The sequence below is a fragment of the Triturus cristatus genome, unplaced genomic scaffold (assembly GCF_964204655.1).
Source record: "Triturus cristatus unplaced genomic scaffold, aTriCri1.1 SCAFFOLD_517, whole genome shotgun sequence".
Taxonomy (NCBI): Eukaryota; Metazoa; Chordata; class Amphibia; order Caudata; family Salamandridae; genus Triturus; species Triturus cristatus.
In genome coordinates this window covers 1-144,179 of record NW_028187514.1, presented here as the reverse complement: position 1 = coordinate 144,179, position 144,179 = coordinate 1, and the positions used below count along the sequence as shown (strand labels likewise).

Genomic DNA, 144,179 nt, shown 5'->3' with positions numbered 1-144,179 from the left:
GAAGCTCCCTACGGATGCCAAAGCGTTTGCATCACTAGAGGTGGATGTCCAGACATCCCCGAGGCTACCCTGAGTCCACAGGAAAGCTGAGGCCCGTGGGTGACGTGGAACTGTGACCCCGGGACACCGTGAACTTTTGCAGCATCACTATCTTCCGGTCCTCCTTGAAGTTGTGCTTTGGGCTCCGAGTAGCCCCAGCCTTGAGAACCTCCTGCACCAAAGATTGCTAGCCTCCACTCCACGAGTGACCCGTGGGCCAGTTTCAAGTGTCGACCGCTCGAGGCTCCTTCGCGATCGCTAGCCCATTGGCTAGTAGGTCTCCACGAAAGCAACTCCTCTTCTAAGTGGGCTTTCCTGGTTGCTCCAGACGTGCCCTGACTTTCCCTCACTGGGTGAGTCCCTCAGACCTTGCTGGTCTGCACCGCAGTCCTTTCTCTGAATTCCTGAGACTTGCCATTGCCAAGGCTTGTTGGGTCCAATCTGGTCGCCGACGCAGCAGCATAAGACAAACTTCGTGGGACTGCTCGAATCCGGCTCGTGGACTTCGTTGACGCCTCCTGGACCTCGTGGCTGAAGAGTCAAAACACCCATCAACTCACCTGAAGCACCCGACATCTGTGGGCATTGGTCCATCCTGCCTTCGGTCACTGGCTAGTGACCCAGACTCTGTCCCCTCTGCTTTCAGGTTCCTTACATCCTAGATCCAGGCTTGGATCTCTTCGGACACTTCTCCTCTTCACGGCAGCAGCAGTTCTTTGCAGGCTTCCATTGCAATCGACGACGCAACCTGACACCAAAAGACACCTATGCACCCGGCTTCCCTGGGTGAGGTAACTCGAGTACTCCAGTGCTCCCGTGGGTGCTAGCCCTAGAACTTCTTAAGTCCAAAAGAGTTTGGTCCTGACTCGATTCTAAGTGTCCCTAATCTTTAAATTTCCAACCGCGACATTGCCCATACAAGATAACGGGAACCAACGGTTGTGTTTACGCACTGCATGCAGTACCCGTGGGTCCTCTGTGTCACTACCTTGGGTGGTTCCTTGGGGTCCCAGCGATTCTACAGGCTCTAGGCCTTGTGTCTAGTTCAGTTGTGGTTCTTATACCACTTTTTTGGTATGTGGTTTGGTACGCCTGAGGAAATATGAATTTTATGATCAATTGTGTCCCCTATCTTAGACCCCAACGGCTCCATGTACATGCTACAAGTACATGTATGTTCCCTCCACATCCAGCTATGAAGACGCAAATACATGTGCGTCCAACGTTAACATGTCCTCTTTCAGATCCGCCATGAATGGGTCGGATATTCCGTTCCTAAGTATGCTTGGCCACCGACTTTTTATGGTGCACCTTTCTTATTTCACAGCTCTGGCGAGTAGGCCCTGAATTCTGCCATCGAGCCTTTTTCTGCTTTCTGCCTCTGAAAGCTCCAGCCTGGACTCGCATCTGTATCCATGACCTTTGTTTTACTCCCTGCACGGCTAACGGTGCCCGGCTCAGCCTGTTGCCTGCCAAGACTCTATTCAGCCTTCAAGTTATCTGCTCCGCTCCTCATCCAATACATTCCTGTCTAGTAGTTTAGGTAAACATCTTTCCAGCTACAGAGCAAAGGGCCCGGCCTCACTGTCTCCGTGCAAGTAATTCATAGCTCCTGTTACCATGGAAGGCCCATGCCCCACGCATCTCATGTAGACACATAGACGCTTGTACACGCACTAGCAGTCAGTATAGAATAGACTCTGTCCGAGAGACCTTTCCTTCCCGATAGTATAGTTCTTTAAACACAAGATATTAGATACGATTTAGGATTAGGTTGTCCTGACATCCCAGACTTCTGTCTCCTCATGAAGGGCTCAATGTCAAGTCCCTTTCAACCTCTAGTTACACGTCAATCACACGTCATGCGGCTGCGCGCGCATCTCTGCCAAGTATTTCTGCTGACATTGCAGGATTCTCTTATGGATCCACCCACTTATGATATCATCTTAATGACGTCTCTAGTATACGCCTTTATGCACGCCTATTGTAACGCCTTTTCATTACGTATGTGTATTCTTATCTTTCTTATCAGCTGTTACGCCTACTGCATCTGTCTTTACTGTAAATGCATTTTACTATATTTATGATTGCCTGTCAATAATGTATTGCCTATCCCTTCCTGAACCTTCGTGGTGATGGGATACGATTGTCATGGTTCGAACCATAATTCCTTGTAAGGAATAAAGCCTTTTTAGAACCTCAAATACCACGGATTCTGCTTCTTATTTTTCTGAGTTATTCTTATAGACTTTACCGCATAAAAATAGTACAGGTAATTTAAATATTTACCACATAATTGGTGCCCGAATAGGGACACCTTCCCCATCTCACGCGCCGGAGGTGCGTTGCAGGCCCGGTCTCCTGTCACAGCTGGACGGACAACTACGCGTACCCGCAGGATTTCCTGTATCTCCCTCCGGCCAAGCGGGAGTGACTGAGGCTGCGATCAACACCCAGACGAGGCGGTGAGGAGTGCGAAGGATCCCGACCAGAGCCTAGCTGAGAGAGCAAGATCCGAGGTATACAGAGGCCCACCAGGTTCCGAAGTTTCCGAAGTACCTATGTCACGAGTCGAGTCGAGTCCAGTCCGATCCAGTCCAGTCCAGTTTCCGAGGCCTTCCGTTCCGTGCTTCCCGGTGAGTACCGTTGCTGGGGACGCATTTAGACGTGCACATTAGTTTGTGCCGGGCAAGACGGGTTTGGGTACACAGATCCGGTCTGCACTGTTTTAGCAGTGTATCTGTACTGTTTAGCAGTACATCTGTTATGTTTAGCAGTACATCTAGTACATTCAGTATTATCTAGTACCTCTAGTATTATGTCAGTAACTAGTTTTATTTTAATTATCGTTGTTCGTTCTAAATGTTAAATGTTTTAATATGTTTTAAAAAAAATGTCGTGGTATGAATGATTGTTCAATTTATTATTGTGTTTACTGTACTAATTATGTTCAAGTCCAAGTGTTAAAAGTTCGAGTAAGAATCAAGCAGCAAGGTTTTAAGATGCCGTTCTTTTCAAAATTAAGACAGATAAAAACTAGAAAAGGGATACTCGAAGAAGCCGTTCCCATTCCACCTAGGGACACTCCAGGGTACTTTATGTACCACAAGCATGGCCTAGATGCCATATTATATCTTGATTTATGGGTGGACTACACCAAAGATTTAGCAGAGAATCAGAGATGGCCCGTCGCTGGGACCTGGGATGCAGATTGCATCATGAGAATAGAAGAATTATTATGGAAAAAGAAAGCCAGACAGTCACAGAAAGATGCCATCGAATTATGGAGCAAAGAATCGCATAGACGCACAGAGAAAGAGTTCAGAAAGGAAGAGAAAAGTAGGGGGAAGTCAGACAAAGCCCGAGAAAACATATTAATTGAGGAAGGTATCAGAGTAAAAACAGAACAAGTAGACAGACAACGAAACACTCTTATGAATGGTATGTATCCTCTTCTGGCCGAGGGTTCACCTAAGGCCACCCCGGAGGTACCAAAAGATCTGCCACCTCCATTACTCCCGATTAAAGCACATCCCAAGACCGCAAAGGACATTTTCCTTTCTTCTTATTTAGACGATGCAGCACCCGAATATGTTAATATTGCGCATCAACGCGCATCACCTGTTGACAACGTTCAACGTCAAGATCATCCGCCTCCACCTCCGCAGCAACAAACTCCTCCTCACATTTCAAGTGTTCCGTCCGTTTCTACAGTCCTTCCTGCATCCACACTCTCTAATTTACATCCAACAAATCCTTTTGGACTAGGCACCTCAGGAGGTGCGACAGGAGGTTTTACCACGCCGCCGCCAGTACCTAGATTGACTTATAGGGATTTAGCACTCCAACGTACACCTCAAGCTAATCACAAAACATTTAATGAGACTCTTCCAGATTGTAGATATGATCCAGTGCCCGGTAAACACGACAGAATGTTGCTGTCATCACTACGTATACGACGAGCTTCGATCTATTTAATGACACTACCAGGAATGGTTGCTCATCTAGACAACATATATCGCTTTGTCCAAACAGGGCAAGGTCCTGAAAGTATTGGCGAGGCCATGGAATACCAGAAAGTGGATATACAGAAACTACTGTTACGTTTCTTCATAAATTGCTTGATCAGAAATAGAGATAGGCCTGAGGTAGATCAGGAGGAAATACAAGTACTTACCAGATGGGGCCAGAATATATCAGAGGGAAAACATGATAAACAGAAGAGTATAGAAGTTATGTGCCGAAAGATCAGAAAAGAAGTAGAACGAATACATGAAAGAAGAATAGAGGAAGATAAAACTGAATCAGAGGGAGAGGAGGAGGAACAGTCAGAAATAACTACAGGACAATTAGAATTACCAGCTAGAGAAACGATAGCTTATGTAGGTAGAGGAAGATCTTTTAATAATGCGATACGTCCGACACATCCAGGATGTAACAGAATTTTTCAAACAGCTATATCAAATGCTAGGACCCCTGAACACTTATTCCAGGCCACTGATAAATTACTTCGAGAGCGAAGGGGGTACCATGTGCTTGATTCTATGGATGAACAAGAATTAGCCAGGTCAGCAGTACAATGGGCTGACAGTTCTGAGAAATACAGTGATGATGCGTTAGCACACACGTTTCTGAATCTTACACCAGACGAACAGCGTTTAACTGGTATATACATGATACAACACCTCCTTATACTATATAAAAGCCAACACTCCGATCCTGGTCCCCTACCTGATATACTGATAGAATTACTCACGAATAAATGGAGAGGTATGGGTACCGATCTAATTAAAGAAATTCTAGAACATCGGCACAGATACAGTGCCTTCTTATGTCCAGAGCATGATTCAGCTCCCTCCATGGAAAGAAAAATGTATTACATAGACAGACAGAATCCCTTACGAGAAGTACACCCAGTTAAAAATACGGATGATTCTTTTTCACGCGTGTTTGTGTACACGCCCATAACTAAAATAGAACTATTGGAAATGAAAAAATTAGTACCGAGCCATGATAAAGATCCAGCAGGTTTTCACCGTGAAATCAAAGACATGTTGCTCATGGGTGATTACACCTATCCTGACATTATGAAAATATTAAAAGTATTATTGCCTGCCGGTATTTATGAGAAACTCAAAGAAAAAGAGTGGGAGGTGGGAGACCAAAAGATTGATTGGACCGCATTAGAAAACGAAGAGACTGCCCGAACTGCAGGACGAGGGCTTGGGGACAAAACTAAAGCATTACCAGGATTGTTAGTGCAAGTACTGCCACGTTTATTAACTACAAAAAAGGAAGACTGGGGTGCAATTTCAGCCAGTAAACAGAAACCCGATGAAGACACTAGTGATTTTTATTCCCGATTTGAAAAATGTTTTGGTATTAATAGTGGCATAAAGGCAAATAGCGAGTCATATCCACATCTTTTTGTAACGAAACTAGTCGAGAATTCCCTGCCCCAAGTTAAGAATAGAGTATTAAAAGTCGAGAGCACTTGGCAAGCTAACACTCCTTCACAGATGTTACAAATGTTACAGTATCACCAGAATAGAATTAGAGAAGAACAAGAACACGAACACAGACGTATGAAAGACACGAAAATGAAAATGCTCGTTGCTCAGTCAGTTCCAGCTGACAGCAATAAAAAGGGTACAACACAGTCCAGTAATTCAGCAGTTCCTGTAAAAGGGACATGCAACTATTGTAAACAGCCAGGTCATTATATAAACGATTGTGCAGTTCTGAAACACAATATCTCTACGGGTAAAACCAAGGAGAGACCGCATCCAACGAGACAGGATCAGATCCAACAGCCAGTACCTCAGAATGTACAACCTATGCCAGTTTCACAACAGACCGTACCAGTATCACAGTCACAGCCTATTGCCGCAACACAAAACACGACACAACAGATGTACCAGTATGCACAAACTGACTATCCAGATTATCAGCGATACACATGAAACAGCCTAGAGAGGAAAGTTGGCTTACCCCTTATTGAGGTACCTGTAGATCAAGAGGGACCTTATGTACATAGTCACGTATTAGGGAAAGATAGAAAGTTTTTAGTTGATACAGGGGCAAGCAGAACGACTATAAGTCACAACGAAGTTCCAGGGGCACCCCTCTCAGGCTCACAGAATATTTCCCTTGGTTTTTCAGGAAAGCCTATTATTAATGAAGTGTCGCAACCACTTCCACTTACAGTTGGTCCGCTAACACGGACTACAGACTTATTGCTTACTAAATCATGTCCAGAAAATTTGTTAGGTATAAAGACACTGAAAGCTCTAGGAGCTGTAATATGTTGTTCTCCGGAAAGAGTACGATTATTTTTGCGTGACTTTAAAGGTCACTACGTGTCAAAAGATATGGATCACCGGTTACAGAATCTACCTGCACACTTATGGGCACAAGGCCCCACTGATGTAGGTTGTATGCACATTACACCATATCGAGTCACACTCAAAACAGGAGTGGTATTACCACGAATTCGACAATACAAGTTACCTCCAGATGCCGCAGTGGCTTTGCTGCAAATCATTGACGAGCTCATTGCACAAGGAATGGTTGTGGAAACTGACTCCAATGTATGTAATTCTCCGATTATTCCGATTCTTAAAAGAACTGACCCGAAAGCACCCCCAGTATATCGATTAGTTATTGACCTGCGCGAAATAAATAAATGCAGTGTACCACAATACCCCGTGGTCCCAGATATCTCTTCATTACTAACAGCTATTGATTCCGAAGCAACTTTCTTTACTGTAATTGACCTCAAGAACGCCTTCTTTAGCGTCCCAATCGATCCGGAAAGCCAATATTTGTTTGGATTCTGTTTAAATGGACGAAGCTTCAAATTTACACGCGCACCTCAAGGATTCACAGAAAGCCCCAGCATCTATAGCCAAGCACTGAAAAGACAACTTGACAGTATCCACATGCCAGTTAACACTGCCCTGCTTCAGTATGTCGATGATCTGTTGATCACCGCGCGAAGCGAACCCGAATGTGAAAAAGCATCACTGACGGTTTTACATTTTTTGGCCGACAAGGGACACAAGGTGTCCCCTTCGAAGCTACAATTCTGTGTCCAGCAAGTTGTGTACCTTGGGCACTTGCTGTCCAAGGGCTGGAGACAGCTCACACCTGACCGCATCCAGTTAATTATAAACATGCCAACACCTAAGACACAAAAGGAGGTACGGGCCTTCATAGGCCTCACTTCATACTGTAGGCAGTGGATCCCCCAATATGCATTTTTAGCAAAACCACTCATTCAGTTGACAACCCAGGAGGCAGCGACATCGACTGTCCTCCCTTGGACTCAGGAACATACACAAGCTTTTGAAAGCTTAAAGAAAGCCTTATGTCAAGCACCTGTTTTAGCGACACCATGTTACAGTAAGCCGTTTACACTTTTTGTTACAGAACGTGAAGGTACTGCCTTATCAGTACTCACTCAGGAACAAGCAGGTTCACACAAACCGTGTGCTTACTTTTCTTGCACATTAGATCCGGTAGCTCAGGCTCTGCCTGCGTGCCTAAAATCAGTTGCAGCGACAGCTTTAGCGATCAGACAAAGTGATGCCATAGTATTGGGACATCAATTAACAGTACAAGTACCACACGCAGTAGAGGTTCTCTTGAACCGGACACAAACACAACACTTGACTATAGCACGACTGACCGGTTACGAACTAACATTGTTCCAGCCACACATAGAAATTAGACGTTGTAGTACATTAAATCCTGCCACACTTTTACCAGTAAGTGGAACAGACCCATTGACACATGATTGTATTGAAGTCATTACTATTACGACGAAACCCAGACAAGACCTGACAGACATTCCATTATCAGATCCAGACCTGACATTCTATGTAGATGGTTCATGCATGAGAACAAGTACAGGAGAGTTAGTGGCCGCTTATGCAGTCACAACAGACACTGAAGTTATTGAGACAAACTGTATTGACACTTTGTCAGCTCAAGCAGCAGAGCTCATCGCTCTGACACAAGCCTGTATTCAAGCCAAAAATAGGAAAGTTAACATATATACAGATTCACGTTATGCATTCGGAGTCGTTCATGACTTCGGCGTCCTTTGGCGAGAGAGAGGTTATTTGACTTCTCATGGTGCCAACATTCAACACGGTCCCCTCATTCAAGCTCTATTAGATGCAATACATCTACCTACTGCGATATCTATTATGAAGTGCAAAGCCCATACTAAAGTTACCGACATTATTTCCCAGGGTAACGACCTAGCAGACCGAACAGCTAAACAGACAGCTCAGAATCGGACTCATGCAACTGACATGACAAAGAAAATAGTTCCGACATCGACACACTGCATGACAGTTAAGGATCCCGCCCTTGATGTAATCGACATACAGACACATGCTACACCAGAGGAAATCAAGAAATGGACTGAACTAGGAGGGATCCAAACAGATCAGGGATGGATGACGAAGGGAAAATCTATATGGTTTCTCCCCGATTCCATGGTTCAAGTTATCATTAACACAATACATAGTCCAGCGCACCTAGGAGAAAAAGCTATGCTAGATAGTATTCAACACATTTGGTTCAACAAACACTTACGAGCAGCAGCCAAACAGAAAGTGCGTACTTGCATGATTTGTTGTCAGTTCAACCCAGGTAAAAGCATTCCCGTAGAACAAGGTGGATTTCAACCTCCCGACCACCCTTTTGAAGTCCTCCAGATGGATTATATCCAGATGGAACGTTGTCGAGGATTCAAATATGTCCTCGTAGTTGTGTGTGCGCTCTCCCGTTGGACAGAAGCCTACCCAGTCTCAGATTACACTGCTCCGACCACTGCCAAGCAGCTGGTTCGTGAATTCTTCCCACGGTATGGTTTGCCCCGTGCTGTGTATTCAGATAACGGTCAGCCGTTCTCATCCGAGCTAATGAAACACGTTTCACTCTTGTTAGGCTATCAATGGAAATTCCACTGTGTCCGGCATCCCGAGGCAGCAGGTCTCGTGGAGCGTCATAATCAGACTCTGAAAATACGACTTTCGAAAATCTGTAGAGAAAAAGGTGTCGACTGGATAGTAGCTTTACCAGTTGCTCTCTTTTACATGAGAATGGTAGCACATTCTCGAACAGGGCTATCCCCGTACGAGGTGATCTTTGGTAGGCCACCAAATATGTGGGGGACGCCTATACCTCGTAAAATCAATGATGTTGATTGTAATATGCTGACAGATTACCTGGCTTCCTTGATGTCTGCACTACAATCTTGTCGTTCACAGGTAGCTGCAGCTTTTCCCGATAACACTGAGGTGAAGCCCCATGAAGTGATTCCAGGGGATCTGGTCCTTGTAAGAAACTTCGACAGGAGGAGCCCGCTGGAGCCTCGCTGGCAACAACCAAAACTTGTTTTACTAACCACAAGGACAGCAGTGAAGATTGAGGGTCGCAAGGGTTGGCTACATTCGAGCCATATCAAGAAATTTCATGGACCACTACCTGAACTGAACTCTCAGCCCTGCCTTCCCTCACAGACTGATTCAAAACTCCCCCTGGTTGAAACTACCAAACAACAAGAATATAAACTGAAACTAAGGTCTAGCAAGTCAGACAATTTGATTGTTTAAGTCCTCTCCAAGGTGAATCGGTTGAATTAGTCTCTGACATGTATCCTCTAGACCGAAATAGAGAGAGAAATAGACAGAAACAGCTCAAGAAACATGAATACTGTAAATCACTTCGTAGTCACTGTGTGGTGACATTGTTGATTATGTTATTTCTAAGCTTTTTGATTATTGCTGCTAGTATACTGTTGCACATATACTACCCTATTTCTAAGCGTGCTTTCAATGTTACTGCCGAACATTCTTTTAGTGAATTACCTCCACATGAGTTGTCCTACAGATTTGCGCTGCGTAATAACACATTCATTAGTATGTTACATCATTCCCATCAGACCAGTAACGCTACAAACTGTTGGATATGTGGCCGACTCCCTCCCTATCAGAAATACAAGGGAGTTCTGCCTCTCTTTCCGTATCCGTTCACACACAATGGCTCCTGTGGAGCATGGTTTAGTTTGATTAACTCTTTAGGTTCAAATGCCGTAGTTTACCAAGACAACAGGGTATGGGGAAACCTGAACTCAGTTTTACTTAAAGTCTGCTACCCTAACAAGGAGGGACTTCCCAAAAGAACAGGAACTGATCTAGAAAATGAAGTATATGGATTAGGTAACTTTACACTTAACCTCATGATTCTGAATGTTGAATCTGAAGCTACACCAGTCTTGCCTGCTATGTCAGTATTTCCAGTTAAAGGTGAATTATGTGTAAGAAAGAATGGTTCAGTATACATGGGTCATAGTAAATGCACTACTGTGATCGAATTCAGTGATCAAGGCAAGTCTACATTTAGAGCTTCCCGTCATTCCTACTTCATATGTGGTCATACCGCATATATAAGTTTACCTCCAGATTGGGATGGTACCTGTTACATTGCATTCCTTTTGCCACCTGTTTTCCTAGCCCCTCCTGATTATCATAGGAATACCCATTTAGTACATAATAGACCGCAGAGAGATCTCCCGATTGTCGACTACACTGAAACGGCATGGGAGCAATACACAGATTTCAATAAAGGTTTCTTTCCCTACATAGGTGTTGTCACTAATAGTAAACTAATACGTAGATTAACCAGAACCCTTGAAGCAGTAGTGAATGAAACTACTTCCGCCCTAGGCAACTTAACAGAGGAGCAGTCTGCGATGCGGATTGTTGTTCTTCAAAATCGTCTTGTCCTTGACGTCATCCTAGCCGATAGGGGCGGAGCCTGTAGAGTCATCGGATCGAGTTGTTGTATTTTCATTCCACAAAACGCGCCATCAGTATATAAAGCCATAACTCGTCTCCATAAGATTGTAAGCCAGATACACCAGAATCCAGGCACCTGGACTTGGTCCGGTTGGCTTTGGAGCGTGTTGTCAGCCTGGGGATGGAGGATCCTATCCTTCCTAGGTATTGGCTTTCTCATAATATTCAGTTGTTGCCTGTGTCTCCAATGTGGGCCAGCGATTTGCGGCCTGTGTGCAACATCGTGTATTCCACATTCAAGTTTTCATTCAAGATCTTGTAAGAAGAAAGAAGAGCAAATGATGCTATATGAACAGATTGATGGATTAATGAAGATCGATATTTCATGAAGGGTCCGTAGGGGACAAGGAGGGAATGAGGAAATATGAATTTTATGATCAATTGTGTCCCCTATCTTAGACCCCAACGGCTCCATGTACATGCTACAAGTACATGTATGTTCCCTCCACATCCAGCTATGAAGACGCAAATACATGTGCGTCCAACGTTAACATGTCCTCTTTCAGATCCGCCATGAATGGGTCGGATATTCCGTTCCTAAGTATGCTTGGCCACCGACTTTTTATGGTGCACCTTTCTTATTTCACAGCTCTGGCGAGTAGGCCCTGAATTCTGCCATCGATCCTTTTTCTGCTTTCTGCCTCTGAAAGCTCCAGCCTGGACTCGCATCTGTATCCATGACCTTTGTTTTACTCCCTGCACGGCTAACGGTGCCCGGCTCAGCCTGTTGCCTGCCAAGACTCTATTCAGCCTTCAAGTTATCTGCTCCGCTCCTCATCCAATACATTCCTGTCTAGTAGTTTAGGTAAACATCTTTCCAGCTACAGAGCAAAGGGCCCGGCCTCACTGTCTCCGTGCAAGTAATTCATAGCTCCTGTTACCATGGAAGGCCCATGCCCCACGCATCTCATGTAGACACATAGACGCTTGTACACGCACTAGCAGTCAGCATAGAATAGACTCTGTCCGAGAGACCTTTCCTTCCCGATAGTATAGTTCTTTAAACACAAGATATTAGATACGATTTAGGATTAGGTTGTCCTGACATCCCAGACTTCTGTCTCCTCATGAAGGGCTCAATGTCAAGTCCCTTTCACCCTCTAGTTACACGTCAATCACACGTCATGCGGCTGCGCGCGCATCTCTGCCAAGTATTTCTGCTGACATTGCAGGATTCTCTTATGGATCCACCCACTTATGATATCATCTTAATGACGTCTCTAGTATACGCCTTTATGCACGCCTATTGTAACGCCTTTTCATTACGTATGTGTATTCTTATCTTTCTTATCAGCTGTTACGCCTAATGCATCTGTCTTTACTGTAAATGCATTTTACTATATATATGATTGCCTGTCAATAATGTATTGCCTATCCCTTCCTGAACCTTCGTGGTGATGGAATACGATTGCCATGGTTCGAACCATAATTCCTTGTAAGGAATAAAGCCTTTTTAGAACCTCAAATACCACGGATTCTGCCTCTTATTTTTCTGAGTTATGCTTATAGACTTTACCGCATAAAAATAGTACAGGTAATTTAAATATTTACCACACGCTCCTAGGGCCCAAACGTGTATTTGTGCTATTACTGATGATTGCTCACTTGTAACTTAAGTACTTCGAACTCCAGTCTCATAAAGAGACTAGAGGAGTGTATGTTAACCTAAATACATATATTTTAAATATATACCTGGTGTGGTTCTCCATTCATTTGGTCATGCAGGGGGTTATAGAGTGGTAAAACAAGCTGCTTTACATTCCTTTGAGACTTATCCTGAAGGCTGCTCTCCACAGCTACCACTAGGATAGCTTTCTTTAAAGGTTGTTTTTGACCTAATCATCAATAAGGGTCGTTTGGACTGGTGGAAGATGCCCACTCTAACTAGTGGACAGCATATACTAGACCAACTTCTCACAACTCTCTTGTGGAGGGCACAGCCACGGTTCCTCGTCCTCCTAAACATGGCATGAAATGTTCGAGAGGATCCCAATGTGCCAGGGACTTCTGACAGATCCTCTCAGGATGGAGCACTCGTTGATTCTAACAGGACAACTGAGCCTCGTGGCTTGGAGAGTTTCAGGGAGCACTGGTGTCTGCCAGGCTTTTTCCACAAGCTCACTTATATATTCAACAAGCCTGGTCATCAAATGCTTTAAAACAATATTCTTCAGCATGGCGCAAATGGATTAGTTGGTGTATTGAACGGGAAACTGATCCCAAGGAGGAGGAATTAAGCATGATAGTTAATGTTCTGCCGCAATTGGCGGACCCTGGTCTGGCGTATAGGTCGGTGAATAATTAGCGATCAGCTATTTCAGTAGGGCATTCTCCACTGGAAGATATGCCAGTTGGAGATCACCCTTTTGTTTGTAAACTGATGAGAGGGATTCAGATAAATTTTCCCCCCGAACCTAGATATTTCGTTTTGTTGGATGTGAATAAGGTCCTTAAATGTTTGAAAAATTGGCCTTGTAATGAGGACCTGTCCCGTAAATAATTGTCAGCAAAGTTGACGATGTTAGTCTGTTTGAGCTCTTGCAAAAGGCTTTCGAATGTCTTGGCATGTAGAGTATTTTCTCCTTCTTGGATGTCTTTCCCTATTTCTAAACAAACCAAGACTAATAATAGATATGTTTTGTATCCTTCTTTCCCGCATAACCACAATCTTTGCATGGTAAGATGTCTGAAGGAATATGAAGACCGTACAAGGGAGTTTCGTCAACACCTGAGTAGGCAATTGTCAATTGCCTTACACAGACAATTTGGCCAAGTTTCTGCGGGCACCTTAGCTATTTGAATACAATGTTTATTCACTGAGCCTTTGGTGCCCATTCTCTGAGGGGCGCTATGGCCTTAAAATCATTGGGTTACAGATTGGAGGATATCATATCGATGGTGGGTTGATCGTCCTTGTCCACATCGAGAAATTTCTACCATAAGCCTACTGTGGATATAACATCTGTTGTGGGACAGCTTGGAACAAAAATAATCAGAGCCTCCGGTCCTGATATAGAATGTAAAATGTTCTAGCTTACGCATCAAGAATTTTCAATTCTGATAAGGACACAGAGGTGAGGATTATCCCACTTAAAGATTCATGTTGATGTTTTTTGTGATAATGTTATGTTGTTATGTTATAGGTATTTCTAAGCGCTGCAATTACCCGAGGGTGTCCTGGCGCTAACCACTATTCTCTGAGCATTTAAAATAGGAGGCAATGTTACAGGTTAAAAAGCCAGGTTTTCAATCCCCTCCTAAATGTATGGAGGTTGGTGGCATTTCTCAAATATAGGGGAAGGTCATTCCAGGCCTTTGCTGCATAAACAAAGCTTCTCCCCCCCCCATGAGGCGCTTTTAATGGATGGTACTATCACCAACTTGCCTCCACAGGAGCGAAGGTTTCTTCTGGGTGAGTACCACCTCATTTGCCGTTTCAAGTAGTCTGGGCCTGTGCCTTGAAGTGCCTTGTAAACAGTGCATAGAGCTTTAAAACGCACTAGTTTCCTAACCGGCAACCAATTAATTATTTTGATTTCCTTAGTAATAGGGGCAAATTTGGGTGTGCCAGTAAGCAACCTTGCTGCCGCATTGTGCAAAAGTTGCAATTTATTCAAAAAACGTTCCTGTATGTTTAAATAAAGGCTGTTACAATAATCAAGCCTGGACAGAATGAGTGCAGTAACTACAGTCCGCTGCCTATCAGCCAACAAAAAGGGGAGAATTTTCTTAATCATTCTGAATGCATAGGAGGTAGTTGATGCTAATAAATATATATATATATATATATATATATATATATATATATATATATATATATATATATATATATATATTACCTACTGGCGGTCGCCAGTAGGTAGTTATAGTTAGGACCACGTTTCCATAGGAAAACCTCAACATTCTATTTTGAATAACTTTGGCGCCGGTAGACGAATCCTCGCGAATTTCTCAAAATAGGTGGGGCGCTACGCTCCGCTCCTACCCTGAAAGTCTCGGGGGGATCCGTCAAGCGGGGGCTGAGATAAAAGGGGGGTCCCAAAACGCGTTTTTCCCATGCATTTTTCCATAGGACCTTTAGAACGAGCTACAGCCCGAACGGCTGAACAGAATTACTCAAAATTTGGCAGAGAGGTAGTCCCTAGGTCAAGGAAGTGCCTTTTGTAGGTTTGGTGTAAATCTGTTCAGTAGATTCTGAGAAAATAGCCTTTAAATCAATATATATATCTGAGCCCGCTTACGGTACGCTTACCGTACGCTTACGGTAAGCGTACGGTGGCGTGCGCGAGCGCGATTCTGATTGGCTCTTAGATCTTAGTAAACATTCGAATCGGCCGAAACCAGGAAGCGGCGGCCGCCATTTTGTGTATTTCACTCTGAAAAAAAAGAGTGAAAACAAGGAAAGGGGGCAATGAGGAGAGTTACAGACCCCCTAACAATTGTAAGGGGGTCAAAGAAGGACAGAAAAGTACAAAAAAAACATTTATTGATTTTAAAAAAAATCACGGGGTACGCGTACGGTAAGCTTACGGTAAGCGTACGGTAAAAAAAATAAAAATAAATAAATGAAAAGCAGATTTAAGAGTTTAGAAATTAGGGAGCTCTAAAAAGAGCTGTTGTGTTTATGAAGTCATTTTTTTAGTGGTACCTACAAGTAAGTACCGATGCAGAGTCTAAGGTTCAAGAGGAAGACTCTGTTCCCTTCATCATTGAAGTGCACACCATCTCCTCTATAAATGTCTTGCATGTCATAACGCAAGTTGTTGTGGTAAATGGCACCCATACCATAGTCACGGAGGAAAGCAGAAACAGATTTGTTGACGTGCTTTCTTGCTTTGTCAATCTGTGGACAGAAATGATTGGACCAGTTCCATTTTTGCCTTTGGCATATGTTGGAAAACACAAAGGCAGTTTTAGGGAAAAGTGTAAACAGTTGTGCAAAGGTGTCCTTCATAAGCATTTCCAGACCTACCCCAGTCAAAGTGCCTAGGTCATTGCCACCACAGTGCACTATTATGAGGTCAGGGTGTTGGATTTGAATGAAGGATTTCACCAATGGCATCAATTGGTGCCACTTTAACCCTCTCTGACCAATCCATTTAATGTCTACATTTGGCAAAGCAAGGTCTCTCACCATATCTGTTTTCTCTGCAAACTTTTCACTCCAGAAGACATAGCTGTGCCCTACAATCCACACTGTGAACATCTTCAAAGGAGAACTGGATGCACTCAGGAGGTGTCTTTCAGTAGAATGGCAATATGAAAAGAAAGACAGTTTGGAAATGGAGGCATACATATTTTTTTAAAACAAAAAGAACTGATTGGCTGTTTCATACCATTCCAGAATAAAAACTAGGCTGTATGTGAAAATTAATAGAAGCATGTTTTGTATTGGTACAAAAAAATGTGTAACCAAAGAACAGTACTATGGATTTGCTGTTAGGTTTGAAAAGTCAAGCACTCTTGCTCTGTGGAATTGAAACATTGTGTGTCGAACTTCTGACCTAACTGCACACAGCAGTGTTGCATGAGCTGTTGCTATGGTAGCAGGCAGAAGTCAAGTTGGGGGAAGGGTACTAGGCAGAAGTCAAGTTGGGGGAAGGGTACTTTTGGAAAAGGGTTCGTTTTCAACCAACAGAAATGTGTGAATACATGTGAAAAAAAGGGGGAAGCACTGAGATTTGAAACTTACATGTATATGTGTGGAAAAATAGAGGGAAAGTTTGCCATTATCTGGTTCTGCTGAGAGGAGAGAGGTGAACACAACAGAGATCCTGGCTCTGATAATCTGCTGTTTGAGTGTCACATTTCTTTCACAACTAACTAATTTTAAAGGTGAGTTTACAGTTTGAGAGGGGATGTATGTGGTAACTTAAGAAATGAATAATAGAAATGGGAATTGTTTTTGTTGTAGTTACACATGGTGGTTTCATAATGTGTCAGTGTGTAAAAGTGATTTACACTTGCCCCGAAAAAAAAAAAGAGCAGTAAGTGTGCTTTCAAATTGGCAAAGAAATTTCGTTTTGGGACTAATGTGAAAACATGACTCTGTGTGCATAGAAGAATTATAGGCAGAGATTTATTGCGTCTTGCTCTGGTGATTTCACAGTTGCATTAGATGGAAAGGGGGAGCGAATTATTGGGGGAAGAAGCAGAGGCTTCGCACACACCCATGTCCTTGCCGTGTATAGTCATGCACAGTATTTACAAGCCAGTGGGGTTTTCAGGTTTAAGTCTGTAATGCAAATACATTCAGCATCACTAAGGCTGGTTGCCCTTGCTGGAGTGTAGGCAGTCACAGAGAATGCACATGGTGGTGGTCTGAAAAAAAAACAGCTTGGACACGTGCAATTAAATAAATCAAAAATAGTGGTTTCATAATGTGTCAGTCTGTAAAAGTGATTTCAAATTGTAAAAAGAGATTTTCACTTGGCCCAAAAAAAAAAGAGCAGTAAGTGTGCTTTGAAATTGGCAAAGAAATTTCGTTTTGGCACTAATGTGAAAACATGACTCTGTGTGCATAGAAGAATTATAGGCATAGATTTATTGCGTCTTGCTCTGGTGATTTCACAGTTGCATTAGATGGAAAGGGGGAGCGAATTATTGGGGGAAGAAGCAGAGGCTTAGCACACACCCATGTCCTTGCCGTGTATAGTCATGCACAGTATTTACAAGCCAGTGGGGTTTTCAGGTTTAAGTCTGTAATGCAAATACATTCAGCATCACTAAGGCTGGTTGCCCTTGGTGGAGTGTAGGCAGTCACAGAGAATGCACATGGTGGTGGTCTGAAAAAAAAACAGCTTGGACACGTGCAATTAAATAAATCAAAAATAGTGGTTTCATAATGTGTCAGTCTGTAAAAGTGATTTCAAATTGTAAAAAGAGATTTTCACTTGGCCCGAAAAAAAAAGAGCAGTAAGTGTGCTTTCAAATTGGCAAAGAAATTTCGTTTTGGGACTAATGTGAAAACATGACTCTGTGTGCATAGAAGAATTATAGGCAGAGATTTATTGCGTCTTGCTCTGGTGATTTCACAGTTGCATTAGATGGAAAGGGGGAGCGAATTTTTGGGGGAAGAAGCAGAGGCTTAGCACACACCCATGTCCTTGCCGTGTATAGTCATGCACAGTATTTACAAGCCAGTGGGGTTTTCAGGTTTAAGTCTGTAATGCAAATACATTCAGCATCACTAAGGCTGGTTGCCCTTGCTGGAGTGTAGGCAGTCACAGAGAATGCACATGGTGGTGGTCTGAAAAAAAAACAGCTTGGACACGTGCAATTAAATAAATCAAAAATAGTGGTTTCATAATGTGTCAGTCTGTAAAAGTGATTTCAAATTGTAAAAAGAGATTTTCACTTGGCCCGAAAAAAAAAAGAGCAGTAAGTGTGCTTTCAAATTGGCAAAGAAATTTCGTTGTGGGACTAATGTGAAAACATGACTCTGTGTGCATAGAAGAATTATAGGCAGAGATTTATTGCGTCTTGCTCTGGTGATTTCACAGTTGCATTAGATGGAAAGGGGGAGCGAATTATTGGGGGAAGAAGCAGAGGCTTAGCACACACCCATGTCCTTGCCGTGTATAGTCATGCACAGTATTTACAAGCCAGTGGGGTTTTCAGGTTTAAGTCTGTAATGCAAATACATTCAGCATCACTAAGGCTGGTTGCCCTTGGTGGAGTGTAGGCAGTCACAGAGAATGCACATGGTGGTGGTCTGAAAAAAAAACAGCTTGAAAAAAATGTAAATATGTATACTGTATTATAAATTGTTAAAAAAATATTAATACTTTTTTCTTTTTTTTCAGATCGATATAGAAAATTTTCGAAAACTACAACCATTTTTAAAACTATTTTTAAAAAAAACAAATGAATAAATATTTTTTTGAGTGAGTATGGTAAGTCAATAATAATAATTGTAGTCTCTCAAGGACCTTGTAATATGATAATTGATTTTTAGTGTTTTTTTTAAAAAATAAAAAAAAGGTACGCGCACCGTACGCGTACGGTAAAAAAAAAAAAAAAAAGGTTTTAAAAAACATATGTAAAAAAAAGATGAAAGATAAGGTTGGCTCTTAAAAGAACCGTTGTGTTCATGCAGGGACAAAGGAAAGGAAGCATGGGAAAATCATTCAAAGCTACAAATGTGCTGATCTATTTTGTTGTTCACTAGGGAAACACTGGTCTCCCTATGACAAATTAGACCTTTACAAAATGTGCAATGAATATCAACCTTCCGAAATCGAGGGTTCATTTCCAGAGGGCCAGCAAAAGGAGATTCTCCCCCCACAGATGAAGGGCTCACCTGACCTGCAGAAGAAGGAGTAAGCCCTGAAGGTGATGGTCCAGGCTGAGCTGCTGTGGATGTACTGGCTCGTCTTTCTGAAGAGTTACCTCCAAAAAGATGACCATGTGTCCTTCTGTGTACATCCTGGAGGTGTCTCTTCATGGTGTGATTCCCAAAGGAATACTTCCTGTTAGGATTACCTCTAGAAAGTACACGCTGACACAGCTTGCAAGTAACTAAGGGTGCATTCACCTTTTGCTGGCCTTCTGGAAAAGTAAAATAATCCCAAACATAAGAAGGCTTTACTTTCCTCGCTCTCTGCCTCAAGACAGTGCTGCTGGTGCTAGCCTCACTCTCAGAAGAGCTCTGCTGTTCTGCCATCGTATCCCAAAGACAAACCAGCTCCTTCTCCCAAGGGATCACAAGCAGAAATGAGGGGAATGGGTGTGGTGTAGGAGAGTTCTAGAACTGAAAGTACTTTCAACCAATCAAAAGTTGTGTTTCAAGATCACATGACCTACCGTACGCTTACGGTACGCTTACGGTACGCTTACGGCAAAAAGTACGCATGCGCGTAAAAAAGACACGCGCTTGCGCGCATGCGCATAACAGTCACTCCCCGGCACTTCCGCGTAACATGCGCGTGTGGCGTAAGCGCGCACGCGACCCACGCGCAGTACGCGCGGCTACGCAAAGTACGTAACTATACGCAAGCAGCGTAGATAGATTACGGACGTTGCGTAAACCGTACGCTTACCGTGAGCTTACGGTACGCGTACTATAAAAAAAAAAAAAAAAAATCTGGAAATAAATTTTACATGTTTATTTAAAAAAATATATATAAAAAAAATATTTAAGGATTTTAAAAATTTAAGCATAGTCTTTATAAAAGGTAAGAAAATTAAATTAAAAATATGTTTGAAAAAAATGAAGAATAAAAAAAAAAAATAGCATTTAAAAAACCTTGCAAATTCACTGAAAAAACCATGGGTTTCACACACGTTATAGTTAGGAATTAGCATTTAAAAAACCTTGCAAATGCACTGAAAAAACCATGGGTTTCACACACGTTATAGTTAGGAATTAGCATTTAAAAAACCTTAGAAATTCACTGAAAAAACCATAGGTTTCACACACGTTATAGTTAGGAATTAGCATTTAAAAAACCTTAGAAATTCAGTGAAAAAACCATAGGTTTCACACATGTTATAGTTAGCTGGACATTTTACTCGTAAAAAACCAATGAAATTGCCCCGTTATAGTTAGTTCAGCTAACTATAACTCGCGCGCCCGCAATGCACTGCTGATGACGTCACATATTACATCACTCATGACATGGTCAGTGACATCACTCATGACATCACTGATGACATCTCAAATGACATCACTGATGACATCACTGATGACATCATCCTTGTGATAGAGTGGCAGACCTCCTCTCACCTTAATATAAGCTTTGATACACACATTCAAAAATAGAGACTAAAAATTTCAAAACAATGGACATACCAATACCAGTTACTACAACCTCTTCAGTAATTCTAAGATCCACATACACATCCACTCATTCACCAACAGTCCTATACAGTCACTCATACATGTACTCACTCATCATATGTACTCATACACCTATACATCCTGTTACATAATGCCACTCATCCATAGAGTTACTCACACACATAGTCACTCATGCTAATAAAGAATCAAACATACATTCACCTGCATATACAGTTATACACACACCACCACACTTACTTCTACGGAAACTTACACATACTTAGTCTTTTAAACAATCACTTATAGAAACACATACTTATTCATACAGGAACTCTTTCAATCTCTCCCTCTCACATATACTCACATATATACACCAATAGTCACATATACTAGTTTAAAACATATGTAGTTACTCCTGAAGACACTATTGGGACAGTCATTCACTCACTAACACACCCATACACACACTCATCCACCCATACAGTCCTGCACACATGCTGTCTTCAACACATACAAACAGTGAGTCACTCATTCATGCACCTATGCACTACGTAATACCCCCCACCGAACCATACAGACACTCAGACTGATACTCAAAAAAACAACTAATAACCTATATAGACACCCATGTAGCTACTCACCAACCCATGCAGCCACTTATACACAAAGTGAGAGATACACTTAATCAGTCAGTTACACAATCAATTTTTCAAAAACAAATCATCCATTTAGACACTTATATACCCATTTATTCTTCCATCGACCTTGAGATATACATATATAAAACATATTTAATTTTCAGAAAAACACACATTCACTGGATGATGTCATCAGTGATGTCATCAGTGATGTCATTTGAGATGTCATCAGTGATGTCATGAGTGATGTCACTGACCATGTCATGAGTGATGTAATATGTGACGTCATCAGCAGTGCATTGCGGGCGCGCGAGTTATAGTTAGCTGAACTAACTATAACGGGGCAATTTCATTGGTTTTTTACGAGTAAAATGTCCAGCTAACTATAACATGTGTGAAACCCATGGTTTTTTCACTGAATTTCTAAGGTTTTTTAAATGCTAATTCCTAACTATAACGTGTGTGAAACCTATGGTTTTTTCAGTGAATTTCTAAGGTTTTTTAAATGCTAATTCCTAACTATAACGTGTGTGAAACCCATGGTTTTTTCAGTGAATATATATATATATATATATATATATATATATGACGAGGATTCCGCCTGGAGCACTCCTGCACACCAACTATCCTGAAGGAGAGCGGGAACAAACGGAAACCGACCCCGATAGCGAGTGAGTAGATTGTTTTATTAAATTCACAGCACCGCCTGCATGACGCGTTTCAGCCTCACCAGAGGCCTTGATCACATGACGCCATGGGAGTTGTGATCCCGCTTTTTAAAGTGCAAAATGCTAATTAATAGAATGACACAATTGGCTGATTCAAACCCTGCATGAATAGACATAGAAAAGTTTCTTAAACATTGGATAACATCACAACAGTGCAGTAATGTCAAAAGCATCTGCGTCAAACAGTGAAATTACTGAAAAACAAATTTCATATGATAAAATTATTATATGATAAAATTATTTCATCATTACTGGCAAGTAACTCATGTTAAAATAACTTGAAACAACATTTTTTGTTGTTTTTTGATTTCGTGCAAGTGTAACAGAAAGCGATAAAGTTGTTTATAACAGAATTGAATATTGATGCTTTCCTAAATATACAAAGCGAACAAACAATTTGCAATATTAAGCAGATTACATCAAACCCAAGTGGGTATAATCTAACAAATTTGAGTTAGACGCACCCTGGCAATTTGAACACTGATTTGTCAACCAGCACATCTTGCACAATTACTCATACTTGCCTTAGAGACGCAGTGCAGCCTACAAGCCCTAAAGTAACATGTGAGGTTACTGTGAAGTGCATATATAGGAGCCCTTGTTCTAATCCATGTTTTAACCAATATTCTGACAAGTGTCGAAATATGTCTAGATGCAGAGAAGACATAAAATACAAAGTATATCAAAAAGATGTGTCATCTAAAATTATTAAAACCAACAGTGGGTGGAGGAGGTGTGACCGACAACGCAATGCAGCTTAACACATAGGGAGTCAAATTTGATACAACCCAATTTAAAGGCAAGTAAAGAGGTCTTCACTAGAATTAAGGCCCTGCGGTGTCTTCGTGTCTAGTTCAAGGATATACCTCGTTTCTAGGGCACGAAGCAATGCTTCTCTGTTGCCACCACGTCTTAAAGGGAGCACTGCATCAATGACAAAGAACTTTAATAGTTCACTTTTGTTATTGTGTAGTTCTTTGAAGTGGCGTGCCACCGGATAAGATGCATCACTACCATTGATTGCCCGTATATGCTGGAGTATCCGTTTGTGGACCTGCAACTTGGTACTGCCCACATATTGCAGGCCACACGGACACTCCAGCACATACACCGCGTACTCGGTCTTGCAAGTGAGTGGTTTTATGATGGGACGAGGAATCTTGCAGAACGGGATCGTGAACTGCGTCTTGTTAACTCCCTGTCTACACGCTTTGCAGCTGGGGCATCTTTTGAAGCCTTTACAAGACTGCAACCAGGTTGTATTGGAACCTAACTCAGGACTAGATTTAACTAAAGCATCGCTCATAGAGCGAGATTTCCTGAAGGTGATGTTTGGACTAGCTGCCATTAGATCCCCAATGACAGGGTCATTACAAACCAAGCTCCAATTTTTCTTCAGAATTTTTCTGAGTGCTTGGTGTTGACGATTGTATGTCCAGATCAATCTAACTGGTTCCCTGGTGTGAATAGGTGTAGCAATTGATCCCTTGTTGATCAGGGTCTCCTCTCTAGACAAGCAGTTAGCCTTGCGTATGGCATTGTCAATCGTTGAAACAGAGTAGCCCCTCGCTAGGAAACGTGATTTACTCAAATTCTGTGCCGCTAGGCAATCAGACTCTGTGCTACAGATGCGCCTGATACGCAGCATCTCCCTGTAGGGAATGCTGCGAATAAGATGCACAGGATGGTGACTTGTGGCATGGGGAACCGTATTACCCGCGGTGGGTTTCCTAAAGAGGCGTGTATTGAGTTTGCCATAATCAATAAAGATTTCAACATCCAAGAAGAACACTATCTTGACTAATATCTGAGGTAAAGCTAAGATTAAGGGTGTTAGAATTGATAACCTCGATAAAGTCAAGGATCTGCTGTTTTGTGCCTTGCCAAACCATGAAAATATCATCTATAAAACGATACCAATGGATTACATGTTTTGACAGGATATCATGATGTTGACCATAGAGGACCAGCTCCTCCCAGTAGCCCATATGGAGACAGGCATAACTGGGAGAAAAGCTGGCCCCCATGGCAACACCTCTGACCTGCTGAAAGAATTGATTGCCAAACATAAAGAAATTGTTGTGCAGGCAAAAGGAAATCATAGCTAACAACATTTTGTTGTGATTGACCATATGTAGAGGTCGGGTCCCCAGATAGTGCTGGACAGCTTTTACACCATCAGAATGATGGATACTGGTGTAGAGGGAGGTTACATCCAGTGTAACCAACCAAAACGTGGGGTCCCACTTAAACCCGGCTATTTTCCTTAAAAAATCGCTTGTATCCTGCACATATGATGGCAAAGTCTTAACATGTTCCTGCAAAAAGGCATCAATATATACAGAGGTATTCTCACAAAGTCCACCTCGTGCCGAGATGATTGGCCTGCCTGGTGGCTTCTCAGAGTTCTTATGTATCTTAGGAATAAAATACATGACAGGAATTACTGGAAAGTCATTTTTAAGAAATTTCAGTTCATCTTGACTTAGTAATCCTGTGCTCCTCCAGGCAACAAGATGGGAATAGAATTCAGTTCTGGCTACCTTCACTGTAGCTGCATCACAGCGTCTGTAACAAAGGGAATCATTAAGTTGACTATGGGCTTCCTCCAGATATAGGTCCCTAGGCCAAAGCACTGCATTACCCCCTTGTCAGATTGACGTATGATGATGTTATTATCGGCTTGCAATTTGCTGACAAGTTGGAAGTAGCAATTGTTCCGTGCTGTGTATTTAAATTTTTCACGCAGGGTAGATGAGTATAGTTTTTTGATCCCTGAGACAGAAAGTTCGTGAAAAATATCGATGTTATCATGCAGCATCAAAGGCGTGAAGGTAGATTTAGGTTTGAATTTGGTATGACCAGGCACATTCAGGGTTAGGTGTTCTTCCGTGAAATCAGAACTAGAGCCCTCATACCTCAACTGCTGAAGGTCTTGCATTAGATCCAAATCGTTATCAATCAATCCTTGTTGCACATCCAACATAGGTGTAAGACATGGTCTCTGAATGTTAGGATTGAGTAGAAAGTGCTTCTGCAGCATTAACTTACGGATCAATTTATATAAATCGATCCGGGTTTTAGAGTAGTTAAAGTTGCTACCTGGGCTGAACGAGAGACCAAGATGTAAAATGTTGATCTCAGCTGGACTAAGTTGCGTGCTAGTAAGGTTAACAACAGATGATGATTCTATGGACTCTGTAACTTGATGTGGTACTATAGTTACTTGTTCCATCTCTTGTTGTTTTTCCTTTTTGGCCTGGTGTTTGCGGTGTGCTTGTCGTCGCAATCTGCGCTTTTGGTTGAGTCTTTGGCGCTGTTGGGATTTTGCCTTCTGGGTCTCAAGGAAAAAAACATAGGTTTCAGGGGTGTTATAGTTAGCTGGACTTTTCACTTGTACATTTGAGATGTCATCAGTGATGTCATGAGTGATGTCACTGACCATGTCATGAGTGATGTAATATGTGACGTCATCAGCAGTGCATTGCGGGCGGGCGAGTTATAGTTAGCTGCACTAACTATAACGGGGGAATTTCAATGGTTTTGTACAAGTGAAAAGTCCAGCTAACTATAACACCCCTGAAACCTATGTTTTTTTCAGTGAATTTCTGAGGTTTTTTAAATGCTAATTCCTAACTATAACATTGCCTGAAACCTATGGTTTTTTCTGTGAATTTCAAAGGTTTTTTAAATGCTAATTTCTAACTATGCCTACAGAGATAGGACATGTGAAGAAAGAAGAAAAAATGCACAGAAAGAAAAAAAAGAAGTGCAGAAAGAAGCAACAAAAGTCCTCAAAGACGAAGAAAAGTGCAGGAAGAAGGATAACGTGCAGAAAGAACAAAAAGAAGAGCAGAAAGAAGCCTTGTTGCAAACTCATCCTGTACCCTCAACTTTTTCAGATGGATACTGGTGGTAACTGAGTCTGACTAACCAGTCCTAGAGCCAGTGCTATGTTAAAAGACACTTAGAATACAGTGAAAACACCTACATACACTAGGGAACATTATGCGTTGGGGTCCCCCTGTGATTAGCATGACCTCCTCTGTAAGTCCCTAGTATATAATAGGGCATGGGGATTAAAACTACCTCTTAAAACAGGCCACAGGGCGTTTTTGCACACGTTACCTCAGGCCCCGTCCCCTCCCTTCACCACTGTGTAAACACGCCCTGTGTCCGTTTTTAGTTGGGAGATTAAGTTCATTTGAATCCTGAGGGTCCCTAGGGTCCAACTAGCCCACTAGGTACCTCCAGTAAGTGCCACAGAGCTGCGTTGCAGAGAGGTGTAAAAAGGGGCTTGGCCTGGACCACCTCTCTGCAATGCAGCTCAGTGGCGCTTACTGGAAGCACTTGGTGGGCTAGTTAGCCCCCAGGGGCCCTCAGTATTGAAGGGAAATTATATCCCCAATTTAAAACGTGCCATAGTGCGTGTTTGCACACGTCACCTCAGGCCCCGTCCCCTCCCTTCACCACTGTGTAAACGCGCCCTGTGGCTGTTCTAAGTTGAGAGATTAAGTCCCCTTGAATCCTAAGGGTCCCTAGGGTCAAACTAGACCACTAGGTACCTCCAGTAAGCGCCACAGAGCTGCGTTGCAGAGAGGTGTAAAAAGGGGCTTGGCCTCAGAACACCTGTCTGCAGCGCAGCTCCCTGGCGCATACTGGAGATGCCTGTTGGGGGCGCGTTTGCAGAGTGCTGCACGGAGGGGGCATGGCCTCCGGCACGATGCCAGTCTTTTATTTATTTTAATTTTTTAAGAAGGGGGGCTGTGTGGTTCCCCTTCTAATTCTAATTTATTGGCCCTGATGACCCCTTCCCCCAGGGCCTGTCTCCTAATTATATTTTTTTGACCCCAATCCCCAGGGCCGGCCACTGTTTTTTATTATTTTAAAAAAATATATATTTATAGACACACCTAGGACATGCTGGACAAACCGTACGTACCTATCACCATGACGATTTGCGTGATATTCATTAAAAGGTGACTACGCATACAATGAATCCACGTGGAATGTATTTACACCACTAGTGAAGCTCTGACATGTCTGATGCCCTACCGTGCCTAATCCCGGTAGACACCCTTGTCGTTTATTTATACAAACATGGGTAGCTATTGACGGGCACATTTAATACACATGCACACCAAGCCATTCAAAGGGGATTCGACAAACATTCGATCAAAACTATGCAATAAACCCCCTTCACGGTTAATAAAACACACATCCACTGCCGGATGTGTAATACTTTTTATTTTACTCTCTGGAAAGGGGACAAACATCACTTGAGAGTCACAGCGCGCTCCTGACAGAGCCCAATGCTGTGTTACACCCACCATTGCCTGCTGAGTGCCACACACCTCTGTGTTGTATTCCACTAGCTAGTGCATATGCTATGACACTCTCTAGCCCATGTGCACTGTAACACCACCCCGTGAAGATGTCATGCCACACTTGTCTTCGCACGGGTTATATTGCCCCATCTAACGTGCCTTCCTCGATGCCTATGTTATAACGCACAGTGCCATGCCATACATATTACAATCTGGGATCCATATCTTTGTCACAGTGCATATGCAACGTTACACTCCCCAGCACATATTTTATATGACAACTTTAGAGACTAGTTAGGTTACACAACACTGCCCTGTGCATATTACACTCCAAGGCGCATATCGCATAGCACGCGCTAGTGCCTGTGCTATCTCGCGCTCTCCAATGAATCTGTCATTGCGCACAATGTATTGCATATTATATTTCACGTCCGGTTCATCTTATATCACACTTTTTGGTGCATAGTTTATACCATACACTATATCTAGTTTTCATTTTCAATCGTGCTCTCAGGACTATGTTCTATATAACACTGTGTTCACCTACCCTTTTCACGGGCATTACATTTTGCGATAGGGCGTGGAGGGTCTGTGGGTGTTTCTGCCAAGTGAGCCCGGAGTCACAGTCACAAACGTCCTCTTCTTCCTGAATAAAAGTGAGATTATGCTGCATACTTGTTCATATTTTAAGTAGTTCGCACAGACACAATGTTTTAAAAACAATAAAATTCCTAATACCCGCCTTCTCTGAACAGTTAGCTTGCTGCTCCACCCCCCTCCTCCCTATCCTCTGTTGTGTGAATCCATGGACTAGCCTCCTCCCTCCTGCCATGCATGGTCTGATGTGCTGCCACTGCCCTCAATTTAGTATGATGCACCAGTCCACTACTCCTGCCCTTCATTGCCCAATTCTATGCCCCATCATTGACCTCCTGCTTAAACTCTGTGCTTAGCTTGCCTCCCCTATTCTCCTTCCCCCTGCCCTCCGATGTCTTTGTGCATGCCCCTGCTCCATCCTTTTTGCCCACCATGTTCCATGGACCTGGCACTATCTATCTACTCTGAGTGTTCTGTTGAGCTGCCACTCCCTTCCCACCTGCCTAGCATTGTCAGATGACTGTAACCTGTCCCTGCCACCTCCACCCTGCCTGTCCAAATGCCATGCCCCTATCCTCTTCCTCCTGTCCTACATGGTCCATTGTACTGCCACACCCTTCTGCCCTCCCTGGTCTGTTGTGCTGCAACTGCTCCTCCTGCCTGCCCCGTGTGGTCTGTTGTGAGGCCCCTTCCCCTGAACTTTCTTGTCTGTGCACAGGTCCTGACCCTCCCTTCTATCCTCCATCGTCCTTTGTGCATGCCCCTGCACCCTCCTTCTTGCCCATCATAGCCATTGTGCTGCCACTAACCCTCCCACTTGCCATGCATGGTCTTCTGTGCTGCCATGGCCCCTCCCACCTTCCCTGTGTGGTCAGTTAGCTGCCCCTGACCCCCTCCCACCTTCCCTCCATGGTCTGTGAATATGCCATCACAGTCTCACTGTTGCTCTTCATGGTGTGTCTTGCTTCTAGTGCCCATCCTGCCTGACCTCCATGGCTATCTTGCTGCTCCTGCCCTGCCCCCTTGCCCCCAGCCCTCTGTTTACATGTGCAGACCCCTACTCCCTCCCTCCTGGCTTGTCTGTTCCATTGTAATGCCCCTGATCCATCCCTCCTGCCCTATATGGTCTGTTATGCTGCAGCTTTCTCTCCTGTCTGTCCATTATGGTCAGCTAGCTACCATTGCCTCTTGCCCCTCTGTTCTCTGTTGTCCATATGCATGGTCCTGTCCCCTCCCTCTTGCTTTCTATGGATTGTTGTGCTGCACTCCCGTCCTGCATGCCCTGTGTGGTGTATTGTGCTGCTGCAAACCCTGATGCCTGCCCTGGAGGATCAGTTTGGTGCACCTCTCCATGTCCCTTCTGTCCTCTGTTATCCAAGTCCATGTCCCTACCCCATTTCCTTTCATGATCCAATGTACCATACTTGCGAACATTTTGAACTTGGTAAGAGGGAGATTTTGAAAAAAAACTAGGGTATTGATTTTCCCCTTTGAGTTACATTGAAAAAGAGGAGATTGTAGACAGGAGACAGATCAAATAAAGCCCATTTGAGCTTAAAAACATTGGACGTTTCCTGGCTGAATCGGGTCTGTTGGCATGTATGGTTGTACTACCATTGCCTCTTCCTTCTGCCCACAATGGTCTATTACATTGCCACAGCCTCTCTTGCAAGTCCTGTATTGTTGGTTTGTTGCCCCTGCCCCCCTTTCCACTGCCCTCCATAGTCTGTTGTGCTTCCACGGCCCTTCCTGCCTGCTCAGTGTGGTTAAATTTTTGCCTTTGCACCCTCCTACCTGCCTTCAATTTTCAGAGTCCGTGCCCCTGGCCTCTGCCTCTCAACAGTATCCTAATGAACAACTAGATTGCTAACATTCAATATTTATTACAAAAGTGTGGAACGCCTGACATCATCTTGATGTAATCAAAACTGTAATACCTAGAGCATTTCCTTTAGAAATTACATATATGAGAGGGTCTTATTGGCATCAAAATTATGGTTAGTGCTCTAAAAGACTAAAATAAGGACATATTTTATGAGTTTTCAAATAGCGACAAAGCACTTTTAAATTATTTGTTATCTTTATGTTTTTTTATCCAGTTGACCACTTGATTAAATGTTGCACTTAGGGGAGAGGATGTGGTGTTACTCCAGAACTGCAGACTTTGCAACTGGGGAACCAGGTTGAAATTTCTGCTTCAGCTCGACATTCTGTGATTCTGGTCAAATCACTTAGTCTCCCCATGTCTACAACCAAAATTAATTTGTTCTTGTGTGATGTAACCAATGCTCATGTAAAGCACTCCAATACCTGACAAGTCTGCACTATATAACACTGCAAAAACACAAAATAATAAGTGTTTGCACACTTCTGTCATTGGGCTATATTTGGGCTACATCTGGGTGATTTTGGGCTACATTTGGGCTCTTTTGTCTCCGGTGGCCATCTTGGGAGATTTATTTGTTATGAAGTTTCCTAATTTCCTCATGTACTGCAGTCTCCTCAGTAGGAAATGCTTTCAGCTTTTTACTTTGATTCCATCATGAAGGTATTCAGATATGTCACACATTTGCCATAAATTCTCAATGTTTCGCGAGGAATCGTCAACCGGCGCCAAAGATATTCAAAATAGAATTTTGAGATTTCCTATGGAAACTAGGTTGTAACTATAACTGTCTACTGGCGACCGCCAGTAGATAATATATATATGTATGTATATATATATATATATATATATATATATATATATTCACTGAAAAAACCATAGGTTTCACACATGTTATAGTTAGCTGGACATTTCACTCGTAAAAAACCATTGAAATTCCCCCGTTATAGTTAGTGCAGGCAACTATAACTCACGCGACCGCAATTCTCTGCTGATGCTAATACTGTATTTAGACACTTATTTGCCCATGTCTTCTTCCATTAAATTTTAGCTATACATATATTGCAAATATTTTTTTTTCATAAAGACACATATGTCATCAGCAGAGGATTGCGGTCGCGTGAGTTATAGTTGCCTGCACTAACTATAACGGGGGAATTTCAATGGTTTTTTACGAGTGAAATGTCCAGCTAACTATAACATGTGTGAAACCTATGGTTTTTTCAGTGAATTTGCAAGGTTTTTTAAATGGTAATTCCTAACTTTAACGTGTGTGAAACCTATGGTTTTTTCAGTGAATTTGTACGGTTTTTTAAATGCTAAGTTACTTTACGCCGTTCGTGGCATGCGCGCTCACTTCACGCAGTTCGTTCCGTGCGCGCACGGTGCGCTTCGCACACAGTGAGCATGCGGTGCGCTAAGCGCACCGCGCGCCCACTTTACGCAGTTAGTGCCGTGGGCCATGCCTTGGGCCATGTACGCACGATGCGCATCGCGCATCGTCCACACACGGAGGACATATTATGCGCTTCGTTGTGAAAGGTTATCTATTAGATGATCAAATTAGCTCTATGCCATGCACAAAAGGTGCACTTCGGGCACCTTTTGCACACGGGGTAAGGAAAATGTGGATAATTTTTTTTTTAACAGTTAGCTTGCTGCTCCACCCCCCACCTCCCTATCCTCTGTTGTGTGAATCCATGGACTATCCTCCTCCCTCCTGCCATGCATGGTCTGATGTGCTGCCACTGCCCTCAATTTAGTATGATGTACCAGTCCACTCCTCCTGCCCTACATTGCCCAATTCTATGCCCCATCATTGACCTCCTGCTTAGCCTCTGTGCTTAGCTTGCTGCCCCTATTCTCCCTCCCCCTGCCCTCCGATGCATTTGTGCATGCCCCTGCTCCATCATTTTTGCCCACCATGTTCCATGGTCCTGCCACTTCTATCTACTCTGTTTTTTTATTTTTTTTATTTAATATTTTTATTAAGAAGCTTGGAACAAACAACATTGTTTAACAATAAAAAAGAACAAAAACATGGTCTCATTACAATACATAATACATTCCTCCACAGTTAACTTCAAAAGCAAATACAAGGGATGGTAAGGTCAAGCACAAGAAAAAGAAATTAAAGCATAATACAATAGGTAAATTCGTGTTTAGCCAACCCAATTTTGACTATTCCTTAGTCCATTTTTCCAAGGGGTCCCAAATGCGTTGCCCCATCTCACGCCTTCTTCTACCCCATCTTAAAAAATAGCTGATTCTAAATTATATAGAGCCAGAATCCTTGCTCTCCAATTTAAGAAAGTAGGGGCATCCGGGCTTATCCACTCCGATGTTATGGACAGCCTTACCACAGACATAGCTGTAAACTAAAAAGCAATTTCATACCTAGTTCTCTGCTTCAAACGGTTGCTCTCACAACCAAATATAACAAGCTCTGCCGAGAGAACAACTGAGATATTGAGTTTGGAATTTAAAAAAACTTTTATATCATGGAGAAATATATACAGTTTGGGACAAGAAAAAAACATATGTAAATCATTAGCAGCTGCCAGCCCACATCTCGAGCAATGATGACCTCCTCTACCTCCCCATTTAGCAATTTTGGCCGGGGTATAGTACAAGTCAAACAGTGCCATTTAGCTTTGGGACCGTAAGCTTCCTGATATAAAGATGCTGTTTGAAAGTTCTAAAGCCTGAGAAATATCTAGATCTGTTTTACCTAACTTCGTTTCCCATTTAGCATTCATTTAATTTCAATAGTCTTTATTTTCGATCAATTTCATCATAAAAAGACATTACAATGTAAAAATAAGCATTACATACAAGATAAAAGATAAAAACGGTTCCAAAATGACACAAAAGAAATAAGATCATGATTAAACACAACACTGGTATCTAGTGATTCCTATTTCTAATAATCCAAACCCAACCCAAGAATTTGGCCACGGCGACTACGATACATTCACCAGTATCAGATCTTAAGATTCTTAAAGCCTCAAGCCCCAGTCTAGTGCCCAAAGTGCGACGTATAGGTTTGAGCCATTTAGCCCGGGGGCTGCATAGTCCGGGCAGACAAAAAATATATGACCCACAGATTCAGCACAGTCTTTACACCAGCGACAGGAGTCACATACCTCACCCTTCCATTTTTTTAGTAAACAGTTTGGTGGGTAGGGTGCCAACCCTCAGTTGATGATAAAGTTTCCTGTCACTGGGCCTGGTAATAATGTCCCAATAGGCTTCTAAGAGTGGGACTTTTTTCCTCACAAGAAACCTGCCTGTCAAAGACTCTGCTGGAACAAGGGATAGTTGTTTCTGAAGTACCATAGACCAGTAAAGGCTTTTAAAGAGTTTTTTAGGAGGAAAAGTGTTATTAGCAGGGTCAGTCCCAGGCCCATGGATTCCAATAGCAGACTAACTTGCTTGAACCACACAATGTTACCGGAGCCCAGAATAGAGCGAACATCCAAAAATGCCTTTGCATAGGGGCCTAATTCCGGTACGGTCCATAGTCTCCTCCAAAAAGCCAATGGTTTAAACCTGGCAATATCTTCAAAAGAATAACAACCAAGATCCAGCAGGAGCGGTTTCACTGGACTTGAACAGGGGAGACCAGTGAGGATCCTCAAAAATTTGTGTTGTGCCTTGACCAAAGGGGAAAGATCAGCAAAACCCCAGAGTTCTGCACCATAAAGGATCGCAGAATTAATCCTGGCATTATAGATTTTATTAGCAGGACCTATCATTTTCATCGGGGACTGTTTCTGTTCTTTAACCAAGCACCCAGAGAGCTGGGCAAATTTGAGAGATAGGACATCTATTTGTGGCCTCCAATTCAACTTGTTTTCGAAAACAACCCCCAGATAAGTCATAACTTTGGCACGTTCGAGTAAATCATTGTTCATGGTAACATGACCTTTCACACTTTTCCCTTTGTTAAAGACCATGTACTTAGTTTTTGAGACGTTAACTAGCAAGTCGAAGTCAGAACAAAAGTTGGCAAATACGTTCAAAGCCGCCTGTAACCCAGACTGAGTCTGGGATAGTAGTAGGGTGTCGTCGGCAAACATGAATAGTGGGATTTTTATACCGCCCAGCGTGGGGGCGTCAGTGGATGTAGATGAAAAGTACTGCACAACTCTATTAATGAATAACAGAAAAAGAGTAGGCGCAAGGACGCACCCTTGCCTAACACCCCTATTAACTTTGAATCTGTCAGTGACCTGCCCTTGATTCCCCCATCGTACTTGTGCAAAGTTATTGTCATGCAACCTAATGACAATATTCAAAAGGTCAGCAGGCATCCCTAACTCTGCTAGAGCCCCCCAAAGTTTAGTCCTATTGACTAAGTCAAAGGCTGACCGGAGGTCAACAAAAGCGGCGTACAGAGTACCGCCACAAAGATAGACCGTTTTCCAGACGATCAGTTGGAACTTGAACGCCTGGTCGATGGTACTGGTACAGGGTCTAAACCCGGCCTGCAGAGGTGAGATGATATCCTCCTGCTCAATCCATGACTGAATTCTTGCCAGGATCATCCTGGCAATAATTTTTTGAACGGAATCAATTAAACTAATCGGGCGGTAATTCCCCGGGCACGAGCGATCACCCTTCTTAAAGATGGGCAGTATCTCGGCGCCCTTCCAGGATTCAGGGATGACAGCCCCTTTGGCTATAGCAGTTGCCATGAATGCAATATAGGGCACCCAATTACTATGGTCAAATTTAAAAAGATCCACGGAGACACAATCTATGCCCGGTGCCTTGCTACTAGGAACCTTGGTTAAAGCCATCTCGACCTCTTTACAATCGAATGTAAGGTTCTGGAGGGTGGACATGTCCTGTAAGATGGGAGGAACAGTCTCTTCAACCAGATTAGTATCCGAGAACTGGCACTCAAAATGCGACACCCAAGATTCAGGGAGAACATGGTTTGAGGGAGCCTGCGAACTCGGAGAGTTGCCCCACTTCACAATATGCCAAAACATGGTCAGATTTCTTTGTTTACTAGCGACCAAAAGGTCGTTCCAATGTTCGTTGTCCCAATCTTGTTTAGCCGAGACTTTAGCCTTACTGTAGTCTTTCCTGGCTAATCTGATATTGGCCTGATTTTTAGATTTAATGGTGGATTTCGGTTTGCCATAAGACTCACGGCATGCTTTGTTATACCAAGGATTTTGCTTTGGTAAAAACAATTTCTTAACCTTACAGGGTTTAGAAAAAAGAGCCTTGAAGCCTAAAAATAGGTTTTCGTGAATATGAGTAGACTCGCCAACGACAGCCTCTTGGCTCTGGAGAGAATGAAGGGCTTCCAACGCACATTAAACTTTCGAGCTAATTTCGGTGAGTACTGCACTATCGATAGCAACCTTTTCCCAGCGCACTCTCCGTTGATTATTAGTTAGGAGGGCGTCAGCAGTAACTATCTCGGATGGTTCACTTCTATGGGCTGGGCAAAACAGAAAACTCAGAACTAAAGGATTGTGGTCGCTCTCGGGGCGATCAAGAATCACCATATCATTTAAAGTGGACCAAAACTCCACTTTAATTAGGGCATAATCGATTCTACAATAACGACGACCATCGGCAAAGGTATCCTTGCCATTTTTGTCAGAGAGGGTCCGTCCGTTGGCTGCCCTAAAGCCACGCCCCATACACAAGCTCATCCACTGAATAGCAGATTCAGTCCACCTCTTGATGGGGGGGAAGGTCAAGAGGTGGAATATTCCAATTTGCGTCCACTTCCAGTGTAAGTGAGTCCCAAGCAGTGTACAAAGGTTCGAAACAGCAATTTAGATCACCCACTATTATCACATTTGTGCAGGGGTTGACTGTTTCCAAGAACCCGTCTAATTGTAGAAAAGTATTAGTACCTCACCCGCCTGGTAGGCCCCTATTATATACATTTATAATCAAGATATCAGGATCATCATTAAGTTGCAACGAGATGATCAAAATGTCGGGGCTATCAATGGCCAGTTCGGTGAGACTATACTTAAGGATTTGCCTCACCCATATGCAGAGACCACCCGAAGGATGACCCCTTATCCCACTAGAGGCCCCTTTATAAAAATTAACATAACCAGAAAAGTAAATCGGGTCCACAGCCCACGTTTCCTGAAAGACCAGGATATCGAGGTTATTCGCCCAGGCAGACCACTCCTCCATTACAATTTTACTTCTTAGACCGGCAATGTTCCACGAGGCCAATGTAAGAAGGGGGGAAATAGTTGTAACAGCTGGCAAATGGGCAAGTAAAGAACCCTGTGCGGCAGAATGGTTTACAGTGTTGCCAGGTTCCAAACACTCGTGCTCGTTGGGACAAGGATCTATGTGTGAAATTAATGATCTATCATTGTGCAACGCGCGAGTAAGAGGTACCGTCTCGGTTTCGATGGGTGTGGGGTTAACAAAGTTTTTGCCCTGGGGATTATCTAAACACTCCAGTGCTGGTAGAAAGGAATCAAAATTGCTAGGGGGCACAATGAGAGAAACATATGCAGTGTTGGAATACGTGTTACCCATACCCAGGTGTACCACCCTGGGCCCGCTACAACTTACGGTCCCCGTACTGGCAGAACATCCAGGGCCAATAGCAATTTTACTCACACAACCCAAATTAGTAAAATTAGTTGACAGTCAATCAACCCCTTCCATACTACTCAACGGGGCAAAATGATTAGACAATGGGAGATGGAAATCCAATCTGGATGGACAGCGAAAAAAGCCCCTGTTGACCCTTTCCCAACCAGTAGACAAATCGCAACGTGTGTCGCGAAAGTCAAAAGAAAAGAAATAGGACAAATCCAAGGTGTGTATTCCAGTAACGCTCGAGGTATTAGGATGGGAATATATATGACTCACCACTCTAGGGTCCCGAAAGTTAATGATTATACAATCTCCCTCCACTTTCTTTACTTTGATACCCAACCAACTCACCCTACGTACAGACAAAATTTCCGCACTTAGTCTAGGTGGCAAAGGCCTATTCACATTTAGCCAGTGAATCACCTTATTCTTCAACTCGCTGTGGGACTCAATCTTTACCTGAGGGAGCCTTGGAACACCAGCCAATATAACAGTATAGGGTGAGGACTCAGGAGGAAGATTGATACATGGAAGTTTTAAAAACGGACCTTCACCCTGGGAAGAAGTCTGCCCTGTTGTATTGTTGCTCTTATTGATAACAACATTACTAGCTAGTTTATTGGACATAACAGCGCCAACAGGTGTATGAGTAACTTCCACGACATGATCTTTGTGGGCAGGTGGGTAGGAAGATACACTAGCCGGGGAAGTAGGACCATTAGAAACAAACCCTGTTTTGACGGCTGAACCAGGAGGTGGTAAAATCTCGGAACCTGGCGGAGTCGCTAAAGTTTTCTCCGAAAGAGTCGTGTTTGTGAGCACAGTACTCTCCAGTTTCCCAATGGAAGTGGAGAGTTGCTTGACTCTCTCGTATAGTGGTAAGAAGAAAGATTTAAGCAATCGGTCCAGAGACTCAAAAAAGCCGGTAGGCAGAGAATTGACGTTAGGCATAATAGGGGAGGGCTGACTGGGCATAAGACTCCCAACAACGGGAGGGGTACTACGAGACATATGGGATTGGGGATCGTTACATGGGTTGGCAGGTTTAAACGCTTTGGGCACTTTGGCACGTCTGCCCTTGGATGGCACTCCCACACGTTTTCTTTTCCCATTGGTAGACTGGGGCCTGCTACCCATACTCGAAATAACTTTACGTGGCTGCTCAATAGGAGGCAAAGAGGGAATAACACTAGAATTGACAGATAAGCGACTGGGTTCTAAAATGTTTATAGTATCAGGAATGATTTCCAAAGTGCTATGTGTTGTGTCCAACATCCCTTGCACAGTACTAGGCAGCAGATCAGAAACGGGTTGAGGCTGCCTGCATTCAGGAGAGACGGCTGCCATGATGTTACCAAGAGACGATCTCTTCGCTGATATTTCTAAAGACAGTCTTTTTTCTGTTAAAATGATCTCGTGTTCAAGGACACGGACTGCTCTAGTGATGAAATTATCGAGAGTCCCTGATACACAGCCCCCTGTACTGCCCTGCACAATCTTCCTTCCAGACCTTAAGGAAGTCATCTTCGTACGTGACAAGCGTACAATAGGGCAGCCAGTGGCAATAACAAAGGTCCTTAGGATACAATATATTACAGATACCAATATTCACTTTGGGTTTAGGAACATTAATGAAACATAACAACTAATGCACACAACTAATAAGGGACATGGGTACAACAAGAACTCACAACTATACGGGCACTTGTACCACACAGAGAGTGCCGAGGTTAGAGGGATTGCCCGTCCCGTCCACTACTGGCCACGAACGGCCACAAACGGTCCCGCCCTTGTCCCGGGCTTCTCGTGTAGAGAGTCATCTGGGGTTAGTCCTGAGGAGGGGCGGAGTCACGGCGGAAGAGGCTGCAGCTGAGGTCCGAAGGGCTGCTGGTCCTCGCAGTCCGTAGCGCTCACAATCCCCCTGAAGCAGCAAGTGGCTGTGAGAGTCCTGTGAGTGGCTCCCGCGGAGCGGGGGCCACGAGCTGTTATCAATGTCCTGAGGAGGGGCGGAGTCACGGCGGAAGAGGCTGCAGCTGAGGTCCGAAGGGCTGCTGGTCCTCGCAGTCCGTAGCGCTCACAATCCCCCTGAAGCAGCAAGTGGCGGTGAGAGTCCTGCGAGTGGCTCCCGCGGAGCGGGGGCCACGAGCTGTTATCAATGTCCTAAGGAGGGGCGGAGTCAGGGCGGAAGAAGCTGCAGCTGAGGTCCGAAGGGCTGCTGGTCCTCGCAGTCCGTAGCGCTCACAATCCCCCTGAAGCAGCAAGTGGCGGTGAGAGTCCTGCTAAAACTGATTGACTGCCTTCACAACATCCATTGTTTGAAAGAGCATTCTGTAAGAGTATAGCATCTGGGAAACCAGAGAGTAAATGTTGATACAGCGTGCCTATTCTAGAGTGTTTTAATATCAATTCCATGAGTAGATTTTTCTTGAAAAAACCAACATTTTGCCCCCTTGCTTTCTCTACAAAACTACGAATCTGTAAGTACTTAAAAAAACTCATGTACATTTAAACTGAATTTCTCCCTCAAAAAACTCAAAAGAAGCCAATACTCCCTCAGTTCCAAGATCTCCCAGCGTCCTTACTCCCTGTGAAAACCACCTGAATAAGATTAAATCTTGAAAAATGGGAGGTAAAAGTCCTGCCGCAGCAAGGGGTGTGTAGTTATAGATTTTAGGAATCAAATATTTACGACGAATCTTACGCCAAAGCGAGAACATTGCTATTATAACCTTGAACTTTGTCTTTTTGTAGTAACTGGGCTCCAATACACAAACAAATATCCCCCTAGCTTCTTCTCCCAATCCTATTTCAAAGATAGAGGGCCTGCGGTATGGCAAAGTGTTGAACAAGAGCTGACCAATAGTACAGCATTAAATTAGGTTTTGCCCATCCTCCCCTCTCCCTCGGAAGATACATCCATTTAGCTGCTCACCGAGGGCGATGGTAACCCCAAAGGAATCTATGACAACACCTTTCAGCTTGAGCTAAGCTTGCATGAGAAAACTCCAATGGAATGGTCCTGAAGAGGTATAAAAACTTTGGTAAGACCAACATCAGGGGCGTAGCTAGAGCTTGTGGCGCCCGGGGCTATCCCTCAGATTGCAGCTCCGGGGGGGAGGGGGGAGGGGGGGGGGGGGTAAGGGGAGGAGAGTGCTGGGGAAAAAGGACCAAGAGACACGTAGTATCGCCGCTAATAATTACCTTGATCATGCAAGTTACATGCACATACATGACACGATCCAAGACTACATAGTTGAATACACTGGTGACCGGCAGTACAAAGGAGAACACACAGACTGCCACCCTGCAGGATTTCAGGAAGGGCCTAAAACCATGGTTATTCGATTAAAGTCCCTCATCAGCAGCACCGCCCCACCCTCCAGCACCTAGATACCCTTACAGGTGATAAGTAGCGCTATACAAATCCTGTTTGTTTGATTGATTGAGACCCGATTTCCACACATCGTTTTTGCGCTATATTAGTTTTATCTGTAAAACTGTATGTCTTTGCAAGTTTTTGCTGACTGTACGTTGGGGCACATGGCCTCAGTTTATACCTTCCCTCAGCTCACTCCTTGTACTTGCCAGCCCTCATCACTGACCTACTCCTGCCCAGCAGCTTCAGCTGACACCACGTGCCGGTGGATTTGAGGGTGGACTCTCATCCAACCCTCTAGCTTACTATTTTTCTCCTTCTTTTTGTGCATACTGTGGAAAGTTCAACATGTTGCTTTGTACAAATTGTTACCGATTTGATTATTCAAAACTCCAACGAAATTAATTTCTGTGCCTTGGTATTTCCTCTATCAGGTCATTTAAATCTGCCATCATGCCCTGGGAAGCTGCAGCAAAAGAACGACTGTGCTGCGAATTACATTGCGAAAAACTCCACTCTTTGCTAATAGTGGGAAACTGCAAACAATGTTAAAGAATCTGTGGGAAGGAGGTATTACATGCTTTGCAATACAAGGAAGAAAATGCCCTGATGTGTGACTCAAACTAGGCACGGGACACCATGAGATGTCTAACAGCATAGGGTTTCCACGGTGCCAACCTGCACTCTAAACACTTCCTGGCAGCTCTCCTTCTAATGTTTTCCTTTCCCCTTCTATCCTTGTCATCTTTTTTCGAACAGTAAGCTCTTTCTTGCGCTACACCACCCCCATTCCAGCTTTTCCTGGCTCTTTTTATCTCCTTCATTCTCTTCTGTACCGCTTTCACTGTACTGTAATACCTTTGGACCTGGGCGAAATTTAAATTATGCTGGCAAAATCTATATCATTTTGGAAATTTCGCCTTAACTTTGCTATGTAAAATTTCCAAACTTGGACCATGTTGTGTAATCGTCATAAAATTATAGCACAGGGGTACAGGAAGAATTCGAACAACCACAACATGAGCAGCTATAGTTTGCAGTAATCAGTTTATTTTGCACTTTTTTAAAATGCAAAATACGTTGTTGCATCAAAAATTGAGGCTAGGATGCATTTTGCGCTAAAATATAGCACTAAATGATGGGTTTGCATTTCACAAAATGATACATAATTTTCTGGAATGTTCCTGATATTTTGCGATTTACACAAAAGCAAATTAGGTACATTTTGCACACCCCTAAAATAGTTTCCTTTCACCTCCTTTTCTTAATGTTTCCTTGTTCTTGGTTCGTCTCTTCCCTTTGCTACTCCGATCTCTAATCTCCTGTCCATGCGTGCAGGGAAGGATGGGACAGACCTACCATTTCTGAACTCCCAGAATTTACTACTGTTTCGTTGATCTTTTTCTCATTCGTTCCTCCCCTCCTCCGACACTGTTTACTGCCTCTCCCTCTCCTTGGTTTCCTTTCCCCTCTCTCTTTCGTTTCTCCTGGTACATTGTGCCTCTGGTTTCCTTTCTCAGTCTCTCCTGCATCGCGCCGCGCCCCCTCCCTGTCTACCTGCCCCCAATCTGCGGAAAATCCCCGATCCCTGCATCTCTGATTGGACACACAGAGTGAGTACAGAGGGTAAGTAGTGAATTCACATTCAGAACACACAGGCCCTATCTGTACTTTATTAACTGTATCTTCCTGTACATATAAAATCCCAATAAATCCTTTGTGACATTAAAGAGAACACACAGGCTCTTCTTAAGAATATCACGTAAGCAGTAGAAGGTGTTTACTTCTGCAGAAGGGACATCAGTGGTCCTCAAATCTGATAAGGGCATCTTTTTTCTTTGTTGCTCTAGAAACATATATCACAATAGTGTCCAACATATAGGAAGGCTTCTAGGAGTTATAAAGTGACACTTTCTATGCAATTACAATACACTACAAACTCCCATTCTCATTGCTTCGGTCCTCTCACACTCTTCGTGAGCTACCCCCTCCCGCACATAATAGCACAGCCAATGCCCCCCACAGCTCTCTCACCATTACATCTGCACTTCCGTGCCCCTCCTCGAAAGTCTAGCAATAATAGGTCCATAGAAGATTCTGTTGCTACCTGAGTCAATGCAAACTCATACCTGCCAACTCACACGGTGCCACCGCGTATGACACAATTTCCTACGCATGGTCACCCGGTGAGGAACCAAAATCACACAGTGGCAGGGAAGACGAGCACACTAAAGTAAACAGTGGATTTCCAGCTCCTTCCCGGAGGCATGAGTAGCCGGCTGCGGGTAGGTAAGCGCGCGCTGACATCATGCAAGGCTGGCACAGTCTCACTTACTTGGAGGCAGCCCCCATCACTAACTGTACCCAGGACTGTACCCAGAGGGAAGACTCACGTGCTGAACATGCGGGACCCTGCACCACAACAGCTGAAACAAACGCGACTCTATTATTAAAAGAAAAAAATGTTTCCTACCTTACAACGCGAACCAACTGAAAACTTTGGGAAAGGGAGGCCCCTGCACTTCGAGGAAATCCAAGCCGATAGTGTGTGGCAACTCTATGCTACACCACCCTGCTGCCGTGGCTGCCCTGAAGGTGTCGAGGTCAGGGAGGGAGGGAGGACAATCAAACTCCCGCCGGCGGCACGGACAGCTCCTGGGGGGCAGGTCCATTAGCAGGAAATTGAAAAAAAAACACATAACGGTGCCTGCCTCACGCTGAGTACGATAGGTGCAACATTGTCGGAGTCTGCTCACGTGACCTGATAGACTGGCGCCAGCGATCGGGTCCCACTCTAGCAGAGGGTGCCAATTTGATACTAAATGCCGAGCTGTGATCCTCGGCATATAGTGTCCCAGGCGGCCGCCAAAAGGTGTCAGTGGCATAATAGGGAGTGGGTGGGGTGGCAGGCCCACTGAGGGCAGGCCCCGCAGGTGTCACTTACTGTCTCTGATACATGCCAACATATCAGAAGAGCAAAGTGGGAGTTTAAAAAAAATAAATCGGGAGAATGGGGCCTTGAATCAGGTTACTGTCATGTATGGGCTTTGGAAGTGTGCTGCTGCAGGATCGGGCATTTGAAACGCAAATGCATGTTTTTTTCATACCTTTCAGAAGCATGGAGCGTGATGGAAGGCAGAGAGAGGGTGATACAAGTGTTGTGCACTCACTGGCCTGAAAGGTTGCTGGCATTGCATACACCACCGCCCCCACCCCCCTGTGTGTCAGCCCGGGCTGACACGCTGAGACAGCTTCCCGTGAACACACACAGCCGCCCCCAGTACTTCACAGGTCTTTAAAAGACCATTCGCTGGTTAATGAGGCTTTGTTGGTTTTTCACCCCTTCTAGAGCCCCTGCATTGCCACTCTGACTATTGCTGGAAGAATTAGCACGTTACACGATACAAGCCCTGTCAGCTGAAACCCCGAGGAATCTTGCTTGCAGGAATCCGGAGGCAGGAGACTAGCGTTAACATCGGTATTCTCCCGCCTGAATCGGGAGGGTGTCTGTTCTTGATCTGGTGACGTCTGGCCTGGGCCGTAGTCTGATTGACTGGTGGCCCGTTGCGGAGGCCTTTATAATTTATTTGGGGACTTGGGACACTGACTGACACTACTGTAAAGTGTCAGACAGTGAGTGTCCCCACTCCCCAAATAAATTATAAAGGCCGCCACGACGGGCCACCAGTGACCGCCGCCGCCCCAAAAATAGTGCCGCCTGGGGCGGTCCGCCCCCCCGCCTAGCTACGCCACTGACCAATATTTTCAATACATTTCCCCTACCGTATAGAGACAGATGGAGATTATCTATCCTTGTCAACATCGAGTTAATTACTTTAATTACAGGCAAAATATTCAAATCTGGAATGTTTTCTACTGCAGCCATTATTTTAACCCCTAAGTACCCCGCGGTCTGCACCACCGGGGCATCAGACGGACCCATAGATGCTGACTGAATCACTTGAGTTTTAGTGACATTGAGTTTATAACCAGACAAATGTCCATACTGTTCTGTAAGACTCTTGATAGCAGAGAATGCCAGTGCCACATTGCTAGTCAATACTACAATGTCATCGGCATATGCTAATGCCTTATACTCTGCTGTAGGAACCCTGACTGGAGATATTTCTACACATTTCTCTATTTTACTTAAAAGCGGGTCTATATACAAAGCAAACAGAAGGGGCGAACAAGGGTAACCTTGTCGAGTGCCCCTTCCATTGCAAAAAGAACTTGATCGCAATCCTGAGACTGAGAGAGTCGCCTCCGGAGATATATATAACGACTGGAGTGCATGGAGAAATTCCAAACTAAACCCCTTCCATCCCAGAACTGCCCACAGAAACCCCCAGGCGACCCTGTCAAACGCCTTCTCGGCTATCTGTGACTGAATTTCCAGAATCTCACGACCCTCTCTTATAGCGCATACCAACTGAGTCTCTGCGGTCCCCAATTCCTCAATACGCCGCTTAGTCTGATCCTGAACTAACTTTCTCCTAAAGAATGAGAAACTTTTCGTTTCCCCCCCCTTACCACTGCTTTAAACGTGTCCCAGACTATTGTATGTACAGCTGTATCTTTATTGATTTTTAAAAATTCCCTCATCCAATTTTTCATATGATCTATATAAGACTGTTCCAGTAATAATTTCCTCTCAAAAGTCCAAGTCCTTGGAACCTTTTGGGTACCCCTCATTGTGCATTCAATTATCAAAGGATTATGATCCGAAAGTATCCTGGGTAAGACTGAGATAGATGTGGCTTCTACCACCTGGTCAGATACAAAAACATAATCTAAACGAACCAGCTTATTATGGGGGACTGAAAAGAAAGTATAGCCATCTAAGTGTTTATTATTATAAAACCAAGAATCAATCAGACGGTGTTCTTAAACCAGAGCTTGGAGAGCCCTAAAAACTCTATGTTTCTTACCAGTGTAAATTTGAGACCCTCCTAAATTAAAATCAGCTAAGAGGTGAATATTCATATCCCCACAAAAACATACAGGATGAGGCCAAAGTGCCAATTCCACGTTTAAATAGTGTAGAACTGCTGGATCATCAGAGTTTGAGCAATAGACTGTACAAACAGTCATGGGGCTGCCATTAACCACCAACTCAGCTATTGCCCATCTACCATTACTAACTTGTGCAGTTCTACTGCATACCCCAGATCCATGTCTCAAAAGAATTGCGACCCCTCTAATCCTAGCAGATTGTCGAGAGCACACAACTAAGTCAAACCCAGGAATTTTTAAATATGCCCGATCATTCCAAGATACATGCGTTTCCTGCAGACACACCACCTCAAGGTGGAAAGCCTGGATAACCTTCGAGAATAATCCCCTCTTTTTGCCATCATTGAGGCCACAGATATTCCAAGTCCCTTTACGAATTTTGCCCTGTGCCATCTATGTTGAAAAAAATAGAACCAAACAATAAAAATAACAGCTCTTCCTCCACAAATATTTGCATTTAACAAGAAAAAGACATGCTGTGTAAAAACCATGAGTACTTTGTTAGTTCCAGCTTCTTTTTTAATGTTTTTAACCCCAACCCTCCCTAACCCACTTGATCACTCCCTACCCCCCTCCTGCTCCGTCCCTCCTACCTCCCTCCCCCCCCCAAATGAGGCATAAGGACTCTGTCCTTTCGATGAAAAGGCTGGTTAACCACCCGTCCCCTCCTGTGCAACTGCCAGAACCAAAAGCCAAAAAAACAAGCCCTTAATTACACATGCAAAGATATATGAGCACCGCAACCGTAGCGCAACAAGAGAACCAAAAAACTCAAGAAAACATTTTATTTTGGGTTACAGCAAGAGACCCAATACTTTCTGTGTGGTGCAGTGCTTCCCTAAAAACAAACACATTCCCCTAGGACCCCTGGACCCTCCATTGAAAAAGACATCAAAATCAAGAGCAGTGAGAGAGAACTGTATCCTTACAATGAATCCAAATACACCTTAGCCTGAATTTCTGAGTCAAAAAACTTTGTCTGACCCTGAAAAATGATTTTTAGCTTTGAGGGAAACAACAAAAACACCTGAGCTCCCTTAGACTGCAATGGTCCAATTAACTGCCGGAGCTGCCACCTCCGTTCCACGGTCGCTGGACATAAATTAGGCCTGACAAAGAACTCACACCCCCTTCCAACACTTTTTTTATCAGGTCACGGAGACTTCAAAAGTGTTAGAAATTCATTTTGGAGGTACACAGAACAGTGCAAATGCAGTTATATAGCATTCAGGACACTGCCATTACACCTATATAGTTTTTGAATGATTTTGAGGTAATAACATTTTTGACCTCCATAAGGGGGGAAAGCTGAAATTTTACCACGCTCGGAGTTCCATGACTTCCGTGACCTTGTCCCCCTGAAATTTAAAAGAACAATTTTCAATGTTTTTGTAAAACTATTCATTCTATATCATTCATTATATGTTTAGCAAGCTATTGAGCCACTGTAGCACTTTGTTTTTTTCATTTTATCCCAATTTTGACCGTTTTTGAACACTTTGATGCACCAATCATGTATTTGGACTAAGTCATTTTTCACTTCATGGAGACTTCAAAAGTGTTAGAAATTCATTTTGGAAATACACAGAAAAGTGCAAATGCACTTATATACCATTCAGAAAGCTGCAATTGCACCTACATAGTTTTTAAATGATTTTGATGTATTAATATTTTTGATCTCCATGGGGAGAGCCCTTAAGCTGAAGTTTTACCCAGCTCAGAGTTCCACGACCTCGGACACAACTGTGACGTTGTCCCCCGAACTTATTTTTGAAACTATTCATTTTGTTTCATTCATTGTGTGTTTATAATGTAATTAGGCCACTGTAACACTCAATTATTTGTATTTTAATCAATTTTTGAGCATTTTTTAACACTTTGATGCATCAATAATATTTTGGGACTTAGCCATTTTTTTCTTTAGGTAGACTTCAAAAGTGTTAGAAATTCATTTTGGAGGTACCTAGGACACTGTAAGTGCACATAGCATTCCACACACTGCAATTGTACCTATATACTTTTTTAATGATTTTGTATTATATATTTTTTGACCTCTTGGAGCACCATAGCCTTCTGTAGAAGTGACTCTGTTCCCCGAACACCTAAAAAAATGACAAATATCACTAAAACAGGTAGCTGGATGCTACATTTGGGTCTCAGACTCTGAAGCTTTATCATCTGAGGAATAATATGAGTCCTGGTTCCACAGGGACCCAAAAACAGTCATGAGGGTTGATACCGAAAATTAGCAAAACTCGCTTATAGTGAGCACTTCTAGCAAGTTTTGCTAATTTGTCAAATAGCTCAGGCTGGATATCAGAGAAACTGTTTGAGTGCACAAGACCTAAATACACTTGTTAGAAAGGTCAGGTCTGATGCTTTCATGTGGTGTATATACCTTTGATACCATATGAAGTTTTTTTCCAGCTTGAACTAGGAATGTGATGTGACTCTGAGCTCTATGGCCTGTAATGGAAAAATGAGTTTGACACCAAACACCTCAAAATGTCAGAAATAGGAGTCAGACATGTAACTGGAGGCTGGAAATGAGCCCTAGCCACTCTTGCTATATCACCTGAGATATATTATGGGGTCCTGGTGGCCACAGGGACCTGCAAACAGTCATTAGAGTTGGTACTGAAAATTAGCAAAACTCGCTAATAGTGAGCGCTTCTAGCGAGGTTTGCTAATTTGTCAAATAGCTCAGGCTGGATATCAGAGACACTGTTTAAGTGCACAAGATATAAATACACTTCTTAGAAAGGTCAGGTCTGATCCTTTCATGTGATCTATCTACCTTTGGTATTATCTGAAGTTTTTTTTTCAGCTTCCAGCCAAGGGAAAAACCTGATATCGACCCAATTTTGAGCACCTTGGGCTGGGTGGAAGAAGTGACTTTGCTCCCTTAAACCCAAAAACACTAGTATTTGTGTATTCATACATTTTGAAAAAGAATTTCCTGTGACTTTGAATGGGAATCCACCATTTAAAAAAGACCGAAGTGCACTGGTTGGTGCTCACGAGAGGCTTGCATATGATAAGTGGAGACTGAAACAGCAACTTCTAAGAAAGGAGGAAACAATGAGTAAGTAAACATTTAGAGATGCTGAAATATATTGAAAAGTTAAAATTTTAGAAACTGATATCAATTTATTTTGTTTCTTTAAATCACAGAACAGTTCCCGCAAAGGCAACCAAGAGAAAAATGTGTACTAAAGTTTTTTAATCAAATGCAATGCAATGATGTACCAGAGATTGCAGAGCTAATCCAGAATTGGAAACCGATGACAGAAAGCACATCTCCAACTGGTGATAAACAAATTAACTCATGTCTGAGTCACCAACGGTGGAGTGGAGTCTCTGTTGTTGACGAAGAAGGAAGAAGGAAGGCCGTTGAATTACGCATATTTCAAAAAGGAGAGGCGGTCTGTGATTTTCATGGGGAGCTAATATCTGCAACAGAAGGAATAAAGATGAATGAGCTGCCAAAGAAAAAAATGAGCAGCTTATTTTTTTTTTATTTATTATAAATTCTTTTTATTAAACATATTCAGCATATTCAACATAGGTACAGTTCCAACAGTTCAATGACAGGGCACACAGCGATACCAAGGTATATAAACATAGGAGGATGATAATTGGAAGTTATGTTGAGGGGGGACTGTCACATTCGGGGTCATCTGGTGGGGTACATATATAGCCACGATATGCGTTCCAGCGAGTCCAGATCCTAGACCACTTTCGGTAATGGGGTGGACTAGATCCTAGAGGGATTCTTGGCATAATGCCTACACAGATGCTAGGTACATTTAGGTACATCTAGTTAGGGAGACATCGTAGGAGTACGCACTTTTATCATGTGTTTCATAAACATGTATATATTCATGATTTCTGAAGATGGTAGAACTCGACCATTCCTTTACTTTCATAGTACTGCTAATCATATATCTCTGCTACTGTCTAATGGTTGTTGCAGCTCATTTATACTGCACTAGAATAACAACCGTTCAATAAATACTTATTCAAATTCCCAGACTGTTTATTCAGTGTATCTCTGAGACAAACTAAGTGAGCACGAATGACTGAGCGAAAGATAGCATATTGTTTCTACGATTCTGAGGGATCAGGATTGTCATGTTCTGAGGTTGCCCATAACTATTCTCTCCCCGATACGAGGAGACTCTAGTGGCACTGTGATCTAGCTAATATAGACAGGCTAACGTCTCACACTGGCCGGACCTAGAAAGGAGAATTCTGGTTTTGACATGTAGGCTTTGCCCGCACCAACCACCCCCTACATGAGACAATTTGTTGAGACACAGGTGGCACTTACATCTCTTAGTCTGGGTGAAATACACAGGGGCTGCATAAATGCAAGATTGGACGCCAAATACCCAAGGTGCGCCTGTCCAAATAATCATGTACAAATGGCCATCATCAGATGATTGTAACAAGACACACAGGCACTGGCCACCGTGAGTATGAACAAGGAAATTCAGGTCAGGCTGTACAGTGGACACTTGTACTACATTTTACGTCAATATATATGGTGCCAGGGGACAATGGCACAGAGCACAACCTATGCTGTAGACACTGAGAGTGTCCACGTTTTGTGATGACACACATGACACCTATGAAAACATGCCCCAGGGGATAGTAGTGGCCACACAACTCCATGGTCCTGAATGGGAATGACTGCAACGCACGCCACCATTCCTGCACTATGCGTATCGCACACTCATGCACATCATGTCACAGGCCACAACATAGGATATGCGTGCTGTGAGGCATGACACTTGAGAGACTAACTCCCATGTCTGGACTCAGCATCAGTGCCAACTGACATGGAACCCACATGTACTGAACTGGACAGGGCACAGGCAAGGTCCCAAAACCTGTTACACACCACCCCCACGCATGATGCTACAGGCATAGTTCACGTGGAGAAAGCGCCAGCCTACATTACCTTGTGAAGGAGTGACTACACACAGACCAGGGAACACATTGCAAGGAGGGGAAGGGAGACAGGAGAGCACCGCTATACTGTGGGTAACTGGATCTGCACAGGACCTTTAAACCCTGGCAGTGTATCCATGCAACTGTGCACTTACAAATGCTGGTGACACACAACAAACACACATGTACCTACCCCTTTCCTGCTGCTGCTTCTCCTGTAAGCGCCTGTCCAAGTCTGGAAATACCACCGCCAGCACACGCTTGTGGATGTGGGTCAGACGGCGGCACCCGCGGTTCTTATGGGTCTCAGGTGAGTCCCCCAGCAGGACCCGTGCGATCCTCCGCGTCCAGCACCGGATATCCTGCCAGCGTTTCCTCACCTGGGCCAGGCGCCGCTTGCGACCATCCGCACTCCTCACGGCACTGACGGCGGTCAACCATATCTGCTTCTTGGCAGGGGCGCCTACCTGTGAGGATAAACAAGTGACACTACATCAATACACCAGGCACATGTCACAGAGAGACATATTGGAACAAATTTGCTGTTTACAACAAGGCATAGTATGCATCCAACGCATTGCACCTTTGTCATAGGGACATGATCCTCTGGGGAAGGGCAAAAGCAGTACGTGCCATTGAAAGTACACAGGTGGAATGAGGGCAATGACACAATCAATGATCGAGGCTCACACTGTGCATCACAAGCTACACCAGGATAATGTGCAGCACCTCAAAGCAGTCACATGCCACAGGCCACTGACGCTAACGCAGCAGAGTACACAGACACACACAGGCACAGGACATGCACCTGCCATTGCCACATGCAGCGACAAACCTCACTCTGCACATGTGCCACTAGACAGGGGGCTCACAGGTGTGGGGCTGGCCCTGCACATCAGACACACAGCACTGCTCCCTGCTCACATCGCATGGGCAGGGTATATCCATCCCTCAGGCAGCCCGGGTGCCACACTCCACATATGCACCCACCCTCATGACAGGGGACTTACACACACACCGATGTCCAGGGTACGAACACATCATGTGGACACTCTCAGCACAGGTACACAGAACTAACACACATCTGTGGTACAGTCACCTGTCACACTGGGCTGACCACATCATAAAATGAGGACTGTAGAGGCTACATTCCCAGGAGGACAAGACAGGCAGAATGTGGCATGCACCATGCAGTGATTGTCACAGTAAACACAATGCAAGTGAGGACGGCATACATGCACCACAGCATGCACTGGCTGGGAGACATCAGGCATTCCCCCCCGGGACCCCCCCCTACAGTACATAGCATGTGTGCCACACCTGGACACAATGCCAGAAGTCACAGTCACAAACAAGGGACACAGTCTGTGCTAGTAGACTCTGCACTCTCCTGATACCCTGGTCGGCCATACAGCAGGGGGTACTGTGAGAGGATCACATCCAGCAAAGCCAGGTTCTCCTCCAGGGTGAAAGGCTGTGACCTCTCCAAAGACCTTGACATGGTTCCAGGGAATCAGTAGCAGCAGCTGGGTCGTCGAATACAAAGATGTGCAGGCAAGTGCTCCGTCATGGGACCTGGCTGCCTTATATCTGCCTTGCTGGCCTGTTTCATGCACAGGAGTACAGAGGGATTGGTCACTCACATTTGCATCCTATGTTTCCTCCAATCCCTTCAAACCTAGCACCGCTAGGTTCTTATTGTGTTTTTTTCTTGAGCATGATGTCAACTCCAGAACCACATTGCAACAAAGTAGATTCATTCAAACTGACTACTGCTGTGCACCTGCTTAAAAAAATTCAAACTTTAAACTTGGTCTCCATGACAACCAGCATGCATGTAGGCCTTTATACTTGTCCCTCATGTGTCCCCTATGTAATTTGGAGTTTCACACACAGGTACGGTGCGTACCGGGGCCCTAGGGCACCACAAATGCATAGCAACGGCCCGTACAGGCGTGTGTACGGTCCGTACCACTATGGGTACGCATACGCGAGAACACCCATAGTGACAGTGAGCGTACGAGCGTGTGTACGGTCGTATCACTATGGGTGTTCTCGCGTATGCGTACTCATAGTGGTACGGACCGTACACATGCCTGTACGCTCACTATCACTATGGGTGTGCTAGCGTATGCGTACTCATAGTGGTACAGACCGTACACACGCCTGTACGCTCACTATCACTATGGGTGTGCTTGCGTATGCATACTCATAGTGATAGTGAGCGTACTCCCATGGTGATAGGGAACGTACATAGGCCCTCTGAGCGAAAGTACGGTGCCTTTCACACATCACAGTGGTGACAGGCAGCACACAGGAAGGAATAGGGCTGACAAACTTGTCCATGGATGGACATCGAGGCATTGTCTGGGCAGTACTACATGTGTGGGGCACAGGTGTGAAAGGCTGTGATGTGGCACATTACTCCTGAGTGGAGAAGGCACCAGATGTATGATGAGATGAGTACAGATGTTATGTGTGACGGTGCAATGTGTGCCAAGCATGGCCTTAACTCCTTTGACATGTGTGCATGTCGTACTGCACACTTGGGATGAGCGTCACTGGCATCGCACAGTCAACAACACACGCAAGTGTCCCCTGATGCCCGCTACTGGGGTTACCACACCAGAAATGTGACTACCCACGGTGCACGATGTGACTATGTCATGTATGTGTGGGGGGTGGCCATTTGCTTGATGTTGGAGCTCCCTCAAAAGCATCAGCTGTTGCAGCAACCAACATGTGTCTGTGTGTAGATGGACATGGCACACTGTTCCGCACACCAGGCCACATGTGGTATCGGATGTGAGGTGCGTATGTATGCATGGCACACGGAGTAGCGTAACAAGGACATGTCTGCATCCTCTCTATGAATGTGTGCTGAGTCATTACATGTACACCTTATTGGCAAGGTGTGTGGGCTGTCCTAGTGTAATGTCATGTGACCTGTGGCTCTAGTGTTCCGCTACCAGTCTCTGCAATCGACATCCTACTTCTGCTCATGTGTTGATGTATGTCACTCCTGTGTTGCGTCTGGCTGTTCACTTACACTGGGACACAGCTAATCCCATGCCATGGTATGTGGAGGTTCACAATCTCCGTGTGTAGCTGGGTCTTGGTAGGAGTGTCACCTGGAAGCCATTCGTGTCCAGGGCATGTGGCACATACCTCACTCCGTATGTCGCATATGTGTATTGACAGATTAACATGTGCTCAGCACCCAAAAATTGTTGTAGTAGTGCACTCACTCTTCCTTGTCACTTCCAAATTACTGCAGAGCGCCGCCTCTTCCCCGAGCAATTCCGGACTTGGCTGACATGCGGGAGAATGACTGTATCCGGTGCTACCGCTTCCCCCAACCGTTGATTCTGGAGTTGACGGCGAGGCTGGCACCACACCTGCAACCGCTGCACAGGTATCCTAAGGCACTGACACCCAAGCTGAAGGTAATGGCAGCCCTACATTTTCTTGCCACGGGTACCTTTCAAAATACCATTGCTCATGTTAGTGGCATGTCCCAGAGCATGTTCTGCCGTGTGCTGCATGATTTCTTAGAGGCCATGTTGCTTCACCTGGATGAGTTCATCCATTTCCCAACCCCTGAAATGTTGACTGGTGTCAAGCGTGGATTCTATGCCCTGGGAGGGATGCCCCATGTCATTGGGTCCATAGATGGGACACATGTGGCTTTGGTACCACCACAGGCACAGGAGGTAGCGTACAGGAATCGCAAACACTACCACTCCATCAATGCCCTTGTGGTGTGTCTGTCCAACATGGTGATTTCACATGTCTGTGCTCGTTTTCCAGGATCAGCACACGATGCCTACATCATGAGGCGTAGCAGGGTGCCTGAAAGGATGACGCAGCTGCGCAACGAACGAGCATGTGTTGTTGGTGGGTACACTCCGTCTGTCCTGTATTTTGCGTAGACTTCCAGCACGACCGCTTCTCCTGTCCTACTTATGTCCATGTGCTTTCCATGTAGGGGACGCTGGCTATCCCAACATGCCATGGCTGATCACACCTCTCCGCAACCCCATCACGCCGGCCCAGCTCCGCTACAACACCGCCCATGGCCGGACAAGGCGAGTGATAGAGAGGACATTTGGCCTCCTGAAGAGCCGATTCCGATGCCTCCACAAGACCGGCGGCGCCCTCCCATATGCCCCGGCGAAGGTCTGCAAAATCTTCATGGTCTGCTGCATGCTGCACAACATGGCAGTTGAGAAAGCTGTGCCACTCATCCTGGATCAAGATGATCAGGACCATCCACCCGTGGAGGACGAAGGTCTTGGCAATGGGGCTAGTGATGTGGAGGATGTGGTTCCGCAAGAGGACATCCGGACTCGGCTCATACGCGACTTCTTTGCTTAGTGGTGAGTACCAGTGTCTGTGTGTGCACGCATTGGTCCCCGTGTGGCATGTGTTGCGATGTGTGTGTCCATCTGCATGTATGGCACCTGAGTCAGAGGTGTGTGTGTGGATGTGTCACTGGAGTGATGGTGCCAGTCATAATTGTGACCTAGCATGTTGTCATCCATACATGTGTCGAGTACATGCACATGCAAGTGGCTGTGCTTTTTGTGGCTGACTTCTTGTGTGTCTCTCTTCCCCAGGTACTTGCGCATGCCGTCTGCTGCTTGCATTGTTGTGGCACTGCTATTCCTCATGGACACGTCATCGTGTGCTGACTCAGCGTTACACGCACGGACAAGTTTGGAAGTCTCCTTAGGGTAAGGGATGCATCAGGGGTGTATTGGGTGTGGCAGTTGTTTACGATGTATGCACACTGCCCCTGTCGATGTTTGGTTCCTCTGCAGACATGTCGCATCACCATGGTACACATGACATGCTGCTGGGTACACCTGAATAGATGGTCAGACTTGTTGACAGTCATCAGTGATGGGATTGTGGAATGTGATGATGGCATCAATGTGTGTTACACTGCCCTCGGACACATACGCTTTGCATTGGCTTGACATGGTGTGGGACTTCCACATCAGCGGATCAATGGTGTATGGCAGTCTCTCCGTGAGCAGCAGGGGGTGTTTAGCTGTTAGCCGACACTTGTGTGCCAGTTCCATGGCTATCACGCATTTGTGCTGCAGAAGGGGGATTCCAGTGTTGGACCCACATGTTACTCCACATGACCCGTTCATGTGTACTCCGAGTTGCCTCTGCAATCCTGAATACATGACTAATAAAGGTGTCCCTATGCCTCCAAGGTGCCTATTCTCAGTCAATGCTGGTGTGTTGCCACGGTGCATCCAGCATGTCTGGCATGGTTTTCCGTGACAGTGGCTATGTGTCTATGTGTAGAGTGGCAAGATGCAAGCTGTTTGTGTGGGATTAGACTGTGTATTGTGCATGATGTCCATGACTGTGTGGGTATTGTGACATGTGCCATCCCCATGCATCCAATGTTGGCCAGGCCACCATTCTCTGCATCCACCTGACTCAAGCTTGCAGGTCATGGTTCTGCCACCTGTCCACACATACCTGGGTGCCCCCCAGGACACTCCACATGATCCCTGACCTCTGCGTATGGCTGTCGCTGTACTCAAAATGTCTGTCGGCATGGTTGTGCGGCCACCCCCTCAGCTGGTTGGGCCCATCACGGGTGTGTATGGTGCTCCATGTCTGTCTTGCCTAATACAATGTGACCCATGTGTGTCCTGTGCCAGACTCAGGCCCCAGGGTGTGGATGGTTGAAGTCAAATGAGAACTTAGGCATGGTTAGACTTTACAAGACACATGTAAGGTAATAATGCAAAAGGTAGGCATCTTCTCTTTATGGTGTAACTTTTTATTTTGGTTGGGGTACCGGGGGGGGGGTATGACATGAGGGGCTTTCCGGGTGTGTGGAATCCAAAGTTCACTAGGGGAGTTGGTGTCCTTGCCATTTGAAATCCTCAGAGTCCATGCCACAGTCTTTGTCAACATTGGTCAGACAGTGACCAGTAAGTCCATGTGGCAGAGAATGTCTTTTGCTGCTGTGCTGCTGTTGCTCCAGTGGGCCAGGTGCCAGGCCAGGTGTCCTGGGAGATGGTGCTGTTGCGCCGACCCTCACGGTCTTTTCCGTGGACGACCCGCCCTCCTGCGGGGACCCTCAGAAGCAGGCCGTGACGATGTTTGGGATGCTCCGTCGGATGTCTCCTCCTCCTCCTCATCCCTCCCTGTGGGTGGTGATGTTCTACGCCTGGTGGCACAGGGAGGGTTGCCCATGTTGTCGGCCATCCGACGGAGTGTACTGTGAATTCCCGTGAACACCGTCAAGAGCTCAGCCTGTCCGTCCTCCATCCGCCGTTGGTGTCGCAGTAGATAGGCATGTTGCTCGGCATGTTGTTGGGCCTGCTGTGTCTTGATCTCATCGAGGGTCCCCTTCATCTCGTTGAGGGTGGACACAACCTGGGCCATGCCCGTGGTGTTCTGCCGGTATGTGTCCAGGATGTTGCGGACATGGGAATATACCGGTTCCCCAGCCAACTGGTCAGGCTCGCACCTCCACCGTCCTCCACTCCCACCACCCCTGCCCACTTGCACCTGGCCTGCCCTTGTGGGCACATCGGGTCTCCGGGACCCCTGAGGGGTGGCATTGGCGTTGTCGCCTGCCTCCTCCTGGGTGCCCGGTACACCGTGTCCCTCTTGGCCAGCCTGGCTGCAATGTGGTGGTGGGGCAGGGATCCTGGGTGTCTCCTGGGATGTGGCAGGAGTGGGGGTGGTGGTTGGCCCAGTTGTACCTGACGCAGGTGCTGCAGGTCGTTGGACACCAGAGGGGCCAGGTTGGTCGGGGTCGGGTTCGTCCACAGAGTGGTGAGAGTCGTCGCTGCCGGTGGCTCCGTCATCCCGCCGAGCCGGGTCCTGTGAGTCTTCCCCCCCAGTGTTGGGGGGTGATCCACGACATTGACCTGTGTGTGAGAGAGACAATGTTAATTTTGTTCCATGCAACATCCATGTTTCATTGGTTTCTAAGTTGGCACATTTCCTCTGGGAATTTGGATATGTCTTGCATTCCACTCACAGTGCACTTGTGCATGGGTATGTCCCTTGGCCACAGCTTTTGCGACTTTACCTATGTGTGGCACAGTCTTACTTGCTGCATCAATTGTGACTGCAGTCAGCAGTGGAGTGGGCAGGTGTGGCGAGCCGTGCATTGGCGCCTTCTGTGTTGCACTGTACGTGGGCACATGGAGTGGTTCCACACACTTAGATAATGCAGGTAGCTGTCGTTGTGCTCGTGCACAGGTTGTGACATGGCCCTGTGTTTTGCCATGGAGAAGAGGGGGGGTTCTGGCACTGGCCACCCTTGTCTACATGCACGCAGTCCACCTGCTGACGAGCAGACATTCCCACAACCCCCAAGGCTGATTTGCTCTCCCTGCATGTCCCTTTCTCGCTCCCTCTCTGTCCCCCTCTCCCTCCCTCTGTGTGTCAGCCTCCTCCCTCTGTCCGTCTCCCTGTGTCTCCCTCCCTCTCTCTCCCCCTCTCCCTCCCTCTGTGTGTTACCCTCTGTCACCTCAGCCCAGCTTCCTAGGCACACACTTTTTGCAGATCTTTGAATGGCCCTTGGCTTGTTCATGTGAGTTTGTTTCTGATCTCTAGGCACCCATTGGGTGTATTGTCTGTGTCTGCGCTGCTGCTGTGGTGGTGTGTGCTGCCACTCTTTCACAGTGTTGGCTGTTCATTAGCTGCTGTCATGTGCAAGAACGTGCCGTCACCCCCATGTGTTAATGCAAGGCATCCGCCATTTGCTGGCAAGTCTTTCCTGTGTGGGGACACACTGTTTGTCTGGCTGTGACCTAGGCCATATGGGCAGGGGGCATGGTTGTCTGCTTCTGAGTTGCACTATATGATTTTTGGGGCCCACACTCCCGCCATCCGGCTTACCGTGTCTTGTGTTGGTGTTTTCAGTGGCCTGTGACTTGGCATTGTCCAGCTGGGTGCATGGGGCATGGTGGCGCCAGTGGCATGTGCATGTTTATGGAGTGTGGTTGAGTCATGCGATGGCTTGGGGTGGTTGCGTGCCTGTTTGTGAGTTTGGTTGTGGATGACGTTCCCCCCATGTGAGGTGAGTTGTTTGTGTACTCACCCGGGTCTCGGAGTCCTTCTAATCCGTCCACTGCCACCACCGGCAGTATGGCCATCACCCTCTCCTCCCAGGGATGGTAGTGTACGGGTCTGCGGGGCGGCCCTCCTCCAGTGACGTTGGCCTGGTTGTGGTCATCGGTCATTTTGGCTCGGACCCTCCTCCGCAGATCGTACCACCTGGCTTGGCATTCATGCCTGGTCCTTCTGGTGTCCGCAACAGCATTTACAGCATCGACAATCGTCTGCCACATGGCTGTTTTTTCAGAAATGCTGGTCTGTCTGACCAATGTTCCAAAGAGGTGTGGCTCGACTCTGAGGATTTCATCGACAAGGACCTCCAACTCTCGGCTAGTGAACTTTGGATTCTTGTTAGTGGGCATGGTGAGGGGTGTGGGTGTGGATGGTGGGGGGGTGTGTGTGGATGGTTGTGGGTGTGTGGGATGTGGTTGTTTGGGTGTGTGTGTGAATGTGATGAGGGGGTGTTTGTGAAGGTGGTTGTGCGAAGGTGTGCAAGTGTAAGGTGTAGTAAACGCTCTAGTATGGTGCTGTAGGTTGTCTGTGGGGTCTGGCAGCAGTGAGTCTGTTGCAAAGGCTCATGGTTTGTGTGTGTGGGCCCTTTTTATTGGTCCATTGGTGGGTGTGGCTGTGTTTGAAGTTTGGGTGGGTGTGTTATAAGGAGTGGTTGTGTTTTGGGCCTCTGTTTGGGATTTTGGCAGTTGCAGGTCAGTAAATGTGTTGTTTTTGTGCTTGTTGGACAAGTTTTGTGGCATTGTGCCATTCGAATGGTGTATTCTTGTGTTTTGCTTTGTCCTGGTTGTGTACGTGCGTTTTTAACGTGTGTACGGTGTGTACTTCGGCCACTTTGTTGTACAGTGCTGTCCTTGTGTCTGGCTTGGTACGACTCGTACATGCGCAATGTTGTGTGAAGGTGGTGGTGTTGGGGCCTGGGGTGCGCTCCGTACTTAGAATGTTGGGGTGGGGGTACGCTCCATACGTACGCGGGTGAGGGTACGGGTCGTACATACACGGTTGGGGTGGGGGTACGGTACGTACATACACGGTTGGGGTGGGGGTACGCTCCATACGTATGCGGGTGAGGGTACGGGTCGTACATACATGGTTGGGGTGGGGGTACAGTACGTACATACACAGTTGGGGTGGGGGTACGCTCCATACGTACGCGGGTGAGGGTACGGGTCGTACATACACGGTTGGGGTGGGGGTACGGGTCGTACATACACTGTTGGGGTGGGGGTACGCTCCATACGTACGCGGGTGAGGGTACGGGTCGTACTTACACTGTTGGGGTGGGGGGTACGCTCCATACGTACGCGGGTGAGGGTACGGGTCGTACATACACGGTTGGGGTGGGGGTACGGTACGTACATACACGGTCAGGGTGGGGGTATGCTCCATACGTACGCGGGTGAGGGTACGGGTCGTACATACACGGTTGGGGTGGGGGTACGGGTCGTACATACACTGTTGGGGTGGGGGTACGCTCCATACGTATGCGGGTGAGGGTACGGGTCATACTTACACTGTTGGGGTGGGGGGTATGCTCCATACGTACGCGGGTGAGGGTACGGGTCGTACATACATGGTTGGGGTAGGGGTACGGTATGTACATACACGGTTGGGGTGGGGGTACGCTCCATATGTACGCGGGTGAGGGTACGGGTCGTACATACACGGTTGGGGTGGGGGTACGCTCCATACGTACGCGGGTGAGGGTACGGGTCGTACATACACGGTTGGGGTGGGGGTACGGGTCGTACATACACGGTTGGGGTGGGGGTACGGGTCGTACATACACTGTTGGGGTGGTGGTACGCTCCATACGTACGCGGGTGAGGGTACGGGTCATACATACACGGTTGGGGTGGGGGTACGGTCCGTACATACACGATTGGGGTGGGGGTATGCTCCATATGTACGCGGGTGAGGGTACGGGTCATACATACACGGTTGGGGTGGGGGTATGCTCCATGCATACGCGGGTGAGGGTACGGGTCGTACATACACGGTTGGGGTGGGGGTACGCTCCATGCATACGTGGGTGAGGGTACGGGTCGTACATACACGGTTGGGGTGGGGGTACGCTCCATACATTCACGGGTGGGGGTACGTCTCGTACATACACGGAGGGCTGGGGGGGTGTTGGGCGCGTATGCGGGTAAATGTCTCCATGGTTGCTATGGGAGTTCAGTGCGGACGGTGTTTTTTCCATACGGTTGTAACATCGGACGCACGGGATGGATCGTGATTCCGCGGTCGGACTTCACTTTTCACATTTGTACGGTAAATCGTCCGAGGACGTGTCGGACACAATTTCCGACCCGAGGACGTGTGGGGAATAATTCCCAATGCGGTTCGTATGGACTTTTTACCATGCGAATCGTGATTGGCAGTTTGTACGCCACTTGTACGATTCGTACGATAAAAAGACCGGATACGAGTCGTACGGGGAAATTTTTTACCGGATCGTGATCGGCACCTTGGTGTCCCTGTGTATAGTCCAGTTCAAATCGGTTGCAGGGACTACCTGCCCCTGCTCTGGCGTGAAACTGGACAAAGGAAATGGGTGCAACCACCCTTCTTTCCAAACCCACCCATAGGTGGGGCCTTAGAGTTAGTTCATCCCCTAAACTTAGTATAAGTATAGGAATCCAGTCCCTAAGACTTTAGATTACCCTGGACGAAACTCTGCATCATATATCCTGGACCTTCGATGTTATATCCTGACTAGAAGACTGAAGAAATCTCCCTTGGGGTCAAGGAGTGACTCCCCTGCTTGGCAGGCACCAAAGAAACACCTGACAGGTCTGCATCGCTGAAGCTCCCTACGGATGCCAAAGCGTTTGCATCACTAGAGGTGGATGTCCAGACATCCCCGAGGCTACCCTGAGTCCACAGGAAAGCTGAGGCCCGTGGGTGACGTGGAACTGTGACCCCGGGACACCGTGAACTTTTGCAGCATCACTATCTTCCTGGTCCTCCTTGAAGTTGTGCTTTGGGCTCCGAGTAGCCCCAGCCTTGAGAACCTCCTGCACCAAAGATTGCTAGCCTCCACTCCACGAGTGACCCGTGGGCAAGTTTCAAGTGCGACCGCTCGAGGCTCCTTCTCAATCGCTAGCCCATTGGCTAGTAGGTCTCCACGAAAGCAACTCCTCTTCTAAGTGGGCTTTCCTGGTTGCCCCAGACGTGCCCTGACTTTCCCTCACTGGGTGAGTCCCTCAGACCTTGCTGGTCTGCACCGCAGTCCTTTCTCTGAATTCCTGAGACTTGCCATTGCCAAGGCTTGTTGGGTCCAATCTGGTCGCCGACGCAGCAGCATAAGACAAACTTCGTGGGACTGCTCGAATCCGGCTCGTGGACTTCGTTGACGCCTCCTGGACCTCGTGGCTGAAGAGTCAAAACACCCATCAACTCACCTGAAGCACCCGACATCTGTGGGCATTGGTCCATCCTGCCTTCGGTCACTGGCTAGTGACCCAGACTCTGTCCCCTCTGCTTTCAGGTTCCTTACATCCTAGATCCAGGCTTGGATCTCTTCGGACACTTCTCCTCTTCACGGCAGCAGCAGTTCTTTGCAGGCTTCCATTGCAATCGACGACGCAACCTGACACCAAAAGACACCTATGCACCCGGCTTCCCTGGGTGAGGTAACTCGAGTACTCCGGTGCTCCCGTGGGTGCTAGCCCTAGAACTTCTTAAGTCCAAAAGAGTTTGGTCCTGACTCGATTCTAAGTGTCCCTAATCTTTAAATTTCCAACCGCGACATTGCCCATACAAGATAACGGGAACCAACGGTTGTGTTTACGCACTGCATGCAGTACCCGTGGGTCCTCTGTGTCACTACCTTGGGTGGTTCCTTGGGGTCCCAGCGATTCTACAGGCTCTAGGCCTTGTGTCTAGTTCAGTTGTGGTTCTTATACCACTTTTTTGGTATGTGGTTTGGTACGCCTGAGGAAATATGAATTTTATGATCAATTGTGTCCCCTATCTTAGACCCCAACGGCTCCATGTACATGCTACAAGTACATGTATGTTCCCTCCACATCCAGCTATGAAGACGCAAATACATGTGCGTCCAACGTTAACATGTCCTCTTTCAGATCCGCCATGAATGGGTCGGATATTCCGTTCCTAAGTATGCTTGGCCACCGACTTTTTATGGTGCACCTTTCTTATTTCACAGCTCTGGCGAGTAGGCCCTGAATTCTGCCATCGAGCCTTTTTCTGCTTTCTGCCTCTGATAGCTCCAGCCTGGACTCGCATCTGTATCCATGACCTTTGTTTTACTCCCTGCACGGCTAACGGTGCCCGGCTCAGCCTGTTGCCTGCCAAGACTCTATTCAGCCTTCAAGTTATCTGCTCCGCTCCTCATCCAATACATTCCTGTCTAGTAGTTTAGGTAAACATCTTTCCAGCTACAGAGCAAAGGGCCCGGCCTCACTGTCTCCGTGCAAGTAATTCATAGCTCCTGTTACCATGGAAGGCCCATGCCCCACGCATCTCATGTAGACACAGACGCTTGTACACGCACTAGCAGTCAGTATAGAATAGACTCTGTCCGAGAGACCTTTCCTTCCCGATAGTATAGTTCTTTAAACACAAGATATTAGATACGATTTAGGATTAGGTTGTCCTGACATCCCAGACTTCTGTCTCCTCATGAAGGGCTCAATGTCAAGTCCCTTTCAACCTCTAGTTACACGTCAATCACACGTCATGCGGCTGCGCGCGCATCTCTGCCAAGTATTTCTGCTGACATTGCAGGATTCTCTTATGGATCCACCCACTTATGATATCATCTTAATGACGTCTCTAGTATACGCCTTTATGCACGCCTATTGTAACGCCTTTTCATTACGTATGTGTATTCTTATCTTTCTTATCAGCTGTTACGCCTACTGCATCTGTCTTTACTGTAAATGCATTTTACTATATTTATGATTGCCTGTCAATAATGTATTGCCTATCCCTTCCTGAACCTTCGTGGTGATGGAATACGATTGCCATGGTTCGAACCATAATTCCTTGTAAGGAATAAAGCCTTTTTAGAACCTCAAATACCACGGATTCTGCCTCTTATTTTTCTGAGTTATTCTTATAGACTTTACCGCATAAAAATAGTACAGGTAATTTAAATATTTACCACACGCCCCTAGGGCCCAAACGTGTATTTGTGCTATTACTGATGATTGCTCACTTGTAACTTAAGTACTTCGAACTCCAGTCTCATAAAGAGACTAGAGGAGTGTATGTTAACCTAAATACATATATTTTAAATATATACCTGGTGTGGTTCTCCATTCATTTGGTCATGCAGGGGGTTATAGAGTGGTAAAACAAGCTGCTTTACATTCCTTTGAGACTTATCCTGAAGGCTGCTCTCCACAGCTACCACTAGGATAGCTTTCTTTAAAGGTTGTTTTGGACCTAATCAATAAGGGTCGTTTGGACTGGTGGAAGATGCCCACTCTAACTAGTGGACAGCATATACTAGACCAACTTCTCACAACTCTCTTGTGGAGGGCACAGCCACGGTTCCTCGTCCTCCTAAACATGGCATGAAATGTTCGAGAGGATCCCAATGTGCCAGGGACATCTGACAGATCCTCTCAGGATGGAGCACTCGTTGATTCTAACAGGACAACTGAGCCTCGTGGCTTGGAGAGTTTCAGGGAGCACTGGTGTCTGCCAGGCTTTTTCCACAAGCTCACTTATATATTCAACAAGCCTGGTCATCAAATGCTTTAAAACAATATTCTTCAGCATGGCGCAAATGGATTAGTTGGTGTATTGAACGGGGAACTGATCCCAAGGAGGAGGAATTAAGCATGATAGTTAATGTTCTGCCGCAATTGGCGGACCCTGGTCTGGCGTATAGGTCGGTGAATAATTAGCGATCAGCTATTTCAGTAGGGCATTCTCCACTGGAAGATATGCCAGTTGGAGATCACCCTTTTGTTTGTAAACTGATGAGAGGGATTCAGATAAATTTTCCCCCCGAACCTAGATATTTCGTTTTGTTGGATGTGAATAAGGTCCTTAAATGTTTGAAAAATTGGCCTTGTAATGAGGACCTGTCCCGTAAATAATTGTCAGCAAAGTTGACGATGTTAGTCTGTTTGAGCTCTTGCAAAAGGCTTTCGAATGTCTTGGCATGTAGAGTATTTTCTCCTTCTTGGATGTCTTTCCCCTATTTCTAAACAAACCAAGACTAATAATAGATATGTTTTGTATCCTTCTTTCCCGCATAACCACAATCTTTGCATGGTAAGATGTCTGAAGGAATATGAAGACCGTACAAGGGAGTTTCGTCAACACCTGAGTAGGCAATTGTCAATTGCCTTACACAGACAATTTGGCCAAGTTTCTGCGGGCACCTTAGCTATTTGAATACAATGTTTATTCACTGAGCCTTTGGTGCCCATTCTCTGAGGGGCGCTATGGCCTTAAAATCATTGGGTTACAGATTGGAGGATATCATATCGATGGTGGGTTGATCGTCCTTGTCCACATCGAGAAATTTCTACCATAAGCCTACTGTGGATATAACATCTGTTGTGGGACAGCTTGGAACAAAAATAATCAGAGCCTCCGGTCCTGATATAGAATGTAAAATGTTCTAGCTTACGCATCAAGAATTTTCAATTCTGATAAGGACACAGAGGTGAGGATTATCCCACTTAAAGATTCATGTTGGGAAGAGGAGCCAAGATGGCGACCGGGACGGCAGCGTAGACTCCCGGCTCCGTGAACCTCCGCATCCCGCACGGATATCCTGCCTGAGATCCTCAACCTGTGCTACGTGGTCGTGTTTCTGAAGGAGGGGGGCTCCCGACTGTCTGACTCCGAAGTTGCTAGCTGCGGTATCGCCGGAGAAAATCGCATCTGAACTTTGCGGCCGACGCGGCCCTGGAGCCGGGACATCGAGTGGACGCCGTGGCCGGGTGGCAGTGCGACAATAGCGGCCAGTGGTGACTGGGTGGAGTCGGTCACCGGAGCGGTGCCGGACTCGGCCTACATTTCGACATGGTCACTTCTACTGTCCAGCGTAGCGGACCGAGTGCATGACCGGGGGTGCAAATTTTGGATCCTCCGGTGGCTGCCCCTGCCTTGCTGGTGAGCTGCCCGGCCGCCGTCCGTATCCTGCCCCGATCGCGGCGGGCCGCCCCCGGATTTCTGCGGGGGCCGGTCCGTGGTGGGGACGACTGTTGCCCGTGACCAAGGATAGTTTTTTGCTTGCCCCCGGAACCCGGCCACCCGCGACGTGGACACCGCGACGTTTGTCTCGGCCCCGGTGAGGGTCGGGCATACTTGGCGGCCATCTTTGGGCGATGAAGCCTACCATCCTGTCCGCTGGGTCGCGGCGGGCCTGTGAGCGTACGACTTCTGGGAGTATGGCGGCAAGAGCGCAGAGAGCTGAGCTGGGGTACGGCGACCTCCTCGAGGCTCTTGGTACTCTTCACTCCTCCTTTGTTCATGGTTTCGTGATCCTAGGGAATAGGCTCGATGGTGTTGCGTCGGAGTTGGGGCAGTGGCGGCCCGCCTGTTCACACGAACGCAGAGACTACCCACACTGCGCGCAGGAGGATGCTGTGGCGGCCGCCCCTGAGGTTAGTGCACGACTAGACGCCCCGGCCAGTATGCTACAGTGTGTTCGACCTTCCGAGGGCCTGATCTCTCCCGGAGGCGATGGACCTGTGTGTGCTGTGGTGGCCTCGTCCCGTACATGCCCTCCTACGACTCAGGGACAACTCCAGCAACTAATGTCTGCTTTGGCTGCTTCTGCCTCCCTGAACCCTGCATGCAGTACAGATCCTAGGGCAGCCCTGGGAAGCCAGTTTCTTCACGCGGCGGACTGTGTTCCTCAGAGACTTCCACCCCACCTGTGTGTGTCGCTTCTCTGTCGTTGTTGGACATTTCTCTGCCTGGGGACATTGGGTGTGATGCTGGGTCGAGGGGTTGGCGTGGGCAGAATTCCGAAGAGTGGTCAGGGATGAGGCTGCCCCTCTGGGGTGGTCGCCTAGTGGATGGGCGGGCTTAGGGGTGGCGTGCTCTCCTGACGTGGCTACTGGCACAATAGGTGCATAATGCTCCCCATCGTGGTTTGAGAAGATTGTCTTGGTGCTGTTCCTTGTTCACTTTAGGGGAACCTTACCGTGCGGGAGGGAGAACGCCGGGGGTCTGTTATGAAGGCCCTCCTCCAAGTTTATAAATACTTTCTCTACCCCCCCGCCCGGTGGGGGTCTTTTCCTACCTCTTTTTCCCTACTCTTCTATATTTCGGGTCTGGTTCCAGGGCGACAGGCACACTGCTGGGGGGGGGGGCCGTACTCATTTGCAGAGGTGCAGGGTGGGGGGTTGGGGGAGGGGATTCTGTATTCTTTCATCTTCTTTTCCATGGCCTCCTTTTTCTTCTCTGACTCTTTTTGTTTTTTCTTTTTCCGGGATCAGCGTGATACACTCCCTGTTGTTATGCCTCGTTGCCGTTCCATGTGTTCACAACTTCCGAGGTGTTCTTGGGGAGTTTTGGCGGGGGCCTGCGGGCGCAACTGTATATTATGTTCTTCCCCATCCTGATGTTCTTGTGTTTGCGCCATCGACCTAACAGATTGCTGTAAATCGCTAACATCCATTACTCTGCAGATCCGTGATTGTTGTTTTAAAATTGCTTGTCACCTGATCCTACTGCCTTGTCTCATTATAAAATGAAAACCTTTTCTCCTGGTGCCCTACTTACGCTGTTCACAGTAATAGTAGTACGATTTTGCTCCCCGAAGTGCTGCCTGTGTTTGTACTTGTCGTTATTGCCCTGATTGCTTAGCGGCCGGCCCTGGGGGGTTGTAGGCCCATACTTGTTCTTATTGAACTGTTCAATAAAGGTTTTCAAAAAAAAAAAAAAAAAAAAAAAAAGATTCATGTTGATGTTTTTTGTGATAATGTTATGTTGTTATGTTATAGGTATTTCTAAGCGCTGCAATTACCCGAGGGTGTCCTGGCGCTAACCACTATTCTCTGAGCATTTAAAATAGGAGGCAATGTTACAGGTTAAAAAGCCAGGTTTTCAATCCCCTCCTAAATGTATGGAGGTTGGTGGCATTTCTCAAATATAGGGGAAGGTCATTCCAGGCCTTTGCTGCATAAACAAAGCTTCTCCCCCCCATGAGGCGCTTTTAATGGATGGTACTATCACCAACTTGCCTCCACAGGAGCGAAGGTTTCTTCTGGGTGAGTACCACCTCATTTGCCGTTTCAAGTAGTCTGGGCCTGTGCCTTGAAGTGCCTTGTAAACAGTGCATAGAGCTTTAAAACGCACTAGTTTCCTAACCGGCAACCAATTAATTATTTTGATTTCCTTAGTAATCGGGGCACATTTGGGTGTGCCAGTAAGCAACCTTGCTGCCGCATTTTGCAAAAGTTGCAATTTATTCAAAAAACGTTCCTGTATGTTTAAATAAAGGCTGTTACAATAATCAAGCCTGGACAGAATGAGTGCAGTAACTACAGTCCGCTGCCTATCAGCCAACAAAAAGGGGAGAATTTTCTTAATCATTCTGAATGCATAGGAGGTAGTTGATGCTAATAAATATATATATATATATATATATATATATATATATATATATATATATATATATATATATATATATATATATATATATGACGAGGATTCCGCCTGGAGCACTCCTGCACACCAACTATCCTGAAGGAGAGCGGGAACAAACGGAAACCGACCCGGATAGCGAGTGAGTAGATTGTTTTATTATATTCACAGCACCGCCTGCATGACGCGTTTCAGCCTCACCAGAGGCCTTGATCACATGACGCCATGGGAGTTGTGATCCCGCTTTTTAAAGTGCAAAATGCTAATTAATAGAATGACACAATTGGCTGATTCAAACCCTGCATGAATAGACATAGAAAAGTTTCTTAAACATTGGATAACATCACAACAGTGCAGTAATGTCAAAAGCATCTGCGTCAAACAGTTAAAATACTGAAAAACAAATTTCATATGATAAAATTATTATATGATAAAATTATTTCATCATTACTGGCAAGTAACTCATGTTAAAATAACTTGAAACAACATTTTTTGTTGTTTTTTGATTTCGTGCAAGTGTAACAGAAAGCGATAAAGTTGTTTATAACAGAATTGAATATTGATGCTTTCCTAAATATACAAAGCGAACAAACAATTTGCAATATTAAGCAGATTACATCAAACCCAAGTGGGTATAATCTAACAAATTTGAGTTAGACGCACCCTGGCAATTTGAACACTGATTTGTCAACCAGCACATCTTGCACAATTACTCATACTTGCCTTAGAGACGCAGTGCAGCCTACAAGCCCTAAAGTAACATGTGAGGTTACTGTGAAGTGCATATATAGGAGCCCTTGTTCTAATCCATGTTTTAACCAATATTCTGACAAGTGTCGAAATATGTCTAGATGCAGAGAAGACATATAAAATACAAAGTATATCAAAAAGATGTGTCATCTAAAATTATTAAAACCAACAGTGGGTGGAGGAGGTGTGACCGACAACGCAATGCAGCTTAACACATAGGGAGTCAAATTTGATACAACCCAATTTAAAGGCAAGTAAAGAGGTCTTCACTAGAATTAAGGCCCTGCGGTGTCTTCGTGTCTAGTTCAAGGATATACCTCGTTTCTAGGGCACGAAGCAATGCTTCTCTGTTGCCACCACGTCTTAAAGGGAGCACTGCATCAATGACAAAGAACTTTAATAGTTCACTTTTGTTATTGTGTAGTTCTTTGAAGTGGCGTGCCACCGGATAAGATGCATCACTACCATTGATTGCCCGTATATGCTGGAGTATCCGTTTGTGGACCTGCAACTTGGTACTGCCCACATATTGCAGGCCACACGGACACTCCAGCACATACACCGCGTACTCGGTCTTGCAAGTGAGTGGTTTTATGATGGGACGAGGAATCTCGCAGAACGGGATCGTGAACTGCGTCTTGTTAACTCCCTGTCTACACGCTTTGCAGCTGGGGCATCTTTTGAAGCCTTTACAAGACTGCAACCAGGTTGTATTGGAACCTAACTCAGGACTAGATTTAACTAAAGCATCACTCATAGAGCGAGATTTCCTGAAGGTGATGTTTGGACTAGCTGCCATTAGATCCCCAATGACAGGGTCATTACAAACCAAGCTCCAATTTTTCTTCAGAATTTTTCTGAGTGCTTGGTGTTGACGATTGTATGTCCAGATCAATCTAACTGGTTCCCTGGTGTGAATAGGTGTAGCAATTGATCCCTTGTTGATCAGGGTCTCCTCTCTAGACAAGCAGTTAGCCTTGCGTATGGCATTGTCAATCGTTGAAACAGAGTAGCCCCTCGCTAGGAAACGTGATTTACTCAAATTCTGTGCCGCTAGGCAATCAGACTCTGTGCTACAGATGCGCCTGATACGCAGCATCTCCCTGTAAGGAATGCTGCGAATAAGATGCACAGGATGGTGACTTGTGGCATGGGGAACCGTATTACCCGCGGTGGGTTTCCTAAAGAGGCGTGTATTGAGTTTGCCATAATCAATAAAGATTTCAACATCCAAGAAGAACACTCTATCTTGACTAATATCTGAGGTAAAGCTAAGATTAAGGGTGTTAGAATTGATAACCTCGATAAAGTCAAGGATCTGCTGTTTTGTGCCTTGCCAAACCATGAAAATATCATCTATAAAACGATACCAATGGATTACATGTTTTGACAGGATATCATGATGTTGACCATAGAGGACCAGCTCCTCCCAGTAGCCCATATGGAGACAGGCATAACTGGGAGAAAAGCTGGCCCCCATGGCAACACCTCTGACCTGCTGAAAGAATTGATTGCCAAACATAAAGAAATTGTTGTGCAGGCAAAAGGAAATCATAGCTAACAACATTTTGTTGTGATTGACCATATGTAGAGGTCGGGTCCCCAGATAGTGCTGGACAGCTTTTACACCATCAGAATGATGGATGCTGGTGTAGAGGGAGGTTACATCCAGTGTAACCAACCAAAACGTGGGGTCCCACTTAAACCCGGCTATTTTCCTTAAAAAAATCGCTTGTATCCTGCACATATGATGGCAAAGTCTTAACATGTTCCTGCAAAAAGGCATCAATATATACAGAGGTATTCTCACAAAGTCCACCTCGTGCCGAGATGATTGGCCTGCCTGGTGGCTTCTCAGAGTTCTTATGTATCTTAGGAATAAAATACATGACAGGAATTACTGGAAAGTCATTTTTAAGAAATTTCAGTTCATCTTGACTTAGTAATCCTGTGCTCCTCCAGGCAACAAGATGGGAATAGAATTCAGTTCTGGCTACCTTCACTGTAGCTGCATCACAGCGTCTGTAACAAAGGGAATCATTAAGTTGACTATGGGCTTCCTCCAGATATAGGTCCCTAGGCCAAAGCACTGCATTACCCCCCTTGTCAGATTGACGTATGATGATGTTATTATCGGCTTGCAATTTGCTGACAAGTTGGAAGTAGCAATTGTTCCGTGCTGTGTATTTAAATTTTTCACGCAGGGTAGATGAGTATAGTTTTTTGATCCCTGAGACAGAAAGTTCGTGAAAAATATCGATGTTATCATGCAGCATCAAAGGCGTGAAGGTAGATTTAGGTTTGAATTTGGTATGACCAGGCACATTCAGGGTTAGGTTCCGTGAAATCAGAACTAGAGCCCTCATACCTCAACTGCTGAAGGTCTTGCATTAGATCCAAATCGTTATCAATCAATCCTTGTTGCACATCCAACATAGGTGTAAGACATGGTCTCTGAATGTTAGGATTGAGTAGAAAGTGCTTCTGCAGCATTAACTTACGGATCAATTTATATAAATCGATCCGGGTTTTAGAGTAGTTAAAGTTGCTACCTGGGCTGAACGAGAGACCAAGATGTAAAATGTTGATCTCAGCTGGACTAAGTTGCGTGCTAGTAAGGTTAACAACAGATGATGATTCTATGGACTCTGTAACTTGATGTGGTACTATAGTTACTTGTTCCATCTCTTGTTGTTTTTCCTTTTTGGCCTGGTGTTTGCGGTGTGCTTGTCGTCGCAATCTGCGCTTTTGGTTGAGTCTTTGGCGCTGTTGGGATTTTGCCTTCTGGGTCTCAAGGAAAAAAACATAGGTTTCAGGGGTGTTATAGTTAGCTGGACTTTTCACTTGTACATTTGAGATGTCATCAGTGATGTCATGAGTGATGTCACTGACCATGTCATGAGTGATGTAATATGTGACGTCATCAGCAGTGCATTGCGGGCGGGCGAGTTATAGTTAGCTGCACTAACTATAACGGGGGAATTTCAATGGTTTTGTACAAGTGAAAAGTCCAGCTAACTATAACACCCCTGAAACCTATGTTTTTTTCAGTGAATTTCTGAGGCTTTTTAAATGCTAATTCCTAACTATAACATTGCCTGAAACCTATGGTTTTTTCTGTGAATTTCAAAGGTTTTTTAAATGCTAATTTCTAACTATGCCTACAGAGATAGGACATGTGAAGAAAGAAGAAAAAATGCACAGAAAGAAAAAAAAGAAGTGCAGAAAGAAGCAACAAAAGTCCTCAAAGACGAAGAAAAGTGCAGGAAGAAGGATAACGTGCAGAAAGAACAAAAAGAAGAGCAGAAAGAAGCCTTGTTGCAAAATCATCCTGTACCCTCAACTTTTTCAGATGGATACTGGTGGTAACTGAGTCTGACTAACCAGTCCTAGAGCCAGTGCTATGTTAAAAGACACTTAGAATACAGTGAAAACACCTACATACACTAGGGAACATTATGCGTTGGGGTCCCCCTGTGATTAGCATGACCTCCTCTGTAAGCCCCTAGTATATAATAGGGCATGGGGATTAAAACTACCTCTTAAAACAGGCCACAGGGCGTTTTTGCACACGTTACCTCAGGCCCCGTCCCCTCCCTTCACCACTGTGTAAACACGCCCTGTGTCCGTTTTTAGTTGGGAGATTAAGTTCATTTGAATCCTGAGGGTCCCTAGGGTCCAACTAGCCCACTAGGTACCTCCAGTAAGTGCCACAGAGCTGCGTTGCAGAGAGGTGTAAAAAGGGGCTTGGCCTGGACCACCTCTCTGCAATGCAGCTCAGTGGCGCTTACTGGAAGCACTTGGTGGGCTAGTTAGCCCCCAGGGGCCCTCAGTATTGAAGGGAAATTATATCCCCAATTTAAAACGTGCCATAGTGCGTGTTTGCACACGTCACCTCAGGCCCCGTCCCCTCCCTTCACCACTGTGTAAACGCGCCCTGTGGCTGTTCTAAGTTGAGAGATTAAGTCCCCTTGAATCCTAAGGGTCCCTAGGGTCAAACTAGACCACTAGGTACCTCCAGTAAGCGCCACAGAGCTGCGTTGCAGAGAGGTGTAAAAAGGGGCTTGGCCTCAGAACACCTGTCTGCAGCGCAGCTCCCTGGCGCATACTGGAGATGCCTGTTGGGGGCGCGTTTGCAGAGTGCTGCACGGAGGGGGCATGGCCTCCGGCACGATGCCAGTCTTTTATTTATTTTAATTTTTTAAGAAGGGGGGCTGTGTGGTTCCCCTTCTAATTCTAATTTATTGGCCCTGATGACCCCTTCCCCCAGGGCCTGTCTCCTAATTATATTTTTTTGACCCCAATCCCCAGGGCCGGCCACTGTTTTTTATTATTTTAAAAAAATATATATTTATAGACACACCTAGGACATGCTGGACAAACCGTACGTACCTATCACCATGACGATTTGCGTGATATTCATTAAAAGGTGACTATGCATACAATGAATCCACGTGGAATGTATTTACACCACTAGTGAAGCTCTGACATGTCTGATGCCCTACCGTGCCTAATCCCGGTAGACACCCTTGTCGTTTATTTATACAAACATGGGTAGCTATTGACGGGCACATTTAATACACATGCACACCAAGCCATTCAAAGGGGATTCGACAAACATTCGATCAAAACTATGCAATAAACCCCCTTCACGGTTAATAAAACACACATCCACTGCCGGATGTGTAATACTTTTTATTTTACTCTCTGGAAAGGGGACGAACATCACTTGAGAGTCACAGCGCGCTCCTGACAGAGCCCAATGCTGTGTTACACCCACCATTGCCTGCTGAGTGCCACACACCTCTGTGTTGTATTCCACTAGCTAGTGCATATGCTATGACACTCTCTAGCCCATGTGCACTGTAACACCACCCCGTGAAGATGTCATGCCACACTTGTCTTCGCACGGGTTATATTGCCCCATCTAACGTGCCTTCCTCGATGCCTATGTTATAACGCACAGTGCTATGCCATACATATTACAATCTGGGATCCATATCTTTGTCACAGTGCATATGCAACGTTACACTCCCCAGCACATATTTTATATGACAACTTTAGAGACTAGTTAGGTTACACAACACTGCCCTGTGCATATTACACTCCAAGGCGCATATCGCATAGCACGCGCTAGTGCCTGTGCTATCTCGCGCTCTCCAATGAATCTGTCATTGCGCACAATGTATTGCATATTATATTTCACGTCCGGTTCATCTTATATCACACTTTTTGGTGCATAGTTTATACCATACACTATATCTAGTTTTCATTTTCAATCGTGCTCTCAGGACTATGTTCTATATAACACTGTGTTCACCTACCCTTTTCACGGGCATTACGTTTTGCGATAGGGCGTGGAGGGTCTGTGGGTGTTTCTGCCAAGTGAGCCCGGAGTCACAGTCACAAACGTCCTCTTCTTCCTGAATAAAAGTGAGATTATGCTGCATACTTGTTCATATTTTAAGTAGTTCGCACAGACACAATGTTTTAAAAACAATAAAATTCCTAATACCCGCCTTCTCTGAACAGTTAGCTTGCTGCTCCACCCCCCTCCTCCCTATCCTCTGTTGTGTGAATCCATGGACTAGCCTCCTCCCTCCTGCCATGCATGGTCTGATGTGCTGCCACTGCCCTCAATTTAGTATGATGTACCAGTCCACTACTCCTGCCCTTCATTGCCCAATTCTATGCCCCATCATTGACCTCCTGCTTAAACTCTGTGCTTAGCTTGCCTCCCCTATTCTCCTTCCCCCTGCCCTCCGATGTCTTTGTGCATGCCCCTGCTCCATCCTTTTTGCCCACCATGTTCCATGGACCTGGCACTATCTATCTACTCTGAGTGTTCTGTTGAGCTGCCACTCCCTTCCCACCTGCCTAGCATTGTCAGATGACTGTAACCTGTCCCTGCCACCTCCACCCTGCCTGTCCAAATGCCATGCCCCTATCCTCTTCCTCCCTTCCTACATGGTCCATTGTACTGCCACACCCTTCTGCCCTCCCTGGTCTGTTGTGCTGCAACTGCTCCTCCTGCCTGCCCCGTGTGGTCTGTTGTGAGGCCCCTTCCCCTGAACTTTCTTGTCTGTGCACAGGTCCTGACCCTCCCTTCTATCCTCCATCGTCCTTTGTGCATGCCCCTGCACCCTCCTTCTTGCCCATCATAGCCATTGTGCTGCCACTAACCCTCCCACTTGCCATGCATGGTCTTCTGTGCTGCCATGGCCCCTCCCACCTTCCCTGTGTGGTCAGTTAGCTGCCCCTGACCCCCTCCCACCTTCCCTCCATGGTCTGTGTGTATGCCATCACAGTCTCACTGTTGCTCTTCATGGTGTATCTTGCTTCTAGTGCCCATCCTGCCTGACCTCCATGGCTATCTTGCTGCTCCTGCCCTGCCCCCTTGCCCCCAGCCCTCTGTTTACATGTGCAGACCCCTACTCCCTCCCTCCTGGCTTGTCTGTTCCATTGTAATGCCCCTGATCCATCCCTCCTGCCCTATATGGTCTGTTATGCTGCAGCTTTCTCTCCTGTCTGTCCATTATGGTCAGCTAGCTACCATTGCCTCTTGCCCCTCTGTTCTCTGTTGTCCATATGCATGGTCCTGTCCCCTCCCTCTTGCTTTCTATGGATTGTTGTGCTGCACTCCCGTCCTGCATGCCCTGTGTGGTGTATTGTGCTGCTGCAAACCCTGATGCCTGCCCTGGAGGATCAGTTTGGTGCACCTCTCCATGTCCCTTCTGTCCTCTGTTATCCAAGTCCATGTCCCTACCCCATTTCCTTTCATGATCCAATGTACCATACTTGCGAACATTTTGAACTTGGTAAGAGGGAGATTTTGAAAAAAAACTAGGGTATTGATTTTCCCCTTTGAGTTACATTGAAAAAGAGGAGATTGTAGACAGGAGACAGATCAAATAAAGCCCATTTGAGCTTAAAAACATTGGACGTTTCCTGGCTGAATCGGGTCTGTTGGCATGTATGGTTGTACTACCATTGCCTCTTCCTTCTGCCCACAATGGTCTATTACATTACCACAGCCTCTCTTGCAAGTCCTGTATTGTTGGTTTGTTGCCCCTGCCCCCCTTTCCACTGCCCTCCATAGTCTGTTGTGCTTCCACGGCCCTTCCTGCCTGCTCAGTGTGGTTAAATTTTGCCTTTGCACCCTCCTACCTGCCTTCAATTTTCAGAGTCCGTGCCCCTGGCCTCTGCCTCTCAACAGTATCCTAATGAACAACTAGATTGCTAACATTCAATATTTATTACAAAAGTGTGGAACGCCTGACATCATCTTGATGTAATCAAAACTAATACCTAGAGCATTTCCTTTAGAAATTACATATATGAGAGGGTCTTATTGGCATCAAAATTATGGTTAGTGCTCTAAAAGACTAAAATAAGGACATATTTTATGAGTTTTCAAATAGCGACAAAGCACTTTTAAATTATTTGTTATCTTTATGTTTTTTTATCCAGTTGACCACTTGATTAAATGTTGCACTTAGGGGAGAGGATGTGGTGTTACTTCCAGAACTGCAGACTTTGCAACTGGGGAACCAGGTTGAAATTTCTGCTTCAGCTCGACATTCTGTGATTCTGGTCAAATCACTTAGTCTCCCCATGTCTACAACCAAAATGAATTTGTTCTTGTGTGATGTAACCAATGCTCATGTAAAGCACTCCAATACCTGACAAGTCTGCACTATATAACACTGCAAAAACACAAAATAATAAGTGTTTTGCACACTTCTGTCATTGGGCTATATTTGGGCTACATCTGGGTGATTGTGGGCTACATTTGGGCTCTTTTGTCTCCGGTGGCCATCTTGGGAGATTTATTTGTTATGAAGTTTCCTAATTTCCTCATGTACTGCAGTCTCCTCAGTAGGAAATGCTTTCAGCTTTTTACTTTGATTCCATCATGAAGGTATTCAGATATGTCACACATTTGCCATAAATTCTCAATGTTTCGCGAGGAATCGTCAACCGGCGCCAAAGATATTCAAAATAGAATTTTGAGATTTCCTATGGAAACTAGGTTGTAACTATAACTGTCTACTGGCGACCGCCAGTAGATAATATATATATGTATGTATATATATATATATATATATATTCACTGAAAAAACCATAGGTTTCACACACGTTATAGTTAGGAATTACCATTTAAAAAACCTTGCAAATTCACTGAAAAAACCATAGGTTTCACACATGTTATAGTTAGCTGGACATTTCACTCGTAAAAAACCATTGAAATTCCCCCGTTATAGTTAGTGCAGGCAACTATAACTCACGCGACCGCAATTCTCTGCTGATGCTAATACTGTATTTAGACACTTATTTGCCCATGTCTTCTTCCATTAAATTTTAGCTATACATATATTGCAAATATTTTTTTTTCATAAAGACACATATGTCATCAGCAGAGGATTGCGGTCGCGTGAGTTATAGTTGCCTGCACTAACTATAACGGGGGAATTTCAATGGTTTTTTACGAGTGAAATGTCCAGCTAACTATAACATGTGTGAAACCTATGGTTTTTTCAGTGAATTTGCAAGGTTTTTTAAATGGTAATTCCTAACTTTAACGTGTGTGAAACCTATGGTTTTTTCAGTGAATTTGTACGGTTTTTTAAATGCTAAGTTACTTTCCGCCGTTCGTGGCATGCGCGCCCACTTCACGCAGTTCGTTCCGTGCGCGCACGGTGCGCTTCGCACACAGTGAGCATGCGGTGCGCTAAGCGCACCGCGCGCCCACTTTACGCAGTTAGTGCCGTGGGCCATGCCTTGGGCCATGTACGCACGATGCGCATCGCGCATCGTCCACACACGGAGGACATGTTATGCGCTTCGTTGTGAAAGGTTATCTATTAGATGATCAAATTAGCTCTATGCCATGCACAAAAGGTGCACTTCGGGCACCTTTTGCACACGGGGTAAGGAAAATGTGGATAATTTTTTTTTTAACAGTTAGCTTGCTGCTCCACCCCCCACCTCCCTATCCTCTGTTGTGTGAATCCATGGACTATCCTCCTCCCTCCTGCCATGCATGGTCTGATGTGCTGCCACTGCCCTCAATTTAGTATGATGTACCAGTCCACTCCTCCTGCCCTACATTGCCCAATTCTATGCCCCATCATTGACCTCCTGCTTAGCCTCTGTGCTTAGCTTGCTGCCCCTATTCTCCCTCCCCCTGCCCTCCGATGTATTTGTGCGTGCCCCTGCTCCATCATTTTTGCCCACCATGTTCCATGGTCCTGCCACTTCTATCTACTCTGTTTTTTTATTTTTTTTATTTAATATTTTTATTAAGAAGCTTGGAACAAACAACATTGTTTAACAATAAAAAAGAAAAAAAACATGGTCTCATTACAATACATAATACATTCCTCCACAGTTAACTTCAAAAGCAAATACAAGGGATGGTAAGGTCAAGCACAAGAAAAAGAAATTAAAGCATAATACAATAGGTAAATTCGTGTTTAGCCAACCCAATTTTGACTATTCCTTAGTCCATTTTTCCAAAGGGTCCCAAATGCGTTGCCCCATCTCACGCCTTCTTCTACCCCATCTTAAAAAATAGCTGATTCTAAATTATATAGAGCCAGAATCCTTGCTCTCCAATTTAAGAAAGTAGGGGCATCCGGGCTTATCCACTCCGATGTTATGGACAGCCTTACCACAGACATAGCTGTAAACTAAAAAGCAATTTCATACCTAGTTCTCTGCTTCAAACGGTTGCTCTCACAACCAAATATAACAAGCTCTGCCGAGAGAACAACTGAGATATTGAGTTTGGAATTTAAAAAAACTTTTATATCATGCAGAAATATATACAGTTTGGGACAAGAAAAAAACATATGTAAATCATTAGCAGCTGCCAGCCCACATCTCGAGCAATGATGACCTCCTCTACCTCCCCATTTAGCAATTTTGGCCGGGGTATAGTACAAGTCAAACAGTGCCATTTAGCTTTGGGACCGTAAGCTTCCTGATATAAAGATGCTGTTTGAAAGTTCTAAAGCCTGAGAAATATCTAGATCTGTTTTACCTAACTTCGTTTCCCATTTAGCATTCATTTAATTTCAATAGTCTTTATTTTCGATCAATTTCATCATAAAAAGACATTACAATGTAAAAATAAGCATTACATACAAGATAAAAGATAAAAACGGTTCCAAAATGACACAAAAGAAATAAGATCATGATTAAACACAACACTGGTATCTAGTGATTCCTATTTCTAATAATCCAAACCCAACCCAAGAATTTGGCCACGGCGACTACGATACATTCACCAGTATCAGATCTTAAGATTCTTAAAGCCTCAAGCCCCAGTCTAGTGCCCAAAGTGCGACGTATAGGTTTGAGCCATTTAGCCCGGGGCTGCATAGTCCGGGCAGACAAAAAATATATGACCCACAGATTCAGCACAGTCTTTACACCAGCGACAGGAGTCACATACCTCACCCTTCCATTTTTTATTAAACAGTTTGGTGGGTAGGGTGCCAACCCTCAGTTGATGATAAAGTTTCCTGTCACTGGGCCTGGTAATAATGTCCCAATAGGCTTCTAAGAGTGGGACTTTTTTCCTCACAAGAAACCTGCCTGTCAAAGACTCTGCTGGAACAAGGGATAGTTGTTTCTGAAGTACCATAGACCAGTAAAGGCTTTTAAAGAGTTTTTTAGGAGGAAAAGTGTTATTAGCAGGGTCAGTCCCAGGCCCATGGATTCCAATAGCAGACTAACTTGCTTGAACCACACAATGTTACCGGAGCCCAGAATAGAGCGAACATCCAAAAATGCCTTTGCATAGGGGCCTAATTCCGGTACGGTCCATAGTCTCCTCCAAAAAGCCAATGGTTTAAACCTGGCAATATCTTCAAAAGAATAACAACCAAGATCCAGCAGGAGCGGTTTCACTGGACTTGAACAGGGGAGACCAGTGAGGATCCTCAAAAATTTGTGTTGTGCCTTGACCAAAGGGGAAAAATCAGCAAAACCCCAGAGTTCTGCACCATAAAGGATCGCAGAATTAATCCTGGCATTATAGATTTTATTAGCAGGACCTATCATTTTCATCTGGGACTGTTTCTGTTCTTTAACCAAGCACCCAGAGAGCTGAGCAAATTTGAGAGATAGGACATCTATTTGTGGCCTCCAATTCAACTTGTTTTCGAAAACAACCCCCAGATAAGTCATAGCTTTGGCACGTTCGAGTAAATCATTGTTCATGGTAACATGACCTTTCACACTTTTCCCTTTGTTAAAGACCAGGTACTTAGTTTTTGAGACGTTAACTAGCAGGTCGAAGTCAGAACAAAAGTTGGCAAATACGTTCAAAGCCGCCTGTAACCCAGACTGAGTCTGGGATAGTAGTAGGGTGTCGTCGGCAAACATGAGTAGTGGGATTTTTATACCGCCCAGCGTGGGGGCGTCAGTGGATGTAGATGAAAAGTACTGCACAACTCTATTAATGAATAACAGAAAAAGAGTAGGCGCAAGGACGCACCCTTGCCTAACACCCCTATTAACTTTGAATCTGTCAGTGACCTGCCCTTGATTCCCCCATCGTACTTGTGCAAAGTTATTGTCATGCAACCTAATGACAATATTCAAAAGGTCAGCAGGCATCCCTAACTCTGCTAGAGCCCCCCAAAGTTTAGTCCTATTGACTAAGTCAAAGGCTGACCGGAGGTCAACAAAAGCAGCGTACAGAGTACCGCCACAAAGATAGACCGTTTTCCAGACGATCAGTTGGAACTTGAACGCCTGGTCGATGGTACTGGTACAGGGTCTAAACCCGGCCTGCAGAGGTGAGATGATATCCTCCTGCTCAATCCATGACTGAATTCTTGCCAGGATCATCCTGGCAATAATTTTTTGAACGGAATCAATTAAACTAATCGGGCGGTAATTCCTCGGGCACGAGCGATCACCCTTCTTAAAGATGGGCAGTATCTCGGCGCCCTTCCAGGATTCAGGGATGACAGCCCCTTTGGCTATAGCAGTTGCCATGAATGCAATATAGGGCACCCAATTACTATGGTCAAATTTAAAAAGATCCGCGGAGACACAATCTATGCCCGGTGCCTTGCTACTAGGAACCTTGGTTAAAGCATCTCGACCTCTTTACAATCGAATGTAAGGTTCTGGAGGGTGGACATGTCCTGTAAGATGGGAGGAACAGTCTCTTCAACCAGATTAGTATCCGAGAACTGGCACTCAAAATGCGACACCCAAGATTCGGGGAGAACATGGTTTGAGGGAGCCTGCGAACTCGGAGAGTTGCCCCACTTCACAATATGCCAAAACATGGTCAGATTTCTTTGTTTACTAGCGACCAAAAGGTCGTTCCAATGTTCGTTGTCCCAATCTTGTTTAGCCGAGACTTTAGCCTTACTGTAGTCTTTCCTGGCTAATCTGATATTGGCCTGATTTTTAGATTTAATGGTGGATTTCGGTTTGCCATAAGACTCACGGCATGCTTTGTTATACCAAGGATTTTGCTTTGGTAAAAACGATTTCTTAACCTTACAGGGTTTAGAAAAAAGAGCCTTGAAGCCTAAAAATAGGTTTTCGTGAATATGAGTAGACTCGCCAACGACAGCCTCTTGGCTCTGGAGAGAATGAAGGGCTTCCAACGCACATTAAACTTTCGAGCTAATTTCGGTGAGTACTGCACTATCGATAGCAATCTTTTCCCAGCGCACTCTCCGTTGATTATTAGTTAGGAGGGCGTCAGCAGTAACTATCTCGGATGGTTCACTTCTATGGGCTGGGCAAAACAGAAAACTCAGAACTAAAGGATTGTGGTCGCTCTCGGGGCGATCAAGAATCACCATATCATTTAAAGTGGACCAAAACTTAATTAGGGCATAATCGATTCTACTACAACGACGACCATCGGCAAAGGTATCCTTGCCATTTTTGTCAGAGAGGGTCCGTCCGTTGGCTGCCCTAAAGCCACGCCCCATACACAAGCTCATCCACTGAATAGCAGATTCAGTCCACCTCTTGATGGGGGGAAGGTCAAGAGGTGGAATATTCCAATTTGCGTCCACTTCCAGTGTAAGTGAGTCCCAAGCAGTGTACAAAGGTTCGAAACAGCAATTTAGATCACCCACTATTATCACATTTGTGCAGGGGTTGACTGTTTCCAAGAACCCGTCTAATTGTAGAAAAGTATTAGTACCTCACCCGCCTGGTAGGCCCCTATTATATACATTTATAATCAAGATATTAGGATCATCATTAAGTTGCAACATGATGATCAAAATGTCGGGGCTATCAATGGCTATCAATGGCCAGTTCGGTGAGACTATACTTAAGGATTTGCCTCACCCATATGCAGAGACCACCCGAAGGATGACCCCTTATCCCACTAGAGGCCCCTTTATAAAAATTAACATAACCAGAAAAGTAAATCGGGTCCACAGCCCACGTTTCCTGAAAGACCAGGATATCGAGGTTATTCGCCCAGGCAGACCACTCCTCCATTACAATTTTACTTCTTAGACCGGCAATGTTCCACGAGGCCAATGTAAGAAGGGGGGAAATAGTTGTAACAGCTGGCAAATGGGCAAGTAAAGAACCCTGTGCGGCAGAATGGTTTACAGTGTTGCCAGGTTCCAAACACTCGTGCTCGTTGGGACAAGGATCTATGTGTGAAATTAATGATCTATCATTGTGCAACGCGCGAGTAAGAGGTACCGTCTCGGTTTCGATGGGTGTGGGGTTAACAAAGTTTTTGCCCTGGGGATTATCTAAACACTCCAGTGCTGGTAGAAAGGAATCAAAATTGCTAGGGGGCACAATGAGAGAAACATATGCAGTGTTGGAATACGTGTCACCCATACCCAGGTGTACCACCCTGGGCCCGCTACAACTTACGGTCCCCGTACTGGCAGAACATCCAGGGCCAATAGCAATTTTACTCACACAACCCAAATTAGTAAAATTAGTTGACAGTCAATCAACCCCTTCCATACTACTCAACGGGGCAAAATGATTAGACAATGGGAGATGGAAATCCAATCTGGATGGACAGCGAAAAAAGCCCCTGTTGACCCTTTCCCAACCAGTAGACAAATCGCAACGTGTGTCGCGAAAGTCAAAAGAAAAGAAATAGGACAAATCCAAGGTGTGTATTCCAGTAACGCTCGAGGTATTAGGATGGGAATATATATGACTCACCACTCTAGGGTCCCGAAAGTTAAGGATTATACAATCTCCCTCCACTTTCTTTACTTTGATACCCAACCAACTCACCCTACGTACAGACAAAATTTCCGCACTTAGTCTAGGTGGCAAAGGCCTATTCACATTTAGCCAGTGAATCACCTTATTCTTCAACTCGCTGTGGGACTCAATCTTTACCTGAGGGAGCCTTGGAACACCAGCCAATATAACAGTATAGGGTGAGGACTCAGGAGGAAGATTGATACATGGAAGTTTTAAAAACGGACCTTCACCCTGGGAAGAAGTCTGCCCTGTTGTATTGTTGCTCTTATTGATAACAACATTACTAGCTAGTTTATTGGACATAACAGCGCCAACAGGTGTATGAGTAACTTCCACGACATGATCTTTGTGGGCAGGTGGGTAGGAAGATACACTAGCCGGGGAAGTAGGACCATTAGAAACAAACCCTGTTTTGACGGCTGAACCAGGAGGTGGTAAAATCTCGGAACCTGGCGGAGTCGCTAAAGTTTTCTCCGAAAGAGTCGTGTTTGTGAGCACAGTACTCTCCAGTTTCCCAATGGAAGTGGAGAGTTGCTTGACTCGCTCGTATAGTGGTAAGAAGAAAGATTTAAGCAATCGGTCCAGAGACTCAAAAAAGCCGGTAGGCAGAGAATTGACGTTAGGCATAATAGGGGAGGGCTGACTGGGCATAAGACTCCTAACAACGGGAGGGGTACTACGAGACATATGGGATTGGGGATCGTTACATGGGTTGGCAGGTTTAAACGCTTTGGGCACTTTGGCACGTCTGCCTTTGGATGACACTCCCACACATTTTCTTTTCCCATTGGTAGACTGGGGCCTGCTACCCATACTCGAAATAACTTTACGTGGCTGCTCAATAGGAGGCAAAGAGGGAATAACACTAGAATTGACAGATAAGCGACTGGGTTCTAAAATGTTTATAGTATCAGGAATGATTTCCAAAGTGCTATGTGTTGTGTCCAACATCCCTTGCACAGTACTAGGCAGCAGATCAGAAACGGGTTGAGGCTGCCTGCATTCAGGAGAGACGGCTGCCATGATGTTACCAAGAGACGATCTCTTCGCTGATATTTCTAAAGACAGTCTTTTTTCTGTTAAAATGATCTCGTGTTCAAGGACACGGACTGCTCTAGTGATGAAATTATCGAGAGTCCCTGATACACAGCCCCCTGTACTGCCCTGCACAATCTTCCTTCCAGACCTTAAGGAAGTCATCTTCGTACGTGACAAGCGTACAATAGGGCAGCCAGTGGCAATAACAAAGGTCCTTAGGATACAATATATTACAGATACCAATATTCACTTTGGGTTTAGGAACATTAATGAAACATAACAACTAATGCACACAACTAATAAGGGACATGGGTACAACAAGAACTCACAACTATGCGGGCACTTGTACCACACAGAGAGTGCCGAGGTTAGAGGGATTGCCCGTCCCGTCCACTACTGGCCACGAACGGCCACAAACGGTCCCGCCCTTGTCCCGGGCTTCTCCCGCGCTGCGACCCGCGCTGCGTGTAGAGAGTCATCTGGGGTTAGTCCTGAGGAGGGGCGGAGTCACGGCGGAAGAGGCTGCAGCTGAGGTCCGAAGGGCTGCTGGTCCTCGCAGTCCGTAGCGCTCACAATCCCCCTGAAGCAGCAAGTGGCTGTGAGAGTCCTGTGAGTGGCTCCCGCGGAGCGGGGGCCACGAGCTGTTATCAATGTCCTGAGGAGGGGCGGAGTCACGGCGGAAGAGGCTGCAGCTGAGGTCCGAAGGGCTGCTTGTCCTCGCAGTCCGTAGCGCTCACAATCCCCCTGAAGCAGCAAGTGGCGGTGAGAGTCCTGCGAGTGGCTCCCGCGGAGCGGGGGCCACGAGCTGTTATCAATGTCCTAAGGAGGGGCGGAGTCAGGGCGGAAGAAGCTGCAGCTGAGGTCCGAAGGGCTGCTGGTCCTCGCAGTCCGTAGCGCTCACAATCCCCCTGAAGCAGCAAGTGGCGGTGAGAGTCCTGCTAAAACGGATTGACTGCCTTCACAACATCCATTGTTTGAAAGAGCATTCTGTAAGAGTATAGCATCTGGGAAACCAGAGAGTAAATGTTGATACAGCGTGCCTATTCTAGAGTGTTTTAATATCAATTCCATGAGTAGATTTTTCTTGAAAAAACCAACATCTTGCCCCCTTGCTTTCTCTACAAAACTACGAATCTGTAAGTACTTAAAAAAACTCATGTACATTTAAACTGAATTTCTCCCTCAAAAAACTCAAAAGAAGCCAATACTCCCTCAGTTCCAAGATCTCCCAGCGTCCTTACTCCCTGTAAAAACCACCTGAATAAGATTAAATCTTGAAAAATGGGAGGTAAAAGTCCTGCCGCAGCAAGGGGTGTGTAATTATAGATTTTAGGAATCAAATATTTACGACGAATCTTACGCCAAAGCGAGAACATTGCTATTATAACCTTGAACTTTGTCTTTTTGTAGTAACTGGGCTCCAATACACAAACAAATATCCCCCTAGCTTCTTCTCCCAATCCTATTTCAAAGATAGAGGGCCTGCGGTATGGCAAAGTGTTGAACAAGAGCTGACCAATAGTACAGCATTAAATTAGGTTTTGCCCATCCTCCCCTCTCCCTCGGAAGATACATCCATTTAGCTGCTCACCGAGGGCGATGGTAACCCCAAAGGAATCTATGACAACACCTTTCAGCTTGAGCTAAGCTTGCATGAGAAAACTCCAATGGAATGGTCCTGAAGAGGTATAAAAACTTTGGTAAGACCAACATCAGGGGCGTAGCTAGAGCTTGTGGCGCCCGGGGCTATCCCTCAGATTGCAGCCCCGGGGGGGAGGGGGGGGGGGGGGGGGTAAGGGGAGGAGGGTGCTGGGGAAAAAGGACCAAGAGACACGTAGTATCGCCGCTAATAATTACCTTGATCATGCAAGTTACATGCACATACATGACACGATCCAAGACTACATAGTTGAATACACTGGTGACCGGCAGTACAAAGGAGAACACACAGACTGCCACCCTGCAGGATTTCAGGAAGGGCCTAAAACCATGGTTATTCGATTAAAGTCCCTCATCAGCAGCACCGCCCCACCCTCCAGCACCTAGATACCCTTACAGGTGATAAGTAGCGCTATACAAATCCTGTTTGTTTGATTGATTGAGACCCGATTTCCACACATCGTTTTTGCGCTATATTAGTTTTATCTGTAAAACTGTATGTCTTTGCAAGTTTGTGCTGACTGTACGTTGGGGCACATGGCCTCTGTTTATACCTTCCCTCAGCTCACTCCTTGTACTTGCCAGCCCTTATCACTGACCTACTCCTGCCCAGCAGCTTCAGCTGACACCACGTGCCGGTGGATTTGAGGGTGGACTCTCATCCAACCCTCTAGCTTACTATTTTTCTCCTTCTTTTTGTGCATACTGTGGAAAGTTCAACATGTTGCTTTGTACAAATTGTTACCGATTTGATTATTCAAAACTCCAACCGAATTAATTTCTGTGCCTTGGTATTTCCTCTATCAGGTCATTTAAATCTGCCATCATGCCCTGGGAAGCTGCAGCAAAAGAACGACTGTGCTGCGAATTACATTGCGAAAAACTCCACTCTTTGCTAATAGTGGGAAACTGCAAACAATGTTAAAGAATCTGTGGGAAGGAGGTATTACATGCTTTGCAATACAAGGAAGAAAATGCCCTGATGTGTGACTCAAACTAGGCACGGGACACCATGAGATGTCTAACAGCATAGGGTTTCCACGGTGCCAACCTGCACTCTAAACACTTCCTGGCAGCTCTCCTTCTAATGTTTTCCTTTCCCCTTCTATCCTTGTCATCTTTTTTCGAACAGTAAGCTCTTTCTTGCGCTACACCACCCCCATTCCAGCTTTTCCTGGCTCTTTTTATCTCCTTCATTCTCTTCTGTACCGCTTTCACTGTACTGTAATACCTTTGGACCTGGGCGAAATTTAAATTATGCTGGCAAAATCTATATCATTTTGGAAATTTCGCCTTAACTTTGCTATGTAAAATTTCCAAACTTGGACCATGTTGTGTAATCGTCATAAAATTATAGCACAGGGGTACAGGAACAATGCGAACAACCACAACATGAGCAGCTATAGTTTGCAGTAATCAGTTTATTTTGCACTTTTTTTAAATGCAAAATACGTTGTTGCATCAAAAATTGAGGCTAGGATGCATTTTGCGCTCAAATATAGCACTAAATGATGGGTTTGCATTTCACAAAATGATACATAATTTTCTGGAATGTTCCTGATATTTTGCGATTTACACAAAAGCAAATTAGGTACATTTTGCACACCCCTAAAATAGTTTCCTTTCACCTCCTTTTCTTAATGTTTCCTTGTTCTTGGTTCGTCTCTTCCCTTTGCTACTCCGATCTCTAATCTCCTGTCCATGCGTGCAGGGAAGGATGGGACAGACCTACCATTTCTGAACTCCCAGAATTTACTACTGTTTCGTTGATCTTTTTCTCATTCGTTCCTCCCCTCCTCCGACACTGTTTACTGCCTCTCCCTCTCCTTGGTTTCCTTTCCCCTCTCTCTTTCGTTTCTCCTGGTACATTGTGCCTCTGGTTTCCTTTCTCAGTCTCTCCTGCATCGCGCCGCGCCCCCTCCCTGTCTACCTGCCCCCAATCTGCGGAAAATCCCCGATCCCTGCATCTCTGATTGGACACACAGAGTGAGTACAGAGGGTAAGTAGTGCATTCACATTCAGAACACACAGGCCCTATCTGTACTTTATTAACTGTATCTTCCTGTACATATAAAATCCCAATAAATCCTTTGTGACATTAAAGAGAACACACAGGCTCTTCTTAAGAATATCACGTAAGCAGTAGAAGGTGTTTACTTCTGCAGAAGGGACATCAGTGGTCCTCAAATCTGATAAGGGCATCTTTTTTCTTTGTTGCTCTAGAAACATATATCACAATAGTGTCCAACATATAGGAAGGCTTCTAGGAGTTATAAAGTGACACTTTCTATACAATTACAATACACTACAAACTCCCATTCTCATTGCTTCGGTCCTCTCACACTCTTCGTGAGCTACCCCCTCCCGCACATAATAGCACAGCCAATGCCCCCCACAGCTCTCTCACCATTACATCTGCACTTCCGTGCCCCTCCCCGAAAGTCTAGCAGTAATAGGTCCATAGAAGATTCTGTTGCTACCTGAGTCAATGCAAACTCATACCTGCCAACTCACACGGTGCCACCGCGTATGACACGATTTCCTACACATGGTCACCCGGTGAGGAACCGAAATCACACAGTGGCAGGGAAGACGAGCACACTAAAGTAAACAGTGGATTTCCAGCTCCTTCCCGGAGGCATGAGTAGCCGGCTGCGGGTAGGTAAGCGCGCGCTGACATCATGCAAGGCTGGCACAGTCTCACTTACTTGGAGGCAGCCCCCATCACTAACTGTACCCAGGACTGTACCCAGAGGGAAGACTCACGTGCTGAACATGCGGGACCCTGCACCACAACAGCTGAAACAAACGCGACTATTATTAAAAGAAAAAAATGTTTCCTACCTTACAACGCGAACCAACTGAAAACTTTGGGAAAGGGAGGCCCCTGCACTTCGAGGAAATCCAAGCCGATAGTGTGTGGCAACTCTATGCTACACCACCCTGCTGCCGTGGCTGCCCTGAAGGTGTCGAGGTCAGGGAGGGAGGGAGGACAATCAAACTCCCGCCGGCGGCACGGACAGCTCCTGGGGGGCAGGTCCATTAGCAGGAAATTGAAAAAAAAAAAACACATAACGGTGCCTGCCTCACGCTGAGTACGATAGGTGCAACATTGTCGGAGTCTGTTCACGTGACCTGATAGACTGGCGCCAGCGATCGGGTCCCACTCTAGCAGAGGGTGCCAATTTGATACTAAATGCCGAGCTGTGATCCTCGGCGTATAGTGTCCCAGGCGGCCGCCAAAAGGTGTCAGTGGCATAATAGGGAGTGGGTGGGGTGGCAGGCCCACCGAGGGCAGGCCCCGCAGGTGTCACTTACTGTCTCTGATACATGCCAACATATCAGAAGAGCAAAGTGGGAGTTTAAAAAAAATAAACCGGGAGAATGGGGCCTTGAATCAGGTTACTGTCATGTATGGGCTTTGGAAGTGTGCTGCTGCAGGATCGGGCATTTGAAACGCAAATGCATGTTTTTTTCATACCTTTCAGAAGCATGGAGCGTGATGGAAGGCAGAGAGAGGGTGATACAAGTGTTGTGCACTCACTGGCCTGAAAGGTTGCTGGCATTGCATACACCACCGCCCCCACCCCCCTGTGTGTCAGCCCGGGCTGACACGCTGAGACAGCTTCCCGTGAACACACACAGCCGCGCCCAGTACTTCACAGGTCTTTAAAAGACCATTCGCTGGTTAATGAGGCTTTGTTGGTTTTTCACCCCTTCTAGAGCCCCTGCATTGCCACTCTGACTATTGCTGGAAGAATTAGCACGTTACACGATACAAGCCCTGTCAGCTGAAACCCCGAGGAATCTTGCTTGCAGGAATCCGGAGGCGGGAGACTAGCGTTAACATCGGTATTCTCCCGCCTGAATCGGGAGGGTGTCTGTTCTTGATCTGGTGACGTCTGGCCTGGGCCGTAGTCTGATTGACTGGTGGCCCGTTGCGGAGGCCTTTATAATTTATTTGGGGACTTGGGACACTGACTGACACTACTGTAAAGTGTCAGACAGTGAGTGTCCCCACTCCCCAAATAAATTATAAAGGCCGCCACGACGGGCCACCAGTGACCGCCGCCGCCCCAAAAATAGTGCCGCCTGGGGCGGTCCGCCCCCCCGCCTAGCTACGCCACTGACCAATATTTTCAATACATTTCCCCTACCGTATAGAGACAGATGGAGATTATCTATCCTTGTCAACATCGAGTTAATTACTTTAATTACAGGCAAAATATTCAAATCTGGAATGTTTTCTACTGCAGCCATTATTTTAACCCCTAAGTACCCCGCGGTCTGCACCACCGGGGCATCAGACGGACCCGTAGATGCTGACTGAATCACTTGAGTTTTAGTGACATTGAGTTTATAACCAGACAAATGTCCATACTGTTCTGTAAGACTCTTGATAGCAGAGAATGCCAGTGCCACATTGCTAGTCAATACTACAATGTCATCGGCATATGCTAATGCCTTATACTCTGCTGTAGGAACCCTGACTGGAGATATTTCTACACATTTCTCTATTTTACTTAAAAGCGGGTCTATAAACAAAGCAAACAGAAGGGGCGAACAAGGGCAACCTTGTCGAGTGCCCCTTCCATTGCAAAAAGAACTTGATCGCAATCCTGAGACTGAGAGAGTCGCCTCCGGAGATATATATAACGACTGGAGTGCATGGAGAAATTCCAAACTAAACCCCTTCCATCCCAGAACTGCCCACAGAAACCCCCAGGCGACCCTGTCAAACGCCTTCTCGGCGTCCAACAGGATAGCTCCAAGGGGAGAGTGTGTGGTTTGAGCCCAATCTAAAAGAGCTATTACACGCCGAACATGGTCGGCTGTGTCTCATCCTGGGATGAAACCATGCTGTCATAGGGACACTAAAGGAGAGATCACAGCTGCTAGTCTAGTGGCTAGAATTTTCGAATATATTTTACTGTCCACATTTATTAACGATATTGGACGGAACGATGCAGGGTCCAATTCAGGTTTGTCTTTTTTTTAATAAGAATTATAGATGTTTGTCGCCAGGAATCTGGTATATGTCCTCCCTGTGCTCCTCTAAAAATAGTCAGCATCTCTGCTTGAATTTCCGAAAAGAACAACTTATAAAACTCAAGAGGAATGGAATCCGGACCTGCAGCTTTCCCACTGGCTAGAGACTTAATTGCCAACTCGACCTCCTCCCATTCTATAGGAGCTGAAAGAATTTCATTTTGCTGAGTGGTAACGAGATCCTGTAAAAAGTCTTCTATTTCTACCTCCATGTTGGATAGAACATCTTCCTGTGAATACAGACGGCAATAAAACTGCCTAAAGACCTCAATGACCCCCTCTGGTGTGTCCTGTATACAGCCTTGGGAGTCCTGGATCTTTAAAATGTGATTAGCCAATCCTTTTTCATGCAACCGCTTGGCTAGAACCCTGCCAGCTTTTTCCCCAAATTCAAACATCTACGACCTAAATTGTACGTACTTTGCCGCAAGATCCTGCCAAAAACATTCCAACAGAGAGGTCCTTACTCTAGCTATCTGTGACTGAATTTCCAGAATCTCACGACCCTCTCTTATAGCGCATACCAACTGAGTCTCTGCGGTCCCCAATTCCTCAATACGCCGCTTAGTCTGATCCTGAACTAACTTTCTCCTAAAGAATGAGAAACTTTTCGTTTCCCCCCCCTTACCACTGCTTTAAACGTGTCCCAGACTATTGTATGTACAGCTGTATCTTTATTGATTTTTAAAAATTCCCTCATCCAATTTTTCATATGATCTATATAAGACTGTTCCAGTAATAATTTCCTCTCAAAAGTCCAAGTCCTTGGAACCTTTTGGGTACCCCTCATTGTGCATTCAATTATCAAAGGATTATGATCCGAAAGTATCCTGGGTAAGACTGAGATAGATGTGGCTTCTACCACCTGGTCAGATACAAAAACATAATCTAAACGAACCAGCTTATTATGGGGGACTGAAAAGAAAGTATAGCCATCTAAGTGTTTATTATTATAAAACCAAGAATCAATCAGACGGTGTTCTTAAACCAGAGCTTGGAGAGCCCTAAAAACTCTATGTTTCTTACCAGTGTAAATTTGAGACCCTCCTAAATTAAAATCAGCTAAGAGGTTAATATTCATATCCCCACAAAAACATACAGGATGAGGCCAAAGTGCCAATTCCACGTTTAAATAGTGTAGAACTGCTGGATCATCAGAGTTTGAGCAATAGACTGTACAAACAGTCATGGGGCTGCCATTAACCACCAACTCAGCTATTGCCCATCTACCATTACTAACTTGTGCAGTTCTACTGCATACCCCAGATCCATGTCTCAAAAGAATTGCGACCCCTCTAATCCTAGCAGATTGTCGAGAGCACACAACTAAGTCAAACCCAGGAATTTTTAAATATGCCCGATCATTCCAAGATACATGCGTTTCCTGCAGACACACCACCTCAAGGTGGAAAGCCTGGATAACCTTCGAGAATAATCCCCTCTTTTTGCCATCATTGAGGCCACAGATATTCCAAGTCCCTTTACGAATTTTGCCCTGTGCCATCTATGTTGAAAAAAATAGAACCAAACAATAAAAATAACAGCTCTTCCTCCACAAATATTTGCATTTAACAAGAAAAAGACATGCTGTGTAAAAACCATGAGTACTTTGTTAGTTCCGGCTTCTTTTTAAATGTTTTTAACCCCAACCCTCCCTAACCCCCCTTGATCACTCCCTACCCCCCTCCTGCTCCGTCCCTCCTACCTCCCTCCCCCCCCAAATGAGGCATAAGGACTCTGTCCTTTAGATGAAAAGGCTGGTTAACCACCCGTCCCCCTCCTGTGCAACTGCCAGAACCAAAAGCCAAAAAAACAAGCCCTTAATTACACATGCAAAGATATATGAGCACCGCAACCGTAGCGCAACAAGAGAACCAAAAAACTCAAGAAAACATTTTATTTTGGGTTACAGCAAGAGACCCAATACTTTCTGTGTGGTGCAGTGCTTCCCTAAAAACAAACACATTCCCCTAGGACCTCTGGACCCTCCATTGAAAAAGACATCAAAATCAAGAGCAGTGAGCAGTGTATCCTTACAATGAATCCAAATACACCTTAGCCTGAATTTTTGAGTCAAAAAACTTTGTCTGACCCTGAAAAATGATTTTTAGCTTTGAGGGAAACGACAAAAACACCTGAGCTCCCTTAGACTGCAATGGTCCAATTAACTGCCGGAGCTGCCACCTCCGTTCCACGGTCGCTGGACATACATTAGGCCTGACAAAGAACTCACACCCCTTCCAACCCTTTTTTTATCAGGTCTTGCCAGATCATAAACCTTCTCTCTTGCTAAAAAACTCGAAAAGCATATTAGAATTGCTCTAGGCCTACTGTCCTCTTGCCCAGGAAGGGATAGGGGGGATAGAGGGCAAGGTAACACTCTGTTCCAGTCCGGGTGGGAGGGAGGAAGGGATAGGGGTAGGGGATAGGAGGGATAGGGGGGATAGAGGGAAAGGTAACACTCTGTTCCAGTCCGGGTGGGAGGGAGGAAGGGATAGGGGGTAGGGGATAGGAGGGATAGGGGGGATAGAGGGCAAGGTAACACTGTTCCAGTCCGGGTGGGAGGGAGGAAGGGATAGGGGGTAGGGGATAGGAGGGATAGGGGGGATAGAGGGCAAGGTAACACTCTGTTCCAGTCCGGGTGGGAGGGAGGAAGGGATAGGGGGTAGGGGATAGGAGGGATAGGGGGGATAGAGGGCAAGGTAACACTCTGTTCCAGTCCGGGTGGGAGGGAGGAAGGGATAGGGGGTAGGGGATAGGAGGGATAGGGGGATAGAGGGCAAGGTAACACTTTGTTCCAGTCCGGGTGGGAGGGAGGAAGGGATAGGGGGGATAGAGGGCAAGGTAACACTCTGTTCCAGTCCGGGTGGGAGGGAGGAAGGGATAGGGGGTAGGGGATAGGAGGGATAGGGGGATAGAGGGCAAGGTAACACTTTGTTCCAGTCCGGGTGGGAGGGAGGAAGGGATAGGGGGGATAGAGGGCAAGGTAACACTCTGTTCCAGTCCGGGTGGGAGGGAGGAAGGGATAGGGGGTAGGGGATAGGAGGGATAGGGGGATAGAGGGCAAGGTAACACTGTTCCAGTCCGGGTGGGAGGGAGGAAGGGATAGGGGGTAGGGGATAGGGGGGATAGAGGGCAAGGTAACACTCTGTTCCAGTCCGGGTGGGAGGGAGGAAGGGATAGGGGGTAGGGGATAGGAGGGATAGGGGGGATAGAGGGCAAGGTAACACTCTGTTCCAGTCCGGGTGGGAGGGAGGAAGGGATAGGTGGTAGGGGATAGGAGGTATAAGGGGATACAGGGCAAGGTAACACTCTTTTCCAGTCTGGGTGGGAGGGAGGAAGGGATAGGGGGGATAGAGGGCAAGGTAACACTCTGTTCCAGTCCGGGTGGGAGCGAGGAAGGGATAGGGGGGATAGAGGGCAAGGTAACACTCTGTTCCAGTCCGGGTGGGAGGGAGGAAGGGATAGGGGGTAGGGGATAGGAGGGATGGGGGGATAGAGGGCAAGGTAACACTCTGTTCCAGTCCGGGTGGGAGGGAGGAAGGGATAGGGGGTAGGGGATAGGAGGGATAGGGGGGATAGAGGGCAAGGTAACATTCTGTTCCAGTCCGGGTGGGAGGGAGGAAGGGATAGGGGGTAGGGGATAGGAGGGATAGGGGGGATAGAGGGGATAGAGGGCAAGGTAACACTCTGTTCCAGTCCGGGTGGGAGGGAGGAAGGGATAGGGGGTAGGGGATAGGAGGGATAGGGGGGATAGAGGGCAAGGTAACACTCTGTTCCAGTCCGGGTGGGAGGGAGGAAGGGATAGGGGATAGGGGATAGGAGGGATAGGGGGGATAGAGGGCAAGGTAACACTCTTTTCCAGTCCTGGTGGGAGGGAGGAAGGGATAGGGGGGATAGAGGGCAAGGTAACACTCTGTTCCAGTCCGGGTGGGAGGGAGGAAGGGATAGGGGGGATAGAGGGCAAGGTAACACTCTGTTCCAGTCCGGGTGGGAGGGAGGAAGGGATAGGGGGTAGGGGATAGGAGGGATAGGGGGGATAGAGGGCAAGGTAACACTCTGTTCCAGTCCGGGTGGGAGGGAGGAAGGGATAGGGGGTAGGGGATAGGAGGGATAGGGGGGATAGAGGGCAAGGTAACACTCTATTCCAGTCCGGGTAAGAGGGAGGAAGGGATAGGGGGTAGGGGATAGGAGGGATAGGGGGGATAGAGGGCAAGGTAACACTCTGTTCCAGTCCGGGTGGGAGGGAGGAAGGGATAGGGGGTAGGGGATAGGAGGGATAGGGGGGATAGAGGGCAAGGTAACACTCTGTTCCAGTCCGGGTGGGAGGGAGGAAGGGAGGGATAGGGGGTAGGGGATAGGAGGGATAGGGGGGATAGAGGGCAAGGTAACACTCTGTTCCAGTCCGGGTGGGAGGGAGGAAGGGATAGGGGGTAGGGGATAGGAGGGATAGGGGGGATAGAGGGCAAGGTAACACTCTGTTCCAGTCTGGGTGGGAGGGAGGAAGGGATAGGGGGTAGGGGATAGGAGGGATAGGGGGGATAGGGGGGATAGAGGGCAAGGTAACACTCTGTTCCAGTCCGGGTGGGAGGGAGGAAGGGATAGGGGGGATAGAGGGCAAGGTAACACTCTGTTCCAGTCCGGGTGGGAGGGAGGAAGGGATAGGGGGTAGGGGATAGGAGGGATAGGGGGGATAGAGGGCAAGGTAACACTCTGTTCCAGTCCTGGTGGGAGGGAGGAAGGGGTAGGGGATAGGAGGGATAGGGGGGATAGAGGGCAAGGTAACACTCTATTCCAGTCCTGGTGGGAGGGAGGAAGGGATAGGGGGGATAGAGGGTAAGGTAACACTCTGTTCCAGCCCTGTTGGGAGGGAGGGGTAGGGGGATAAGAGGGATAGAGGTGAAGGTAACAATCTGTTCCAGGCCTGGAGGGAGGGATAGGGGGTAGGTATTACAGTAAGCACCCACCTGCACTCCAGTTTGTTCCTTCCTTGGTGCAGACTGTTCCAAACTTTCTCTGAATACGACCAGAACGGCAAGGAAGGTGTACACTTGCCATCCTGACAGTTCCCTCGGGGAAGGGGAATGGGAGTGAGACAAGAAAAAACAAGAGACTGGATTGTGTTGCTGTTGGACCCGGCCTCGTAGAATGGCCCTCCGTGCCCCCGCACCCCCGAAACCTGGTGCCTGCAGCCCCAGCACCCGGCCCAGCCGACCCTTCCCACCAGGACACCCGCACCAACCCCGGACATCCCCGTCCATGGCCTCTCTCCTTTCGGCCACCCCGGGCCCGCGTGCCCACTCCATGCAACAAGATGGCCGCCCGACCCCAGCGCGACCCGGGCCTCGAGGCGCCACTCCGGCGGGAGGGCATCACGCTTCCAGGGGATGAGAGAGGGAGGAGCAGTTTCTATCGCACCTCTGAACTCCCCTGGGACGATGGGTTTCGATCGGCCCTCCGGCCTCCCTGCGGGCTGGCTCCATACCTGCTGGGTGTCTGGGACTCCTCCCGACCCGGCCCTGAAAGGATCAAAAGACAATAGCAGGAAACCCCGACCAGCGGCCCCCAGGTGACGAGACCCCTGCCTGCACAGACTCCGGACATCAAAGAGGGGTCGACCTATAACAAGGGGTGCTCTGAGACTGTCCGGGAGATTCGACGCTGGAACAACGAGAGCCTGCGACGTGTGCGTGGCTCCTGGAACTGAACCCACCAAAGCCTGCTGAGTGACTCGCGGCTTCCTGAAGATCGTAAGACCTCCGAACTTGTGCCTGGCCCTGCTGAGTGACTCGCGGCCCCCTGGAAGATCGTAACACCTCCGAACTTGTGCCTGGCCCTGCTGAGTGACTCGCGGCCCCCTTGAAGATCGTAACACCTCCGAACTTGTGCCGAAGCCTGCTGAGTGACTCGCGGCTCCTTGAAGATTGTAAGACCTCCGAACTTGTGCCAAAGCCCGCTGAGTGACTCGCGGCTCCTTGAAGATCGTAAGACCTCCGAACCTGTACCTGAGCCCGCTGAGTGACTCGCGGCTCCCCCCCCCAGACTCTCACGGTCCCGCCGGACCCCGACTCCGACCACGTATCCCCCAGCTCGAGGATTGTGAGCTGTGCGCCGGATACGTCCCTGCTTGAACCGTTACCTGAGACTGTCCCGCTACCCCCTACCTTTCCGAGACTCTTGAGCCCGTGCTCACTTTGTACATATTTGCAGTGATACCTATCTGATAAAGCTTGATTTCTGAGAATATCCAGTGTGGTCACTCTGTGTCGTGTGGTGCCAGAAGTACCATCCTAGTTGCGAGATTCCTCCCCCTGGGGAATCTCCCGCCAACGCCCGGCTACGATACTACACGGGTGGGACTCAGGGTAGTCAGGACCCCCTTCCGGGCTCCTCTGAGGTCGCCGTCTAACATTGGTGGCAAGCGACGGGATTCGGGCCCATCACCTAGAGATCGTACAGTGAACAACGGACGCACGACCAACAAGGATGGCAGAAGGAAGCGCCATGAGCTCCACAGAAACCAACGCCAACAGAGTGTTCCAGGTGGAGCAGCTAGAAGAATACACACACAAAGAGCTAAAGCAATTTTGCAAAGAACTTAAAATCGCTACCACTGGCCTCAACACTAAGGAAGACTTGCAGAAAGCACTGAAAACTTGGGTGGAGACCGGGGCCTCCCGCCCGGAAGGCACGGGGGAGCGCCCCGATGAAGCCGAACCCCCCCCCAAGGGAAAGCAGCGGCAATCAGGTGCAAGGCATCGTACCAGACGGGGGCCTATCCCCGGAAGAACTCGCGGAGAGAGAGAGAAGCCGCAGTCATGAACTCGAGTTAGCCAAACTCAAAATCGAGGGCGAATTGAAGTTAGCGGAGAAAAAGCTAGCGGTAGAGCAAATGCGCGTACAAGGCGAACTGGAAGAAAAGAAGCTCCAACGGGAGCACGAAGGAAGGAAGCTCCAACTAGAGCACGAACGCAGCTTAAAGGAACTCGAGCTCAAGGCCCGAAACGAGGACGGGAGGCCCTCGGGAAACCGAGAGACGACCCCCCCAGCGGAACAGAAGGTCCACATCCCCAAGGATGTGGTCAAGGAATATTATAAAAACGATGACATTCAGCAATGGTTTCGGGCCTACGAGGTCGCCATGACCTCCCATCGGATCCCACAGAAGGACTGGGGGGCGGGGTTGTGGGGGCGGTTTCTGAGCGAAGGAAGAGACACCCTGCTCGACCTTCCCCTCTCCCTGCAGACCTCCTACAGCCACATGAAAGAGGCTCTCCTCACAAGATACGGCCTCACCCCAGAAATGTACCGCCAACGGTTCCGGGACTGCAGGAAGATCCCGGGCACCACTTGGGTGGAGTATGTAAACTTTTTTAGTCGGGCCTTCGATGGGTGGGTCAAGGGCAGCAAAGTCACCACCCTTGCCGAACTCACTGATCTCATGTTATGGGAACACCTGGCTGCGAACTGCTTCATAGAGCTACGTCAACATCTGCTGGATAGCAAGCTCACAGATCCCCGGAAGCTGGCTGTGGAGGCCGACCGCTGGACCAACACCCGGGTCTCCCGGGGCATGGTAGGAGAGTACCCCCGAACCAGTCAGGGACCACCCCGCCAGAGAGGAGGAGGGAACCAGGGAGGGCCGAGAGAGTCCCAGCCTAGCCCCCCGAAGACACCACCTCCACCTTTCCCGGCGCCCCCCCCACCAGTGACCGGGCCCCCTGGGAGACGGGGACACCGGGTGACCGTCACCTGCTTCCGTTGCCAGAAACCCGGGCACTACGCCAATGACCCCGAGTGTCCCATGGCCACCCAAGTCCCCCCTGCGAGACAGGTATCCAACGTAGCCCTGGGGGAGGAGGTTGAGGAAGCCGAGGAGTGGGAACCCGCAGCGATGGCCCTAGTATCCCTGGGAGATAGGGAAATGGTTCCTGGTAGCCTCCTACCCTCCAACACACAGAAATATGGGCAGCTCGTCAAAATCAATGGCCACCAGGTAGAGGCCCTGCGGGACACCGGGGCCAGTATCACCGGTGTCCTCAGGCACCTAGTCCCCGAGGAACAGATCCTCCCCAATGTCTTTTGCCCCGTGATATCCGCAGACAATAGGGAAAGTATGTGTCAGGTAGCCCTGGTGCCATTTGAGTGGGGAGGGGTGATAGGTAAACTCAAGGTGGCCGTAAGAACCTCCCAGCCGGTTGACTGCCTCCTAGGGAACGACCTGGAGAGTTCTCCCTGGAAGCATGTAGAGCGCAAGGCCCACCTAGGAATGATGGGACTCCCCGAGTGGGTGTGTATCACCACCCGATCTATGACAGCCCGACTCACTCCCCCGAGAGAAGTCGAGAGCACCCCGGCCGAAGAAACCAGTACCGTCCCCGCCGAGGGTCCTCCCGTTCCCCCATCAGAAGGGTCCGTCGCCAGCGACGAACCCGCACCATCCGACCCCGCCCCGGTCCCCGAGTTGGGGGATCTACCCGAGTTGGCCCAGTGGCGCCACGAGGGCGGGCCCACCCGGGAAGAATTTTGCCGGGAGCAAGCCACTTGTCCTTCCCTGGTCGGGCTGCGGCGCCAGGCCGAGGGCCAAGCCGCAGGTGACCAGACCGGAACGCACCGAATCTATTGGGAGAATAACATCCTGTATAGTGAGCAGAAGTCGGTGGAGCTGGGATCCGGACGGGTCCTGGTGGTACCCCTCCGCTTCCGAGATTTCCTCCTGGGCTTAGCCCACGACGTCCCCCTCGCCGGCCACCTGGGTCAGTACAAGACTTACAGCCGTCTCGTGACCCATTTTTATTAGCCTAAGATGAAAGCAGCGGTAGAGGCACACTGCAAGTCCTGCCCCACGTGCCAGGCCAGTGGGAAGAGTGGGGGGAAGCGCAAGGCTCCCCTCCAACCCTTCCCGGTCGTCAGTACCCCCTTCGAACGAGTCGGAATCGACATCGTGGGGCCACTGGACCCCCCCACCTCCCAAGGTCACCGTTTCATCTTGGTCCTAGTAGACCACGCCACCCGCTATCCGGAGGCCATTCCCCTACGCACCATTACGGCCCCCGTGGTGGGCCGGGCCCTGATGGGGATCTTTTCCAGGGTGGGTTTCCCCCGCGAAGTCGTGAGCGATCGCGGCACTAATTTCATATCCCGGTACATGACGTCCCTGTGGCAACAATGTGGGGTGTCCTATAAGTTCACCACCCCGTACCATCCCCAAGGGAACGGCCTAGTAGAAAGGTTTAATAGGACTTTGAAAGGGATGATCGCTGGCCTAGAAGAGCCCCTCCGGCGTAAGTGGGACGTCCTGCTCCCATGCCTCCTGTTCGCTTACCGGGAGGTCCCCCAGAAGTCCTTAGGGTTCAGCCCGTTTGAATTGCTCTATGGACACCCCGTCCGAGGTCCCCTCAGTCTGGTTAAGGAAGGGTGGGAGGCAGCACCCCAGACCACTCCCCGAGATGTGTTCCACTATGTCCTGGCCCTCCGGAACCAGACCAGGAGGTTCCGAGAACTGGCCGAGGCCAACCTGGAGGCGAGTCAAGAAGAAATGAAGCGCTGGTACGACCAGAATGCTACTCTGGTCGAGTTCCAGCCGGGCCAGCAGGTGTGGGTCATGGCCCCCGTGAAGCCTGGCGCCCTCCAGGACCGATGGACTGGGCCCTACAAAGTGGTTGAGAGGAAGAGTCAAGTCACCTACTTGGTGGACGTCCAGTCGCCTCGGGATCCCCTCCGGGTCCTGCACGTGAACCGCCTCAAGCCTCACTTCGTGCGGACAGAACTGAGCCTCCTGCTGGCCACCGATGCCGGGGCCGAAGATGAGTCGGATCCCCTCCCGGACCTCCTGTGTGTCAAGGAGCAGGATGGCCCCGCGGAGGGAGTGAACCTCTCCCCAGCCCTCACTGCCCAGCAACAAGCGGACTGCCGCCAGCTCCTAAGACAATTTTCCGACCTCTTCTCCCTGACCCCCCGGGTCACCAACTGGTGTGTTCACGATGTGGACACCGGGGACAGCCCGCCGGTGAGACACCGAGCCTACCGGGTCCCTGACCGGGTCCGGTCCTGCATTCAAGCTGAAGTCGCGAAGATGTTGACCCTGGGGGTGATCGAGCCCCCTGACAGTCCCTGGGCCAGCCCCGTGGTCCTGGTCCCGAAGGCAGCGGCCCCCGGTGTCGCCCCCGAGCTCCGGTTCTGCGTGGATTACCGGGGGCTCAATGACATTACCAGAGCCGATGCCCACCCCATTCCACGAGCCGACGAACTCATTGACCGACTAGGGGCCGCCCGGTTCCTCAGCACTTTCGACCTCACCTGCGGATACTGGCAGATTGCGCTCACCGAAGGGGCCAAGGAGCGGTCTGCTTTCTCCACCCCTGACGGGCATTACCGCTTCCGCGTGATGCCCTTCGGGATGAAAAATGCCCCGGCCACTTTCCAGAGACTGGTGAATAGGGTCCTGGCCGGGCTAGAACAGTTCAGCGCGGCCTATCTGGACGACATCGCTGTCTTCAGTTCAGAGTGGAGTGAGCACCTCCAGCACCTCCGGAGAGTGCTAACCGCCCTGCGCCAGGCAGGCCTCACAGTAAAAGCCAGCAAGTGCCAGATCGGGCAAGGATCCGTAGTCTACCTGGGGCACCAAGTCGGGAGTGGCCAGGTCGCCCCTCTACAGCCAAAGATCGACGCCATCCTGGCATGGGAACCACCCATCACCCAAACGGAGGTCCGAGCCTTTCTGGGACTCACGGGCTACTACCGCCGATTCATTCGAGGGTATGGCAGCCTTGTCGGCCCTCTCACTGAACTTACGTCTAAAAAACAGCCAAAGAAGGTGCAGTGGACGGCTGCCTGCCAGGAAGCTTTCGATGCTCTAAAAAAGGCCATGTGCACTGCCCCCGTCCTCCAGGCTCCCGACTACGCCAAGGAGTTCATAGTCCAGACCGATGCCTCCGAGCATGGCATTGGGGCCGTCCTGTCCCAAGTGAATGATCAAGGCCTAGACCAGCCCGTCGCCTTCCTCAGTCGGCGGCTGCTACCCCGAGAGCAGAGGTGGAGCACCATAGAGCGCGAGGCCTTTGCCGTGGTCTGGGCACTCAAAAAACTACGACCCTACCTGTTCGGCACTCATTTCAGAGTGCAAACTGACCATCGACCCCTGCAATGGCTCATGCAGATGCGAGGAGAAAACCCCAAGCTACTGCGGTGGTCAATCTCCCTCCAGGGAATGGACTTCACCGTAGAACACCGCCCTGGCACGGACCACGCCAACGCTGACGGCCTCTCCAGGTTCTTCCGCTTCAGCGAAGAGAACCCCCCAAGGTGATGGGCAGTTCTCTCCGGCTTTCAGCTGGGGGGGACGCATGTTGGACCCGGCCTCGTAGAATGGCCCTCCGTGCCCCCGCACCCCCGAAACCTGGTGCCTGCAGCCCCAGCACCCGGCCCAGCCGACCCTTCCCACCAGGACACCCGCACCAACCCCGGACATCCCCGTCCATGGCCTCTCTCCTTTCGGCCACCCCGGGCCCGCGTGCCCACTCCATGCAACAAGATAGCCGCCCGACCCCAGCGCGACCCGGGCCTCGAGGCGCCACTCCGGCGGGAGGGCATCACGCTTCCAGGGGATGAGAGAGGGAGGAGCAGTTTCTATCGCACCTCTGAACTCCCCTGGGACGATGGGTTTCGATCGGCCCTCCGGCCTCCCTGCGGGCTGGCTCCATACCTGCTGGGTGTCTGGGACTCCTCCCGACCCGGCCCTGAAAGGATCAAAAGACAATAGCAGGAAACCCCGACCAGCGGCCCCCAGGTGACGAGACCCCTGCCTGCACAGACTCCGGACATCAAAGAGGGGTCGACCTATAACAAGGGGTGCTCTGAGACTGTCCGGGAGATTAGACGCTGGAACAACGAGAGCCTGCGACGTGTGCGTGGCTCCTGGAACTGAACCCACCTAAGCCTGCTGAGTGACTCGCGGCTTCCTGAAGATCGTAAGACCTCCGAACTTGTGCCTGGCCCTGCTGAGTGACTCGCGGCCCCCTGGAAGATCGTAACACCTCCGAACTTGTGCCTGGCCCTGCTGAGTGACTCGCGGCCCCCTTGAAGATCGTAACACCTCCGAACTTGTGCCGAAGCCTGCTGAGTGACTCGCGGCTCCTTGAAGATCATAAGACTTCCGAACTTGTGCCAAAGCCCGCTGAGTGACTCGCGGCTCCTTGAAGATCGTAAGACCTCCGAACCTGTACCTGAGCCCGCTGAGTGACTCGCGGCTCCCCCCCCCAGACTCACGGTCCCGCCGGACCCCGACTCCGACCACGTATCCCCCAGCTCGAGGATTGTGAGCTGTGCGCCGGATACGTCCCTGCTTGAACCGTTACCTGAGACTGTCCCGCTACCCCCTACCTTTCCGAGACTCTTGAGCCCGTGCTCACTTTGTACATATTTGCAGTGATACCTATCTGATAAAGCTTGTTTTCTGAGAATATCCAGTGTGGTCACTCTGTGTCGTGTGGTGCCAGAAGTACGATCCTAGTTGCGAGATTCCTCCCCCTGGGGAATCTCCCGCCAACGCCCGGCTACGATACTACACGGGTGGGACTCAGGGTAGTCAGGACCCCCTTCCGGGCTCCTCTGAGGTCGCCGTCTAACAGTTGCTCACGCTTGTTGGCTGTGTCTCTGGACCGTCTCTCAGGGTTGAGGATGAAATGATGAGCTGCTGATTGCTAGCCATAGTAGTTTAGGCACATCAATATAAGGAACATAAAATGCACATTTACTATTCTAATGCAATAATAATGAAGGACTTGACTAATCACTAACTAATCTCTGGAGTAACCTACCAAATCTAATACTGTGTCCTGAATGAGCTTCTATTCAGAAGCGCCTGCAATCACAACTCCTGCATATTTGGATATGAGCATCAGCATAATTTATCTAAACATCCATGTTTAGTGCTATGAATATATGATTGGAATATATGTTGTAAAATGCCAATAAAGATGTTAAAAAAATAACATTCTTGGCAGAGCCAGGAGAGACAAAACAGGAGTGAGTTTGCCTTGAACAACTGTACAAAGTGGTGCCGAAGTTCTGCTGGCAGCAAATGCACCTCAGTGAGGGCATTAGCACAAGGCAAGCTGCAAAGCATGTACCTACAAACTTCCCCTCCTCTAAACATGTGTTGTTGATGCTTGTCGAAGTTCGTGGTCCACCTAGAAGGGGAAAAGAGTGTGTGCCTACAGTCTGACCCTTTAATAAACATGGTTATTACAGCCAAAACAAACAATTGGAGAGTGAGGTTGCATTTAACCAACTGTACAAAGTGGTACTGTGGGTCTCCTGCCACCAAAAACAGCTCAGTGAGGGCATTAGCTCAAGGCAAGCTGCCATAAACCTACAAGATGTCCCTAGGCTAAACATGTGTAGTTGACGGTTGTTGAAGACCCTGTCCACCTAGAGGGAAAAAAGAGTGTGCCTACAACCTGTCCCTGTACTAAACATTCATGTTATAGCGAGGAGATACAAAACGAGAGGCAGGTTGCCTTGAACAAACTGTACAAAGTGGTGCGGTGGCTCTGCTGGGAGCAAAAACACCTCAGTGAGGGCATTAGCTCAAGGCAAGCTGCTATAAACCTACAAACTGTCCCTAGGCTAAACATGTGTAGTTGACGGTTGTTGAAGTTCCTGGTCCACTTAGGAGGGAAAAAAGAGTATGTCTATAACCTGACCCTGTGCTCCTCTAGTTGAAAGAGTAAGAACTAAATCCGGATTTCTAGAGCATATACCAAGATGCTTCCCAGGAGGCCCACAGAATTGGTATACCTTCTAGTCACCGACTTACCTGAATGATGTTTCTTTGGTAACATCTAACAGTCTTGTCAGCATGACGTGATTGTTTATCTTCTTCACCTTCATCACAGACACCATGAAAGTGTTTCTACCATATGAAGAAAAAACAATGATTAAGTACTACTATTCACACGTCTCCAAATCACACCCATTCATTTCTTTCATACTTACCCTCTTACCACGCAGAGTTGGATAGCAAGTAGCGCTTTCAGAGGCAAAGCATCTCATTAGAAACTCTCATGGAGAACATGGTTGATATTAGTGAAACCATATAATGCTAAACCAAGGGCAATCAAATCATTACCCTGGTGGGTGGAAGGGTGGGATAGGGGGTAGAAGGGATAGAAGGGATAGGGGGATGGCAGGGATAGGAGGGAAGAAAACACTCTATTCCAGCCCTGGTGGGAGGGAGGGGTGGAAGGTAGGGATAGAGGTATAGGAGGGAAAGGAGGTATGGGAGGGATAGGAGGGAGGCAACACTGTTCCAGCCCAGGTGGGAGGGAGAGATAGAGGGATATGGTGGAAAGTAGGGATGGGTGAAGGTAACACTCTGTTCCAGCCCTTGAGGGAGGGATGGGGGTAGGGAGGGATAGGGGGGATGGGGGGATAGGGGGGGATAGGGGGAAGGTAACTCTGTTCCAGCCCTGGTGGGAGGGAGGGGTGGAAGGGAGGGATAGAGGGATAGGAGGGAAAGGAGGGATAGGAGGGATAGGATGTATAAGAGGGATAGGGGCATAGGAGGAAGGCAACACTGTTCCTGCCCTAGTGGGAGGGAGAGATAGAGGGATATGGTGGAAAGTAGGGATGGGTGAAGGTAACACTCTGTTCCAGCCCTTGAGGGAGGGATGGGGGATAGGGAGGGATAGGGGGGATGGGCGGATAGGGGGGATAGGGGGAAGGTAATACTCTGTTCCAGCCCTGGTGGGAGGGAGGGGTGGAAGGGAGGGATAGAGGGATAGGAGGGAAAGGAGGGATAGGAGGGATAGGATGTATAAGAGGGATAGGGGCATAGGAGGAAGGCAACACTGTTCCAGCCCTAGTGGGAGGGAGAGATAGAGGGATATGGTGGAAAGTAGGGATGGGTGAAGGTAACACTCCGTTCCAGCCCTGGAGGGAGGGATGGGGGATAGGGGGGGATGGAGGGGGATGGGGGGGTGGAGGGGGATAGGGGGGATAGGGGGGATGGAGGGGGTAGGTAATACTCTGGTGCAGCCCTGGTGGGAGGGAGGGAGGGATGGAAGGGAGGGAGGGAGTGAGGGATAGGGGGATGGGAGGGATAGAGGGATAGGAGGAATGGGCAAATAGGAGGGAAGCTAACACTATGATCCAGCCCTGGTGGGAGGGAGGGAGGGGTGGAAGGGAGGGAGTGGCGGATTGGGGGATAGGAAGGATAGGGGGATAGGAGGGAAGGTAACAAAGTTCCAGCCCTGGTGGGAAGGAGGGACAGGAGGGGCTTATCGTTGTGTACCCACAGTTCTCTTTCTATACATTTATTCTTGTGTATATAGATTCACTACATCCATTTATTTTACATGTGTATTATTGCCATTTGATTTATGGGAACTTGCTGTAGCAAATATTCCCCTTTATTTGGCAAATATGTTGAGCTTTGTTCACATAGTATTTTGGTATACTAAAGTTTAGAGAGTCCTATTTTGATTTTTTGTTTACATTGTGTCCTGGTATTTTGAAGTCTTGCCCAGGTGCTCTGAAAAAAAGCAAGACATTTGCCCATTTCCCAGTTGATGGTCAATGCAGGGCAGGCTGCAGCACTGATCCTTTTGGATCAGTCTGCAGGCCTTGATACCATCTCTCCTACCCTGCTTACCTGTCTACTACAGGAATTGGGGTTAAAAGGCTCAGCATTAAAACTGCTGGCATCCTTCCTTAAGGGCAGTACTCAGACTGTGATTGTCAAACAATTCAAGTCAGAATCTATCACCTTACCATGTGGGGTTCCTCAGGGATTCTCCCTGAGCCCAATCTTATTCAACCTATAAGTCTCCCCACCAGTCAAACTGATACAATCTTTTGGGCTAGAGGCTACATCGTAAGCCTACAACACTCAAATAAGTGTAACAATCACTAAAGAAATGGAGGCCTTCTCTGCCAACTTTAAAAACTGTATGAAGGCAGCAACTAATTGGGTGGGTAAAAACTAAGACTAAATGGAAACAAGACAGATGTCTTGATTTTTGCAGCTAGCCCATCCATATGGAACAAGGTGGCCAGAAATGTTAGGTACTCTGCCAGCAAAACATTGGGAGTGATTGTGGACAATAATCTATTGTTCAACCTTCAGGCAACCGCACAGTGTGGACCTGCTTCTGCGTCCCAAGGTTGCTTCGGAAAAGTGTATCCTTTTATCCCACTACTGGTGCACAAACAAGTAGCTCTGGCTTACATCTCATCCAGGCTTGATTACTGTAATGCGTTCTAGCTTGACATCAACTAAGCTGCAGATGGTACAGAATGCAGAGGCCAGACTGATTGATTGATATTCCTAAATACCACTCAGTCTCTGCAGGATTAAGCAAGCTTCATTGGCTCCCTGTGAAAAAGCGCATTAGGTTTAAAGCCCTGTGTATTGTACAGAAAGCCCTACATAACTCAGGGCCTGGAGGAACCAGAACAATGTTCCAATGTTATGTTCCTTCCAGGCAACTCCACTTTGCAAATCCAAATTTGTTAGTGAATTCCAAGTTCCGGATGGAGAGGCAGAGCCTTCTCGGTGGTCACAGCCAAGCTCTATAACTCCCTCCCCGGTAGTCTCAAACCTGGCTTTTAGACCTAAAAGGAAGGTTGCGATGACTCCATAAACAGAGCCTGTTATCCTTGCCGACTTCTCTTTCATCAGAACTAACCAGTCTTTAGCACCTTGACGCCTTTGGGCATTTGTTCACTCCTACAAACATTTAATTTCCTTTGTAAGAGGGTATGGAGGTAGACAAGCTCATAGATGGCATCTCTTATCCATTGTTAACTGCCTTCTCCATCCTGCTCACATGGTTTCAGGCAGCCTAGCATACTAAGGATCATGGTAGTTGATCATTGATATGGAGCAGTGACTCTAATCTAACTGAATTAGAAGAGGAGGCTCAAGCGATCACATCATCTGCGACACCCACCTATCCACTCTGCAACATATCTTGAGGGCACGTATGTTGTTGTGTACTGTGGATGATGTAGATTTATAGCCGTGTTTGGGGTGTGACCTGGGGAGCACCATGTAACAAGTAGAGGTGCGGTGAAGAGAAATGTCTAGTGTTCTACTATACCCCCAGCTTTTATGGAACCACAAGCATAATTACAGGTCGCTGGGGCAAGCAGGGCTGAGGGAAAGACTACCAAAGGACAGAAAATGCAGTGCCTTGGATGGGGGTGGGGGGGCTTGGCAGGGAGCAGCCTAAGATCTTTGGTTCCTGCCTGTGGAGGCACCAATGGGCAGAAACTGCCTGTGTTCCTGGAGGTGACAGCTCTCCTGAAAAATCTATTTCCTGGTCCACTGTTAGGAATGCAGGTTAGACGTTAAATCTTGCAGGCCTGGGAGTTGGATTAAAACAATGTTGGGGCAGATACAGAACAAGGAAGATTTATTTGAGACCTGTTCCAGCACATAAAAATAAAAAAAAGAACACAAGAAGGAAGGTAATCTCCAGGACAAATGACTTGCCTTATGAGAGAAAATGCTGCTGAGCTTCATTTATACCCTAAAACCAGACCTTAACAAGAAAACTACGATTACTGTAACAGGAGTATGGTCCATGGAGAAGAGGGAGGACCTCACAAGTTGCGTTTGGAAGGTGGAACATATAGCAGATACCACCTAGGCTCACCTACAAGCTACAGAAAGTGAAATACAGGACTCAACAAATCAGCTAGATGATTCGAGACACCCAGGGTCCGGACAACTGAAGACATGGTAAGGCTTGAGTAGTAAACTGAAATTCTGAGTAGCCAGAGGCATGGGAACTAAGCGCCCTCCATGATTGCTCAAGGGGAATATTCTACACTCCAGGATAGGTTTCCTTTTGTAAGTTTTTCATTGCTCCACATGACCATTGGGTGACTGAGAAATTCTATATATGATTTTACAGATATTTTCTCTTATTAAGAAATGGTTGGTGTCTGTACCCTGCTAGGTTAAAGGTAGACTTCTGGTGAAGAACAATTGGATGGGGACTTGCTATATCTTCGATTGATGGTTTGGATAACAAAAACAATTTAGACATAAAATGGCTTAAAATCAAATTAGAATGAGAACGATGGGGAAATGAAAAGTCGCACTGAGAAACTATTGTAGCAGGAAAGTTGGCATTAAAGCAAGACAGATATTACAGGCTCACCCACGTGGTAAAGGTTGAAAAAACAAATCCGTTAAGTGATCAGCAATCTTACACGCTCGGAGCTTGGGTATCAGTTATACACAGCGATTACCATGTTATATAACCCTGTCAATACAGAAAATGAATTTGCCTCCAACATAAGGTCTGAAAAAACTGCATCAGCAGCATCATGAAAAGGATACATGCCTGTAACGACACACTATCACTAAAACAATCAACTTTAAAATGTATATCGACATGTACACGTTCTCAATAATCAACTGGTCATTTCCTGAAAACATTTCAAATGTGCCATTAAATAGAAACTTATCTTTTTAAACACATTCCCACAAAAACCTCTGTCTTTTTCTGAAAAAACTATTTTTTCATTGTTACTAAATAAACGCATAACAAAGCTAATTTGATAAAAATGCTAGAATTTTACTCAAATACAAGCTTTCCATTTTAGTATATGCACACTAATTTGGTCTCCGAATATCAGATTCACATTTTATCTAGTAGCGTACTCTTGTACCCCACATGAATTTACACTGCCCCACGTGCAGGAACCAAGCAGTGACTGGATCATCCAATGCTCATTTGGTCACCCCAGGTGTCGAGTTTGACTGCCAGCATGAGTTATGTTTATGTCAGTAGATCTATAAAACTATCAGTAGCCCTCTGTCAAAAATGTTTTTAAATGTTAGTACGTGAAGAGCAAATATGTATGTCATATAAACGCGCTTTCCCCAAGAGGAGTAGCCCTTGTCTGCTGAATTCAGCTCTATTTAATGTCACTACTTTATGTAAGGGTGAGCGAAATTGCACAATGTGTTCCCAAAAAGCCATGTAAATACCATAACAATTTAGTGATATTTCTCTTTTTTTTTTACATGAGCGCACACTTCAGATAAAAAAACCTCATGGGATACCAGAGAGTGGTGTAATGAAAAAATGTCTTTTGACAAGAAATCTTCTGCAAAAACCAGGCTCGCATGCAAGAATAACTAACTTGGGTAATGGAATATTTCCAGTAATTTTGGGAATTTCAAGTTACACAAAATGTGAGCATTACACAAATTTTGTCAGCATATTTAAAATATCGCCCAAGACTAATGATTCAAAGTAACTTGAGATTTTGAACAGTCCCTACCTTATACTCAACTTATGCATGTGGAAAGAGGGCTGGTGTTGGCTACAAACTCCACCCCTACATGGTGCTTGAAGTGTGTCAAGATTTTCAAAAGAATGATGGTGTACATTGTAGGAGAGTAGGATCTGCTTCACATGGGTACCCCCACTTTTTGCTGGTGTTTCACTGTTTTTCGACCTTAGTCTGGCTGTGGCCCTGCTAATCAGGACCCCAGCCTAGCTGCTTCCTCTCTAAAATGGTTTCCATGTACATTAGGTACATATCCAAGTAGATTCCGGTGTGCCTTATAAGCCCCTAGTATATGGTATACTATGTACCTAGGGCATAGGTACCTCAGAGGCCTACCAGGGGCTGAAGCATGTGTTATGCCACCCCTGGGAAGCACTCCAAAATGGCACCACAGGTCTGCTACAGCAGCCTAGGTAAGGGTGTGCTTGCACCCCTTACTGTGGTATAGGCTACCTATATCACTACTGTTGGACCTGTCCCTTTTGGCAGGTTCACCCCCAAACTTTTTGCATTTATCCTGGCCTTTATCCCTATGTAGTGTTAGTAGTTTTAGGCCTATAGGCACTTTTAGCATTGTGTCCCAGTGTAAAGTGCGTGCACTCTGTTACATGTAGTGAAACTGGCCTGCCCTCCCATAGGATTGCATGGGGGATATGTGTGTCCATGGTAGTTCCTGAGGTGAGAGGAGTGCAGGGGCGAGTTTGGTATGTGCAAACTCGTGGGAATAAATGCTGTGCAATGGTGTGTGCAGATTTATGGTGACTGGTGGGGAAGTACCACTTCTAGAAATTGGCATGTCTGTATGCTGAGTGATGTGAATTGCCTGTCTGGCTTGTGATTGACAGGAGCTGAGAGGGCTGGGTAATTCCAGGAGCCAGGGTGAGTCTGCCCAGTGGTGATTGGAGAGATCTGCATGTAGATGGGAGGGAGGAGTTGCACCTGGGACCTGAATAGGGCTGGGCCTTCCCTTCACAATGCTGGCTCCACCTCCTGTGGTGCGTCTGATGTCCCTGGCCTGTCCAGTAAATAGAGAGGGGAGCTGGGCAAAACAAAGTGCTCCTGAACCAGTTGTATCTGGTTCTCCCCTTGCCCTACAGTTGCAGAACAAAGGAAAATGCTGTATAAAAGAAGGGGCTGTGACCCCATGAAAATGTTCTTGTTTTTGGACTGGAATCTGCCAGGGGCGTGCTGGGGCCCAGGGGAAGGCTTGCCTCCCTGGGCCCTGCCCTGCCACTGGATGCCTGGAATACTGGTTTTGGGACCTTTTGCTCAGATCCCCCAAGACCGTGGAGGAGCATGTCCTGATCCTAGTGCCTGGCGATCGCTTATCTCATTTTGCTGCTAAGCACTTAATTTTTTTCTAAAGAGGAGCGCTGGATCGTCGCAGCACTGGGCTGCACGTCGCCTCAGAGGGAATCCCCAGCGTAGGGATTACCCCACATTTGCCTTGTCGAGCAGGAGCCCACCCCACCTATTTCCATGATTGTAATCGGGTGCCCACCCCGCTTATGGCCGTCTCCTCATGCCTTAATTGCGCGGGTGCCCACCCGCGACTTTGCCAGGATTAGATTGAGCGGGTGCCCACCCCGCTTGCTATTTCTTTTTTTGTTTTGTACGGAGGGAGCCTACCCCTCATTGCCCCCGAGATCGCTGCCGCCATCCGCGGCCCACCTGGTTGTGGGCGGGGCCGCCGTACGGAAATGGAAGTAACCAGCGCAACGTGTGGCAGCGAGGTTGCAGGAAGAGCGGGGCTCCCGTGAGCTGGTGGGAGCCCCGGTGCAAACAAATGGTGGCCGAAGCTTGGCGGGAGCCTACCCCGCCTTCGAGTGCCCTGCAGAGTGCGGCCACGGTATTTGAAGTCCCGGTCCCAGGAGAGGGCCCGGGCAAAGAGCAGAGCACCTGGGAGCTGCTGGGAGCCCCGGGTAAAGAGAAGAGGCTGCCGGCACCAGAGCTGGACCTCCCCGTGTGGAGGAGGAGAGGTCCCATGCACCAGCCTTGACCGAGACTGCCCGCAAGGAGGAGAGTCCTGCCTTCGGCCCAGCCGGTGAGTGAAGAGGGCTGGGGGGGGAAGAGGGGACCGAGGCACAAGTACTGGCGCCTACCGCCTGAGTGGCCCCACATGGCAGAGGGCCACTCCATCGGGGGCGTCTGTTTTGGGAGCCAGCCGCTCCAGTGCTTGGGGGAAGTTTTGTTTTGGGCACAAGGGAGCCCAGAGGGGCCCGTGCCATGGTCTCAGTTTCCCCAGTTACCAGTGTGCAACTGCAACGATGTGGGGCCAGTGTTATCTAAAGCGCCAGTCCTCTTCACAGTGTTTGGGGGCCAGTTCTTTCTCTAAGTTTGCGCACAATTACGTCTGGAGCCAGTGTGCTCCAGGGGACATGAGGTGTAGAGCCTAGGTGGCTCCAACGTTGGGCACATCTATTTCCAGGGCCAGTAAGAGCCCCTGCCCACATCTTGATATTTACAGCTGCGCAGCAATTAGTGCCAGCTGCATTGTTTAGGCCCCCATGTTATGGTTTTTAGCTACCCAGCAAGTAGTGGGTAGTTGCAATGTTTAGGCCTACGCAGATTGCGCACCCGTGACTTTCGCTGCTCTGGCAGCGGGCCCTGACTCTTGGGACATCGGGTATTTGAGCCCACCCTTTTTGGATGGCCAGTTGGCCAGGGGGAGTGTTAGAGTTATAGGGCGCCAGGCCCTACTGTGATTCTTGGGTGCTGGGAAATGTAATGTATGTAGAATGATTTACACACCTGTGTTGATACCTCTAAATGTGCGTTATGATCATGAGGTTGGTTCGCATATAATGGTTTATGCTAGTGAGAGTTATTCCCTAATGTAGTTATACTTAGGAGGTTAGGGTTTAATGTGTGTAGACTTGAGAGAATTGCATAATGTGGTTATGTTGATGAGGTTGGCGTACAATGCGTTTGGTGCCTAATGTGATACTGTGCATAATGTAGTTTATGTTACAGGCGGATGCTAAGAACAGTGATTCCCAGTGTTTATGATCTGCTGTACTTTTACTAAGTTCGCTTTGTGATGGTTCTGACAGTGGTCCATGTGGCCCTGTCATGTGTACATAATCCCTTGAAAATATTGACCAGTGCCAGTTGGCACAGTGTATAATATGTGCTCACTATTCTAATGTGTTATGATAATACAAAGACTTTTTTTTATATAACCTTGTGTGGAGTTTCTTTTGTGGTGGGCCTGGGATGTTGTCGCTGGGTGAGAATGCAAATGCTTTACACATTGCCTCCGGGATAAGCCTGACTGCTCGTGCCAAGCTACCAAGGGGGTGAGCAGGGGTTATCTTTGGCATGTAACTTCCTTGCCCTGACTAGAGTGGTGGTTCCTGCCTGGCTTTGGCACACGCCTTAGCCAGCCAGAAATCACATTTCTAACAACTACCATTGCGCACACATATAAAACCTACAATTCACTCCTATGGCAGGCCTTAACAATCCTGAAGGGAGTGCGCTTGGTTTTTATGTGAGAGGGTGCCCCTGCATGAGCAAAATCCCTCTGCAGTGTTCAGAGTACCTTCTCTGATGCTGTTTGTGGTGCAGCCCAACCATATACTCTTAAGTGCATTATAACCTCGCGGTAAATGCTAACTTTGGGATGGCTGCACGGAAACATGTTCTGTTTGGTGTCAAACGGTTTGGAATACTACACCCCGCCAGTTCTGGCGGCGGGGGAAGCATTCCACCCTTGTAGAGGGAGAGATGTTCACACTGGTCTAACCCAGCAGGACTTTCTACAGCTCTGGCATCACAAAATGGATGCCTCTGCCACAGATACGGGTCTGGCCTCCTGCTGCTGACCGCAACACCGGCAGGGGAGGCCTGGACAATAAGTTTCCTGTCCCAGGGAGGTGCAACCACCTCCCCAGACAGGCAGATGTGTATTGGGGCTGGACAGGAGCACTCTCTGGTGCTTTGAAGTCCTGCACTGGGGGCACACTTGGTGTCCCTGTGCATAGTCCAGTTCAAACTGGTTGCAGGGGCTACCTGCCCCTGCTCTGGCGTGAAACTGGACAAAGGAAATGGGTGTAACCACCCCTCTTTCCAAACCCTCCCATAGGTGGGTCCCTAGAGTATGTCCAACCCCTAAACTTTGTAGAAGTATGGGAACCCAGTACTTGCACCTTTAGATTACCCTGGAAGAAACTCTGCAACATATATCCTGGACCTTCGATGCTCTACTTTGCTTAGAAGACTGAAGAAATCTCCCTTGGGGACAAGGAGCGACTCCCCTGCTTGGCAGGCACCAAAGAAGCAACTGACTGGTCTGCATCACTGAAGCTCCTGCCGAAGTCTTTGCATCACCAGAGGTGGATTTTCAGACTTCCCCAAGGCTACCCTGAGTCCACAGCAAAGCTGAGGCCCGTGGCTATCGTGGGTGACGTAGAACTGTGACCACTGGACATCGTGAACTTTTGCAACACTACTATCTTCTGGGACTTCCTCGAAGTTGTGCTTTGGGCTCCGAGTAGCCCCAGCCTTGAGCACCTCCTACACTGAAGATTGCTGGCCTCCACTCCACGAGTGACCCGTGGGCCAGTTTCAAGTGCGACCGCTCGAGGCTCCTTCGCGATCGCTAGCCCGTTGGCTAGTAGATCCCCACGAAGGCAACTCCTAATTGGGCTTTTCTGGTTGCTCAAGATGTGCCATGACTTACCCTTGCTGGGTGAGTCCCTCAGACCTTGATGGTCTGCACTGCAGTCCTTTCTCTGATTTCCAGTGACTTGCCGTTGCCAAGGCTTGTTGGGTCCAATCTGGTCGCTGACACCACAACACTCGACAAACTTCGTGGGACAGCTCGAATCCAGCTCCTGGTTGTCATCGGCACCTCCTGGACCTCGTGGCTGAAGAGTCAAGACACCTATCAACTCACCTGAAGCACCCAACATCTGTGGGCATTGGTCCATCCTGCCCTCGGGCACTGGCTAGTGACCCAGACTCTGTCCCCTCTGCTTCCAGGTTCCTTCCATCCTAGATCCAGGCTTGGATCTCTTTGGACACCTCTCCACTTCACGGAAGCAGCACTTCTTCTCCAGCTTCCCTTGAAATAGACGACACAACCCAACACCAAAAGACACCTATGCACCCGGCTTCCCTGGTTGAGGTAACACGAGTACTCTGGTGCTCCCGTGGGTGCTAGCCCTAGAAATTCCTAAGTCCAAAAGGGTTTGGTCCTAACTCGATTGTAAGTGTCCCTAAACTTTAAACTTCCAACCGCGACATTGCCCATAGAAGCCAACGGGAACCCGCGGTTGTGTTTACACACTGCACACGGCCCCCATGGGTCCCGTGTCACTACCTTGGGTGGTTCCTTGGGGTCCCAGCAATTATACAGGCTCTAGGCCTTGTGTCTAGTTCAGTCATGGTTCTTATACCACTTTATCGGTATATGATTTGGTATGCCCCTAGGGCCCTAACGTGTATTTGTGCTTTTACTATCGATTGCTAACTTGTAAATTAAGTACTTCGAACTCCAGTCTCAAACAGACTAGAGGGGTGTGTTATCTTAAATACATGTATTTTAAATATATACCTGGTGTGGTTGTCCTTTCGTTTGATCATTCAAGAGATTATAGACTGGTAAAACAAGCAGCTTTACATCCCTTCAAGACTTAGCCTGAAGGCTGCTCTCCATAGCTACCACTAGGATAGCTTTCATATAAGGTTGTCTTTAACCATTCACCATAAGGGGTTGTTTGGACTGATACAAGGTGCCCACTAGAACTAGTGGACAGCATATATCAGGCCACCTTCTCACAATGACCCTCTAAAAGCCACAGTACAGGACATTGTCTGCTACCTGCTTAGTTTACAAAAAGCTAGTTTAGCGCACACTTTCATATGGTTCCACCTCTCTCCAGTTGCTGCCTACCTCTAAAATAGACAGCATCTCTCAATTTTTAAAATTTTAACCATCAAAGCTTTCATGGAAGGACTCAAATTAATTATTCCAACACGGGTTCATCCAGCACCCTCTTGGAACCTTAACATCTCTATATATAGTGGGCTCCTCACTGACAGTCAAAGTGGGTATTTCGGTGTACCAGCGGTTTGAGGGATGGTCTCATATTATAAATGTGCCCTTCAAGGGAGGGCCTGGCTTGGCAGTTCTGCCTGTACTGCCAACCCATGAGGAGCAGAGTCAAAATTGATTTGCATATGGCTCGGTATAAACTGAGGCGGCATGGTGAGCACAAGGAGGATGGGTTGGAATGCTACCCAGAGCGATTGCCCATGGTTAGACAAATTGCAAGCATTCTGCCCATCACCGTTTGTGTGTTTCATGTACTGCCCTCAGTGGCATGGGTATGCCCAGACGTGGGGTCTGTGCTCCATGTGTCACTGGAACCAAGGGGTACCTGGCTAATGAGCCCATACCCAGGGTGAGACCGATCCTGTGTTGGATGTGTTCTGGTTCAGGGGGGACCTGGTTTGGCGGTTCGGGCTGTACTGTTCCCATGAGGAACAGGAGCAAGACTGATTTCCAGCTGGGTGGGTCCAAACTGAAGTGGCATGGTGAGCAAAAGAAAGATGGGTAGGGATGCTACCCAGAGCAAATGGCAGTGGTTAGACAAATTGCAAGCACTCCTCCCATCACCTTTTATGTGTTTCATGCTAAATTGATGTAATGTTTCACAAAAAAAACAATATCTGCAACAGGTTTAAATAAACATTTGCATTTTGCCAATGTCTATGTAACAAGGCATTCTGATAAAATGTTATCTATTCATAATGCTTAAATTCACATATTTACCTGTTTTAAACTAAGTGCACTGAAAAGTTAATTTTCATATTTGCTAATGAAGCAATTAGGAATTTGACTTTGAGCTACAATTGGAAAGCGATCATGGAGTCAAGTCCAAAGAATACATGCTATCTTTTCGAAAATTTACTTTTTTTTTTTTTATTTGTCCAGGTACCAAAAACAATATACACTTTACATTTTACAATCCCATTCGAATAGTTTATACAAAATAAATAATATAGTTCTGTAATTAACATACTTGGATCCTATTAACTGAGCAAAGTATTACAGATTAGATTCCCTCCATCTTTTTAATGGAGCCCACAAATTCTGTCCCACTTCTCTTCTTTTCCTACCCCAATGAACAAAAAGGGAAGATTCAATATTGTGTATACCCAAAAGTCTTGCAAGCCACATATGAAACACCGGCGCTTGTGTGTCTTTCCAGCCCGCGGAGATAAGAATCCGAAGAACCGAAACAGCAATAAAAACAAGGGCTTCTGCTTCTTTATTCAGCCCCAACTTACTGTCCATTCCCATTATCATAAGAGTAGGGGATAAATTAATCTTAACTCCTAACAGCATCTCCAAAAATTTCTCAATTTCCCCACGAATTACATTTAGTTTCTCACATTGCTGAAACATGTGTACTAAATTTGCTGGCCCTTCCTGACACCTAGGATAGTTATCATTCTCCCTTTTACCCCAAATAAACAATTTCTCTAGCGTAAAATACAACTTAAACAGGGTTTTATATTGTTGGGCTTTCAAATTTGTTGAGCGAAACAACCTCATAGCTAACTGAAGTCGTCAATTATGTGTCATGGCTGATTCGGTACTGTGACCTGCACGGAAGCCTGATTGAAATTGGTTAAGCAGGTTGAATTGATCAATGTGCCTGTTAAGCTGCAAGTTAACACATTTTTCCAGGAGTTTAGCTAGCATAGATATGTTCGAGATCGGACGATAGTTATTAGGGTCCGAGGGGTCAGCTGTTGTTTTCTTTAGGATAGGCGATACCGGACCTGTTTTCAGGCTGTCTGGAATGAGACATTGAAGGAGGGACGTATTTATGATCTTGGTCCAGAGAGGTAGTACAAGGGGAATGAAGTCTTAAATAATTGGCCGGGAGCAGGTCTGTGAAATAGAGAGGGTTTCAGAGAGGTTAGCGCCTTTAATATGGCGTTTTCACTGCAAGTGTTGAAAAGGGACCAAGTGGCGTTTTTGAGGATGAATTTTGGGAGGATGTTAGTTTGTGTGCCAGCGGCACAGATTAGTTCTTGTCCAAGTCCGAGATGGATAATAGGTCCTTGAGTAGATCTGATTTTATGGATTCTGTTTTAGAAGCCAGAAGGAGGCAAATTCTTCACAGGTGGGTAGAGTAAAAGGGATGGCGTTCGGGAGACTGGGTATGTTCTTGGTTTGGGTATTGATAAGATCAAAGAGCTTTTTGGGGCGGTTCTTGGCTTGATCTAGTTGAGTCCTGAAGAAGTCTGTTTTAGATTTCCTGATTTTCCTAAAATAGGAGTTTCTGGAGCATCTTACAAGCTTGAGGTGGTCAGCTGAGGGTGAAGCTCTCCAACGCCGTTCAATTAATCCGAGAGAGCGTCTATCTTTATTTAGCCTCCCATCGTACCAAGGTTTTGAGTTTTTTGTGGAAGCTCTTTTCAGTTGAGGCGGTGCTGTGTTATCAAGAAGGTTTTTCATGGAGTGAAAGTAGTGATTGGTCAGCCCCTGGACATCGTTTAGGTCATCCGGGGATATAGAGGGTTTGAGTTAGTAGATGTTAAAGGGATAGAGCCAACATTTTTCAGGTTTCTCCTCCAGATCTTAGTTCTCAGGGGTTGTGTTGGGAGACGTTTGACCTCTTCCAAGACTTGGAAAGAGATAATGTGATGGTCAGACCAGTCGCATGGGAGGATAGAGTGGAGATGTGTGGAGTCCACATTTGAGATTACTAGGTCGAGAATCGCACCCTTTGTCGTGTGTAGGGCTGTTACATATTTGGATGAGATTAAGGTCTGCAAGGAAGGCTTTGAGGCTGTTTACCCCAGGGTCGCTCAGGTCATCCCAGTGGAGGTTGAAGTCTGCCAGGAAAATTTGATTATTTTGATGGCTGTAATTTGACAACGATATACATTAATTGTTCTATGAAGGTGAGGTTATCTCCGGGAGGGTGGTAGGTGTGAAAAGAGCAGCATTGATTATTACTGGCGATGTTTATGCAGAGGTATTAACAGGAAGAAAAAGCAGGGGCATTGGAGTTGGACACGGTTAGGCTGCGGGGGCCCCTGCAAATGATCTGGTGAGTGCCCCGGGACCTGACCCACCCCGGGGCTTAACAATAACGAAGCGCAGGAGTCCACGCTTCGGTTTTTTAATTTTCTCTGCAGGATTCACAACCCCATCGCAAATTTTGCAGTTTTTTGAAAAAGCAAAATGCTTTATTGGCCCTGGGGGTCCTTGTGGGATCCCCCGAGCAGGCCTAGGGGGTCAGGGTGTTTCTACCCTGCCCCCTTTTCTTATTTTTCAACCTTTTTCTCCTTTTTCTTGTGACTCCTGGTTTGGAGTGTTGGCAGTTAATCGCAGTTCAGCTCATGGTCGGGAGGGTTTGTGAATCCACCGTGGCCACAGATATCAAAACTTTCTTTTTTAAATTTCTCAGCAACTACTGAACGGATATACACCATTTAACAAAGGGTTCTTTCTGAACCAAGGGCTACCCTTTTGCCAAATTTGGTGCAATTCCGTTAAGCAGTTCGTGCTGTAGCTTTGTCTAAAGTTTCCTATAGAAACATTACATGGGGTTAACGTGTTTTTGGACCCCCCTTTTGTTCTCGGCCCCCCTTGACGAATCACCCCGAAACTTTCAAGACAGGAGCTGACCGGAGCGCCCCACTAGTTTTGAAAATGTTGCAAAGATTCGTCAACCGGCGCCAACGTTGTTGGGAAAAGAAAAAATGCTTTTCCTATGGAAACTAGGTCCCAACTATAACTATCAACCGGCGACCGCTAGTAGGTAATATATATATATTTATTTTGAAGTTATACAGCGCACTGCATGTACGATTCACATTATTTCAGAGTGCAAGCTAAGGAACGCAGCTACTTTTAATCAAAAGACAAAGGACGGGGGGGATGGTGGACACAGATGACCCCTGGTAGTTCTGCGGTTCTGTTGGAAGAATCTAAACTTATCCGTTTCCAGGAGCTTCCTGAAGCGTAGATTGAGGGATAAAAATCATTTATTCTGTATATTCGTACAATGGTATGTTAGCACAATGTATCTAGGACTGTATTTTGATAATATAAACACGAGATATGATTTAGCAGAAGCGTTATTTCTTTTGCTCTGTGTATACACGATAAAAGGGCCGAAAACCATACTGCCGCCATCCTGGTTTATGTTAGGCCGCGTGTTCAGATCACGTGGTCTCCTTTGCCCACCATCTCCACGATTTAGTTCGTACCAGCCCAGAGAAAGGTTAGCTGTATTTACGGCCGAGGCCCAAGGTCACATCTGCTGTGGGGAGTATCAAGCAAATTCCTTCAGGCCCTGGGACGGGAAGGGAGTCACCCTGCCGAACTCCTCTGTATAGATAGCAACCCTTTGTGTAAGACTGAAACTGAACACTGTATGAGCTCATCCAGGAGCCCAAGGCCTAACTGGTACTTTTCCACTTGTAAGGCTCTGTATGTAGGTAGGACATGCTCTGATGTGTTTAACATGTCCTAGTAGTGAATTACACCCAATTTCGTTTTTCACTACTGAAAGGCTACCTGTTCTCCATAGGCCAAAGTGGGAGGTTTTGGCTATTACATTCTATAGTCCTAACTGACCCACAGAACATGGTAGAAAAACGAATTTAGCATGCCTGAGCTCAGAATATTAAAATACATCTTTTAGTGAAGGTTATTTTTTATATATTCTGTATTTGAAACTACCACTTTGAGAGTATAGGTACTTCCTTGCCTAAGCCTTCCAGTGTGCTCTGCTATTATGTGTATTGGCTGTCAGTTTTGGAGGGACAGGGCAGGCTGAGTCAGACCTAGGTTGAATAGAGAGATCTGCGTAGGTGTGAGGGGAGGGGTAGCTCCTGCACTTGAATAGGGCTGTGCCTGGCAAGGTGAATGCTGGCTCCACCTCCCACTGTGCGTCTGAAGGCAGACCCCCTCTTTCTGAAAGGAAGGATGCAGCCTGGTCAACAAAGTGCTCCAGGGCTGGGCAGAACTGGTTCTGGTTGGGTTCAGACTTGTGGCTCCTAAGAACAAAGACTTTGGGGGTATAAATATTTGTGCCCCAACCCCTACAATTTATATTGCTCCTGGACAACAAGAAGAACCTCTGTCCGTGTGACTACAGGAATCTGCAGGAGAAGGACTGTCCTTGTGCTTGTGTGCTGTTTCTGGGACTGGCCTGCAGTGGTTACTACTGGACTTGGAAGAAGTGGAAAAGGACTTTGAAGGAACTTTTATTTTGTGGCTACAGCAATCACCCAAGGGCTAGAAGAGAGCTAGCCTCCTGCAGGAGTCTCAGGCACACCAGACTCCACCACCAGCCTCCTGTTTCCTACCAGCGAGGATTTCTATCTGCAGGTGAGGCTCCTGTGAGTGCCAGGGCCTCTAGTTCTACTGCTGAGAAAAGAGTGCTGAAAATCGTCGCTGAGCCCTGTTAGCGTGCCGCTGCAGTTGGAAAGTGTGAGAAAAATCGCTCTGCTGCCGCCGAGCGCTCGCTACCGGAGATCGTCGCATCACCTGTCAGCGGGCCTGGAAACGCTCGCTAACCCCGAAGATTGTCGCATCGCCTGTCAGCGGGCCTGAAAACGCCCGCTATCCCGAAGATCATCGCAGAGCCTGTCAGCGGGTCTGAAAACGCTCGCTAACCCAAGTTATTGAATCGCCTGACGGCGGGCCTGGAAACGTTCGCTAAAGATCCCAAGATTGTCGCCTTGCTTGTTAGCGTACCCCAAAGCGCTCGCTAACCTCAAATCATCGCACCAAGCTCATTGCTGCGCGGACGCCGAGCGTTCACCATTTTCCCCGCATAGCATCAGGATCGTCGCTCCCTCGCGGAGCGCCATCTTCTTCTACCGCAGCAAGATCGCACACGCAACAGGCTCGGTGCATCATCCTCCCTTAGCGGCAAGGATTTTATCGCATTACCGGCTTAGCGTGAATTAGTTTGTCGCTTTCTCCTGCCCGCAACCCAGCGCATCATCCTCCCTTGTGGCAAGAATCCAACGCATCGCTGGTTAGCGTGAGGAAATTTATCGCTACAACTCCTTAGCGACATTTTTGTTGCTTTGCTACAGAATCCAGATACCTTGTGAGTAAAAGGGTTGCAGAGACCACTGCATTGAACTGATCATTTTGTGCACCTTGAACTATTTTTGCAGCATTTTTAAAGTAACCCTATTTTTCTAGTATTGTGGATTTTTACTGCTATTGGTCTTGTGATTAAGTCTATATAAATATACCTATTTTTTATAACTACTTGAGTGGTGTCCATTTGTAGTGTTCCTCATTGTATTACTGTGTATGGTCATAAATGCTTCACACACTGCCTCTGAGATAAGCCTAGCTGCTCGTGCTACGTTACCACAGGGTTGAGCAGGGGTTGTCAAAGGGTGTAGACTGCTTACTCTGACTTAGGAAGAAGGGTCCCTACTTGGACAGTGGCCAGCCATTGCCAACTAGAGACCCCCATTTCTAACAATCAAATCAAAGCTTTGGTCAGAGTCAAAGAACTTCCCTGATTCTTTGCTTTTAAGTGGATGAGTGAGAAGCGTGTTCAGTATTTGTTCAGAATTTTGTTCGGTATGACACTGTGCTGACAGATTTGACATGTAACTCTGTATTGTAAGTGTAACTGTAAATTGTATTTCAATACCGCTCACTACCCCTGACGAGGTGCCGAAGTACTTTGCGGTGAGTAACCCGCTACTCTGGAACCCAAGATTAGAGGTTCATAGTTAGTAGTTCAGTCATTTCTTCTTCCTTTTTTGCATTAGTTGTGCTAGGTTTGTGCCATTGTGTGTTTAGTAGAGTTTAGAGTAGGGACTGAATGATGGGAAAGGATTTGAAAGGGAAGTAGTAAGATATTTTTAAAGGTAGTGGTTGTGTGTGCCAGTTGGGTGACATGGCTAAAAAAGGAGGGGGAAGTTTGAGAAGGATGTTTGGGGGTTCCTAGTAGTCAGAAAGGTTTGGGATAAGTCAGAGAGAGGAGGTATAGGATAAAGGTTGAAAGGTGGATTTTTTAAATGAATAAACAGGAATTAGCTTATGCATACACATATGCACGACACTTGGTAAGGTTGTATTGACTGGAGAAAACCCCTCTATATAAACACCCATATGGGTACAGAATCAGTCATTTACAAGGTCTGATGTGCACACTTGTGTTGTGGCAACGTATGCAAATGCTTTCCCGAAATATCTTAGAGTTTTGGTAGCAGTCAAACTCCTCTATATATGCACCTACATATGAACAGAGAAGCAGCAATTATGACATTTTCAGATATGCACATGCATTTTGTAGTGGAATATAATTTTGTTCTCATATGAATGTATTTGCTTATAACAGGAGGCATAGTTCAATGCACAATGACACATGTATAACAACAACTTCATGAAAATGCCGTTAGAAGCATTGTTTGTGGTCATGTCTGAGTATACTGTTGCACTATTGTGTAGTGAGTTTATTTGCCATGTGGGGAAGAGCCAGCTTTTGACTAATCTTCAGAAGGTAAAATGGTTGTCAGCAGTGGTTAATTTTTGGAAAGAATAAGTGCAGGGGCTCTCATCAGGGGGCAGCTTGCACCAGCCCATTGCTCCTATTAGTGCAGCCTATACAGCATAACTAGTTACCATGAAACCCTACAAGTATGGAGAGGATGTGGCGTAATGGCAAAAGATGCCAATTTTGGAGCTGGAGAACCAGGTTCGAGTCTTGGCATATTCTCAACATCCTGTGATTCTGGGCAAATCACTTAATCTCCCAGTGCCTACAAAAACTGAACGTGTCCTTAACTGGTGCTCATGAAAAGCACTCCAATACCTTTGGGTCGAGTTTGTGCTATAAGTGCCGGTGTTGACAAATAAGTGCCGTGTCGAGCACCAGAAATCACTGGTTCAAATTAAGCACTGGTTGTCATTGCATCTTATGTGAGTGGTTAGTGATTCCATAGTTTGCCTGCTTGAACAGAGAAAGATGCTCCACCCACGTTTTTCTTCTTGTATGTAGGAACATTGAGGCGGGGAGACATTCTTGAGCATAGGTTCCTTTGCTGTATGTATTTGTTGATTTTCTTCCTGATGAAGAGTGGTCTTTGTGACTTTGCCATGTTTTGCTTTGTGTGAGATACAAAGCAGCTTGATTGTGGAGCTTATGGCACCTGGTAACCAGTGTAGGGCCCTCGAGGAAGGGGGAGATACGTGTTCTTGTGGTTTTACATGTAGGAGTAGTCTAGCGGCAGCGCTCTGAATTCTCTGTAATCTAATAGTTGACAGAGGTGAGCCGTGATACAGACCATTAGCTTATTCCAGTTTTGATCGAACAATTGAGCAGGGAGCTTGAATCTTGTGAGGGACTCCTGGGTGCGGAAGGATGTGTTGCAGTGTTTTGATTGTGATTAAGCTTGAATTAGCTACCTTGCCCACATGTGCATTTATTGCCAACTTGGTGTCCATAGTAATTCCAAGGTTTCTTCTCTCCTAATATATTTTTTCGCTGGTCCTAGGTCCTCAGGCCAGGTTCAAAGAGTCAGAGGATTCCAGTCACCACAAGAGTATTTTTTCTTTGATCAATTTGAGGCAGCTCCATGCCATTCATTGGTAAACAGATGGGAGGCAATTGTAGAGTTTTGATGATCGTGTCACATTTCTGCCTAGTATGGCCCAGTTACGACCAGCAGGGCACCAGCATGTATGATAAAATACAGTGCTGTCTACTATAACACACACTTCTGTGTAGTATATCCCAGATATGACCAGTTGGACACCATCCCATATGATAAGATTCAGCACAAGTATCACACAAGGTTTCCCAGTAAGACATAGTATGACCAGTAGGACACCATGTCGTATAAAATGATACATCGTTCTCTCTTATCACATGTTCGTTCACATATACACTGAGATCGACATTTTGAAAAAAGCCTGGGCTTTGCTTGGCCTTTGTATCCTGCTGATGTCCCCAAAGCATAAAATCACCCCCAAGCAAGTCTTCCAAGGTAGAGTCTTTTCACCAACTATGTGAGACTTTTACCAGGAAGTGGACACTGCTGTTGCCTGCACTTTCTCAAGCCTTTCTCTCGTGCCATCTCCCTCACACTCTCTCTTGCCTTTTCCATCTATTCCCTGCTCTATCATTCTCTATCTTACTCTTTCTGGGATCGATTCACAAAGGTAAACTTACATTTTTGTGTAATTTTACTACTATCGGTTATCACAAAGGTAAATTTAGACAAAAAGTCTAACTTTACTAGTAGTAACTTACCTTTGTGAATACCGAAAAGTAGTAAAGTTAGACTTTTGGTCTAAGCTTACCTTTGTGAATATCGAAAAGAAGTAAACTTACACAAAAGTATAGGTTTACCTTTGTGAAACAGGCCCTCTATCTTTCAGGACCAGAGCAAGGAACTCAAGACTGGTGCTAAGAACTAGTGAAGCCATGTTTTGGGAACTTACTTGGAAGAAAAGGAGGGTCTACTGGCCAGTGTCTGAAGAGGAGCAGGCATCTGACCAGTAGGATAGAGACCAAGGTCCAGCTGCATGAGGCCATCTTCAGGGAGCTAGCAACCCATAAGTTCTAAAGACCCTGCAGCCACAACAAGGCCAAGAACATTTGAGTAAAGAGAAGATTGAGGGCCTGCTAGGAGGTATTTCATGCCTGCATGGCTGGTGTACCTGCATCATCCCAACCCTCTCAGTTATGACCAAATTGGCAAGCCGGGCATTCCCCCAGGAGACTGGAGCCCCATGAGTCCGGTTTTGACACTTAGAGGCCGGTTTCGGCATCCAGTGGGGGTGGTGCATGTTACGAGATCCCGGCAGCAGCTTGAAAGTTTCTCTGGTTCTAACGCACATTAGCACGTCTGCACATGGGAGGTGAATTTATCATTTTTGCCAGGGCTGTTTTAAGTACCCCATGTAGCCCTGATCTCAGTACTTTCCAGGACTATAGCAGTTTATTTCTGGCCCTCCCAGGTCTAGGGAGCCACAAAGGTTCCCCTCTCATCCTCCAGCCATACTGCAGTTTCCTGTTTGACGGCGGTCGCTATAGTCCTAGAACATTTGAGATTTTCTGACTAAAGTTTCTGCTTCCCGAGTTACTACCTACTGAAGGTGAAGTGTGCTTCCTAAATCCCAGCTCCAACTGGTGTTCCTGTGTCCAGTCGCTTCTCCCGGACCAGAGGGTGAGCCCACCAACTAAAAGTCTTGACCGTTATGGAGGAGTTTTGGGATACGCGCCCATGAGGTGTGGTGCTCTCACGGACATACCTTGATTGTTTGCCCCATTCCACCACCCATAGTAGCCCCAGACTGCGGGGCGACCAAGTCCCAAGTCTGAGCTTAGTCACGTGCCACAGGCAAAGATATCCTAGTTCACAGTAGCCCCTTTCACCTAACATCAAGGCTTTGAGCTAATGGACATTCGACACATGAAAACTGCGCCTCTTTGCTTGGGTGGCACCCGTGTTCATTTTGGGTGGTACGTTTTACATTTTGGGACTGTTTTGCTGGATTCACAACTTCCTATTCTCAAATCCACTGAGTTGTCCAGCCTTGAACTTAGGGCTGCTGAGAAATCATGTCAGAGACATCAGAATAAAAGTGAAATATTATGCTGTCGCCTGGCAACTGTTGCCCCACACTTGTGTTTTTTGTGATGTCCTAAATTTAACCTCCCTATTTTGTTACCTGTAAATAAAATACCTATTGTGTTTTCACAGGTACAGCTGCGAGTACTGTCTTGTGTGGTGGGTACCTCCTACTGGAGTAAGTCTGCGCTGCTCAACCACGTTACTCTTATGTAGTCAGTAGCCCAAGGGCAGCATCTAGCCATCCAACCGGAGCGTCTTGATACCCGAGTTCACATGACACCAGAAGTGAATGACATCCTCCCCCGCCCAGAATACTGCCACCCAACCATTGGCTACCTCAGGTCTCATGGGAAAGGCTTCACCTGTGGGTCCAGATTAACCCTTGCTCTTCCAGTGCAGGCGGGAACATTCACTCCTGCACTTCACTGACTGATTAGTGCCACAAAAAAAATGCTTTGGTTTCTAGGGTGCTGTTCCATGTCCCCTGGCTGCTAGCAGAGCAGAAGATGTACTCCGGCTGTGCAAGACCCACTGCTTAATTTGTAAACAAATAAGTGCCAGAGCCCTCGTCTGGAGGACGCTGCAGCTTGCACAACACATTGCCCCTGCCTGTGCCGTCAAGGACAGCACCAACACAACTACTAGCATCGCACTTCTACAAGTGTGACAATTCAGACAGTTGCAGACCCCCAAAGACAAGGGCGTGTCTGACAGGTATTAGTCATTTTTAATCTAAATTTAATTAACAACTGCTGTTATGCTCATCTCTAAATTTGACACTTGGTGGCGCTGTTTGCCTGTCTGAATTAAGTGCTGGTGCTGACAATTAAGTGCCGGTGCCGAGCACCGGAAAACACTGCCTCAAATCAAGCACTGGCCGACCACTTCACTTCTTTTTTTTAGCATTTTGGGGGTGTAGCGCCTTCGGGACTCAGATGTCCAGTCCCTGAGCAGAGCCCACCAACCTACCCTGATTAGCTTCCGTTTTCAGTCAGAGGGCTGCATACAAACTCCAGTCGCTGTGCACTGCCCTCTTCGCTGCTGGAAGCTCCGGTCACCTCCATGCACTGCAGTCTCACAAGCAGCAGTGGGAGGGGTCTCCTGTTAGCATCAAACCTTCTGAACATCCTTACTATAGGTACATCTTACTATAGGTACATCTCTGCACATACCACATGGGGTACAGCAGCAGGGTATAGCCAGGGCCACTGGAATTATGCAGCAGGGGAGGGTAAAATTATGCAGTAGCATTGAGTAAATTATGTGGCAACATAAGGCAAATTATGTAGCACATTTTGTGATAGTATTACTTCATTATTTTGTAATTTTTACACTGTCTGGGTGTTGGTTGCACCTCATAAGTATAAGTGTAACACCCAAATATAGCAGTAAGCAACTAGAAAGGTGACCAGTCAACCTATGCAAATGGCCTTCCATTGTGCAGTAACAAGTGTTGCTGCGTTTTTTGTAACATTTGAACTATTTGAGTTAGAAACTATTTTGTTAAATCTGCAGATTATGCACCAAATGATAAATTATGTGGCAAATGTGGCAAATCTATAAGGATGCACAAAAAGGCAGAGACCACACAATCTAATAATCCCAGTGACCCTGGGTATAGCTCTGGGGTAGGATATTGATTTTCAGAGTATGTGCCCATTCATAGACCTCCCCCCACTCCTTGCTGGCACTGATGAGGCCAGACCCCACAGAGGCCTAGACTGCAATGCCCCCCCACCCACCTCCCTCTTCTCAGAGTCTGGCCCAGGTCAGGGAAGCCTGTGGCACAGCCCTGAAGATGACTGTTTATTGAGGCCCTTCCTTCCCAGCTGGCAGCAGCTGGTGAGCTGTCGGACAGGAAGTGAGAGCTGAACCCAACACAATGGGGCCACTGCCAGCCTCATCCCCAGGCAGGCCGTCTAACAATACAGGGCCCCCAAGGAAGGAGATAAAAACATTAAGGAGGCGCCAGAAAGGATCCGAGTGCAAAGAGAATTGTAACAAATGAATATACACACAAGAAACAGTCTGCATTAACAATTAAACCTAAGCTAAACAACCACCAAAAGGCACAGCTCTCTCTCACGTCATTGTTGAAGGGCCCAACCTCCATTTTACTATCATTTTTATTTAAACGACAGCCTGTTTCTTGGCGCGCGAGCTCTGCCAGTCCCACATATTTCGAGAGAACTGAGAGGCGCCTCGAAGGCAGGGCTGGCTCCTTGGTGAGCGCTTTGGGACGAAGTCACCGGCGGATCACACCGCACACGCCCCTGTGGGAGACAGGGTGCAGACAGGCACATGAGCATGCAGTGAGCGAGGCTGCCGACAGAGCACGACTATCTAAAACATGCCCCTAACAGCAAAATACCTTCTGGAGTGCATGCAGCCCGCTCAGACAAATAACACTTAAACATTGGCAAAGCCAATAGCGACACCTTTTAAAAGTGTCAGCTGACTTCCTGGCTTTGCCAGTGTATGCTGTAGTTGCTAACAAGCTATTAAACAAGCATTTGCAATGCAAAAGGTCTTGCATTTGCAAGAATTTGATCTACTGGCATTGTAAATGACACTGCCTTTTATTTATGTATTTTGAAACCCAGCATGCAGTGCGTAAACACGCACTCTGTACTTATAGCAGTTGCTTACGAGAAGCAAGGCTGGCAGTAACTGCACATCTTACTGCCAGCCTTGCTTCTCGTAAGCAAGGACTAACTGTGTACTTATTCACCGCTTGCTGGTTTTTCAAAACAAATAAAAGGCATTATTATTTACGATGTAAATAGCTCAAACTCTTGCAAATGTGAGACCTATTGCATTGCAAATGCTTGTTTTGCTTTGATGTGACGCTGACCTCTTTTTGGGTAAGCTGTTTGATGTGTAATATGCAGGTCCATCTTCTTGATTAATGTTTTTGCGTTTTCTGCATTTTGCTGCTCAAACTCTTTTTAAGAGAAAATGGTAGGTTTCTCGGTGGAAGAAATCAAACTGCTCCCTGACTTCGGAACAAAACCTTCAGCAATACAAGCCAACTGTGTTATTGTTGTGATCAGATTTGAGTATTTCTCAATATGCACACATTAAACCCCTAATAAGAGTACACTTTGATTTATTCCCAGACCGCATGTGAAAACAGTGACAGACCTGCTTTCTTGAAATATAGCTATGTATGTACACAAGGCCTTTTACTAATGAATGTTCTGTAAACAAAAATAAATGTAAAAAGAAATCTGGCTGATGTACTTGCATGACATTGGTGTGAGCTCTTGACTTGACTTATTGCCTTTCTAATACTGGAAAATTGCGCTGTGCACAGACGATTAGAAATGATGGGTTAGAGCAGAGTTCAGTCAATTAAAGGTCAGTGGATAAGTGGACATGGTATTTCTTGTAATTCCCAAACTAAGATTTGTGGTTGATATAGGGGTAGTCAGGGAAAGAGACCAGCCTCATTTGAATTAATGTACGGAGCATATTTAAAGCGATGAGTGCGGTGGAAGTGGAGCTTTCTAGGAACAAGCCTTCAAGCAGGTTTTATTAAAATGGGTGATCGGTTTCAAGATGTGCTGGAGGGCCAAGATTATTTGGTGCAATGTTACAATAAATGGCCCAATTTGAAAGCTAAGAAGACATAACTGTGCCCACATTTGAGTCTCGCACAGAGGTTTACCTTTTCTGGGATCTTTATTGTAATGAATGAACAAACGTTTGTTTATTGGATGTGGTAGTAGTTCCCACCTACATTGCATTAGCTTTTAACAGTGACTGGTTAGCTGTAAACAGTGTGGTGATCAGCCAGCCACCTGGGAGTGCGTACATGTATTGGATACCGTCCGTTACCAGAGATTAACTAAATGACATGACATTCACAAGCCAAGTTGTGGACTCGGACAGCTAAGTGAAAACAGGCACCTTCATTAGGCAGGAGTCCAAAGACAGACGGGGAGGCGCGGCTGCTGCAGTCACTATCTTGCGGTTTATTAAAGAGAGCCACACGTGACAACCCGGCTACGGGCCCTCCTCAAGCTAAGCTAGAGAGTTTTAAGGCAGCAACTGCAAATTAGAAATGTCTCCTATTTTTTTTATTTACATGCGTCTGGGGATGCATGTAATTTATTTTCCTGCGAGTTATTAAGACGAGCTGGGACTCACGGACAGCTGAGTGAAAACAGGCACCTTGATTAGGCATGAGTCCGAAGACAGACCGAGAGGTGCGGTTGCTGGGCAGCTCTATCTAATGGTTTATTAAAGAGAGCCACACCTGACAAATCAACTGCGGGCTGTTAACCCACAGACCATGAAGCGCGCCAGAGCCCAGCAGGAGGTGGTGTTGGAGTGCGACAAAGCAACTTCCTGCACAGCTGAATGAAACCATGACAGAAAAACTAGCATTTGGGAGACAAGACATCAACAAGCCCAATCTCCTTTAGAAGAAATCCGAAAACAAAACAAATAGCCTACCAAAAAGAAGCCCAACTGACGGACATGAAAAGTGCAAAAAGGCTAAAAAATACAATCTAAGGAGCGGGAGGTACGGAGGGAGGCAGCACTAATAACTGCGGCATTAAGAAGTTGGCGGGAGGAATGCTATATTTACACGTAAGCAGCTATGCTTCTGAAGCTGAAAACAGGCAAGAAGTAACAGACCAGTAAACCAAGAAAAAAATAGTCCCCGAAAGAACAAAAAGAACCATAGCGGAATGAGACGGTACTTAGTTCCTGCTGCGTGGGAGGAACAGAAGGGAAAAAGGAGGGACAAAGAGGCAGGGGTGATCACTAGGAAGCAAGAATTTGTAAAGGACACTGAAACAAACAAATCAAAAGCAGGGGGATGGCTTTAGGCCCACAAGAGAAATTACAACAGGTCTCGAAAGGGGTCTAAGCCTCTTCCACCTTCTGGACAGAAGAAGCATCTACAAATCCCTTTTCTGGTTACTCAGTCTCTTGGCTTGTGCTGCCAAGCTTCAGTCGAGGTTAAGGTGAATAGAATTTGCTGACTAGTTAGAGCCAGTACGTGTCCAAACTTGTAGGCACCGACCAGTAGCCAAGCCAAGCAAATGGGTGGCCATCTTTATAGCTTTTAACTCCATCCACCAGAAGCGGGAGCAGCTTCACCAGCTTCTCTTTCCTGGGATTCAAGCACCCAGAGAGGGGAGCAGCCTATTGTTTGAGGGATGAATACTGGGTGGTACCGGGCTGGATGTCCCAAGACGATGGGTAGAGGTGAAGAGGACGCTGCCCATACAGCCAAACTGACTTCAGCCAGTTCATTGTTCCAGCCAGGGCAGGTGTCTGAACCGAATGTAGTTTGTAGCCTGGAAACCAGAAGGGTAAAACTACTGTGGGGTGTTTGAGATGCAACCACAGAGGGCCACTCTAAGGGCATCGGAGTAGAACAGAACTATAATGCAGGGAGCACCATTCAGTGTGCTGGGTCTGGTGGCATAGTAGACAAATGTGTTCACTGTAAGGGGTCTGTGTTTGGCCTCATGGTTACAGGTTCTAATCCTGGCGGGTCCACTCAGCCTTTTATCCTTCTGAGGTCAATAAAAGAGTACCATTGAGTTGGGTAACAATAAACATCTATTACTCAGCACCAAGATACCCTTCTGTGTGAACGTGCACTTTACAAATACACATGTTATGTTATGGTAATGTGTCCTCAGAGCGTTCCAGTTATGTCACACATGGATTTACATATACATCTCAGATACACTGTGGGCAAGTGAACATGTGTTAGATGAACTATCTCTTCCGTAAAGCAGGAAGCCTCTGGGCAACAAATAACAGTGGCACTAAACTGCTCAAAGCCCCTTCTAAAGTGATGTCGCAAGTCTTCAAGGCAGGGACATAATGCAGGTTCCTGAACCCCTGTGACGTAGAGGGGCCCACACCCTTCAGTGGGCTCCATTCAGCCTAAAACATAGGAGTATATGCAGGATTTGTGAGTCTCAAACGTCCCTCACCACATTCTGCAGGGGGGGCTTATCAGTTTGTTACACCACTGGCTCAAGAGTCCATTACTATTGCCCCCAGGATTGAAAGCCCTCACTGTTCCTGCCAGTTATGGAAATGGCTACCTTTCTCTCAAGATTACAGGTAAATTTATGGCCCTGCAGTGGGCTGTACAGCCAAAATTTGACACCAACTATATCCTGGTACAAGAATATCGAGGACAGAATATCGACACCAGCTATATCGTGGTACAAGAATATCGGGGACAGAATATTGCCACCAATGATATCGCAGTACAAGAATATCGAGGACAGAATATCAACACCAATATTAAGCCAGCATTTATTCATCGGCTGAATTTTAAATTTTTCCAGAAAGCCATTGATAAGAAAATGAATTATTCTTGATTGAAACCTGTCAGTTTCATTGGAAAGACAGCAGTTGTGTGGGGAGAGCACTCCTGCGATGTAACTGTTTAATCAATAATTCTCAATTGATGGGAGCAGCGGTGCATCAGTTCTGTAGGAGTTTGTCCTCTCCTACTGAAAAAGACCGGATATTGACAGGTTGAGAGCCTGTATGCAACTGAGCACTGTTCACAAAGTCTCCTACTTGACACTACTTTTTTTGAAAAATGTATGTTTAATTTTCAGCATTGAAACAGGACATACTCTAGAACTTTACACATTATTTTCTTATGTGGAAACGCATAAGAATGTAGCAGTTTGTACCAATACAAATTAATGACATTTAAACAGCATGGATACAAACAGTTTTCACATGTAGCACAATACCAAATTACATGTACTAAACATGATGCAATAACACAAAAAAATTCAACACAGCAGAAAATTTTTTAAATGCCCAATGCATTTCGGAACCAGCCGGTTCCTTCGTCAGGGGCCAATCTGAAAAATATAAAGCGAACCATGTTGCTAGTTAGGATTATGTTGTGGGGGCTCAATCTCAGTGACTAATACAGAGCAGACGTGTCTGACAACAAGTTACCTGTTTGTCTGTGTGGTTAAATGTTATCTGCAACGGACAGAAATATGACTGAGTCAGCATGGGCTCAAGTGATGATATATACGTGAAAGAAGATTGTAAAACATAGTCAACTACGCGCTTACCTGGGTGTGCAACACTCGTATTTCTGAAATTATGAAAGCGAACCAGATCATGTTAGTGAAATTAATCAGGACAGGAGTCCTAATGCAAGTGCTCGATAATCGATAGAGGGTTACAGTAGTGGTAATGAATTCATACCTTACGCAAGATGGTCGGCTCTGAAGCTGTTGGAAAAATAATAATTGCGTGTGTAAACCATTAGCGTATCAAGTGAACTATACTAGACGCACAAGATCCTCAGAAGTACAGTCTAAAAAAAGTTGCGTGTAAGGCTAAACGGGTGAAATCTTACCTCCGGAGGTTTTGTGAAGAGCTGCGTAAAGAGAAAGGGAGAAAAAAGGAACGAGTTTTGTTTATAAAAAACGGAAGAATTAACGGAATGGTGTGACCAGAATGAACAGCGTACTCAACCAACGAGAAGCACGTCACAGAAATCTCACCTTAAAAATGCTACGGGGGAGAAATAACGAACGTCTCTGCAACACCAGTGAATGAGTGCAAAGCGTCAGCTGAAAATGCGCTTTTGTAAGAGAAACAATTCAGGACATAAACCGGAAGTACCCGACATAAACGATGGACTAAGAAAGTCTTGGTTTTAATCTAATGAACAGGAGGTTCTCAGTGCTAACATGGGTGCCATGTTGGAACGGAGACGAAACGCTGCAAGATAGGGGGGAAATTCATAAATGCAAGATATAATGAGCGATAAGAGAACGGAACAATCAGAACTAAGAAGTATTTCGTGATCATTACTTTTACGAGCTCCTAGTCTGAACAAATGAGATCGGGTAATGTATGTGGGCATACATCGGTGCCAAGTAGAAACAAAATAATAAAACATCACAGTGCATAAAATGATGACGACTAGGGGATAAAAAAAGGAGCAGAGTTCTCTCAGCGGAGATATGTTCAGCAAACTTAAAGTTCCTCATCTTTCGGACTAATAGATCCGTTGGGTAGTGTTAACATATGTGTTGTGTACAATAAACTGTGTGCACAATGTGGATGAAATGCGCATCGAGATATATAGACAAGTGCTGAGAGTTCCTTTGAAAACTGAAAGGTGCGTGGTAACCTAAATAATCGTGCATAAGGAGTTGGTATGTGTGTAACATGATATTAAGTGAGTTTTGCTGTAATGTTCGTAGTTGGTTTTACAGTTTAGAAGCTGGCCTAAGGGGATGCTGACTAGTTAAGAAACTCTTGGTTAAATAAAGCACGACATGTCCATCCGGTCATTGAGACCGGTGGGTGCCATGGTGTCCAGGCTTTTGATCCAAAAAACTTCCCTTTGGAGAAGTCTCAGGTGATTGTTGGTACCTTGTTGTAGCTCCACATGTTCAATTATTTGAAATCTTAGTTGTGATATAGAATGGCATGCTTCATGTGAATGATCAATCCACATACCTACTTTTACAAACCGATCCAACACCACAGCTGGAAATCATCTTGCAAGGGATCTTGAAAAAAGCTTACGATCTAGGATGGATTGACGAACAAACCAGACAGTTCCTCACCACACCAAATCCACGCAGACCTCACCTGTATATGTTACCAAAAATACACAAAAACCTACATCAACCACCTTTCAGACCTATTGTCTCTGGATGCGACTCAATTTTTGATGTCGTAGGAAAATATTTGGATCACTACTTACAGAAATTCGTGCAAAACTGGTGGTCATACACCAAGGATACCACAGACTTCCTCAAGAAACTTCAACTCATTCAACCAAATATTCAATCCACTTGGTTATTGTGTACTATTGATGTGGTGGCTCTCTACACCTCTATTACTCATTCCACAGGCATGGAGGCAGTTAAATGGGCTCTACTCCAACGCGAAGACATTGATACAGAGAAGGTTTTCATTTTGCAACTCTTACACTTTTGCCTTCACCACAGTTACTTTAAATGGAATGAACAATTTTACGCCCAACTCTCGGGAACTTCTATGGGCTTTCCAGGAGCTCCCTCATACGCCAACATCTTCATGGCAATGTTTGAACAGGAGTACATCATGGACATACCTCAATGGTGGACAAACATTTACACCTACAGTCGATACATTGACGACATCTTTCTGGTTTGGACCAACTCCCAGCAACTCCTGGAAGAAATGATAACCACTTTAAATTCTCACAACTCTAGGATACAATTCACCCACAGGATTGAAACACAGACTATCCAATTCCTTGATGTTACCATCAATAAAAATCCTGATGGACCAAGACTCTCAACCACGGTCTACACTAAACCCACTGATCGCAACAATGCGTTACATTTCACCAGCTTTCATCCTAATAACCTTATCCACAATTTACCTTACTCTCAGTTTATCCGCATTAAACGCATTTGTTCCAACATGGTAGACAGCACGACCAAGATTAATGAACAAAAAGAAAAATACTATGAACGAGGGTACCCTTCCACCATCATTGACTCTTGTGCACAACGAGCATTGGCCAAATCACGGGAAGATTTATTGTCACCCACCAGTAAAGTCAATAAATCCAATATAGTCTTCATATCCAGATATTCTACTTGCTCTACAGCCATCAAGAAGATTATCAATAAACGGTGGGAACTACTATCAAATGAAACTGAATTTAATAACATCTTCTGTGAACCACCTCTGCACGCTTACACAAGGGGCCAAAACCTCCGTGAACTAATATCTTCCACCAAGCAACAACCTCAAACTGGCCGCACCCACAAAGGCACGGTGAAATGTCATAATTGTTCACACTGCAACAACATCATCCTAGGAAATATCTTAAAACATCCTACCACTGGCAAGGACGTTGCATTACGACACACCAGCGATTGCAATACTTCCAATGTAATTTACGGGATCAAATGCCCGTGTGGCAAACTATACATTGGAAAAACTGAACGGAAAATGAAAACACGTCTGACCGAACACAAAAGTCGCATCAGAACTTTGAGTAAAAATTCTCCTCTGGCATCCCACTGGCATGAAGCATGCCATTCTATATCACAACTAAGATTTCAAATAATTGAACATGTGGAGCTACAACAAGGTACCAACAATCACCTGAGACTTCTCCAAAGGGAAGTTTTTTGGATCAAAAGCCTGGACACCATGGCACCCACCGGTCTCAATGACCGGATGGACATGTCGTGCTTTATTTAACCAAGAGTTTCTTAACTAGTCAGCATCCCCTTAGGCCAGCTTCTAAACTGTAAAACCAACTACGAACATTACAGCAAAACTCACTTAATATCATGTTACACACATACCAACTCCTTATGCACGATTATTTAGGTTACCACGCACCTTTCAGTTTTCAAAGGAACTCTCAGCACTTGTCTATATATCTCGATGCGCATTTCATCCACATTGTGCACACAGTTTATTGTACACAACACATATGTTAACACTACCCAACGGATCTATTAGTCCGAAAGATGAGGAACTTTAAGTTTGCTGAACATATCTCCGCTGAGAGAACTCTGCTCTTTTTTTATCCCCTAGTCGTCATCATTTTATGCACTGTGATGTTTTATTATTTTGTTTCTACTTGGCACCGATGTATGCCCACATACATTACCCGATCTCATTTGTTCAGACTAGGAGCTCGTAAAAGTAATGATCACGAAATACTTCTTAGTTCTGATTGTTCCGTTCTCTTATCGCTCATTATATCTTGCATTTATGAATTTCCCCCCTATCTTGCAGCGTTTCGTCTCCGTTCCAACATGGCACCCATGTTAGCACTGAGAACCTTCTGTTCATTAGATTAAAACCAAGACTTTCTTAGTCCATCGTTTATGTCAGGTACTTCCGGTTTATGTCCTGAATTGTTTCTCTTACAAAAGCGCATTTTCAGCTGACGCTTTGCACTCGTTCACTGGTGTTGCAGAGACGTTCGTTATTTCTCCCCCGTAGCATTTTTAAGGTGAGGTTTCTGTGACGTGCTTCTCGTTGGTTGAGTACGCTGTTCATTCTGGTCACACCATTCCGTTAATTCTTCCGTTTTTTATAAACAAAACTCGTTCCTTTTTTCTCCCTTTCTCTTTACGCAGCTCTTCACAAAACCTCCGGAGGTAAGATTTCACCCGTTTAGCCTTACACGCAACTTTTTTTAGACTGTACTTCTGATGATCTTGTGCATCTAGTATAGTTCACTTGATACGCTAATGGTTTACACACGCAATTATTATTTTTCCAACAGCTTCAGAGCCAACCATCTTGCGTAAGGTATGAATTCATTACCACTACTGTAACCCTCTATCGATTATCGAGCACTTGCATTAGGACTCCTGTCCTGATTAATTTCACTAACATGATCTGGTTCGCTTTCATAATTTCAGAAATACGAGTGTTGCACACCCAGGTAAGCGCGTAGTTGACTATGTTTTACAATCTTCTTTCACGTATATATCATCACTTGAGCCCATGCTGACTCAGTCATATTTCTGTCCGTTGCAGATAACATTTAACCACACAGACAAACAGGTAACTTGTTGTCAGACACGTCTGCTCTGGATTAGAGTCACTGAGATTGAGCCCCCACAACATAATCCTAACTAGCAACATGGTTCGCTTTATATTTTTCAGATTGCCCCTGACGAAGGAACCGGCTGGTTCCGAAATGCATTGGGCATTTAAAAAATTTTCTGCTGTGTTGAATTTTTTTGTGTTATTGCATCATGTTTAGTACATGTAATTTGGTATTGTGCTACATGTGAAAACTGTTTGTATCCATGCTGTTTAAATGTCATTAATTTGTATTGGTACAAACTGCTACATTCTTATGCGTTTCCACATAAGAAAATAATGTGTAAAGTTCTAGAGTATGTCATGTTTCAATGCTGAAAATTAAACATACATTTTTCAAAAAAAGTAGTGTCAAGTAGGACACTTTGTGAACAGTGCTCAGTTGCATACAGGCTCTCAACCTGTCAATATCCAGTTTCATTGGAAAGCCACCATGCACTTTATCTAATGTTTGAAAGATGTAGTTTCAGTGGAAAGCTATTATGCACTTTATCTAATGTTTACTTGCTCTAGTTTATACACTGTTGTCTAGCCAAGAAAGTTTGCGCTAAAAAATAGCACTATGTTTTTATTGCGGAGATACGGTGTCTTGAAAATTGATAACGTTTTATGTTTTACCTCGAATAGCTGCTCATTGTTGGTTTTATGTCTTAAACTCGTTTTTTAAATACTTTGCATCTTTGTGTGTATATGTGACTTATGGTTTATCAAAACAACAAATAAAGTTTACGAGCTGAATAAAAAACTAAACTGTAACAGCTGCACCAACCAACAGCTTTGAAACTGCCTGCTGAGGTGAAGGTTGTAACCAATCACTGTGGTGTAGGTGCACGTGTCCTCGACAGACCCAAATAACCTGATGAGGACTCAAGAAAAACACATGGGAAGCCTGTCTTAGTGGTCTTGAGGTGTAATTTCACTCTGCAGGAAAAACACTATCAAGACTTCAGGAAGGCAAGTATGCAGTGAGGCAAGGATGCAGTGAGGCAAGGATGCAGTGAGGCAAGGATGCAGTGAGGCAAGGATGCAGTGAGGCAAGGATGCAGTGAGGCAAGGATGCAGTGAGGCAAGGATGCAGTGAGGCAAGGATGCAGTGAGGCAAGGATGCAGGAATTAAAGAATGGAGGAAGGACGTCACAGCAAGCTATCCATGACGGTCGCTTGTCCCAGCAATCTCAGTCCTCTGCATTCCCAGATAGCCTTGCTTCCTACATTCTACGCCTAACCTCCCATACTAGCCATGTGCACTCTGCCCTTTCTCCATGCAGGCTGCAATACAGCCTACATGGTAAAAATGGCCTCCCCATAGGCTCTAGGCTGGGTGCTGTCCCGACTAATCGCAATGCTGCCATTTCAGCATTGTGATTGGCTCAGGGGAGGGAAGGGAGGCTGCCTGCTTCCTGTCCCTGGCAGGAGAGCAGGAGCCAAGAAAGCGTGTGACCTGGTCGGTGGACAGGTACGTTTTTAAAATGTATTATTAAATTTACCACTTCCCCACTCGACCCACCCACCCACGATTAATGCCGGCCGCGACTCGCACAAAGCATTCAACCTTGTACCCTGGCTGTTCTCCATGCACACAGCACAGCATTCAACCTTGTACAGTGGCAGCCCTGCACACACGACAGCATTCATCCTTGTACACTGCCAGCTCTGCACCCACACAGCACAGCATTAAACCTTGTGCATGCCAGCTCTGCGTGCACACAGCACAACATTCAACCTTGTACGCTGCCAGCTCTGCACACAGCACAGCATTCAACCTTGCAGTCACGGCCCGCATTAAGCTGATTTTTTTTTATAAACGTTCTCTTTCACTTTTCCAGCGTCTTTAAGTTGACTTTGTTTATAAATGTTCGCTTTCACTTTTGCCACATAAATGTTGAAAGCGTGTTTCCCCTTCTCCAGAATCCTGCTTCTCTTTCCATTTTGCCACGCGCTTGTTTGTAATGCTACAGCTTTAAGTGCAGGTTGGCAATGGGAAAGCAGATTAAATACCTCAATCGAGATGGCTTAGTTTTCAATGTCGGCAGGACCTTGAACCTTTCTGATCAATTGTGCTCATATTCCGCTAACATAAAGAGATTCAATTTTCAGAGTCATTTCTTTACTCGACTGCTCTCTGCCCGAACACTTTTCCAAGCACGCTGTCTGCATATTAAGTGTTCATATGACCATCTGGTTTTGTGAGATTTCTACCAAGATCCCCCCGGTAGTGGAAGCTGAGGTGTATATGAAGATGTTTCACCAACACCAATTCAGCACTGTCCCCGAAGCCTACGCACATTCTAAATTGCCCAACAAAAAAAAACCAGCGCATTTTGTCGTTTACTCCCCTGCCTCCTGCACTCTTGCTAACTTTAGTGCATATCTGACACTTCTCAATAAAACACAGGCGGATGCTGGCAAAATGTGCCCCAAACTCAGCTCCTCTGTATCCAGCAACAGGCCACGCAAAAGGGAACACTTACTTGCAGCATGGCACACAGTGTTTTAGAAGAGCGATTACCCTTCGTTTCTTTGAAAAATATGTTGCCATAGAAGCGCATGGAGCTCGCGCACATTTTAACTTATACAAAAAAAACAGCGCATCTTTTAATTCATTCCCCTGCCTCCTGCAGTGTCGTGGACTCGAGTGCACATGTTTAACATCTCTTAGCAAAACATAGGCTGATATTGGCAAAATGTGCCCCAAAACCCACTCCGTTGTAGCCAGCAACAGGCCCCGCAAAATGGAACATTTACTTGAACCATGTTACAGTGTTTTGAAGCCGATGGTTCACGGTGATTAGCATTGACATTTAATAACAGAGGTTGCTTTTATTTACACCGAGGATGGCATGATGTTGAAAAAAATCACTTAAGGTCCCAAAAGCGAGACCTATTGGCTATGCCAATGCTTGTTCAAAGGAGCTCCGAGGCAGAAGATTTACGAGCTGGCATTGTATCGGCATCTTCTTTCCAGAGTTGAAAGATTAGTCAAGCCAGTTCCAGTTGCGCAAGTTCAGCTGTGGGGGCCAATTTCAAAATAAAGACTCTGTACTCGGTAGTTATTCGAAACCTTGTTTCCGTTGCTCAGACCCCAAATAGCTCTCACCTTTCGTATTCAGAGGGTTCTTTTGAAAAGGCAATTTTTCAAAGAGTCTTAGGTTTAATTCATTGGAATAATAAGTGTAAACGTACCTATGTTGTTGCTCCAGTTGAGTGTAAAGGCTTCGTTGATTCCACCTGAATTAAAAAGAATAGAAAGGTTAATAGTTCTACCAACAGTATCAGATACGGATTAGTTAATAGACTGCACATTAGTTCCTTTAAATTGTAATTGCATTCCTACAGCATAGCCACACATTTTGCACTGCCCACATTTTGGACTATTGTGAATTCACTAGGAGTGAAGGATGCGGTTCCTATATCTCAACCCCTGTTTTTTGTAAATCATTGGGTATCTTGTGTAGTCTACTTGGAAGATTTCATATAGGTTCAATCTCTACATATGTTCACACGGGGACCCGTTTAAGCAGAGCCTGGTGGGCTCCCTCGTTGAAACTGAGAGCACAGAATTGCTCTTCTCTCTGAAACACAGGCTTTTACCCTCGGTGAACACCTCAAGACACTTCCACTCCATATTTCAATCTATGAAATAGTTTTTGCATGATCGCAGCTATGGTCGAGACCGTGATGTTGGAAGGGGTTCAGTTCCATTTGCTTCATTTCAACTGTCCGCAAACCCAGGTATGTCTCTACCCCGGTCTTTGAAAGCAGCCAGGAAGTAACTCGCACACATCGTACCTTAGACAGGGCAACATCTCTCACCCCGTACTCTCACAGTTTTCATTTTGCACCGAAGTCGCATCAATCCCCATGCATTGAAGCACTTTCACCCTGCACTCAGACACTTATCAAGCTTCATTCTTGCACGGAGAGCACACACACCATTCTCTCTACACTCAATACTCTGCTCCACCACCTCCGAGCTTATTATTAATCCTCCCCCCAGGCGGAACCTAATGCATTTGCCATTGCTTGGTTTTTCAGTTGCATTGCCTCTTGATATATTCATGGGTGTGGTGGTGGAACCAGAGGCGCAACTAGAGCCAAATTTCGGGGGGGGGGCTGAGCAAAAATTTCGGGGGGGGCTGAACTTTAAGCAATCGGCAGAGTGGAGCTGCAGGGGCTCGTAGAAGGGGTGAAACAACAGCGAGGCCTCATTAACATGCAAATGGTCTTTTAAAGACCTGTGAAGTGCTCGGGTGCGGTTGCTTTTTTGCCCGGGAAGGGTGTCTCATCCCGGGCTGCCACACACGACGGGGGGGGGGGGGGGGGGGGGGGGGCAGAAGCCCTGTGAGTCCAATGGGTGTTGCGCGCCTGGGTGGAACCCAGTTCGAGTCTTGACAAAGAGCTGGGGCATGGGTCTCAACTGCCTCTCCTTTGGCAAGGTCACTGATCAGATGATTTATCTGCCATTTTTCATCCTGTAAACTGTGCCGAAATTCACCTGGGGAACATGCAGGAGTGCATGGTTTACTGCACAAATTCGAATTGCCATCAATATTTTGGTATCACAGATAGTGCCACTATCCAGGGTTTGAGTGTAATCGGGCCATAGAAGCCCCCCTCTCAGACCCGCAGGTTTATGGGCGCTCTCTAGACACCAGTGCACTATTCCAGCTGGTTTCCAGTTTCCATGTCTAGAAATCAATGAAAAGTTTGGCAAAGTTTAGGTATTGCATTCGGGGGCTCTGCTGCCGTCTCACCCTTTTTTTTTACACAGGTTAGAAGCTTGGATGGCAAATGGCCTTTAAAGAAAGGACCTGGCTCGTTTCTCATGTGTCTGTGGGGGTCGCAATGGCCCACAAGGCGACCAGGCAGTGCAGGAGGGCTGGTGACAGGTCAGTGTGGGGGACAGTTTTTGAGCTGTTTTGGGGCCTGCTTCGTGGTTCGCCTGGTCGGTTTTTACTGATTATTCCTCTGATAACGAGAAATGTTACATGCAGCAAGCTCAAAGCCATGCTGTCTTCAATCCCTGCCAAAACACTTATACAGCTGTCCTTACGAAGTTAGAACTGCCCACTTTGCTGAAAATGTGACCCATGTTTGCAAATTCTCTAATGTGGCCACTTTGATTGCTGTGCCCGGGACTCCTTTCTGTTTCAGTTCGAGCCTGCTCGATGGCCTGCATTCGTGGTCTGTTCGGGGCACTAGAATGGAGATTCTTTTTACGAACAGCTGAAAGCATGTAAAAGCCACAGGCCTACGTTTACTGTGTGGACCGGCCACATCTCATCTATTCTTGGCACACGAGGCCCAGACACATAGGAAGGAGTCCGAAAGGATATTCATTCTAAAGGAGTCCCTCGGGCAGTTTAATGCAAGCACTCTAGGGGGGAGGGTTCAAGGATACATCAGCTAAAAGCACTCAGGGAATGTCCCCTCAGCTGATGCTGCTAATGCACTGATTTATAAAAACGAATAAAGGTGCAAATGCAATATAATCAAATAGAACTAGAAACTGTTAAGTATTCAATGCGGTTATTTTCCAAAGGCAGACCCTACAGAGCTGAGCATGAAAAGAAAAGGCAGGTAAACGCAGGGACTGTCAAACCACGTGATGATGGTTCCCTGGACGGGGTAAAAGGGCCGTTCAACAGTTAATGACCAGAAGGGCGGCGCCCTCGCAGCAGGCTCGAAAACACGCCAGGTGGGTCTTTGTTGAATAGTTTCCAGAAAGACCAGATATGCCATGAGGCAAAGTAGCATTTCCATTTCGAAAGCACAGGATTTAAAGAAAAGTAAAAGGGTCATACATTATTTTTACATAGCGCTTCTAAGCGCTGTAAGTGGTTAGCACAAAATAATGAATCACATTAAGTAACCTTAGTAACATTTGGACTCCTGGCCCACAGGGCATGTTGGTCACTAGCAAAGGTGACCTCAACAAGGGAGTAGCCAGAAACTAAAAATGCTCTCCTTGTTTGATCAAACATCTAATGACGAGTGACCGGAGCAAGAATGCCTGGCTCATTCATTGCTTTTCTTGACATTTACACTTCCGAATGAATCCTACAGCTTAGCTTCAACTTTCATATTTCTATCACTTAATTCACACGTCCTTTCATTCACTCATGATTCATCCATCCACTGAGCAGTCTGCGCTTGTATCTAGACCCACACTCCTCCGGCCACCTCTCACTCTGACATCTGTCCATCTATCAGCATTCTCTCCTTCCAAGGACCATCCCTGGGCACACACTGGATCTTTCCACCCACCCATGTATCCTTTCACTTCATCCATACTTCTACACAGCCATTCATGCGTTCATCCTTCCAAGGACCATTCTGGGCACACACTGGATCTTTCCACCCACCCATGTATCCGTTCACTTCCATTCATACTTCTATACA

General features: G+C 46.5%; 1 long non-coding RNA gene across 1 annotated transcript; it reads right to left on the bottom strand.

Moving 5' to 3' along the window:
• Positions 1-48,035: 48,035 nt before the first annotated feature.
• LOC146771120 (uncharacterized) lies at positions 48,036-141,005 on the bottom strand. Its single transcript, XR_014975221.1, has 4 exons — positions 140,961-141,005; positions 104,080-104,175; positions 50,011-50,284; positions 48,036-48,314 (listed from the first exon to the last, which is right to left on the bottom strand). It is a non-coding gene; the product is annotated as an uncharacterized LOC146771120 (long non-coding RNA).
• Positions 141,006-144,179: the final 3,174 nt, after the last annotated feature.